The 129,183-nt window shown below is 34.9% G+C and overlaps 1 protein-coding gene and 1 pseudogene across 1 annotated transcript; both read left to right on the forward strand.

Moving 5' to 3' along the window:
* The first annotated feature begins 14,167 nt into the window (after positions 1–14,167).
* Positions 14,168–82,768, forward strand: RRAGD (Ras related GTP binding D). Its single transcript, XM_003769280.4, has 7 exons — positions 14,168–14,684; positions 37,699–37,994; positions 52,379–52,578; positions 53,839–53,953; positions 55,454–55,596; positions 75,717–75,865; positions 82,321–82,768. The coding sequence occupies exons 1-7, from the start codon at positions 14,537–14,539 to the stop codon at positions 82,470–82,472; spliced, it is 1,203 nt and encodes a 400-aa protein (XP_003769328.1). The 5' UTR covers positions 14,168–14,536; the 3' UTR covers positions 82,473–82,768.
* Positions 46,131–47,016, forward strand: LOC111720655 (annotated as a pseudogene).
* Positions 82,769–129,183: the final 46,415 nt, after the last annotated feature.

Consider the following 129,183-nt stretch of genomic DNA (forward strand, 5'->3'; position numbering starts at 1 on the left):
AAGGTTGCCCACTATCACCATTACTATTCGATATTATATTAGAAATGCTAGCTTTGGCAATAAGAGTCGAGAAAGAGATTAAAGGAATTAGAGTAGATAATGAGGAAACCAAATTATTACTCTTTGCTGATGATATGATGCTATACTTAGAGAACCCCAGAGATTCTACTAAAAAGCTATTAGAAATAATCCACATCTTTAGCAAAGTTGCAGGATACAAAATAAACCTACATAAGTCATCAGCATTCTTATATATCACTAACAAAATCCAACAAAGAGAAACTCCATTTAAAGTAATTACTGATAGTATAAAATATTTAGGAATCTATCTGCCAAAGGAAAATCAGGAACTATATGAGCAAAACTACAAAACATTTCCACACAAATAAAATCAGATCTAACCAATTGGGAAAATATTAAATGCTCTTGGATAGGGCGAGCAAATAAAAGAAAGAGGACAATACTACCTAAACTAATTTATTTATTTAGCGCTATACCAATCAGACTCCCAAAAAACTATTTTAATGATCTAGAAAAAATAACAACAAAGTTCATATGGGAAAACAAAAGGTCAAGAATTTCAAGGGAATTAATGAAAAAAAAATCAACGGAAGTTGGCCTAGCTGTACCAGATCTAAAATTACATTATAATGCAGCAGTTACCAAAACCATTTGGTACTGGCTAAGAAATAGAGTAGTTGATCAGTGGAATAGGTTAAGTTCAAAGGAGAAAACAGCCAATAACTTATATAATCTAATGTTTGACAAACCCAAAGACCCCAGTTTTTGGGATAAGAACTCTCTATTTGACAAAAATTGCTGGGAAAGTTGGAAATTATGATGGCAAAAACTAGTCATTGACCCACACTTAACACTGTACACCAAAATAAGGTCAAAATGGGTTCATGATCTAGGCATAAAAAATGAGATTACAAATAAATTAGAAGGACATAGGATAGTTTACCTCTCAGACCTGTGGAAGAGGAAGGTATTTATGACCAAAGAGAACTAGAGACCGTTATTGATCACAAAATAGAAAATTTTGATTATATCAAGTTGAAAAGTTTTTGTATAAACAAAACTAATGCAGACAAGATTAGAAGAGAAGCAATAAACTGAGAGAACATTTTTACAATCAAAGGTTCTGATAAAGGCCTCATTTCTAAAATATATAGAGAATTGACTCTATAAGAAATTCTCCATTTGATAAATGGTCAAAGGATAGAAAATTTTCAGATGAAGAAATTGAAACTATTTCTAACCATATGAAAAAATGCTCCAAGTCATTATTAATTAGAGAAATGCAAATTAAGACAACTCTGAGATACTACTACACACTTGTCAGATTGGCTAGAATGACAGGGAAAAATAATGTGGAATGTTGGAGGGGATGTGGAAAAACTGGGACACTGATACATTGGTGGTGGAATTGTGAATACATCCAGTCATTCTGGAGAGCAATTTGGAACTATACTCAAAAAGTTATCAAACTGTGCATACCCTTTGATCCAGCAATGTTACTACTGGGCTTATATCCCAAAGAGATTTTAAAGAAGGGAAAGGGATCTGTATGTTCAAGAATGTTTATGGCAGCCCTCTTTGTAGTGCCCAGAAAATGGAAACAGAGTGGATGCTCATCAATTGGAGAATGACAGAATAAATTGTGGTGTATGATTATTATGGAATATTATTGTTCTGTAAGAAATGGCCAACAGGATGATTTCAGAAAGACCTGGAGAGACTTACATGAACTGATGTTGAGTGAAATGAGCAGGACCAGGAGATCATTATATACCTCAACAACAATACTATATGATGATCAATTCTGATGGACCAGGCCATCCTCATCAACGAATCAACCAAATCATTTCCAAAGGAGCAGTAATGAACTGAACAGCTGCCCAGAGAAAGAACTCTGGGATGACTAAAACCATTACATTGAATTCCCAATCCTTATTTATGCCACACCTGCATTTTGATTTCCTTCAAAGCTAATTGTACAATATTTCAGAGTCTGATTCTTTTGTACAGCAAAATAATGTTTGTCATGTATACTTATTGTGTATCTAATTTATATTTTAATATATTTAACATCTACTGGTCATCCTGCCATCTAGGGAGGGATTGGGGGTAGAGGTGAAAATTGGAACAGAGGTTTGGCAATTGTTAATGCTGTAAAGTTACCCATTCATATATCCTGTAAATAAAAGGCTATTAAAAAAAAAAAAAAAATAATTACTGATAGCATAAAATATTTAGGAATCTATCTGACAAAGGAAAATCAGGAACTATATGAGCAAAACTACAAAACATTTCCACACAAATAAAATCAGATCTAACCAATTGGGAAAATATTAAATGCTCTTGGATAGGGCGAGCAAATAAAAGAAAGAGGACAATACTACCTAAACTAATTTATTTATTTAGCGCTATACCAATCAGACTCCCAAAAAACTATTTTAATGATCTAGAAAAAATAACAACAAAGTTCATATGGGAAAACAAAAGGTCAAGAATTTCAAGGGAACTAATGAAAAAAAAATCAAATGAAGGTGGCCTAGCTGTACCAGATCTAAAATTACATTATAATGCAGCAGTTACCAAAACCATTTGGTACTGGCTAAGAAATAGAGTAGTTGATCAGTGGAATAGGTTAAGTTCAAAGGAGAAAACAGCCAATAACTTATATAATCTAATGTTTGACAAATCCAAAGGCCCTAGCTTTTGGGATAAGAACTCACTGTTTGACAAAAACTGCTGGGAAAATTGGAAATTAGTATGGCAGAAACTAGGCATTGACCCACACTTAACACCATACACCAAGATAAGGTCAAAATGGGTTCATGATCTAGGCATAAAAAATGAGATTACAAATAAATTAGAAGGACATAGGATAGTTTACCTCTCAGACCTGTGGAAGAGGAAGGTATTTATGACCAAAGAGAACTAGAGACCGTTATTGATCACAAAATAGAAAATTTTGATTATATCAAGTTGAAAAGTTTTTGTATAAACAAAACTAATGCAGACAAGATTAGAAGAGAAGCAATAAACTGAGAGAACATTTTTACAATCAAAGGTTCTGATAAAGGCCTCATTTCTAAAATATATAGAGAATTGACTCTATAAGAAATTCTCCATTTGATAAATGGTCAAAGGATAGAAAATTTTCAGATGAAGAAATTGAAACTATTTCTAACCATATGAAAAAATGCTCCAAGTCATTATTAATTAGAGAAATGCAAATTAAGACAACTCTGAGATACTACTACACACTTGTCAGATTGGCTAGAATGACAGGGAAAAATAATGTGGAATGTTGGAGGGGATGTGGAAAAACTGGGACACTGATACATTGGTGGTGGAATTGTGAATACATCCAGTCATTCTGGAGAGCAATTTGGAACTATACTCAAAAAGTTATCAAACTGTGCATACCCTTTGATCCAGCAATGTTACTACTGGGCTTATATCCCAAAGAGATTTTAAAGAAGGGAAAGGGATCTGTATGTTCAAGAATGTTTATGGCAGCCCTCTTTGTAGTGCCCAGAAAATGGAAACAGAGTGGATGCTCATCAATTGGAGAATGACAGAATAAATTGTGGTGTATGATTATTATGGAATATTATTGTTCTGTAAGAAATGGCCAACAGGATGATTTCAGAAAGACCTGGAGAGACTTACATGAACTGATGTTGAGTGAAATGAGCAGGACCAGGAGATCATTATATACCTCAACAACAATACTATATGATGATCAATTCTGATGGGCGTGGCCCTCTTCCTTGATGAGATGAACCAAATTAGTTCCAATAGAGCAGGAATGAATTGAATCAGTTACATTCAGGGAAAGAACTCTGGGAGATGACTATAAACCACTACATAGAATTCCCAATCCCTCTATTTTTGTGCACCTGCATTTTTGATTTCCTTCACAGATTAATTGTACACTATTTCAAAGTCTAATTCTTTTTGTACAGCAAAATAACTCTATGGACCTGTATACATATATTATTTTTAACTTATGTTTTAACATGTTTAACATGTATTAGTCAACCTGCCATCTCAGGGAAGGTGGGGGGAAGGAAGGGAAAAATTGGAACAAAGGGTTTTGCAATTGTCAATGCTGAAAAATTACCCATACATATATATTGTAAATAAAAAGTTATAATAAAAAAAAGAAACATGTAAAAAAAAAAGTAAAGGCTTATTGATTAATTAATTAAAGGCAATAAGAAAGGCTTATTGATTAATTGATTAATTTAGTTTGCAGTCCTCCTTCAACCATAAAAATTGATCATCCCTGCCCCATAGTTAACTAACTGCCCCATAGTTAATTAATAGTCTTTGCCATGGTATTTATCATTAATATTACCCAGATCAATATGATAATTTGTTTTGCTTGATTAAGCATATTTATTACAAAGGTTTTAATTGCTTCCTACCCACCCACTTGGAGAGAAGTGGGAGGTAGGAAAGGGAATGGTTGGAAATTTTTTTAATTAAAAAAAAGTTGAACAGAAGCATCAATAGCAATAGTAGGACAGGTACTAATATTATAAAAAATGCAAAGTATGCAATATATTTTCCTGTTTCCTATATATCCTTCCCAAACTCAGTTCTCAAATCTCTTAAAATACTTACTTCTCTGGTCTCTATTGTACTTTCAAGACTTAACATTTAATAAGAATCCTTTACATATTTGTAAATATCAGGCATTTTTAGGGGGCATTTGCATCTATCTTTGTGCAAAGAAAAGTTATGGTTCTAGTCAGAAAAATATAAGAAAGTAGGAAGGACTAGATTTAAAAAAAATTTTTTTCTCCCTCTTATTTCACTATCTCCTAAATCTGGAGGGAGTCAGGAGAAAGACAAACCCATACAACAAATATGCATAGTCAAGTCAAATAAATTCCTATATTGGCCATGTCCAATGTATATCTAATTCTATATCTCAAATCTATCATCTCTCTATCAGATGGTGGACATTGTTTCTTTTTCTTTTTCTTTTTTTTTTTAAATTTAATAGCCTTTTATTTACAGGTTATATGCATGGGTAACTTTACAGCATTAACAATTGCCAAACCTCTTGTTCCAATTTTTCACCTCTTACCCCCCACCCACTCCCCCAGATGGCAGGATGACCAGTAGATGTTAAATATATTAAAATATAAATTAGATACACAATAAATATACATGACCAAACTGTTATTTTGCTGTACAAAAAGAATCAGACTCTGAAATATTGTACAATTAGCTTGTGAAGGAAATCAAAAATGCAGGTGGGCATAAATATAGGGATTGGGAATTCAATGTAATGGTTTTTGGTCATCACTCAGAGTTCTTTCTCTGGGCGTAGCTGGTTCAGTTCATTACTGCTCCATTGGAAATGATTTGGTTGATCTCGTTGCTGAGGATGGCCAGGTCCATCAGAACTTGTCATCATATAGTATTGTTGTTGAATATATAATGATCTCCTGGTCCTGCTCATTTCACTCAGCATCAGTTCGTGTAAGTCTCTCCAGGCCTTTCTGAAATCATCCTGTTGGTCATTTCTTACAGAACAATAATATTCCATAATATTCATATACCACAATTTATTCAGCCATTCTCCAACTGATGGGCATCCACTCAGTTTCCAGTTTCTAGCCACTACAAAAAGGGCTGGGTGGACATTGTTTCATCATCAATTCTTTGGAATGAAGTTTGGTCATTGCATTTATCAGATTTTAAGTCTTTCAAAATTGTCTGTCTTTACAATGTTATCATCATTAAATTGTTTTTATTCTGTTCATTTCACTCTACTTCAGTTTATACAAGTTTTTCCAGGTTTCTCTGGAGCCATCCAAATAGGGTAAATATTTAAGTAAACCCCTGAAATCACACCACTATTATTTTGTTTGCTTTTGTTGTTGTTATTCATCAGTCATATCCAACTCTTCTGAAAAGTTTGGAGTTTTCCTGGCGAAGATACTGGAATGGTTTGCCAATTCCTTGTCCAGCTCATTTTACAGGAAATGGAGGCAAACAGGGTTAAGTGACTAGCCTAAGGTCCTAAAGTTTATAAGTCTCTGAGACTGGCTTTAAACTCATGAAGATGAGTATTACTTATTCCATGCCTAGCACTCTATTCATTTCACCGCTCACCTGCCTTTGACTATTACCATCCATTCTACTTCATCTCCTGGTAAAATGATCTTCATAAGAAATTTCCCCAATATTCAACCAACAGCAGAGGGCTCTAGTTCTCCTATTAGCATTCAGGATCCTTCTGCCCCCGGTATACTGTGATACTGTGACAATGCTCCTTGCAAACAACCCACACCTTTTTTTCTCTTTGGGTTTTGAGAACAGAGCAGAGAAGAAAAAGTAATCAATTTTTTAAAAAGGAGAGGTGTTTTGTTTTTCAGGAAAGGATTTGGAACTCAGTTTCACTTAAAAAAAAGTTAAAAGGATCACAAATCAAGAAAGAACTCCAAAGATCCATCCACATTTTACAGATGAAGAAACTAATATCCAAAAAGGTTAAGAGATTTTTCGGAAGGTCATAGAAATAATAAACATCTCAAGTGAGAGATGTTTAACTCCACAACCAATACTTTTTCTACTGGATCAGGCTGAAAAAAACTTAAAAAAAAAAAAAAAATTCCTTTTCTCCCATATCAAAATTACTATAGTTATTGCTAGTATGTTGCTTAATTTTTTTTTTAATTTCAGATACATTATCTCATTTGAGCCTCAAAAACTATGAGGTTGGTGCTACAAGTTTTTCTTACCATATATTAAAAAAAAAACAAAAAACAAAAAAAAACGAGGGTAAGAGATTAAAAGTGACTTGTCCATAGTCATATAGCTTGTAAGTATTGGAGATGAGATTTAAACCCAGGCCTCCTTGGTTCCTTGTCCAGTATTAATCAGCTCAAAATTAATAAAGACTTAAAGCTTCCCCATCATTCTTATTTCCATAACCAGCTTCCAGATCATATAATACCAGGAGGCAAGTAGGTGGAGAAATAGAGTGCTGGATTTGGAAAGTTGGAAATCTTCCATAAATAATTACTAGCTGTCAGACCTCACACAACTTACTCTGTCTCAATTTCATCGTCTATAACGTGGGGATGATAATAGCTAGTCTGTCCCAGGGCTGTGGTGAGGATAAAAAGAGATAACACATCATAAGAACTTTGCAAATTTTAAAAGTGCTATATATGTTAACTATTATTATAAGTTATTATTACTGATATCTGGTAAGCAGCAGAAAAAAAAAAAACCTCCCAATACTGGAATTGCCTGTAATTACCCTGCAAAAAAAAAAAAAAAAAAAAAAAAAAAAAAAAAGCCTCTTTCCAACTGTCTTTTTTTTTTTCCTTTGATTTTTTGAAAGGCAATTCAGCTTAAGTGGTTTACCCAGAGTCATTCAGTTAGTAATTGTGAAGTATCTGGGTACAAATTTGAACTCAAGTCCTACTGATTTCAAGACCAGTGCTCTATCCATTGTACCATTTGGCTGCCCCATTTTATTGTTTTTGAAAAAAAGTTAGAGAGAAAGGGTGGTCTGAAATTAGGTCTGAGTTCAGATCCTGTCTCTGCTGCTTAATATATGTGATCCAAGGTAAGTCACCTAAGAGACTGAGTTAGATCAAAATTTCTTAAACTGTGCCTATATATCCAGGGTTGTATAAAAATCTCTTGGGCAAAAAGGGGTCATGAATGGAAAAAGTTTAAGAAGCCCTGGACTAGATAATATTTAATAGTTCTATGTAGCATTTGATGACATCATTACCAGCTGCCATTTGTAGTCCTAGTTACACTATGTCCTAGTTACAGTTATGTGATATTTGGACTGCCCCTTTCATGTGTGTACACTGTTCAGATATCTCCTTCATGCATGTTCCTTTTGTGTATTTACACTCTCCATCAATGTTATGCATTTGGTGAAAAAGTATTGGCTAATGATTGGTATGGGGAAGTATGTGGGAGAGCCCTCAGGTCTCAAATGCACTCTTAGTTTACATACTGCCTTTTAGAACATCTGAATTCCTTTAACATTTCCTTTCAAGTGCCATGGGAAGCATTTTTTGATCATCTCCAGCTATTTGTGCCTTCTACCAAAATTTATTTTTTATTATTTATCAGTCATGAAATAGTAATTATTGTAAATAGCTACTTTTCTGGGTCAGACATGAGTTATACACTGGACTAAATGACCTCCATGGTACCAGCCAACTCTAAATTTATGCTCATATGATACAAAAGCATAACTAGCAATCTTTAAACCTGAACAAGCAGTGCAAAAGGAAAGGGAACAAACAGGAGGAGCTTTAGGGAATCATGAGGTTGCCATACCGCTGAATCATGGGGTTGTGGTCAGATATAAGAAGTGTCAAGAGCATAGGCAATGGCTAAGAGAGTACCTTTTGAATACTATGATCCTTTTATACTACTAAAAAGGGGAGGAAGCATATAATAGTTATTCCTTCCACATCTCAACTTTCCCAATCTTGGTTTTGATACATATCAAAGGTCGCAGTAAGAAATTAAATTGTGAGAGTTTTGCGGAAGCTGGAGACAATAAGCAAAGGCCAGCAGAGGGCATAGTAAAAGTTTTGAAACTGAGAAAAGCATAAAATATATAAATAGTACTGTATAATATCAAACCAAATTTTATAATAAAGTATAGTAAATATCCCATAAAAGAAAAAAAAAATTAGACTTCTTCTTTGGTATGAAGAGAGGGCTGAAAAATTTTAGTTGGATTTACCAGATAGCGGAGATGACACCCTCCTAACCCTGTGATGTAAAAGGGTTAACTGCATAATTATAACATTTATATATTATGTGCCAGAAGCCTTAGAAATATTTCAGTTGTTCCTCATAACAACCTTTTTATCATTGAGGAAACTGAGACAAATAAGTGAAGGGACTTGCCCAAGCTCATACAACTAGTAAGCATCTGAGGCACCAATCTTCACTAACATAGCCTTATTTGATCAATTCCTGATTACCCCATTTGACACTGTGTACCTGTTAATACTTTTCATTCAGATAGCCCTAGTACTCTTCTCCCATTTCATATTCACTTATTCTAGGACTAGAGGTCAGTTGCCTGGAAGGTGTCTAGGGACTGATGAAAGTCATCACATAGTGTTATTGGATTAACTCAAATCATTTGTCACTCCTAAAAAAACCTAGTTAATTATATGCTATAGAGTCAGTAGCATCATTATTATATACAAAATATTATCAATTACACAAGGGATTTCATTGGTATATTATAGAAAAAGAAACTCCCTCTTACAATGCAGGTTAGTGGACTTTCTGTTTTGAGGGTTACTTGCTTATGTCACTGAGAGGTTTAAGTAAGTTGCCTGGGGTTACAAAACAGGTAATATTGTTGGAGGTAATATTTGATCCAATCTTTCTAGCTTCATGGCCAGCTCTCTGGTCCATTATGTATAGATAACCTCTTGCACAATGTGAGTGACAAATATTTGTATCCCTATTTTATAGTGAGGAAATTAGCACAGTCATGAAATCTCAGGCATCTCCAAGATCATCTAGTCCAAACTGGCACTGGAACTGGAATGCCCCCTACAACCTTCCAGTCAAGTGGTTACTTAACTTCTGTGTAAAAACCTCCACTGATGGGTAGCCTACTGACTTTCAAGGCAGTCCATTCTGCTTTTGTATTGCATTAATTTTTTTTCAAATTATTTTTAATTTTTTCACTTTGTAAAAATGTGTCTTTTCTCCCTCCCACCTCTCAAACCCAATCCCAAATGATAACAAAAGAAAAACGAAACCTCTGTTACAAACATATATGGTCAAGCCAATGAAATTTCTACCTTGGACATGTCCAAAAAAAAGTTTTATTCTGCACTATGAGTCCTTTACAAAGAGAGCTTTTAGAAGGTGTGTAACATGTTTCATCACAAATCTTCTGAAATCATGGTTGGCCATTACTTTAGTCAGAGTTCCCAATTTTTTCAAAGCTATTTGTCTTTATTGAATTGTTGCTATTGTATAATTTTTTCTTTGACTTGTGTTTATTTCACTCTAGCATTTAATCTTTAGAATGATGTTTCTTATTCTTCTAATTCTGTTCTCAGGGGCCAAGGCTAATTCTTCTATCTTTCATATAGCTGAAGATATTGATTATTTCTGTTCTAAATCTTCTCTTCATATAACATGGTTCTCAGTTCCCTTACTATTCAGATCATCCTCCTTTGGACTGGAGCCATTTTGTTTCTGTGTTTATTAAAATATGATGCTGAAAGAGACTAATGATTTGCACAAGATAAGTATCAAGATTTTAAAAGAACAATTTGAAACCCAACTGTCAGATTTCTAGGCGGAACTATTTGAGCATATTTTGAACTCTTTGGGTCTAAACGCTAATAAAATTTTATGTGTGATACTCCTTCTGACTTTCCCAAACAATAGTTTATACTGAGTGAAGGAAAGTTCCATGTGACCACACATACAAAATTTTCAAAGGGGTTAATATAGATTGAGAATTCTATTCAGCCCAGTAAGTTTTCTTGTTTCCAAATATCTTGTCTACCTGCTGCCTAATGTTTGAAATTCCTTTAACAGTAAGAAAGCCTTTCACACAATTCAGAGAATATTTAAAATAAAAAAATAATCCTAGATAAATTAAGGTATAGTGTAAACTAAAGTCACACTATGGAGTTAATGACTGATATCAGATCACTTTTTTGAAAGTTTGTTTTGATAAGGGAAAAGGCTCTAAAAGGTGTAGAGTTGGGTAAGAGAACAAAATATGAAGCTTGAAAACAAACTTCTTCAATTTGCCTACACTGACCATTCTTAACAGAGAAATAAATGATAGTCTTATTGATTTTATTTTATTTCTTATGGACTAAAAAGCATTTTTATAACATAATACAATAAAAAGACAATTGTACTTGAAACTACAAATCTACTGTGCACAACTTGCTATTCCTTTCAAATATACAATGAAGTTATCATGTTAATTTTTTCTTCTCTCTCCTGTCCCATTCCCACAGATGGCTACCATTAGGCACAAATATATATATGTAAAATTATTCTATACATACTTCTGTTTGTCAGTTCTTTCTCTGGATGCAGATAGTATCTTTATTCATATATCTTATTCCTAATTTGGATATTTATAATAGGCAAAATAACTTATTTAATTCATTAATTGAGGGATGGCAGAATAAGTTGTAGTATAGGATTGTGTATGAATTTTTTGTACTACAAGAAATGATGAGCTCAGTGATTCTAGAAAAAGATGGTCTTATTGTCTGAAAGATGCTACAGGAAGTAGTTATTTCTAGAACTAGAGATGATTATATATTTTTCAGCACATACTTCAACATATATAATTTTAAAATTGACAACACTGAAATGATTATGACAAAAAAGGAAATACATATTAAATTATTTTATTGCTATTATAGTATTATTCATTCTTGAAACAAAAATAAAGTGAAACATTGTACAGCTATACAGTTTGCTTCTATTAACCAGCCAGGTGTGTCCAGGGGTACATTAATTTACCTTTCTGGAATATTGTTTTAGTTACATCTCTCAAATTATTTAACACATTAGTGCCTTCTAGGAAGGCTCTATGATCAAATACCATTCTGCCCTCTCCCCTTCCCTGAATTATGAATTCCTGTGGAAGGAAAAAGATTATCTGATTCTTAGATAGTCAAGAAAGAATATCATTTGAGGCTTCTAGAATTATTTCTGTATAGGGCCACAAGGTTTTCAAAGTAACTTTTTTCTCATAAAATTTCTTGGATTGTAGAAGTATTATTAGTTCTAAGAGTCTGAGAGGTTCAGTGACCATGATCACACAGACTCTGGATTGTCTGATCCCAACATTCATGCTCTTCTCATTACATCATGAAGTTAAAGAGCACCTTAGCTGGAACTTCTGAATTTTGGACAAAGACCATGGTCCTAAATATCTGAGTCTGGGATCAAGGCTTGGGCTAGCTCAGAGATTTTTTTCCAAGCAGACAGATGAATTTCTGAGGGATTCTTGTTAACTAATGACAGGTTTCATTTTAATCCACTCTTTATCCCATGAAATTGACTTTCCTGCTTCTAGGAAGAACCTAGAATGACCTCTGCTCACTGAGGAACAGAAGTTCTGTAACAGCCTTCATCTCCAGGGATGACTGTGGCTAGACCCACACATCTATGGACAGAGAAGCTTAGTTTAGCCCTGGAAACTTCTTTGGAACCTGGTCTCAGAGGATCCAGGTTTAAATCCCTCTCTGCACCTACCTATCAATCAATCAATTGGTAAATATCTATAAGTACCTAGCATGTGTCAGGCACAGTCCTAAGCTAGGAAACTCTCTAAACCATTAACTGGATGGTCTTTTAATAGCTCTGTTAAGGTTTGCAAAGTAGTCTTAAATATAGTGTCTCATTTGATACTCAAAATGATGCTGTAGGATAAGTGCCATTATTATTCCCATTTTACAGATGAGGAAACTGACTTAGAGGAATGAAATGATTTACCTAGTCACAACAGAGTCTGGAATTCCAAAACAACCTTTCTGACTACAAGTCCAATTCTACCACTAAACTATATGTGTGTTTGTATGTGTAATTACATATACATACACGTGTGTATTTGTATATATGTACACAGACACAAAAACACTCGTGGATTCATTAGGTGAGCCAAAAGAGTAGTAAAAGTAGTTGCACCTACCCTTTAGTTACAACTTCCAAACCTACTCTGTACCTTCTCACCCTCACACCTGTACCTTCTGGTGTGTGTGTGTTCATACACAGACATACACAAGGCTAATCTACACTGGTACCTGACTAGTTTGGATCCTTTCATTGGTCATCCCGTTTATCTTACATTGCACTCCTCAGAAGGAACAACCAGAAAGCATAGATATGAAATGACACATTATGTAGTGAAACAAAGGTCTTTGAATAAAATATATTTTATTCTAATTTTCTATCCCTTTACACCCTCCCATTTTGCTGCCAAGTCTAAATTATAGGATTTAAAACTGGAAAGGGCCTCATAGATTCTAACTTTATAACTTTATTTTGTGTTCAAACTTTCCTTCCTCCCCCCCCCCCCCCCCCCCCTTAGGTGAGCCAAACGAGTCCCGCCCCCCAACCTTTGTGCCTGAATCTTTGTTTCTCCATTTGGGCTTTTCTTGGCAAAAGATACTGGAGTAGTTTGCCATTTTCTTCTCCAGCTTATTTTACAGATGAGGAAACTGAGGCAAACAGGGTTAAGTAACTTGCCCAGGGTCAAACAGCTAATGTGTCTGAGGCCACATTTGAACTCAGAAAGATGAGTCTTCCTGACTTCCCCACTCAGCACTCTATCCCTTTCATCATCTAGCTGCCCCCAACTTCATTTCACAGAAGAGGAAACTGAGGATCTGAGAGATTAAGCCATTTTACCAAGGTCATGAAAGAAGTCAGTTAAATCAACAAGCTTTTGGCTTACTCTGTGCCAAGTACAATCATTTAAGCACCTATTATGTGACAGGCAGGAACGTATTGAGGACTTTATGAATAGTATCTCATTTGATCCTCACAGCCACGCTAGGAGGTAGGTGGGATTTGAACTCTAGTCTAGAAATTCATCGAGACACTGCACCATCGGCTGTTCTGTATATTTCTCTCCGGAGAGCTAATCTTTTGGCTTCTAAAGCAATACTCTCGCCTGGAAGACTAAGTACGACCAGCTAGGGAGTGGTCGAACTTGTTACAGTGCCTGGGTACATCAGCATAAGTCTACAAACAGTGCCTTGGTGCCCGGATATTTGCCAGCCCCCTCCCCCTCCCCAAGCACGAGGGATAACAATGTGAGTGGGGATAGTGTGAGTGTGTGTGTGTGTGTTGTACTGCGGTGCTTTTTCGCCAGAGTAAGATCAGATCAGCACGAGTGTTTGTGGAGCAACCACGTGCAGGAGCGGTGGGGTATGGGGTCCCCAGCGCATCTACCGGATTGTAGCCCCGTGTGTGCGCGCAGTGCCCGTGTATGTCTGCGTTTGTGCGGGCAGCTTGCATGAGTAGTTTCCTATGTGTGCTTGGTTTCCCAGTCCCGGCGCTGAGCGAGTGAGAGAGAGAGAGAGAGAGAGAGAGAGAGAGAGAGAGAGTGTGTGTGTGTGTGTGTGTGTGTGTGACAATGTGTGTCAGGTGACTCGGGTCACGCAGTCTCTCTCTCTCCCCCTCTCTCTCTCCTCGGGGAGGAACTGGTCGGTTCGAACTGACTCTCCTTCGCCAGGCAGGGCGGGAGGAGGGGGTGCAAGCTTGGACACGGTGGAAAAGTCCTGGACCGGGACCCCGGAGCCCGTGAAGAGGGTGGGGGGGAACACTCACAGACAAGGCTCCATCACCTCCCTCCTCCCCTCCCCCTCCGGGAGGGGATAAGAAAAGAGGAGGCGAGCAAGCCAATTCAGAAACAGATTGCAGAGCGGCAAGCAAAGAAGAGTTGTCCACTCCCTCCCCTCTCTGCCTGGAACCCACGCTGGCCGGAGGGAGACCCGCCACGATGAGCCAGGTCCTTGGAAAGCAGCAGCAGCAGCAGGAGCAAGACGAGGAGGAAGAGGAGGAGGAGGATGAACTGGTGGGGCTAGCGGATTATGTGGACGGGCCCGACTCCTCCGACGCGGACCCGGAAAGCGGAGCGGAGGAGGGAGGTATGAGTCTCAAGCTACTTTTGCCTTCTTTTCTTCTCCATTCCGATGCTTTTTATTTGCGCCCCTTTCCTCCCTCGAGGGCTACCCCGGGGTGCTTCGAAGCGCCCCTTTCCAGTCCCGGCTCTCGGGCGCTGCGCTTTGCCTGGCGCTCTACATTTTCTGCTGCTCCTCCCCATTCCCCTCCTCTCTCTCTCCTCTCCGCCCGCCCCCCTCTAGGTTTCTCTTTACTTGGCTGGAATAAAAGAAAACGAAGAAAGGAACTGAAGTGTGGGGGTGGGGAGGGGAAAGGAAACTGGGGATAAAGCGAGAGGGGGGGTGTCCAGGTGTAGGAGGTAGAGCAGGGAAGGAGAAGGAAGCCCAGAGATTGTGGTTAAGGTAAAGGGAGAGAAAGATATTTTTCCCCCTTAGAGGAGAAACAATAGCTCTTTGGTACCTTCCAGGTTAGTCCATCTTGGAGCACTTTGCTTTGGGTGGATGGATGGGACGGGATTTGAGAGGAGGCGGGAAGGAGGGAGGGGAGAGAAAGAATTGACTTGGCCCTCCTGTAGGATCTTACTCCTAACCCCACTCCACCCCCACCTCGGTGATACTGATGGTAAAGCTGAGGTCAGGCGTCGGCTAAAAAAAGGGCAGCTAGAAACTGCGTGACTGTGGCAGGGTCGCTGGTCAGTTCTGCAGCTGCGAATGTCAATCCTACAGTCTGTCACTTGTGGGGAGGGGGAAAAGGGGGGAGAGAGTGTAAGTGTTGTTTCTGGCTACAGCATGGAGGGAAAATTCATCTATCTGTGTAAAAGGAACTAATGCTTGTGTGTGTGTGTGTGTGTGTGTGTGTGTGTGTGTGTGAGAGAGAGAGAGAGAGAGAGAGAGAGAGAGAGAAAGAGAAAATATCTGCTTCCTTGCTTCTCATGTCTCTTAGTAGATATAACAGTTATGATCTGTGATCAAAGTCCAAACCATGTTGGTGATGAGGATGATGGTAAAGGGAATGAATTTCTTTTTGGCTGCTGTAAAAGCTCCTTCTGTTAAAAAGGGATCGGGCTGCACTAAATTAGCTTGTAAAAGGAATTTTGTATTTTGCCCTGAGGCCTAAGAAACTACTCTACAGTTCCTAAGATTATAGTTTTTAACTCTGTGAAGATTTGGGGTAGGAGGAAGAGCCTTTCATTTTATGATCCTTTGGAAAATTCCCAATTGAAAAGGGCACTGAAATTCTGTTAAATATATAACTTCAGGGGAAAGTTTACACATTAGTACAGTAGTAGAAACATTCCTTATATTTTGCACTGAAAAAATTGTGCAAAAATGTTTTGTGTAAAGTATTTTAAGGGCAAATATATTTTTGTGAGTGTCTTCTTTTTTAGTGTCTCTTTTATTTATATTTTTTTATTGAGAGTCCGCCAACAAAGCTATAAACTTTATACAGATAGTCACAAGGAATTTTTTCCCAAGCACCATTTCCTGGGAATAATTTTACATGCTGGTAAGTGACGTTCAGTTGAGTCCAACTCTTCAGGAACTCAGTTGGAATTTTCTTGGCAAAGATAATGAACTGGTTTGCCATTTCCTTGTCCAGCTCATTTTACAGATAAGGAAACTGAAGCAGACAGGGTTAAGTGACTTGCCTACAGTCATACAGCTAGTAAATGTCTGAGGTCACATTATGAACTCAAGAAGATGAGTCTTTCAAACTCCAGCTCTGACACTCTATCCAGTGCATCACCTATCTGTCCACAGGTGTCCTTAATAGATATTGAAATCTTGTCATACTAAAATTTGGTATAAAGCTGCTCTCTTGTGGAAACCATGGGGGAAGAATTTAAGTTATTGATATATTAATGCAATAAAAATTAATAATAAGTTTATGTAACATTTTGCCTGAGGTTTTTATATATAAAATAGAAAATTACCTCCTATTCTTTTCTACTATCAATATTACTTTTAAGAAAAGAAAGTAGTCTTTAAAAAAGTTTGTGAAATTAGAAAACTTTTTTAAAGTTTCATGCTCATCAGAGAGTATTATTACGTCTTTTTCATTTCTTGAAACTGGTGCATTAGGCCCTTACAACCTCCTTAGTATGCTGGTGGTCTATTTCCTTAGTTCTACTTGTGATTGGTCCTCTAGTACTGATCTTGCAGGTCACATTTTGTGGATGAAACTTTTCTGTACTTTAGTCTCTTGGGCTGCTTCCTTTAGTAATTCAATTGTCCTGACTGTGACATTCTTTGACTAATTGCAATTATTAGTTCCTCCTAGATTCACTGGAAACACTCAGGAGACTCAGAATGAGGACTATAGAGAGTCAGGAAAGGAGCACCAGACTTGAAATAGTAAACTCTTAGTCTGATTCATTGCCCTAAACATCTGTATTTAAATGGAAAAATGCAATAAAAGAGGACTATATCAGAAGTAAAAAAAAAAAAAAAATTAAAGTCTAAATTATGTTATAGTGTTGGATGCACAGCTCTTAGAGCTTGTTCATCAATATTATCTTTTTTTATGTAATAGTATTTTATTTTTTCCAATTACCTGTAAAGATAGTTTTCATCAATCATCTTTGTAAGATTTTTTTGAGTTCCAAATTTTCCCTCCTTGCTCCTTTACTTTTCCCTTCCCCACAACAAGCAACCTGATATACATTATATATATGATCATATATTATATATATGATCATATTAAACATATTTCCATATTAGTCATAATGTTGCGAAAGGAAAATCAGAACAAAAGGGAAAAGTCACAAGAAAGAAAAAAACAAAAAATGAAATAGTATGCTTTGATCTGTATTCAGTCTCCATAGTTCTTTCTCTTAGTGTGGATGGCATTTTCTATCCCAAGTCTTGAAATTGTCTTTGATCACTGTAGCTGAGATGAGCCAATTCTATCATATTTGATTATCACACAATCTTGTTACTGTGTATAATGTTCTCCAGTTTTTGATTGTTTCATTCAATATCTGTTCATGTAAGTCTTCGCAGGTTTTTTCTAAAGTCAGCCTCCTCATCATTTCTTATAGTATCATTTCTTATAGTATTATCATTTCAATAGTATTCTGTTACATTTATATACCACAACCTGTTCAGTCATTCTCCAATTGATGAGCATCCACTCAATTTCCAATTCTTTGCTATCACAGAAAGAACTGCTACAGCATTTTTGCACATGTGAAATCAATATTGATATCTTTAATAAGTTGTGAATGGATAGCAAATTGGGCTTAGAACTGGAGAAGAGCAGGAAAGTGGATTGGATTGCTTTTGAGGAAATGACTATGCTTTTAATGACCCTTAGCTTCTTCATGAAACAAGAGACTTTATTTTTTTTTAACCATCAGCATTCAGAGGATGCTGTTTCCCTGAGAGGCACAGAAGACCACGGGATACAAATAATTAAAGGTGCTGGTCACCTAGAGGGCAATGAAGAGGCTTATGGTGGGGCAAGAATAGGCTGCAACATGTTATCAATGAAAAATTGCACAGGATAATTGGCATAAGAGATGTGAGTAGATTGATGTATGATTGGAGGTAAGCAAGTCAGATAGCAAGAATCAGGGTTAACTGTTCATGAATAATTCTCAAGCTTCCTTGGTATTTGGAAAGGTTGGGAGATTTGACCCCTTTCATGTTGGTAGGTTTCTGGGCAAAGATTTACCAGATGATAAGAACAAGAGTCCTAAGGGATAAGACTTTGGTGATTTGTCACTGGAGATCATAAAGAATACTTCTACCAATCAATCACCAGCTTAAAGTGTAGAGAAGGCAGACAGCTTAGAAAAATTCTCCCATCGCATTCATCTCTTTGGTAGAGATCTATTTATTTTGCAATTAACAAAGGATAGGGGTAAGAAGACACTTTCTGAATTTGACATGGTGGAGGGGTTTTGAAAATTTAAGGATATAACCTTGTTTCTTAATGGTAGAATTATATTAATTTAGAGACTATGTAACTGGTGACTGAATTTCACACTCAGTGAAACAGTGTGTTGTCCAAGGAAAACAGTGGAAATAAGCGTCTTCAGGTTCCATGAGTGAATGACCTCAACCAAATTCTGCCTTTAGCATAGTTCTGTTATACATAGAAAATTTTTGATATTTTAGTGGATTTCTTATTTCCTTGATGAGGATACAAGCTCCAGTTATGGAGATTGTAACTCATCTAAATCTGGATTTTCATGAAGGTTAAACTGTTAGGTAACAGTCCTTTTGGTAATTTAAAAACTTTTGTACCACAGCAACAAGATTATGTGATAATCAGTTGTGATGGACTTGGCTCTTTGCAACAATGAGGTGATTTAGGACGGTTCCAGTAGACTTGTGATGGAGAAAGACATCTGCATCCAGAAAGAGGACTATGGGAACTGAAAGTGGATCACAATGTAGTATTTTCACCTTTTTTGCTTGCTTTTTTTTTTCTTTCTCTTTTTTTTTTTTCGATCTGGTTTTTTTTAAGCAGCTTATTGAATGTGGAAATAAGTTTAGAAGAATTGCACCATGTTTAAACTATACTGGATTACTTCCTATCTAGGGGTGGACTGTGGAAGGCAGGGAGGAAGAAAAATTTGGAGCGCAAAGTTTTGCAAGGGTAAATGTTGAAAACTATCTGCATTTGCATGTATTGGAAAATTAAAAAAAAAAAAAAACTATTATGTGAAGAAAGAATCCTTGACTAGTCTGATTCAGAAAATTAAAGACTTTTTCCTAAACCTGCTCTGACATTTAAAGTGAAGTACACTTTTGTACTTAACTCAAAGGGTTGTGAGGAATAAATGAAGAAGTGTAAGTAAAGTGCTTTTGTTAACTATTAATCAAATGCCAGTTGAGAGGCAGCATGGTGGAAAAGACTAGCCTTAAGTCAGGACAACTTGGCTTTAATCTTTACTTTTCATACATATTTGTGTCATCTTGGACAAGTCAATTGTCCCAGCTCAGTGTCCTAAAACTACAAATGACAGACACATTGCCAATTTACATTGGTGGAAAGTATTCCATGTGGAGAGTTTCCTAAACCAGTGTAGTCGTTTTTGTTGGTCAGCCATTTCAGTAGTGCTTGACTCTTTGTGCCCCCATTTTGTGTTATTAATAAAGAAACTGGAGTGGTTTGCCATTTCCTTGTTCAGCCCTTTAAAAAAAATTTTTTTTTTGGCTGAGGCAATTAGGGTTAAGTGACTTGTCTAGGGTCACACAGATAGGATGGGTTAAGTGTCTGAGACCAGATTTGAACTTGGGTCTCCCTGACTTGAAGACTGGTGCTCTATCCACTGCACCACCTCACTGCCCCTGTTCAGCTCATTTTACAGATGAGGGAACTGATGCAAACAGGGGCAAGTGATTTGCCCAGGATTACACAGCTAGTAAGTTTCTGAGTTCAGATTTGAATTCTGGAAGATGAGTCCTCTTGACTCCAGGCCTGGCACTCTAACCATTGTGCCATCTATCTGCCCAATGTAGCCATTAGTCAGATATTATCATCGTTTCTATGTTTTTGAAACATTAGTAACTTTAAATCTTCCACATGTTCCCTGAAAAATCCTGTCTTAGCAAGGTTCTGTAATATATAGAAAAAATTTGTTACTTAGTAGATTTCTGATTTCTTTGGTGACCAACTCCAGTAATGCAGATTGCAATTCATCTATCTCTGCCTGCCTTGTGCAACTCTTGATGTGATATTTCTTTTTTTTTATTTTTATTTTTTTTATTTAATAGCCTTTTATTTACAGGATATATACATGGGTAACTTTACAGCATTAACAATTGCCAAACCTCTTGTTCCAATTTTTCACCTCTTACCCCCCCACACCCCCTCCCCTAGATGGCAGGATGACCAGTAGATGTTAAATATATTAAAATATAACTTAGATACACAATAAGTATACATGACCAAAACATTATTTTGCTGTACAAAAAGAATCAGACTCTGAATTATTGTACAATTAGCTTGTGAAGGAAATCAAAAATACATGTGTGCATAAATATAGGGATTGGGAATTTAATGTAATGGTTTTTAGTCTTGATGTGATATTTCTAAAGGATAGATTTGATTATGTGTCCCTGTCCTTCTCAAGAATCTTCAGTGACTCCTCTTGGCCTCTAGTTTAAAATAAAAACTTCACTATGGCATCTGAAGACCTGCTCTGACATTTAAAGCCCTTTGCAATCTTGTTCTAGCTTTTATTCCCAGACTGATTTGATATTACTCGTCCTCATAAATTCTACCATACAGCCAAATTGACTTATTTGTTGTTCCCCATATATGATTTTTCTGTTAATATCTCCCCATGCTTAGAATATTATCCCTCCATACTCTTTTGAAGCACTAGATCTCTTCAAAATACTTTTCCTGATTCCTGTAATTGTTGGTGCTTTCCCACCAATTACTTTACACTTATATATATAATATATATATATAAAGAGAGAGAGTTTTCTTTTTAAGATAGTATTTTATTTTTCCAAATACATGCAAAGATAGTTTTCAATATTCACCTTTTCAAAACCTTATGTTCCAAATTTTTCTCTCTTCTTCCCCTGTCCCTTCCCCAAGACAGCAAGCAATTCAATATAGATTAAACGAGTTGTGCATATATTTTTTTATTTATTAATTTATAGGCTACTAAAAGTGCATCTAGGTTGGCATAGTAGAGAGAGTACCAGGCCTGGAGTCAGGAAGCCTGAGTTTATATCCAACTTCAGGCTGTAGCTATGTCACCCTGGGCAAGTCACTTAACCTGATTTGCCTGTTTCCTTATTTATAAAAGTGGATTGGAGAAGGAAATGGTAAACCACTTTAAGTATCTTTACCAAGAAATAGGCAAATGAAATCATGAAAAGTCAGATATTAAATCGATTAACAATAACAAATACTACTAAAGTTTTAAGACTGTGAGCTCCTTAAAGTCTGATACTATTTGTCTTAGGATCTAGTACAGTATTTGACAGCTTTTAATAAATACTTGTTGGATTGGATTGAATGAATTGAATCTGTTCTGTAAATTCTTCACTAGGGGATCTGCCCAAAGTTCTATAACCCTGAAAAAGAAAAAGCAATATCCCTTCTCCAAGATAACAATATTTTTTAAGCTATTCCACTCATCCTTCTTTATTTTGTCTTCTTTCTGTCACAGTTCTTTCTTTGCCTTGTATTTGTGCCATTGACTGTCTTCCACGAGTTATTCCCTTAAATCATGTGTCTGACCTTCCCTTCTGCTTTTGCCTTTTCTCCCTGATTTTAATTTCTATCCCTTATGTTGTTTTCTAATTTTGTCACATTATTTTGACACTCTTCTGAAATCTGCTCTCTTCTCATTCTGATTTCAGTGGGAAAGTTCTTGGACATGGTACAGTATCTTCCTTTTCTATTGTTATTTTAAGATTGGCTTAACGTGACTTTGGAGTTGAGATCCTTAAACAGACTTGGGGAAGTGAAGTATTTGGTTGGACTCTCTAGTGGCATATATTTCCCTTAGTTTCCACACTAGGAAACCCAGCGTGGCCAGTGCTGCTCACTTGCCAGAATGGCATGGTCCACTGCTTCATGCCAGGTTTTTGTGTTGGTTGGGAAAAGGGATGTACATGTACTTTCAATCTAGGACCTTTGAGCAATCTCTCAAATTACTTAAAAACAGAATCCTGTTGACCTTGAAAGAATCCTGTTTTTCCACAGGTTCGATCAAATTTTTACTACAAGTAAACATGTATTAAGTGTCTGTTGTATGCAAGACCTTGTGCTACTCCTTCGATTCTAAGACAAAAAATGAAAACTTCTTGCTGCCCTCTGGGAATTTACATTCTTTGTGGGGGGTGGTGTGAAGGGAAATTGCTTAGTGTATCTGATTTCTATTGTCATCTCCTGTAGGAATATTTTAAAAAGATAGTCATTTAGAAGAAGAAATAGAATTTTATATCTGGATATGACCTTTAAAAAATATTGTCATATTTTGTTTTTTCTTTCTAAGAAATTTTTATAATAAAAAAGTCACAAACTTAAGAGTATCAACAAAAATGAATATTTCTAATATACAAAGAACAGAAAAATATGAAATTTTAAACTGTTGTGTACAGTTTTTAATATGTACATTAAATTTAACTTTGTAACAAAACTGCCCTGCTTGTTTATATCCCTTTTGAACTTCCTTCTGAACATGACCCTCTCATTTTTGCAGATGATGGAACAGGTCCAGAAAGATTATAGGATTAGAGATTTAGAGTTGAAAAGGACCTTTATAATCCAGCTCCCTCATTTTACAGATTAGGAAACTGAGGCCTGTGGCGCTAAAGAGAGATAACTAGAATCATAGAATTAATGAATATGAGAAGTGGGATTTGTTAGTATACATTCTGTAGAACTTCATTTCCTTTTTAAGTGAGGTGACTTAGTGAAAGCAAAGGGCAGTTATGGGGACCTTTTTTTTTTTTCCTTAAACTGAAAGCTAAGTCATAAATCTGTTTGGTACTTGGTAATTTAAGTAAAAGGATTCAGAGATTTTCTCCTTTTTTCTTCTCCCTCCTTCCCCCCCCCCCCCATACACATTCATTCACCCACCCCTGGAGAGGTACCTTATGATTTTTCTTGCTTAGTGGGGACTTAGCCAGTCAGGACTGCTTTTTCCCATGGCTAAATGACTGCACAGCAATCTATTATGGTGAGTGTGACTGATTATCCCCTGGCATTCCTACTGCAAGTTGCCCAGCAAGTTGTCAGACACTACCCAGAGGAATGCAGGTTGTAGGTAGACATTGTGATTTTCATTTCCTATTACCCCTCATTCACAGGGAAATCCCTGATCCTGTCTGAATCCTACTTCTCCCTCATGAAATTAGGTTTGAAGGTATATCTTATTTGAGAAGGGAGCTGAAATTCTCCTGATCAAGGACTGCCCCAGGGTTTTTAAGGCCATTTCTGGCCCTTCCATTACTAACTTAGTCACCTTTTCCATGTCCTTTCTGGGAAGACAGACTGAGATAAGGCAGACTTTTTTGGTTCCCTTCCTAGCTAGATAAGCCTGCTAGGAAAATTACAGCAATTAAGGAAGTTTAGTCAAGCTACTAAAAAATTCCATTAGATCTAATGACTTTTGGGCAGTCACAATAATTTTGGACTATATTCTAAAGGCCAAAAAATAAGAAGAAGAACTGGAGTTAAAGTGAAAGAGATAATAGAAAATAAATTTCCTTCACAAAATTCCTCCAGGAGAGTTTCATAACTTGATATGGGGACTATATTCATCCATATCTAAGTATTCATCTAGTTTCCTCATAATATAAAATGAGGGGGTTGGAGTATGATTACTTGTAAGGTGTTCCCCAGTTCTAAGTCTCTGATTCAGACTTCTTTTGTTTCTGCTACAATATGTAGTCTTTGTCAAAATTCATGACTGTGGTTGGGGAAGAATGTGAGCTCCTTGAGGGTATCATTTTTGTCTTTCAGTCCCTGGCACCTAGCATAGTTTCTGTTAGCATATAGGGCCCTTAATAAATGATTGTTTAGATTGAATTGAATTCTGAAAATTGAAATTTTCAGGAAGTTGTTTAAAAAAAAAAGCAGGGATTTTGAGGATCTGAATAAATTGTCTTTGGTGATTTTTAGAGACTAAATCTTTTCTTTGCAGTTTCAAACAGAAAGTGATTTTCTTCTTCAGAGAATTTCATTACTGTTAAGCAATTCATCTTCTCATTATCCTTTGAAAGTTGCTAAAGATAATTGTTCCTTGCCCTTCTGATAATGGGATTACAGTCCACACTGTAAATAAGGAAGATGGCAAAGATTAGGACAAATACCTGACTAATCTAAATGTCCCTTTGTTGAATATAAAAAGTTCTTTCCCTCCTATTCTGTGACTACCAGAAATCTATTTAGGGCCGTCTATTCAGAAACAGAAGAGGACTAGCTTGAGATTCTTTCTGTCCATAAGACCCTAGATATTTTAAACATTTTCATATTTTTTTTTATTCAAACATTTTTGACTGATACCTTTTGGATTTACATAGTCTTCATTTCCCAGTATATCCCTGTCTCTTTTTCCATATAGTCATTCCCTGTAACATCGAATAAAAAAAAATAGAAATAAGGCTCAGCAAAACTAATCTACATATCAATCCAATCTGACAGTACATGCAATGTTTCTTGCTTGTAGTTCCCCACTGAAATAGAGAAGGAGGTTTTGTAAACATTTGTAAACTTTTTTTAAAGAGGTAAATAGGTAGCAAAGCAGTCAGGTGATTTGACAAAGCTTGAAATATATATATGTAAGCACACATATATTCACGAGCTTTGGGTGTATTTTACCAACTTCCACTCACATTGGCAGGTATGGGCTTTAGAATTTAATTACCAAAATGACCAGCAGGATGATTTCAGGAAGGCCTGGAGAGACTTAGATGAACTGATGCTGAGTGAAATGAGCAGGAACAGAAGATCATTATATACTTAAACAACAATATTATATGATGATCAATTCTGATGGACGTGACCTTCTTCAACAATGAGATGAACCAAATCAGTTCCAATAGAGTAGTAATGAACTGAACCAGCTACACCCAGCGAAAGAACTCTGGGAAACGACTGTGAACCATTACATAGAATACCCAATCCCTCTATTTTTGTCTTCCTGCATTTTTGATTTCCTTCACAGGCTAATTGTACACTATTTCAAAGTCTGACTCTATTTTTGTACAGCAAAATAACTGTTTGCACATGTATACATATATTGTATTTAACTTATATTTTAACATATTTAACATGTATTGGTCAACCTGCCATCTGGGGGAAGGGGTGGGGAGGAGGGAAAAAGTTGGAACAAAAGGATTTGCAACTGAAAAATTACCTATGTATATATCTTGTAAATAAAAAGCTATAATAATAATAATAAAAAAAGAATTTAATTACCTCCTCTATCAGGATTTTTGGGGTAACCCTGAGTGGTTAGGAGATTATTTTTCTAATATTAACATTCTTATGAACTCCCCTCCTCAAAGGCATGCTTTTCCCATTGATTATTAATTTATATCAATTAGCCAGCCAGACTTTTAGAAACAGGCATTTAGTAAGGTGCTATAGTAAGAACTGTAGGTACAAACAGTCTCAAACAATCCCTTCTTCCCACAAAAAAAAATAATAATAATAATTGAATAAAATTGGGTATACATTCTAGTACAAGTACAGACAAATACAAGAGGGAAATGGGCTTAAGTTTACAGAGTTTATTTGGCAAAGGGATTAATTTGTAACTTCTGATTATTAGAACTAGAAAAGTTATTTTCTTTCCTCATGGAATCTTGATGAAGTTCTCCTTCATAGAAAATATAATGTAACATTCTGCTGGGCTCCTGAAGTTGTCTCCTCAAAATGCCTAATTTGTCTTCAGCTCCCAGTTAGTTTGCAGCTTTCTGCCACTGCTGTTCCAGAAATCCTGATGGGACACTTTTTGGAAATCCTAAAACTTCTTATCTTTTGAGGTTTTCTAGAACAGGATAGAGAGGAGACAAAGTCTCTCTCCCCTTGATGTGAGAAAGATTCCTTTCCAGATTCCCACCCCCTCCTATTGAATGTAATTACCCTTTAACTCACAAATCCTGGTCCCTTTGAATTCCAATAGAAGATCCGGACCTGTCCCAGTCCCCCCCTGATCTGAGCCAATTTTGGGGCTACACCCAAAAGCCCCTTGAGCTAAATCTCCCTTTATAAAAGGGACATGTTGGGACCCCCTCTTTGCAGAGATTCCAAACATGCTAGCCATGTGAGGACCCTCTGTCCGGTGCCCTCCTTATCTCTACTATCTCTACCTTAACCTATTTCCTTACTTCCAAACCCCATACATAATAAACCTCTTTTATCAATCTAGCTCTCTGGCCAGTAAATGCCTTTATTGGAGACTCGCCCACTACTAGACCTCATTTACCGCCGTATCTTTGCGCGGAATCCAAGGGGGTTGCAGGGGAGCTCTGACTTCCTGTACCCCAAACCTGCCACTAGATCTCAACTAAACCCTCATTTCATTTAGGTATCCCAGATCTAGAACTCAACACCCTCCTTACCTTCTTCTACAAATGATTCCTTTTTTTTTTTTTTTTTTTTTTTAAATTTAATAGCCTTTTATTTACAGGTTATATGCATGGGTAACTTTACAGCGTTAACAATTGCCAAACTTCTTTTTCCAATTTTCACCTCTTACCCCCACCCCTCCCTAGATGGCAGGATGACCAGTAGATGTTAAATACATTAAAATATAAATTAGATACACAATAAGTATACATGACCAAACCGTTATTTTGCTGTACAAAAGAATCAGACTCTGAAATATTGTACAATTAGCTTGTGAAGGAAATCAAAAATGCAGGTGGGCATAAATATAGGGATTGGGAATTCAATGTAATGGTTTTAGTCATCTCCCAGAGTTCTTTCTCTGGGCGTAGCTAGTTCAGTTCATTACTGCTCCATTGGAAATGATTTGGTTGATCTAGATTGCTGAGGATGGCCAGGTCCATCAGAACTGGTCATCATATAGTATTGTTGTTGAAGTATATAATGATCTCTTGCTCCTGCTCATTTCCTCAGCATCAGTTCGTATAAGTCTCTCAGGCCTTTCTGAAATCATCCTGTTGGTCATTTCTTACAGAACAGTAATATTCCATAATATTCATATACCACAATTTATTCAGCCATTCTCCAACTGATGGACATCCATTCAGTTTCCAGTTTCTAGACACTTCAAAAAGGGCTGCCACAAACATTCGTGCACATACAGGTCCCTTTCCCTTCTTTATAATCTCTTTGGGATATATACAAATGATTCCTTTTCAGAGGTTTGGTTGCAATTATTTCCACTATAGAGTCACTATTGAATGGTCAGATTCTGAAATGATTTGATATTTTTATACAAACCCCACAGAATAGGACTAAGTCCCTTCAGTAAATCCCAGTACATTTCTTGTGTAATGTCATTTCATTTCACCCAACAATTTCTATTCTTTCCAAATTAACTAACGATTTTTCTAACTTAATTTTGGATTGATTCACTTGCAATGTAGTAGATAGAAAAAGCAGTAAAAGAGTTTTAGGTTGTGTTCTTGCCTCTGATTTTTGACTTGATGACTGAACAAATCACAGAATTTAACTGTAGGTTCAGCCAGCTTTCAGGCAACTACATGAATATTAAACTAGAAGGTTAACTATCTCTGTCAAGGTGTTTCTTCATAGTAATTGAAAGAGGAGAGAGGACATTTTCCTTCCCTCCCACCTCCCATCCACATCACATATACCTTTGTCTTTTTTTTTTTTCTGTCTGTCCTCTTATCTTTCTCTCCTTCCTTTTTTATTCCCTCTTTTCTTTTCTTGTCTTACTAATTTTTCTTTTCCCTGTTCCTTTCTTTTTCTTCTCTGCCTAGGTCACATTCATTCATTCATTTATTCTACAAACACCTTCTATGTAAAAAATACTGCTAGATATTGGAGTAGACAAAAAGTTTATATAAACGATCAAAAGCTTATATAAAATTAATGTAATAGAGGTAAGTGTAGAATATGTAAATTCACTAGAGTATTAAAAAAGTCAATGTGATATTTCAAGGGAAAAAGGTCATTTGGATAGCATTTTTTTTCTTTTTAAAAATAAGTATTTTATTTAGCTATAAAATATAATTTTATTTTCTTTATATTACCAATATTTCCTGTCATTTCCCTTCTCCTACCTCTTTTCAGAGAGCCATCCCTCATAGTAAAGTGTGAATGAAGGAAAAGGGAAAAAAGTTCTAGAAAACTTAAGTGACATATCAAAGAATCTAATATTATATTCAGTGTCCCATAACCATCATCCCTTCATTCTTTTCATGTGTCTTCATTGAGGCTAAGCTGAATCATTATAATTTAGCATATTGTGGTTTTGTTATAGTTCCATTTATACTAGTCCTTATGTATGGGCAGCTAGGTTGGTGAAGGAGATAGAGTGCCAGTCAGGAAAAGCTGAGTTCAAATGTAGTCTTAGTTACTTACTAGCTGTGTGATCCAGGGCAAGTCACTTAACCTTCTTTTCCTGTTTCCTCACCTGTAAAATGAGGTAGAAAAGGCAGTGTCAAACCATTCCAGTATCTTTGCCAAGAAATCCCCAAATGGAGTCATGGAAAGTTGGATATCAGTTAAATGATTGAACAAAGGCATTATGTTTATTATTTTCCTGATTCTGCTTACTTTACTCCTTAGAAGTTTGCATGTTTCTCTGTGTTTATCATGTTCTAAGTGTTTTACTGCTTTCCAATATTCCCTTACTTTCATGTACTGTAATTTGTTTAGCCATTTCTTAGTTGATAAACATCTAGTTTGTTTCTGGTTCTCTGTTACTACAAAAGTGTTGCTTTGAATATCTTAGTATATTGGGATCTTTCTTTTCATCACTCACCTCCTTAGGATATATATCTAGCAGTGGAATCTCTGAGTTGAAGGATATGGACATACCAGTCACTTTTATCTACATAATCTCACTCTCCCCCCCCCAGCCAATGGTTGTACCACTTAACAGTTCTATCAGTAGCACATCACTGTGCTTGTTTTGCCTTAATCATTCCAAGGTTGATTAATCTCATCTTTGATCATTTTTGCCAATGAGTAGGAAGTGAAACTTCAGCATTATTTTGATTTACGTTTTCTTTTTATCAGTGACTTGAAGCATTCTTTCATGTGATATTTAATAATTTGCACTTCTTTTGAGGAACATTTGTTCATATCTTTTGGCTCCTTATCTATTGGAGAATGACTTTTATTTTGAAATATTTCTTGTCTCTTGTCTCTGTGTCTGTCTTAGATACCAGACATTTAATAACGATAATTAATACAAAAATTTTTCCTAGTCAATCATTTTCCTTATCCCAGTTGCATTAATTTTGTAGGCACAAAACCTGTTTAAATTTCATGTTATCAAAATGATCGATTTAATCTTTTTACCCCAAAATCCTTTACCCCAATTTAATTTAATCCTTTACTCCAAATAAGTCTTTCTAGGTTCCCCTGCAGCTGTTAATTGCCTTTCCTTCTAAGACTGTCTTATGTCCACTTTGGATCTATCTAGTTTGTAATTACTTATTTCTGGATTGCAGGGACTGTTTTATTTTTCTTTTTAATTCCAGTCCTTAATACAATGCCTGGTACGGTACATCGTAAGTGCTTAATAAACATTTGTAGATTGTTAAGGATTTACCCTTACCCTTAATTGAGAAAGATATTATGATCTGCTTCTCTTATAAAGTGTTTATAGTGTGATCTTTAATGTCCATGTCACATTCAATTTGAATTTTTGGAATATGGTGTAAGATAGTTGGGCTGAGACTAATTTAGACCATATTGCTTTCCAGGGGTTTTTCAGCAGTACTTATCATATAGGGAATTCTTTTCTAGGTAATTTTATGTTTGAGAGTTTATTGAGCTATGGGTTATTGGCTTCAGTTATTTCTGATTCATCTTTGTTCAATTTCTGTTTTTTAACTTATACCAAATGGTTTTTTGGATTGTTGCTAATATAATGTTTTTTGGATTGTTGCTAATATCCCCTCATTCCTACCTTTTTAAAAATTATAATTTGGTTCCTTTTATTTTGATTATTTCTTTTTTTAAAATTGTCAACAATTGTTAGTTGATTTAAGGAATTACTAATAATAAGAGATTTTAACTACTTCCAAAGCTTGAATGAATTGTAGTCAAAGATCAGAAGACTCTCTTGGAGTTGCACTTGGAGTTGATTGGTGGAGTTAAAAATAAGAAACATGTGAATAGAAACCTCCAACAGTGTTTTCTTCCCTTTTTCAGGCTACAGAATCAAGTACACAAAAATTTAAGCTGTAGGTAACTCAAGCAAAGAGAAAGAAATGAATGGGAAGTGAATGCCTTAGCGTTTTACCATAGTAGGTCAGACTTCTGTTTATTTTTATTGTCTGTCACATTTCTTCTGTGTGAAATGAACTTTTAGCATTAGAGACAAGGCCCCATCTGATTAGTTGGCAGGCAAGACAGCTAGCCAAAGCAGTAAGGTACCCCAAGGAAAAAAACAGAAAATGGCATGCGCAAAGTAGAAAAGACCTTCATCACAAAGCAATTGTACGTTCTCTCAGGCAGAAGCAGTTGCCCCGTTCCCCATGTCTAAGAGCTACATCTTTGAATAGTGGAACCCCTCTAGGACACCGCAGACTCTGCCTCTTGCCTGACCCTTTTACCATTTTCTATAAATTGCCTTTGTTCAGTCAGTAGCTCCATTCTTTATAGCCACAGGTGCTGATAATCCAGAAAAAAAATTGGTTTTTGGGACCATGAAATAGTTCAGTGTAAAAGGGTTGTGGTTGTATCACTCAAAATGAAGGATATATGTTTTCCTTCTGTACTCTTGGTATGTTTGGATACCTTATCATATAGATCATGTAGTCTTAAAATCTGTTCTGCTGTTGTATCCTGAGAACCATTGGGCCAGCTGCTATATGCCCTGCCTATGTGTCTTCTGGACCTCTAGGTCTCATTCTACACCCTCTGGTCCAGGTATCCTTACATACCCTGTCGTGTGAATTCCCAATATGTTTACATATATATAAAGTGATTTAATGTGAGAAAAAGTGAATTTGTATATGCCCAGCATAGACCAAATGAGATTGACTTGTGTTAATGATGTTCTAGTCAATTATTTCCCAGTATAGTGGTAAAATGCTAGATGTGGAGACAAGTTTGGGGTCCAAATCCTTTTCTACTTACTACTGACGTAACATTGTAGAATTTACTTAACCTTTCTGGTTTTCAGTTCTTCATCTATAAATTAAGAGATTCGAGTCAATAATCTCTAAAGTTACTTGTTGTTCAGTTATGTCTGGCAATTTATGACCCATGGACCAATGCATGGCAGGCCCTTCAGACCTCCGTTATCTCCCAAAATCTGTTCAAACTCAACGTTTGTTGCTTCTCTGACACTGTCATTCCCTTTTTTTTTTTTTTTTTTTGTCTTCTGTCATTTCCAACATCAGAGTCTTTACCAATGAGTCTTGTTTTCTAATATGTGGCCAAAGTATTAAAGCTTCAGCTTTCCTATTTGAATTTGAATTAATTAAGTTTTGATTGATTTGATCTCCTGACTGTCTAAGGAACTCTCAGAAGTCTTTACTACCACCACAATTTGTGGTACTCAACTTTCCTTATAATCCAACTCTCATAGCTATATGTTAATACTGGAAAAAACATACCTTTGACTTTGCAATCTTAATTACTGGAGTAGTTTGCCATTTCCTTCTCTAGCTCATTTTACAGACAAGGAAACTGAGGCAAACAGGGTGAAGTGACTTCCCCAAAGTCAAACAACTAGTGTCTGAGGCCAAATTTGAATTCAGGAAGATGAGTCTAACTCACTCCAGGTCTCATGGTCTGTGTACCTAGTCAGCTGCCTTTGTAACTTAGCCCCTTTCCATCCCTAGATCTTATTCCGGGCTATATATTCTTTGACCCAGTGACTGGCTTCTTGGCATTTCTACAAACAAGAAATTCTATCTCTCTTGTCTGGGTTCTCTGCTCTGTCTTTTGATCACTCTGGCTTCCATTAAACTACATCTAAAATCCCAACTTTTACAGGAATCCTTTCCCAACTCTTATTAATTCTAGTTCCTCCTCTCCCTGTTAATTATTTTCTATTTTTCCTGTATATAGCTTGTTTTGTATATATTTGTTTTTGTGTTGTCTCCCCATTAGATTATAAAAGCTCCTCGAAGTCAGGAACTGTATTTTGCTTCTTCTTTTTTTTGTATATCCATCACATAGTAAGTTCTTAATAAATGTTTATTGATTGATTGATTAATTATTCATTCAGCTAAGCTCAGGTATAAGGAAAAAGTGGCAGATTTTCAGTGATTTTTACTGATAAATGTCTTCTTCATAAATTAAAAATAATAAATACTAGTTTAATAGCTTCCTGCCAAACCTTCCTTTTCTGTTTCACATGATTATGGTTTGTCCTGCCTACTCCCTCCAGTGCACTCTGCTATTGATAAATGGCTTGTGATGATTATGCTATAATGAATACCATAAACTCAGTGCTGGAAGTGAGAGGAAGAAAAAGGAAGTGGGAGATCTCATGTATTGTTTCAATTGAAGAAATAAGGAAACAGGTTGCTTTAAGTAGTGGGCATGATCTTTTTAAACAAGAGAGCTAAAATTTAATATTATGAATTTAGGTCTTCCTGAAAAGGAATGTTGCACTGATACCACACTTTAGGTGCTCTGCCACATACCATATGTCAAATCAGCTTCTATATGTCTCAAGCACCTACTTCTTTCTTTAGTTTTTCTTTTCCCTCTATTTCTGGCTTCTTAAATGACACAAAAGGATAAAGGGTTGAGGAAAGGTTGTTCCTCACAAGAAAATCATTTGTAAAAATCATATTTTTATGATTTATTAATATTTCTTTTTTAAAATGGAAAATGAAAATCATTCAAGAAACATTAATCTTTGAAATAAGTTGTTTTATAGGAAATTTGTTTTTATTCTTTCTATTTTCATTTTGACTTACTAGCCCATTAGTTAGTAATCACCTATTAATTGCCTTCTGTTTACCAGTTATTATCCTGGGATCCGAAGTCATACATGTAGAGTTCAGAATTGACACCCTTCCTTTTTGAATCCAACACACTTATCAAGCATCTTGTTCTTTTTGAAAGAATTTCTAAATTCCAACTTTAACTAAACTTTTTTTAAGAGAGCATTTTCACATAGAAAATGCTAAAAGATAATTCAGTATGGAATTATGACTATTTTACATTACTAGAATTGTTAAAAATGTTTAATAAAAGCCTACATGTTACTTTCAAAATTATTGTGTTTGTCTTGTTCTCTTCAGCACATTATAAAAATGTTGCAATGGACTCCTTTTTTGATGTAACTGTTGCTAGCTCCTACCCCTGTCTTTTCTTACTGCCCTTCTTTCTCCAATTAATCTAGAATAAGAAAATGGGAGGGAAAGTTTGTAACTAGTAAGTATAATAAAGGAAAACTAATCCATACTATGGTTATGTTCAAAAATGCATGACTATAAATGTGTCTATCACTCCTTTGTTAGGGGATGGTTAATACATCACCTTAAGTTTTCTAGAGACAGTTTTCATCAGAACTTTTATGTCTTTCAAAGTTGCTTCTTGTTGTCTTCCTGGCTTTTTTTTCCCTCCTGATTGTGTTCACTTCATTCTTTAATGTACCATCTAGGATTCTTTTAAATTTTATCTTTTGTCACTAAATTCAGTTACATGAATAAAACAATTTACTCAGCCTTAATTATATTAATTTTTGTTCTTGATTTTATATTTGATTGTTCTCTAATTGTTTCATATGTATAAAAACTATCGTCCCAACAATGATCATGAAAAAACACATGAAGTCCATGGATATATATACAAGGAAGGAGTACCCATATGTTAAGATCCATTGAAATAAATGAGGGGTACTTCCACCTTCTTGTCAGAGTAGGCAACTATGGAAGTAGAATGCATCTATTGTAAGTTTTTTTCCTGATATTCTCATTTTTCTGCTATTCTTACTTTTCTGATTTCCTAATACTCTGAGAATATTAGTTTTAGTAAACTATTTAAAAATTATTAGTTAAAAAGGATAGTTCTCCAAAAAGAGGAGATACATAAAAACAAAAGATAACAATTAAAATTTATTTTAAAAAAGTATTTACTTTAAAAAAGTATTTTTAAAAAGTGTGAATATAACCCACTTTTGTAATTATTTTTCATATCCTTCTATTTGGTTCAAACAGAAATTTTTTCAGTTCACTTTCACGTATTCCAGGCTCAAATGCCAAAATTATAAAGTGATATATATATATATATATATATATATATATATATATATTATAAAACATAAAGTGCATGGAATTTTTTTGCTTTTCTAAACATGTATTCTTAAAAATCAATTTTGAAAAAATATGAAATTAAACTATAAAACTATAAATTAAATAAAAGAGAAAAGGTTGCGCTTATAGGATTTGATTACAACAGGTGAGGGAAGGAAATAAGAAATAAACTAAGAGCAAAAAATAAAATAGAAAATATTGGCATGATATCCATATTTTCTTTTATTTCTTTAAATGTTTCCTTCCTGTTCTGCTGTACCGAATATGGGTTCTTATATATGAGGAACAAAGATAGGCAGAAAGACTGCTTCAGAGCAGAGGAACAGTATAATAGTGCAATTTACAAGAATTGTAAAGCCTTTGAGAGTTGATTTTTTAAAAAATTCTAAATTCAAATTTTGTTTTATTTTCAAGTCTGTATTCCCTCCCTCCACTTCCAATCTTCTTGCGAAAGTAAGAAAATAAAACCTGATACAAACATGTAGTAAAGCAAAACAAACTTCTCTTATTGTCCCTGTTCAAAAAGAAAGTTAAAATAACTTAATTTGTGTTCTGAGTCTCTCTATCTGGAAGTGGGTCATACGTTTCAGCATGAATCCTTTGGAATTGTGGTTTATTATTGTATTGATCAGAATTCCTAAGTCTTTCATTGTTTGTCTTTACAATATTGTTATTATTGTACTGCTCACTTCGTTGCATCAATTCATGTGAGTCATTTTTGTGATCTAAGTCTTTAAAAATTGATTATCTTTATAATATGCTGTTACCCATGTAGACTGTTCTCATGATTCTACTCATTTCACTTTGCTTCATTTCATACAGGTCTTTCCAGATCTTTTTGAAACTATGCCCCTTCATCATTTCTTACAGCACAGTAGTATTCCATCACATTTATATACTATCATTTCTTCAACAATTCCCCCAATTGTTGGGCATTTCCTCACTTTTCCAATTTCAATAAAATATGTATTATATTTTCACACAGGAGACCTTTTCCTCTTTGATCTCTTTGTATGTTTGGGTCAAAGGATATGCGCAGCTTAATAGCTTTTTGGGCATACTTCCAAATTATTGTTCTGAGTGTTTGAACTAGTTTACAATTCTTTCAACAATGTTTTAATGTTCATTTTTCCACAACCCCTTCCACTGTATCATTTTTCTTATTGGTCAAACTTGGCCAACCTGATGGATTCGAGGAAGTACCTCAGAGTTGTTTTGATTTGAGGTTCTATAATTATTAGTGATTTAAAACTTTTTTGTATGACTTTTGATAGCTTGTATTTCTTCCTCTGAAAAATGTCTGTACTTTGTTTTTGAAGTCCAGATAAATCAATCTAGTAGAGCCACAGATGTAGACCCAACTTTTTATGTTTCTGTATCCTATACTTTATTTGACAATTGAGCCAAACCTAGAAGTCCTAATTGAAAAAAAGATTAATGTAGCATATTGGATTTGGGAGGAGTTTCTCAATTTAAGCAAGACTGGGTTAAGAATATTTATATTCTTTTCTGTGGACTATTCCATATTGTGCAATCAAGAAATCAAACTTCTCTTAGTGTAGTTCATTGTGTTTAAGAGTGGGAGAAACATGCTGTATAGAGAAAGGCTAGTTTTTAAAATTTATGCATTTTATGAAGTAGGGATCTTTGGTAATAAAGTTTCCAGTAAAAATTTTCTATTGAAGCCAAACTATAGTTGGTAAAATAGAATTATAGGCAACATGTTTCAAAATTTGCCTCTGTGTTCCAAATAGGGTTGCTATCCTTCAAGGCAATTGTTTTTAATCATCTCATCTATTGGTTACTTTCTCTTTTGCACCAGAATGTGAGCTTCTTGAACAGGGTTTTGTTTGTGTTTTCGGGTTTTTCTTTCCTTTCCTTGGTTCTTCAGCCCTTACTAGCACAAAACTTGGCACAGAGAAAGTACTTAATCAATCAGTGCTTGAAGATTGACTTGACTGATTGGTGAGTTTCCAATTATTCTGCATGTTTAAATACCTATTTGTGCACAGTTTATCTTCTCATTAGAATGTAAGCTCCTTATGAGCAGGGACTGTTTGCTTTTTCTTTGTATCTCCAGCCATTTAGCACAATGCAAGGCACATATTAAATGCTTGTTATTAGTGTTATTTGCTGCCTGCTAAAAGAAGACTTTATTGACTAATTTTAAGTCAACATCTTAACTGTTGATTTAAACGATTCCATTCCATCTTTGCATGTATCTTGTATGCATCTATGTATATGCATGTTTTCTTTCTCATTAGAATGTAATCTCTTTGAGAGCTGGGAATGATAACTTTTTCTTTGTGTTCTATGTATTTTATACAGTTTCTGGCACATAGTAAATGTTAATGAATGCTTGTTGATTGGTAATACAGCCTTGGACAATGGCTAATGAACAATTAATCAAGGCATCTCTTGCTCATGTATTTAAAACTATTTTGAGAGTCTAAAACACAAGTGTGAAATATAAACAGCTTATATTCTGTTCTAACCACAACCTCACATGTCTCTGAACCAGACACATCTCTTGGTTCTGGGCATTTTCTCTGGCTGTCCCTTCCTTGGAATTCTCTATCTTTTCATACCTTCTCACTTCCGTATCTTCTCTGAAGTTCTAGCTAAAAGATGGTCTTTCCCAGTCCTTCTTAATTCTAGTGCAATCCCTCAGCTAATTATTTTCTATTTACCCTTAAGATAGCTTATTTATAGATCATTTGTCTATTGTCTCATCCATTATATTATAAGCATCTCAAGGACAGATATTGTTTTTTTGCCTTTTTTGTAACCTCAATTCTTAACACAGGGTTCAGCACATAGTAGGTACTTAATAAATGTTTATTGACTGAGTGATTATTTGCAGGTCACTTTTATTAAAGCTAAATTCTCCATCTATGAAACAGGAATACTAACACAAACTTTCCTCTTTTTGAAACAGAGATTTGGTAAGAATGAATGAAGTAATGAATGGTTTCAAAGACATTTTGGATATTAATTCAAAGCAACAAGCATGGTCAATCTTAGCATAGTGTTCTTAATGTTTAGAGAAACCAAAGTAGGAATGAATGGGACTCATGAATTACATTTGAAATGGAAGTGAAAGTCTTCTAATTAACCACTGTGAAAGTATCTCACTCTCATTTTTATTTTGTGGTTTCTTCAGTTCTGGACTTCAGCGATCCCTTCAGTACTGAAGTGAAGCCAAGGATTCTGCTTATGGGACTGAGGAGAAGTGGCAAGTCATCTATTCAGAAAGTCGTCTTTCACAAAATGTCACCCAATGAAACCCTGTTCTTGGAGAGCACTAATAAGATATGCCGAGAAGATGTCTCCAACAGTTCCTTTGTTAACTTTCAGATTTGGGATTTTCCAGGTCAAATTGACTTTTTTGACCCTACATTTGACTATGAGATGATCTTCAGGGGCACAGGAGCACTGATATTTGTTATCGATTCCCAGGTAAAGTTAAAGATCTAAGGTTATCACTCAAAGCGATAACTAGGATAGGTTGGTTGGTCCAAGGTGTCAAATTTAGAGGGTGATGAAAACATTTTTCAGTTTATATGCATTTTATAAACAATGGGGCTTAGTGTCTATATCAGGAAGACTTTTATAAAATAGGATGTTATTCTTCAAGCTGATCCCATCTTGATTTCCATCTTATTTCATCAGGGTTCTCCTTAACATATCTTGCTTATATAGTTGATTTGAGGGTGTATTTCCTGCCATTTACCCTGTGATAACTCAGGTGCAAAAATTCTGAGTTATAAATCTGTCAGAGATTCATGTTAACCTATGAGCTGGCTAAACTGTCCCATTTACAGAGAGAGTGCATCTAAAAATTAAATTTTAATTTGGTGTCTTGAAACCCAAAAAGCATTTTCCAGTTGGATAGTGTAACAAATAATGGTTAGGTTCCTAGCCCACAAAGCCCACTCTATTAAAATAGAGTGAAATACAGTCCTATGTCTTGGCAGACAAAGTGATCTTTCATTTTGCCCTTCATGTTACACAGGGCTCTCCTCTGTAGAACTCCATAGTAGTACTTCCAGTTTTTCTCTTCTCTCTATATTTATCCTGTCTCATTTCTTCAGGACCCAAATGTTCATTTTAATTATTTTTATTGATGTATTTTGTTTTGATACAACACATATTATCTAACAAATACTCAAACATCACCCCCACAAAAGTATATTTCCCAAAATATGTAATCCTCCTAAAACCACCCACACCCTCACAGTACATTCTTGAAAAATGTCACTTTAAGTTTTCCCTTTTCAGAGAGGATATGTGTTTTGATTCAATTTTCTGAGTAAATTAAGCTAAGCTGTATTTGTTAATGGCTATCACTTGAGCCTAATATGTTAAGACTTTGAAGTTATTTAGTTATATTTAAACAAAGAACTCTTGAAAATATAATGCCATTCCTAAGAACCAACCATTTGTTGGTTGTTTAATTCCATCCCTGGGAAGTCCAGTATGGTGCTTATCATCATATGGTATCGAATCCTTTGGGATTTGGAAAACTGTGCCAGGAGAGTATATATTCCGGTAGCTTCTATCATGCATGATCCCTGCAATGCTGTGGCTAAAAACCTCACCCTCATGTGACTAGTCTTCTATTTATAAGTCCCTCCAAACTCTGAAATGGAGCTTCAGGGGGGAAAAAAAGAGTTATTTCTCATGGCAACCCAAAAAACAAAAAAGAATACAAAATGGTCCTTTGCCCTCCCTCTTTCATAGTGACAATGACAGAATGGGAGAAAAGACAGCAAGGGCTAAGATTCTAGTTTTTAGGCCACCTATAAATGTTAATTCTGCTGTTGCTAAATTAAATATGAGCCCATTGTCCAATACGTGGACTAGAGTTATTGAATGTTATTAATCTTGAAATTCTTCCTATAAATGAAACCAGAAGAAGTTGCAGCTAAAGAGACAGGTGGCTTGGAGAGATTGTGTTTAGAGTTGGTTTTAATGTGCACCCAAAGGCCAAAAAAAATTCATGGGATATTTGTATTGCAATGTTTATGACAAGTATTTGCTAAAAAGAACCACAGAAAAATAATTGTAGTTTCTGTATGAACATATGTCACAGAATAACAAGATGTAGAGAAATTCTTTGGAAAAACTATATATGATTCTCCAAATTAAATTAATATATACTTTAATGCTAGATGGCTTCCATGAAAACTTGGGCCTAGGGGTGAATGGTAAAACTATGCTGGAAAATGTCTCAGGTAAAAGTTTGGAGATAATACATCTTTTTGTGAAAATAGTTGAGAAATACTGAATATGACAGGAACTAATTAATAAACCCAAGTAATTACATTTTAATAAAGGAAACAATTTCTAACTGAGGTGGGAAATCATTCCCTCAAAAAACTATTTTGTGTTTGATCAGACCAACTGAAAAGCATTTGCTAAATACTATGTTCTAGGCATTGTAGCTACCAACTAACTTGTTAGAGCTGAGATCACAGTTGACAAAAATCTAGAAGATGAAAAAATGAAAAAAAAAATAGCATGCAATGAAAATATTTCCCACTTCACCTATTTAAAAAATTGTTGATGCCAAAAAATGAGAAGTAGAGGAAGAAACAGACATTAATACAATTAACCATTCCCTGAAGTTTATCTGGTACAAATTATTTGCCAAAATAAAGAGCTCAAAAGAGCCTAGATTGCACCTCAGCCAGCAAGCATTTGTTGTCTTTGACAAGAAGAAAGTAGGACAACCAGATGCAATATCAGTTCAGGATATAAACTAATTTGTTGAATTTAATAAAGAAGGTGTGAAAACTTATGAATAACATTACTTTGCAAAAATGAGAAGTAGTGGAGGCATAAACAAGTTTAAAGAAATTTGGGGAAACTTTAAAATAAGAAAAATAATCTCATCGGAATTTAAGGATGGAACTGGAAGACAGTACACAAAATACTAAAAAGATCTGTAAACGTGTAATTTTTTCCTCCATCAATGTCAGTAGAGCAAACCACATTTCAGTAATTCCAACATCACAATATTGGGTGAATTGCTTGAGGAAATGGAACTAATATTAAAGAAAACAAAGATGGGAAAAGTAGTGAGACTAAACTGACAAAGTCAAAGTTTTGAGGTTATTGGAGAATTGATTCTCAAAATGTATAAAGAATGGAGGATACCAAAAGTATGGGGGAAAGTCTGAGATTTTATTTTTACCCAAATATAATGAAGGGATATTTGTCACTTTAGTGTTAATAACTCCCTAAGACTACTTAATAGTGTTATCCTGAAAATAAACTACGTAAGCACTGAAAATATATTGGATGAAGATATAGTGAGTATTCCCAAGTGATATTCCCCAGTAGACTACATCTCTACAATAATAATTGACTGAAAGGATCTCACAATCATACAAAAATTCCTTCAAATATATAACAACATGTATAACCATTTGAAGATCATCTGATTATAAATATCAAGCTTCAAGAACATGCTTGATAAAGATATGGCAGGTTTTCATGAATGACATTGTAATATAGAACAAATCTCCACAATCATAATTGATTAAAAGGGTAAGGTCCCACTCTGCTTATTGTTTGAAGACTACAAAAAAAGGACATTTACCCAATATGATGTCATGTCATGATCACACAAGATCTCTTTGTAACTGTTCAATGACTATCTGATTATTGATATCAAGCAAAGTTACATATATTCACCAAAGAAATGTATTCTATATATTCAAAGAATATATATTCACTACTTAGATTGGCACTTTAGATTAATAATAGGCTGGGCCCAGAATTCTCTAGAAAGTAGGAGGAAGAATGCAAAGTGGATTACCTTTGGGAAATTGCATTTAAAAAAGAAATGCCTGAAGTTCTGAAGCTAAGGAGCATTTAAAAAGAACCATTGGACTTCTTGGAATGATTTTATCAAAAAAGATAAAAATTGAGGGGCAGCTAGGTGGTGTAGTGTATAGAGCACCAGCTCTGAAGTCAGGAGGATCTGAGTTCAAATTTGACCTCAGACACTTAACACTTCCTATAGTTGTGTGACCCTGGGCAAGTCACTTAACCTCAATTGCCTCAGCAAAAAAAAAAAAAAAAAAGATAATTGAGAATCATCCAAAGAGGTTCAAGAGATGTGTCTTGTGTATGAGGAGCTTGGGAGGCATTGCACAGAAGTGTTGTAAAGGCTATCATCAAAGAAATATATAACTTTAAAAGAAAGGCAGACTCAGTGAGAGGCATGGAAAGTCTACCGCTCCAATGGTATTCAGGCATTGTCAAGAAAAATTGAGAAATGGCCCCCCAGGGCCAATGTATTTTGAGAGGATGTGAACAAGAATTACATAGGATGAGCAGGCCTGAATGAACTGTGATCTGTATTACTGAAGGGAAAGACCACAATAAGATCATAGATCTATTGCCAAATAATTTCTCTGTTTGTGGCTATTTTATCACGTAAGGTCAGTGTAGCTTCTGGGTTTTGAAGGGGAGAAAATACTTCCTGACCAACATTAGCAGCCAGCAATTGAAGAGCTGCTAATTAAGGGCTATGGAATGAAGCAGTGTGTGGCAAATGGAAAAGAGAAATCATGGGGCTTTTGGTTCCATTCCTCACCGTCAGTGGTACCGTCTTTTGGCAGTGGGGTAATTCAGAACTCTTCTCAAACACTAAAGACTCTCCAGTCCTGTAACCCTTGTGTGAAGAAGTGGAATGAACTTCTTATTATCATAGGCAGACTTAATAAAAGTAAGAGGCTTCAATTTATATAACGTTTCAAAGTGTGTTCACAAAAACTTGGTCACCCTTCTAGATGACATGGACAAGTGAGGGATTTTGAGAGCTCAGAAATGAATAATAGACCTAGTGTAGATTTTGGGATGAAGATAAAAGGAATGAATGAGTTGCAGAGAGGAAAAACATTTATTAAGTACTTACTGTGAACCAGGCACTGTGTTAAGTTATGGAGATACAAGCTGATAGGAATGACATGAGATAGATAGCTCAGCTGCAGGGCAGATGGAAGGACCGCCTTAGCATGAAGCAACACAACCCAGATTGTGTAAAGGTAGTAGTAGATTGTGTATTTCATTGCATTTTAGATAGAAGAATAAAAATGTGTGTGTGTGTGTGTGTGTGTGTGTGTGTAAAGATATATATGTAGTGGAGAGAGAGCACACAAGCACCAAATTAGCTCTTAAGATGAACAATCCTGTGAGATAGGCACTATTACCATTAACAGATGAGAAAAGATGTTGAGAGAGGTAAAATGACTTTCTCAGTGTAAGTCACAAAGCTTATCATAAATGTCTGATGTGACTTTTCTAACCCAATGTCTCCTGACTCCAAGCCTCTTTTTTTCCTTTTTTTTTTTTTAATTTAAAACTTAAAAAGAAAATAAAAAGGGAAAAATTGTCATGTGCCCTGCAGAACATGAGAGGACTAAAAATATTTAACAATAAATTTCCATTTCAAGAAAGCATATATAATAATAGAAGAAATTCATGACTGTCCATCTTTTCTTTGCTTCCTTATATAGGTTTACTTTTGTTCTCTGCTGTATACTTTTTAGCTTTATTATTTTTTCCCCTTTCTCCCCTTCCTCCCTCCCCCAAACAGGCTTTAGTTAAACATAGATATATTTATGCTTATATACACACACACACACATGCATTATCTCATTTTCTGCCCCTGCTCTTTTACCTTCTACCTGTTAGCTTGTCTTAATATTACTTAACCTCCCCCCACTCTTTCCTTCCCTCTTTATCCTTTTCCCATAAATCTATACATCTTATTCCACTTCGATTAATCCACATACCCTTCTATATTCCTCCTTATCTAGTCCCTCTACCTGTTATTTCTTTATAGATTTTGAAGTGTATTGTGTGTGTGTGTGTGTGTGTGTGTGTGTGTGTGTGTATAAATATGGTTAGTTACTTCTTTAATCCATTTCTGATGTTAGGAGGATTTCCATCTTTCCTCCCCCTCCCTATCCCCCATCTAATTCCTCTGTGTTGGTTCTTACTCTCTCACCTTATTAGTTTGGCATGATAGTGGTTTTACTTTTTCCTAGATGGTTTTGTTTTTTAGAATCGCATATTCAGCTCTACCCCAGGCTTTCATTTGGATTACCCAATTACTAATGACAATCTTAGATATATGGTTTGTGTTTCCACATATAAAACATAAACAGTTTGTCCCTAATGAGTCCCTTGAAATTAGTCTTTGTTGTTGGTTCTTATATGTCAAATTTTTTATTGAATTCGAATTTGTTTGCAACAGAATCCTGAAAGTGTGATAGTTCATTGAATGTTCATTTTTTCCATTCAATATTATACTTAATTTTGTTAGATATAATATTTTCAGCTGCAGTCCCAATTTCAAACCTTTTATCTAAAATAAAGTCAGGCTGCTTCTCAAAAGAAAGATTTGCTTGAGTTCATTGATTTCCTTAGCTTCAAGAAAGTAACAACTACACAGAAGTCTGATTTAGTGTAATACTCAATAACTGGCATTTGTATAATGTTTAATGTTTACAAAGAATTTCTCTCAAAGCTCTGTGAGGGAAGTAAGGTGCATATGCCTATTTTACAGGTGAGGAAGCTGATTCCCAGAGTAATTGGATGATTTGTCACCTAGTCAATGGCAGAGTCAGAATTTGAATCCAGATCTCATTCCATATATGTGCTCTTTCTATTCTATTACATTGCCTCTGTAAATTTTAAGTTTCTTTGACTCATTAACTGGACATGCAAATACATGATTATCGAGGTAAACGTTTTTAGTGGTTTCCTGGAAGGCTATTTTTTTCTTTCTTTTTTTAAAGCTTTTTATTCACAAAGCATATGAATAAGTAATTTTTCCAACATTGACCCCTGCATAACCCCTGCTGCAAATTTTCTCCTTCTTCCCCCATCCCCTCCCCCATCCAGCAGGCAGTCCAATACATGCCAAATATGCTGAAATACATGCCAGATCCATTATGTGTATATATATTCACATAGCCATCTGGTTGCACAAGAAAAATCAAGAAGGAAAAAAAAGAGAAACTGAGAAAAAAGAAACAAAATGCAAGTAAATAATAACAGAGAGAGTGAGAATGTTAGGCTGTGTTCCACTCTCTATTCTCATGGTTCTCTCTCTGGATGTAGATGGTTCTCTTCATCACTGTACAACTAGTCTGAATCATCTCAATATTGAAGAGAAGGCTATTTTTTTCATTGAAAAATAATTTTTAACAGGCTAGCTAGATGGCACAGTGGATAGAGCACTGGCCTTGGAGTCAGGGGGACCTGAGTTTAAATCTAGCTTTAGATATTTAATGTTTTCTAGCTGTGTTACCCTGGGCAAGTCACTTAAACCTTCCCCCGCCCCCCCCAAAAAATCCCTATATTTAGATGAGATGAATACCTTATCCATGAATTGTCCTTCCTCAAACAAATAACAGGATTAGGAAGGGACTTTGGAGACATCATATTTCAAGCAGGACTACTCCAAACAAGTGAGAATTTGCTATTTTAAAGAATCCCCAAGGTGGAGATTCCATAATCTCTCACAGCAGACACAATCAAAAAACCGTTCTTGAGGATCCCAAAGGTTATTTAAAAAGAAGTCTTATGTGATGTCCTATTGAGCTGAATAAATGCTTTCTTTGGTCTGTGGTCCAAAGAAATGGATAGAATTTGGAGTGTGCTTTCTATTGCCTCCACCCTGAGATGCCAAAATATACGGTCCAGACTAGCTCTCTGGAGGATCTTGGGACCAACCTGAGTCCTTGGTCTTAGTGGAGGAGTTGGTCAAATATGAGGTCCGTTTATTTCAAGTTCTCTCAGCCCTAAACTAAATTAGGGCTTAGTAAAATTACATTACCACAGCACACTGAGCATGTGCTAACTATCACCATAGCACACTGGGCATGTGGTAACTAGTATTGATTACATTACTACAACACATTGGGCATGTGCTAACTCTACTACAGCACACTGCACATGTAACTGTAAGCACGCTGCTATTATTATGTAAATGCATCTTTTACCATAAATATCTCTTCTATAAATAGAGCAAAAGTTGTCAAGCCTATCACCCCCTACTTCTCAGGAAGGCTGAAACTCCCCAAGTGCAGATGAGAGCCAAATCAGACATTGTCAGCAGGTCTTATACCTCACCAGGAGTTCCCCTACTGTCTGTGGCTCTCTATAGAATTATACTTTCCCTGCACTTTCTCCCCTCACCTGTCATAGATCAGGGGCAGCCATACTTAACTCCTAATGAATTTTATTTGCTGCTTTAGAGAGTAACAGAGAGGCAGATTAGTCATCAAATAATTATATCTAAACTGGCTTTGAAGATCATGACATCATTACAAACTAATTGTAATAGTAATAGGCAACATTTACATATTTCTTTAAGGTTTGCAAAGCCCTTTTCCTCCGTCCCTCCTTCTCTTCCCTCCTTCACTTCCTTCTTTCCCTCTTTCCCTTCTTTCCTCGATTCCTTTTCCTTCCTTCCTCTCTTTGTCCCTTCCTCCTCCTCTTCCCTTCTTCCTTCCTTTTCTTCCTTCTTTTTTTTCTTTTTTTCATTCTTCCCTCCCTCCTCCAGTACACTGAATAATAACTCAGTGCTCTAAAAAAAGATATCTCCTGACATGGACTTGTCAAGGATTGGTTCAGACTTTTCTTTCCCTTCTTTCAAGATGGTGAGCAAAAACAACAGCAACATCTAAAAAAAGAACAAAAGGGAAGCTGCTGCTGAAAAGGCAATGAAAAAGCCTCAAAAACACTGCAGTTGGAACCAAATTCTGGCCTGAAGGCTCAGTAAATACTTAAGGTTTGCAGTGTATTCCCTGTGAGCCATGTACAAATGAAAATATGCTATATCAAAAACCTGGAATGAAAGGAAAAAGAAAGAAGGTGCCTGCTACTATCTGAAAGCCAGTTGATGGTAAGAGAATAGAGGAACCTAGGGTAAAGATTTGCAAAATTCCTAAGCTTTACCCTACTGAGGATGTGCTTAGAAAGCTGCTAAGTCATGGCAAAAAGCCCTTCAGCCAGCATGGTTTTCCTGAAGCAGCTGGCTAGTGGCTTGCTACTAGCGACTGGACCTCTAACAATCAACTATGTTCCTCTGTGAAGGACCCATCAGAAATTTGTCGTTGCTACCTCTACCAAAGTTAATCTGGGCATAAAAATTCCAGATCATCTTATTGATATTTATGCCGAGAAGCTTTGACACCAAGAAGGATTTTTGACACAGAAAAAGAGAACTACAAGATTATAGAGCAGTTCAAGGGTAATCAGAAAAAAACCAATGGATTCTCAGATCTTACCCAATATCAAGAAAATTCATCAGCTCCATGTCTACTTATGTTCTGTATTCTCTCTCTCCATTGGAGTTTATCCTTACAAATTGGTGTTATAAATGCAGGGAACTCTTATTAAAATAGTTGGAATAGCTTTAAAAAAAAAAAAAAAAAAAGGATTGGAACAGACTGAGAAAGAACCTAGTAGAGTAGGTCACTAAATTGGTTTCTTGAGATTAAAACAGATGATCTGTTTAGGGCTTAGAAAGGCATCCATGAAGTTTAGGAAAATAGATGGTGTCAGTAGTTGTCTTTCTTGCCATCCCAGTTTTCTTAGTGAGTTTTTGTATAACTGGTCTTTGGATGTGTTCTTTGCCTCTTAAATATGTAGTGTGTTCAAAATAGAATTTTAGGGCCTGATGGTGTAGTAGGTCCCATGTGTGCTGAAGGAAAGAAGGGGCTGGAGAGGTCATCTGTCTCATGTACTTCTATTTTCCATCATAATTTGTATTACTTTTGCTGCCATAGTTGTTAGAATGGGCAAAAGCAGCAGCCTTTTTCATGAGTAAGTAATTTATCTTTAGAAAATAGCTTACTCCTCTTCAAGGGCAGCTAGATGGCATAATGGAAAGAGTACTGAACCTGGAATCAGGAAGACTCAACTTCCTGAGTTCAAATCTATCTTCAGACATTAGCTGTGTGATGTAAATCACTTAATCTCATTTGTCTTAGTTTCCTCAACTGTAAAATGAGCTAGAGAAGGAAATGACAAACCACTTTAGTATCTTTGTCAAGAAAACCCCAAATGGGGCCATGAAGAATAGGACAGGATTGAAATGACTGAAACACAAAAACAAATAAATCAGTCCTCTTCATTTCCAAACAATGAGTCTCCCTTGGTTTCTGTTTCCTTATCTTTTATATGTGGACTAAATGAGTACCAAGTTTGTTTGTTTCTTCTTCCATCCTCCCTCCTTGTTCTTCCTTCCTACTTTCCCTCCATCTTTCCTTCCCTCTCTCCCTCCCTCTTTCCTTCGTTCTTCCCCCCCAAAAAAAAATTATTTTTAAGCTATGTTTCTGCTATCATATTTTACTAAGTCATAGATTGCAGTGAAGACAAGAGTTTCAGAGTAGTGGTTCACATTTTTGTGTTGCGATGTTTTCCTTCTAATGGATTAATTTAGTTGTTCCTTTTTCTCTTCCCTCCTATGAAGAAAGTTTCCACAACTGGAAGTTCTCTGTATATTGATCTGCCAACCTGTTTGGGGATGTTTGTAATAAAAGTTTTTCAACTTTACATTGCCCTAAATAGGGCTTTGGCAAACTGATCTAAGGGGCCAGATCTGGCCATTGCTAAGAATGGTTTTTATGTGTTAAAAATAAAGCTTTGTTGTATTAAAAAAATGTTAAAAATCATTCCTAGTTTGTGCATCATAGAAAAACAGGCAGATCATAGAAAAACAGGAGATAAATCCAATTGCAAGCCCTTGTTTGTCAGTCCCTGATTTAAGTAATAGAATTGTTGAATTTTAGAATTGAAGAGATTCCAACAGCTGTCTGGAACAACCCATAGCTGCAAAAGAATCCTCATTATAGCATACCTATCGAGTGGTCATTCAGCCTTTGATAGGGCAGCAAGGTATCTCACTGGATAGAGTATTGGGCCTGGAGTTAGGAAGATTTGACTTTAAATCCAAATTTAGACTAGCTGTACTAACTTCATGAACTTGGACAAGTCACTTAATCTGTTTGTCTCAGTTTCCTCATCTATAAAATAGAGATATTAATAGCATCTATCTTGCAGATTGTTGTGAGAATCAAATGAGATAATTGTAAGGTATCCTTAGCATAGTACCTAGCACATAATAAACAATATATAAATGGTTAGCATTAGTAATATTAACAGTAGTAATAATGAGGAACTGAATTGGTCAGATTTTATTTTAAAAGAAAATAATCAGGTTTAGTTTTTACATTACTTGAAGTATAAACATATAGCTTCTAAAGGCTTTTTTAAAAAATGAAATATAGGGTAGAATATGTTCCCCAAAATCTAAATCATCCCTTTTGTAAATTACATTTTAGTAGGAAAATTTGGGGAAAACATTTTGACGTCTGCCCTTTATTAATGATAAAGAATAATAAAGTTACCAATTTGAGATCCTATCCTCTTTCTAGGTAGTAGATGAAGCTTATTTCCTATAAATGATTGTTGCTTTCTTTGTTTTTATAATTACCAAAAATCAAGCTTTGGAACAAGAATCAAAGTAGAAAAAAAAGGAAGCATTTCTATTATTTTAAACCATTGCCCAGTTATATTTTAGTGGATTGGTGTGTGTGTGTGTGTGTGTGTGTGTGTGTGAATTATTCATGATCACAGGATTGCCAGATTTTTTTTAAAAAGCTACAGTGAAAAAACATTCTCACTGAATTATGTTTTTTTCATAGCCTTTGTGGGGTTGTAAAGAGATGATTTTGACTATCAATAGGGATTTTTACCTAATTGAAAGGTGTTCCACCTTAGAGCTGCTCCCTTTCTTCAATGGTTAACTTACTGACTGGATTTCTGATGCCATTCCATAATGTTGTTTTTGGCTTTGACTATTTTGTAGATAGTTACTTTGCTGTTTATTTAAGCTTTTCCGAGGGAGCAGGTAAAATATGTTTGAGATAAGTCTTTTAAAAGAAACATTAAGCATCTACTATGTGTAATGTATTATGTCAAGTTCTAAGAACGCAAAGAAAGGCAAAAGACAATCCCTAGTCTTGAGGAGCTTACAATGTAAGCAAAATGCAGTATGTTTCAGAATACTGATACACATTTTCATGTTATGATGACTTCCTTCTGATGGATTGATTTTGTACCATTCTCTCTATCTCTCTGTCTCTTCCTCCACCCTCTCCTCACCCCAAAGGTTCCACACAGGACAATATGTTTGTATTTAGAAGGTGTTAGAGATCATCTAATCTAATGCCTTTATTCTCAAATGAGGAAATTGACTCCAGGAACAGTAAAAATGGTTTGTACAAATTCTTTCAGGCAGGATTTGAAACCAAGTCTTGATTTCAAAGTCAGTGCTTTTTTTTTTTTTATATATATATATATAGTGCTATCTTCTTAGCTTAAAAAAATGAGTGAAAACTAACTTGAGGCATTTTTGTGAGTTTCATACTAATACAACAGACATGTTAGGTGCTGCAAAAACACCTAGAAATTATTAGTTTAGTCTATATATGATGTTCTTTTCCTCTCTTGGTTCAACAAAACTAAATCAGTGTGTCTAAAACATAATGCATGCTGGAGTTTTTTTTTAAGCTTCCTCAAGAGTGGGTAGTTGATGAAAGACACTTTTAAAAAAATCTTTTGTATCTCTTTTTGATGTTAAGGTGTAAGGGGCTACTGTGAATAGATTATGTTTATACATTGAAAAAGAAAAATGAACATTGCTTTGTGTTTCAGAGCCCACAATGAAGTTAAATATCCCATCTAAATTTTATGTTATAATTCTGGGTAGTTACAAGAGGGGTTAAATGACTTCGTCAAAGGTAACAAATACAGTTACAAAGTGTCAGAAGTCACATTTGAACTGAATTCTTAACTGTACTTTTTTGTGCCACCTAACTGCCTCCTTACTCTTGACAATACATTGTGATAAAAAAAAAAAATTATTCTTTCACTACCTAAGATCAGTGCTTAATTATAAATTCCCATAGAGCCCTGAGGCATCAGTTGCATATTACCCAAGAAAAAAATGCTGTATTAAAAGACTCCATAGTACAGTGGAAGCACACAGTATCTCAAGTCAGAGGTTGTTGTCATTGTCCAGTTGTGTCATATTCTTTGGGAGACTGTGGATCATAGCACAATAATATCCACAAAATTTTCTTGGCAAAGATATTGGAGAGTTTTGCTCTTTCCTTCTCCAGTTAAGGAGGTTAAAGGCAAACAAAGGTTAAGTGATTTTCCAAGTCACACAGCTAATAAGTGCCTGAGATAACATTTGAACTCAGGTCTTCTTGATTTCAGAACTGTTGCTCTATCCACTGAGCCTACCTACCTGCCTCCAAGGCAGAGGAATTCAGTCTCTATCACTTTTATTCTTGAGAAACTTATATAAGTCTTAGCTTTTTCTTTTTCTTTTTAATAAAGGCTATACATGTGTAGCCATATAAAACATTTCCATAATACTCTCAATTTAATCAGAAGGTTAGAAAGATTCTTTAACTGCTTTCTTTGAATATTATGTTTTTCTCTCTAAAATATTAAATCTGTAAAGAGAAATATATCTGTTAATTTCTACAGACAAATGCTTCTATAATGTTTTCATCACATTTCTCATCTCTAATATTCCCTATTCCTTTAATTTTCCTTTGAAACTTCAAAGAGCTCCTACCACAAAAACTAAGACTAAAATCATGGATGAGAAAGGTCCAGAAAAGAAGAAAGAATTTTCAAAACAGGTTTTTCAACATTGAAATCAATAATTCAAAATGGCAAAATCAACACTCATTTTTAAAAAACATATTTACTTATTTTTTGAAAAATCTTTTTATTATTACATATTTTTATACAACATATGCATGGGTAATTTTTTCAACATTGATCCTTGTAAAACATTCTGTTCCAAATTTTCCCCTCCTTCCTCCCACCCTTTCCCCTAGATAGTCTAATACATGTTAAAGATGTTAAATCCAATATATGTATACATATCTATACAGTTATCTTGCTGCACACAAAAAAAACTAGGATCTAGAAAGAAAAAAAAACCTGAAAAGGAAAACAAAAATGCAAGCAAACAATAACAGAAAGAGTGAAAATGCTGTGTTGTGATCCACACTCAATTGCTTTAGTCCTCTTTCTGGGTGTAGATGACTACCTTCATTACTGGACAGTTGGAACTGGTTTGAATCATCTCATTTCAACATTCATTTTTAATAAAAAATTTTGAGTTCCAAATTTTCACCCTCCTTCACTATCCCTCTCTCCTAAGCTGATAAACAATATGATATAGGTTATATAGCTGCAATCATTAACAATTTTTTTCTAATTACATGTAAAGATAGTTTCAGCATTTATTTTTTAAAAGATCATGAGTTGTGAATTTTTATCCTTTTCCTCCTTCCCCTCCCCAAGACAGCAAGCAATCTAATGTAGGTTATACATGCCCCAAAAAAGTAAAAATAGTATGCTTTAATCTGCATTCATAATCAATAGTTCTTTCTCTAGATGTGGATATCATTTCCATCAAGAGTCTTCATCATTGTGTTGCTGAGAAGAACTAAAACTATCAGAGATGATGATCACTCAGTGTTTTAACAAATTTTGAATTCCAAATTTCCTCTTTCATTTGCTCAACTTCCCCCATACTGAAATAGTAAGCAATTTGATATACAACATACATTCCTCTATTAGTCATGTTGTGAAAGAAGATATTAGTGACTTGTGTTAACAGAATTTCCCTAACTATTTAACAGCTTAGGGGTGTGAGCTGCCCTTCAGATTCTTTGATCTTGTTGAAGCCTTCATAGGAATTCCTTTTGTTTTCTTATTAGGATGATTATATGGAAGCCTTAGCCAGGCTGCACCTCACTGTAACTCGAGCCTACAAAGTACATCCTGACATCAACTTTGAAGTGTTTATTCATAAAGTGGATGGCTTGTCTGATGACCATAAGATTGAAACCCAAAGAGATATTCATCAGAGGGCAAATGATGACCTTGCTGATGCTGGATTAGAGAAAATTCATCTCAGGTGAGAGAAGAGACAAATTGAAAAGAAGCAAGCTTGGGTTCAAAGCTACTCTCATTCCACCTGGCTTAGCTCTCTTGCACTAGGACAGGATTTTGAAAGGGTGGGCACTGTGTTTTTCTATTAGGAAGTCTAGGTAGAACAGATTTTTTTTGCAGATGTTCAAAGTTGATGCCCTATAATTAAATCCTAATGGCTAATTAGTAATGAGATGTGCCATTCCTAATAAATACATTTGTAGATAAAACCACAATCATTGGATTTGAGTTCACAAAAGAGTTTAAATAGAAATAATTGCAATGAGAATCTGGCTTTCCCAAAGATTTTTGCTGTGGTGTGTTATCATTCAATTAAAATCTACAATTCTTCGTTACTTAACATCCTTAAGCCTTAGTTTCTCATCTTTAAGATAGACTAGGTGACCTTTATGTATGTAAACCTGAAAATACTATATAAAGTGTCATTATTATTGTTATTATCATCATCATTATCATTTTTATCATTTATTTGGCAACTTGGTAACAATAATGTTAGAAAGTAGCATAATATAATGATTATTATTGCTGGACCTGTGATGGAAGTAGCCCGGTCTGAGAGTAGATCTTCAGGATGCTGGCTGTGATGGTTTGTGTGGCAACACATGTTTTCATGGTGCCCATTTATAGCCACTTAATGAATGAATAAATAGGCATTTATTAAACACTCAACCTCTGCTAAACTCTTGTGCTGAATGTTTTACATATATTTCATTTTATCCTCTCTACTTAGTAAATAAAACTATTCAGTGCTTGTGCTTTTAATAATAATTTCTAAAATTTATTTTGCTTTTTAAAGTTGGTAAAATGCTTTACATTTATTATTTCATTTTATCATCACAATTACCCTTTGTGTTATCACAGAAAAAACTTGATTCTTTGAGAAGTTAAGTAACTTGTTTATGATCACCCACAGTAAACATTTGAAATGGGATTTGAACTTTAAGAGTCTTCCTGACTCTCAAGTTCATTGCTCTATCCTCAATACCACCAAACTTTTATAAGATACATTTTATGAAAAGAACCATTGAGGTTTTTTAAATGAAAGCCAGAATTTTCCAAGGTCCTCTTGATTCTAAGTAGCAAAGGGTGGGGGGAAGAGTTGTGCATCTCTTGAAGAGCATATCCCACAAGGAGCAGGGGTATTTGTTTTTAATGACACAAGCAGCATATTCCTTGTAAACAAGCGAAAAAGAAAACTATGATGCAACATTGTTTCCTCTTTCAGCTTCTATCTGACAAGCATATATGATCATTCTATATTTGAAGCTTTTAGCAAAGTGGTACAGAAACTGATTCCACAGCTCCCAACCCTGGAGAATTTACTAAACATCTTTATCTCAGTAAGTAAAACATATACTGGAGACATTTTCCGAGTTTGAGAATTGCTTCGTGAGATTTAAAGGAAAAAAAAAAGCCTGTTACATTCTGCCTCTGTGGATTGAAAATATTTCCACATCTCTCTATTATTCCATGATTTTATGCTTTGAATTATCAATAATGGAGGAATTGGGAAATTAAGTTCATTGGAAGATTAATTAGCCTATATATTGAATTGGATCAATTAACATGTAGGTCTTTGAAGTTGACCTTGGTCAACAATGAATTAGATTTTGTCCTATTTTGGACACTAATGGACAGATTTTATAGCCAAAGTTGAAACCTTGATTATTCTTGCAAGAATGAGGGCCTAGGTGAGTAGACATCAAAACTTAATTATTGTAGGTTAGTTGCAGTAGTAATCAGTCATTTATCAATTAACAAATATTGAGCATCTATTATGTGTAAGCCCTTGTTAGATATTACCACAGTGTTAGATATTACCCACCTTCAAAAGAGCAACCAGTTGGGGACATAAGATATTCATGTTGTCAATATCTCAGAAAACTATGATTTTGTAAAATACACATTTTTTAAAAATCAGCAATACTGAACAAGGCAGCATAGAATGATTACAAATTGGATATGAACTATAAAAGTGGTGGTATGTTAATCAAGGTTGCATTTGTTATAATTAAATAAAATTTCTTATCATGTACCATATTTTACTAGGGAAGGGGAAGGGAATAAGCATTTACATAGTATCAGGAATAAGCACCTTATTTCCTTTGATTATTATGATACTGTGAGGTAGGTTATTATTCCCATGTTACAGATAAGGAAACTGAGGAAGACAGCAGTTAAGGAAATTGCCTACAGCTGTATAACTAGTAAATTTCTAAGGTTCAGATTTGAACTAAAGTCTCCTTAACTTTCTGTTCAGAGCTCTGTTGTCCACTGTACCACCTAGCTGCCTATATAATATTGCTAATTGTCAGTTTCATCTCCATCATCATCATCATCACTATATTTATATAGCTCTTTAAGTTTTGCAAACTGCTTTACAAATATTATGTCATTTAATCCTCATAACAACCCTGAAAAGTAGATGCTAACATTATCCCCATTTTACAAATGATGAAACTAAGGCAAGCAAGTTAAATTACTTGTCTAGGATCACGCAGCTAGTAAATGTCTGAAGCAAGATTTTAATTCATCTTCCTGACTGCAGGTCCAGGGCTTTATCTACCATAACCTAAGTTAACCTCTTCAAAGATCGAGAAATTATTTTTGTACAGCTTTGTTACTTTATCACGCATATTTCTACTTATATATTCTGATGTAATTCACTTATAAAATGTATGAAATTTGACTTTCACTGTGTCACTAACCAGTATAGTAACCTGTCAACCAATTAGATACATCTTCACCCATTTTGTCAATCATATTTGATGTTCACATGTAACTGTATTGTTACCTGAAAACAAGGGTCACTTTAAGACAACATTTTTCCTTTATTGCAGAATTCTGGAATTGAAAAGGCCTTTCTGTTTGATGTGGTCAGTAAAATTTATATTGCAACAGATAGTACCCCTGTGGATATGCAAACATATGAACTCTGCTGTGATATGATAGATGTGGTTATCGACATTTCTTGTATATATGGGTAAGTCAAGTGAATTGTTATTTAAACAAGGCCTTTCCCTCACATAGCATTTTGTTTTAAGCTGTTATGTTATTTAAGGTATTTAGGGAAGAGGAAAGAGATGAGCACTTGTATAGGACCTATTATGTGCTAGGCATTGTGCCAAGTGTTTTTGTAAGTATTAATTTATTGGATCCTCACACAGCCCTGGGAGGTAGGTGCTATTATTATCCCCATTTTACAGTTGAAGAAACTGAGACTAACAGGTTAAGTAACTTACACAGAATTATTTAATTCAGCTAATAAATAACTGACACTAGATTGAACTCAAACCTTCTTGATTCCAGGGCCAGTTTTCTGTCTACTGCTCTGCTTTTGGAATACCTCAGGATTAAAAAAAAAAAGCTAGGTTCCATTTATACAGAAAATTATGAGACTATCATGAGTACTCATACACTTAGAAAGAAATAGGATATGCTAAAATAATAGAAATCTGTAAATGCTGAGTTAATGTCCATTGTTTACAATAGTTCTATTATCTCCTTCAGGAAAGAGCTGAGATTATTTTGGCCACACTCATAAATTATTTCTCCTATTATGGAAACCTTAGAAATTGCAAACCAAGTGGACATTATTTGCGTATTATATCCCAATAGAACTGTATATACCTTGTTTGAAAATAGCTCCACACAAATTGAATGTAGTATAAATTTAACATTAAAGGGAAAGAACAGGGCCTTATTTCTTGATCTGATAATGCTGAATTTAGCTACATTATTCCTAGATGTTTTCATTTGGAGTCTCTTTCAAGAAGTGATTGATGGATTCTTTCAATGACTGTTTTGCCCTCAGATTCTAGGATATCAGGACAATTTTCCTTGCTTGATTTCTTGAAAGATATTGTCCAGACTCTTTTTTAAAGTCATGGCTTTCAGGTAGTCCAATAATTCTTAGATTGTCTCTCCTGGACCTTTTTTCCAGGTTGGCTGTTTTCCAATGAAGTATTTTACATTTTCTTCTATTTTTTTTTAAATTTTATTTGACCAATTCTTCTTGATGTTTCATTGATTCATTCATTTATATTTGTCCAGTTCTAATTTTTAGTAAATTGTTTTCATTGGTTAGCATTCTCCCCCTTCCCATCCCCCCCCCCCCCCCCCCCCCCCCCCCCACACCTTTTGCATTTGGTCAATTGTACTTTTATAAAGAAGTTGTTTTGTTCAGTGGATTTTTTTTTTCCCATTTCACCAATTCTATTTTTTAAGGAATTGTTTTGTCAATTTCTGTGCTTGTTTCCCCAAGTGATTGGGTTTTTTCCCCAAAACTTTCATAATTCTCCTGCATAGCTCTTATTTCTTTTCTTCATTTTTCTGCTCTCTCTTTTTTTAAAAATGCTTTTTGAGCTCTTCCAAGAAAGTCTTTTGAGCTTGAGACCATGTAGACATTTTGCCATTGCTGTCCTTGGTTTGTGTTTTCATCTTTCCTGTTACCATAGTAGCTTTCTGTGATCAGGATTCTTTTTGCTTTTTTGCTCATTTTAGAAAGTTGAGCCCTGCTCCTAGAGCACAGGAAAGATTGTCCCTTATTTTTTTTTTTTAAGGGAGACAGGGCCTCTCACTGACTTTCTGCTATAGTGGGGCTGGCGGTGCTGCAGGTTTTGACTCCTCCGTTGGCCTGGTCTAGTCCTGCCCTGCTGGGGTTTGGTGGTTTACAATTTGCCTTCTGTGGTTATGTTGGAACTCTCACAGCTGACTTGCTGATCTACTGGCCCTTTGAACCAGGAGGTTCAGATTAACCAACACTGTTGTGCTTTGGCTAAGAGTCTCCCACTAGATTTCCTGCTTCTGCTCTAGGTTGCATTCCCCCTTGCCCAATTCAAATAGACCTTTCCTGAAATCCTTCCAAGATAACTTAAGCTAGAAAATGATTACACTCTGAATATTTGTGGGTTCTGTCACTCAAAAATCCATTCAGAGATTTGATCTAGTGTTGGGGAGGGAGAAAGAAAATCAAAACCCATATAACAAAAATAATTAAACAAAACAATTTTTTACATTGGCCATATTCAAAAATGTATGTCATGTTCTTTATCTTGAGTCCATAACCTCTTTGTCAGGTAGTGTGGAGAGTGTTTCTTTTTTTTTCCTCTGGAATTGTGGTTGGTTATTTTATTGATCAGAGTTGTTTAGTCTTCAAAGTTGTTTTTTTTTGACAGTATTTTTATGTAAATTGTTCTGGTTTTGTTTCCTTCACTTTCCATCAATTTATATTAGGCTTCCCTGATTTCCCTCAAACCATAGCTTTTATCATTCTTATTGGTAAATTAATACTTTGTCACATCAAAATATCATAATTGGTTCATTTATTCCCCAACTGATGAGCATCCCCAATAATATCAATTTATCACTGCTATGAAAGATAACCTGGAGAAAGGAGAAAGTCTAAACAAAGAGACCAATTTGGAGGTTAAAAAGGTGATGACTACCTGAACTGGGATAATGACATTTTGGACTGAGAAGCGGGAAAGATTTTAGAGGTTGTGGAGGTGGAATCTATAGAATTTGACAATATGAGAGATCAGAGAAAGAGAGAAGATAGTATTAGAAACAAGCTGATTCCGAAAGTCAGGTAACACAGAAATTTTATTGAGAGAGAAAATCCAGAAGAATTGGATGTTTCTAACCAGAAGTGGGCTTCAGTTCTCTGATGGGAAGAGAGAGTACTAGGCACAGAAGCACACAAGATTTATACTATTAGTTCATTGCATTTCCCTCCGCCAAAGAATGTATTGGTCAGTTCCCCTTAGGGTTACATCATTTTTTACATGCTACTCCTAAATATGTACCCCCTCCCCTGTCATACATTCCATATTCTGTTAATGAATTTCTGATTCTATTCTGGGTCTGTCAGATTATATGTATGAAGCTTATTAAGCAAGCACAATAAAGAAAAGCCTTTTCCTGGTCCTTCAACCTGGTCAGTTTAAACCAGTTTCTAGCCTAGAACTTTTTATCAAAAGTTTGAAGCTAAGTGAGTCTCTTCTTTTGAAAGATCATTGGTCAGAGATACTTATTATCTTACATGACCTTGAGGCTTACAACATTCTGTGGAAACTTAGCTTTCAGTATTTCTCATTGTCTGCTCATAGTTTCTGAGGAATTGAATTTTAACTGTTCTGTGGAAAGTTAATCATACTTTGTCTGTCCCAGTGGGTGCAAAAATGCTAATGTCCTCAGGGAAATAGAAATATTAGAAAGAAGGTTGGGAGAGAAAAGGTAGGGTTGTAAAAGAAAAGGTAATGAATTCTGCAAATCTTTATGATATTAAACAATATCATTCCCAACCCAAGACCTCTTACCTGACCAATTTCAACTCTTAGAAGTTGACAAGCAAGTTGTTCGCAGTATAGGAAAATTTTATTTTTTCAATTTTAGTCAGTTTTTATTTATTGTTTTTGTTTTAAAATTACCTACATTTCATCCTGCATAACTCCTTCTACCCCTTCCCAGTGAAACATCTTTTGTAATAAGTTTAAAAAAAAAAAAAAAAGGAAAAAAACTTGAGCAAAACTGATATACACTTCCAAAATTTTCTTTTGAATGTAATGTTCCATACTTGTGAACCTTCAGATCTGCAAAGGAGTGACATGGTATTTCTTTGAGGCTTTGCTTTTTGTCCTTGACTTCTTTGGAGTCTATGTCTAATAGTAAAATCTCTGAAAGTGTATGGCCAGGGGCAGCTAGATGACTCAGTGAATAGAACAGCAGTGCTGGAGTCAGGGGGACCCGAATTTAAATCCAGCCTCAGACACTTAAAGACATACTAGCTATACGACATTCCCATTTTTTGTCATGTTTGTCAGTCTCCTTGTGTAAAGTGAGACCTCAGGATTATTTTGATTCATATTTGAATCAAATTCAAATAGTTAGTTATTGATGTGGAACATTTTTTCATATGGTTGTTGACAGATTGTAATTCTTCTTTGGAGAAAATCAAGTCATCAAATTTATTAAGCAATTTCTTTGTTTCATATATTGTATATGCACTAGGGACAAAAAAAAGGTGAAAAGAAAAGACTGAGAGTGCTAACGATCTAATAAAATGCTTGTTCATATCCTTTGGCCACTTACCTATCAGGGAATAACTTTTGTTCTTAATATATTGTTAGTTGTCTATGTGTCTTGGATGAGATACTTTTCAGAGATATTTGGTTTTTTTTTCCTATTTCAACTACTTTTCTTAGGCTGGAAGCATTGATTTTATTCAAGCAAAATCTTTTCAGTTTCACGTAGTTAAAATTATCTATTCTACTTTTTGTAATTGACTCTAGCTTAGGGATAGTTAAGCAAACTTTTTTTTAATTAAAAAATTTATTTTAACAGTGTATTACTTTTCCAATTACGTGTAGATATGATTTTTAAGGTTCATTGTTGTAAGATTTAAAGGTTGAAAATTTTTACCTTTCTCCGTTCCAATGCTAGTAAGCAATCTGATATAGTATATTATACATGTACATTCATTTTTAACCTGTTTCCATATGAATCATGTTGAGAAAGAAAAATCATCACAAAAAGTAAAAATCATGAAAAAGAAGAAAGCAAAAAGAAAGAAAGGCTAAAATAGTATGCTTTGATCCATATCCAGTCTCCATAGATGTTTCTCTAGATGCAGCTAGCATTTTCCATCCATAGTTTATTAGATTTGCCTTGGATCACTGAATTGCTGAGAAAAGTTGTTTATCATTGTTGATCATCACATAATCTTGCTGTTCCTGTGGTCAGTATTTTCTTGTTTTGTTCACTTCATTCAGGATCAGTAAATCTTGACATGCTTTTCTGATGTCAGCCTGTTCATTATTTCTTTTTTTTTTTATTATTATTAATAACATTTTATTTTTCCAAATTTATGTAAAGATAGTTTTCGACATTCACCTTTGCAAAACTATGTGTTCCAAATTTTTCTCCCTCTCTTTTCACCTTTCCCTTCCTCAAGACAGCAAACAATCCAAAATAGGTTAAACATGTGCAATTCTTCTAAACATTTCCATATTTGTCATGCTGTGCAAGAAAAATTAAATCTAAAAGGAAAAGACACAAGCCAAACAAATAACAATAACAAAAAAGGTGAAAATATTATACTTTGAACCACATTTAGTCGTCAGTGTTCTTTCTCTGGATGCATCACAAGTCTATTAGAATTGTTCTGAATCATTTCATTGTTGAAAAGACCCATCACAATTGATTATTATATAATCTTGTTACTGTGTACAGTGTTCTCTTGGTTCTTCATTCATTATCAGTTCTTTTAAGTTTTTCCAGGTTTTCCTGAAATCAGCCTGTTCATCATTTCATATAGAACAATAATATTCCATTACATTCATATACCATAACGTATTCAGCTATTTCCCAATTTATGGGCATCCACTCAGTTTCCAATTCTTTGCCACCACAAAAAGAGCGGCTACAAACATTTTTGCAGAATTTATTTTAATTTGCATTTCTTTAATCAATAGTGTTTTAGAGAATTTTTTCAGTTAGTAAATGGCTTTAATTTCTTCATTTGACCTTTCTTCATATCCTTTGATCATTTATAAATTGGGGAATGACTTTTATTCTTATAAATTTGACTCAGTTCTCTCTATATTTTAGAAATGAGGCCTTTTATCAGAAACACCAACTATAAAAATTGTTTCCCAGATTTCTTTTCTTCTAATCTTGGTTACATTGGTTTTGTTTGTGCAAAAACTTTTAAATTTAATATAATTAAAATTGCCCATTTTACATTTATAATGTTCTCTAGTTCTTTTTTGGTCATAAATTTCTTCCTTTTAAGATCTGATTTCTTAGCCAGTACCAAATGATTTTGATGACTGCTGCTTTATTATTCAGTTTTTAGGTCTGGTTAGCCATACCATCTTCTTGTGCATTTTTTTCATTAATTCCCTTGTTAAGAATATACTTTCTATTCAGGAAAAGTTGTGAAAGATATATTATTTGTTTTTCTTCTAATTGTTAATGGTGTGATTTTTTTTCCTATCAAATCAAGGTCTATTTTGAATTTTTGCAGAATGTGGTCTAAAATATTGGTATAAGCTTAATTTCTGTCAAACTCCTTTCTAGTTTTTCCAACAATTATTATGAAATAGAAAATTCTTTTTCTTTTTTGGAGACAGTTGGGGTTAAATGACTCATACAGGGTGAAGAGCTAGTAAGTGTCTGATGTTGGATTTGAACTTGGTCCTTCCGACTCAAAGGCTAGTGCTTGATCCATGTACTAATTACCCTTAAAGAGTTTTTGCTAAAGTAATTTATAGTTTGGGAGTCATGAAACACTGACTTATTTAGTTGTTTTTTATTTTTTATTATTTTTATTATTTTATTATGTTTATTATTTTTTATTCTTCCTTGTCTAATTTTTGACGCTGCTTAGTAATATATTTTGGTGTACGATTCTCTCTTTTTTCGTTATTTCCCTTGAAATGCTGTATATATTTTTTCTCTGAATTAATATTTGGGAAATAATTTTGTGTTCTTCAAATGTCCTTTCCTTTATATTTGAAAATTTTTCTCCTGAATGCTCACACAATGTTTTTTTTTTTTTTTTTTTTTTTCTCATTGGAATTGTTAAATTTAAGGGCATAGAATTTGGTCTTTGAGTTTGAAGTTTATAATAATTTTTCTGCACCTGCGGATTTCTTTAATTAGTGCTTTCCCCCTCTATTCAGAAGTCCTAGACAGTTTTCTTGTGTTATTTTCTTCACTACTGGGTATAAGTTTTTTGATTTATCATATTCTTCTGTAACACCTGTGATCCTTAAGTTAACTCGGCATAGTGTCTTTGAATAATTTCTGACAGGAAGGCTATTGATTCTGACATTTGTTCTCTTATAACTTCTCCTATAGTTTTTATTTCTTTTTTAAACTATTCTGGAATATTTTTTTGTTATTCCATTCTCTTTTGAGAATCCACAGAGAATAGGCAGAATTTTCTTTGTAATACAATAGTAAGACAGTTTTGTAATCTCTTTGAGGATTTAGTACTTATCTTTTTGTCTAATTTTAGTATTATCTTTATTAATTTATCTGCTTGTTCTTTAAGTTTTAATTGATTTTTTTTGCTCTTAAAATCCTTTGCTTTTCAGCCTTATATCTCTAACTTTCTGATTTTTTTCCCTTGTGATGGGAATACCTTTAGAACTGGAATGCAGAAGGTGCTTCATCATTTTCTTAGTGGGTATTTACTTTTCCTTATCCTCATTTCCTGTCCTAATTATCTCCAGAGGTACAGGACATAGATAAATTTAAATCTGCTTTCCTTCAGGCCAAGAGCAGCCACTCACACAGGCTCCCCTCCCCCATAACTCTCTAACTCAGAGCCCCATCTCAGGCAGAAGGCAGCCCAATTGTTACCCCTTAATATCATCTCTCATGTGTCTAGGCAAAATTAAAGTCTGCTGCTATTACAGAGGGATCGAGAATAAGCAGAGTGCTTCAGAAAAATCTGAAGTAGAAGGGAAATCTGTTTGTGACGCTCAGGTACAAGCCTGTGGGTTGTTTGTGTGGCCCAGTGGAATATGATGGAAGAAGGATAAATCAAGGATTAGTGTATTCCAGTGTTAATTAATGAGGTTTTTACTGTATCAGGGCTTTTGCTTTCTTATTATGGGAATTCAGCTGTAATTGCTAGTGCATAATTTTTCTTGGGGGGGATGGGGACTTTTAAGAGTGAATGGGGACTTGAGGAAATGATTAGTCTGTCATCTTTTTGGTCCCTAATTAGAAGTCCTTGTTCTTTAGACATGGGCAAGTCTCCTTCTTACCATATTATTTTCTTTTTATTAATCTTTTTTTTAGTGCTAATAAACTTTTAAAATAATAGTTCTTTATTTTCAAAATACATGCAAAGATAAGTTTTCAGCATTCACTCCTACAAAAGCTAATGTTTCAAATTTTTCTCCCTCTCTTCTCCCCACTCCCCTCCTCTAGACAGCAAGTAATCCAAAACTACCATATTATTTTCAAGTAGAACTATTAGGAGCTGCTTTGTTTATGTTTTAGCAATTGCCATTTTTATTATATCAGTAGTTGCAGGTAGCGATTATTGTTATTATTATTATTTTTTTGCTGAGGCAATTGGGGTTAAGTGACTTGCCCAGGATCACACAGCTAGGAAGTGTTAAGTATCTGAGACCAAATTTGAACTCAAAAGTCGTCCTGACTTCAGGGCTGGTTCTCTATCCACTGTGCCACCTAGCTGTCCCAGAAGTTACATTTTTTATGGGATGAAGCTTTTTACACTTGGAAATTCTATAACCCAATCTGATGCAAACAGTGCTTTGGATGTTACTGACGGGGTTTTGGAAAAAGTTTGATTTTGCTTATTTTAATCATCTAGCATTTTTTGCAAAAAAAAAAAAAAAAAAAAAAAAAAGATAATGGCATAAGAACATGCTGAGTTTGAGATGCCAAGAGATATCCATTTATGCATATCCAGTATTCAATTGCTAATATAGGAATGATGATCTTCTCCTGGCTCTGCTCTTACTCTATGGACTTTGCTCGCATGCCTCTACTACATTCTAGCCTTGGAAATTCCTTCAGTCCCTTTGATATTCTCATCCTGGAGTATCCTTCCATCCTTGTTACTTCTTCTATTGATGAGTTCCTCCAGGAACATCCATTTTGAGGAAGGATTTGGCTCTTTGGCCTGGGCAAGCCATCCTTTGTTGTTACTATCCCATCTCTTCTTCTGAGTCTTTGGATTTACCACCATACTCCTGTAGGTATCCTTCTTTTCTCTTCTCTTTTTTCCTCATCTTTTAAGTTCTTTTTTATATGTTATCTTTTCCCATTAGAACATAAACTCCTTGCTTGCATTTTTAATCCTCAGTGTTTACCACAGTACTTGGTGCACAATAAACATTTAATGAATATTTATTGCCTTGATTAGAGCTCAGGAAAGTCTAGAGCTGGATATATAGATCTGGATTCATCTGTATAGAAATGAAAATTGAAAATTGAATTGAGGTGTATGTATTTGTATGTGTATTCCTTTTGTCTAGAATGAAAAGGACATGAAATAGGTAGTATTTTGACTATGCTTTGCCTGACTTAGGGTGACTCATGATAGGGAAGTAGTGATTCCTTGGTATCTTATTACTTTGTGAGGTTCCTCTTTAAATTTGGATCTTAATCTCCCTCAAATCACTGATGATGTCAAAGGTTTGTAAGTGTTTCCTTAAAAATTATACTGTGCCCCTTTGTTCCTCTTCAAGTCTTCCTTCCCTAACCTCAACTCCAGATAGTGGTCTTTTGCATCTGCATTAACTTTCCTTGAGGTAGCAATCCTTGTATGTGAATGTATTCTGCTGCACCCCACTCCCAACTATAACCAATCAAAATATCTGAGTTAGCTTTTTTTGAAGAAAGTATTTTATAAATCTTAAAATACTATTTAATTTTGAGCCAATAGTATCAATTTTCCTCCACCAAAATAAGTTCAGGTTGAGGAGGACATTAAATAAGTACTACAAAGAAAATTGATTTAGGTAGTAAAGACAAACCCTGTTAAATTAGTACAGCAAACCATCTACAAATTTTGTGAGATCCTATTGTATTTGATTAACCTTAGCACCTGTTCTGATATATTAGATTCAGTTTTAGATAACTGAAATATTAGAGGAAGTGAGACCACGGAAGCATTCTTCTATACTGAACTGAGGTTGGATGGCCACATCATCAAGCTTTAGAGCAAGTTTCATTTCAATAGAAACTTGCCATTTTGTAACTTTTTTAAAAAAGTTATAGTGAACAGCCATTTTTGATGGATGAGCAACAGAATGTAAAGATCTGAATATGAGAAGAGATTTATATTCAAATAAAGCTGAAAACAAAATTCATTTGTTACAGGTATAATCATATATAGTTAGGTATATTTGGTAAACAGGTCATATGAACTATAATTAGCATTTTTCTTACAGAGACAAAAATAAGCACTTTGGGGAGTAAGTTGGGGAAACAATAGGAGGAACTGGATTAAGTTTTTAGACCCTAAGATTAAGTCAGTGGAGTGAAGATATTTCTTCTTTTTCCATCAGGGGTTTCTCATCATCTCAGAAGTTAAGATAATTGAGGGCCTTAAACCCTTTATTCACTTTCACATTTTTGGGGTCAGCCTTATCAAAGTTAGAAATGACCATTCCCTTACAGTAGTTTAATTTCATTTGCTCAGGTTGCTCTTCCCTTTTTTTTTTTTTTTTATGCTGAACTTGATAGACATCTGCAAACATGAAATGTCCACATACAAGTAATAGAAAAAAAAAGAATTGTGTTTTAATCCAAGAATCCCTATGATTTAGTGATTGTTTCTTTTTGAAATATGTTACATTTAACTTGAATAATACCAATACTGCCCTTTGAAACTTCCCTCTCTGCTCTTCTACATATTAATTTAAAAAAATTTTTTTTGTTGTTTTGCATTTATATTACTATTCTATCCAGTATTCTCTCTCTCTCCCACCCTACTTCAACTTTACCTCTCAAACAACAGCTTTTCCTTGTAACAAATAAATATTGGAAGACTTTGGAATTATGAAGAAAGTTAGAAAATCTGGGAAAACTTGAGAAAAAATTAGGAAGGAAACGATTCCTAATCATAAATCTAGAACTGGAAGAGAACTTAGAGGAAATACAGTTTAACCTTTCTCTTTTTACATATTAGAAAACTGAGGCTCACACAAATTAAATGATTTGCCCAGGTTCGAATAGCTAGTAAATGCCTAAGGTGGAATTTTAACTCAGGTCTTGAACTTGAATTGAAGAACTGGAACCTAAGGAATTTAAAATTCAAACTGAAGAAGATGAATTCAAAAAGAAGAAAGAGAGGGGCTCAAGAATAAAGACCCAAGAAGGAAAAAGAAAAAGTGAAGGATCCATGGAGGAGAACAAGCTAAAGGAAAAGATCTATGTCAAGGGGTTGAGAAAAAAAAAAATATGATAGGAGAAGAGGAAGGAGAAGCACCACTGAATACATAAACATTGAAGAGAAGCTAGATACTCTAGAGGAATCTATTGATTACCCTCAAAGACATGGGGTTGTAGCTCCTGAAAGAAATACTGATGTAACTATTTGTTGATTGATAATAACAATGGAGTAGTCTCTTGACTTCCTGGAAACTCAAATGTATCTTAAGACATGATCAAAAACAAACAAGCCCAAACCTTCTAGGGATTTATGAGACTGGGGAACTACTTCCACTTGGGGTGACATTGTCAAAAGAATCCTAGAAAGCACTGCTAAAGATTATGAAGTTTTAGGGCAGAAATTGAAGACTTTAGGTATGCAGGTGGTGTTTTCATAATTGTTTTTTACTGAATTCAAGGAAATCAGGAGAGAAGTACTGAGTGAGAAGTAATTGTTAAGAAGATGGCCTCTGAGAATGAGATTTGGATTTCTAAACCATGGCTTAAAATATGGAAATGATAAACTCCTGACTGAAGTTGGAGTGCATTTAACAAAGTCTAATAAAAATACATTACTTGCCCTTTTTGTGGTGGCTAAAAACTGGAAATTGAATGGATGTTCATCGATTGGAGAATGGCTGAATAAGTTGTGGTATATGAATGTTATGGAATATTATTATTCTGTAAGAAATGACCAGCAGGATGATTTCAGAAAGGTCTAGAAGGACTTACAATCAACTGATGCTGAGTGAAGTGAGCAGAACCAGGAGATCATTGTACATTTCAACAACAATACTGTATGATGATCAATTCTGATGGATGTGGCTTTCTTCAACAATGAGATGAACCAAATCAATTCCAGTTGTTCAATAATGAAGAGAACCAGCTACACCCACTGAAAGAACTATGGGAAATGTATATGGACCACAACATAGCATTTCCACTTCTTCTGTTTTTGTCCACTTGCATTTTTGTTTTCCTTCTCAGGTTATTTTTACCTTATTTCTAAATCAGATTTTTCTTGTGCAGCCAGATAACTGTATAAATATGTATACATATTGCATTTAACATATACTTTAACATATTTAACATGTATTGGTTTACCTGCCATCTAGGGGAGGGGGTAGGAGGAAGGAGGGGAAAAGTTGGAATAGAAATTTTTGCAAGGGTCAATGCTGAAAAATTATCCATGCATATGTCTTGTAAATAAAAAGCTATAATAAAAAATGCATTGCTTAAAGACTTAAAAATATTTTAAAATGATTTTTAAAGTAAAAAGAAAGAAGAGGAACAAAACTACCTATGTAGATCTTTTAAACTAGATTCTATAGAATACCCATGATGTAGAGGAAAAAATAATAGTTTAGTCACTCAGAAATTCACAGAACTCAAAATTCAAGAAAGGAGCCAGCAATGTAATCCATTGTGACTACTTATATAAGAATAGATGTGTAACAATCAAGATGAGCCAAAGATCCTAATGCAATGAGACAAGTTTGATAAATACCTATTGATATGGTTTTGATAGAATATGCTTTATATCAAGATGGGCAAAAGGAGGATGATTTGCCATTTTATAATAATTAAATATACTCAAATGAAAAAACCCCAAGAACCTAATGGAGGGAAGATGATAAAAAGCATTTGGATGAAACTCAAAGAAAGTATGTTAGAAATACAATATTGACACTGAAAATCAGATATTGAGGAAAATTTATTAAAGAAGAATCTTAAGGTATCACCTTAACATTTCTCCCCACTGCTCTTGAGGAAGAAGGATCCCTGGGCACAGAAGTGAGAAGTTTTATACTTGCTAGTTTGGTACGGTCCCTCCCTTCAGAGAAAGAATTGGTCTGTTACTTCTGAGTTACAATCTTTCTGATACACCCAATACATGTTTCCTCCTAAGTATATATAAGCATGTTCCCCCCTCTTATCATACATCCCATGTTCAAAAATGGTGGAAAAGTCTTATGCCATGGGTTGTTTAATATTCAGTTAGCTTTAGGAGCAATAGTGATTTGGCCAAGTCAGGTCTTGACTCCAACTAATTTGAGCTGGATCAGCTATTATATTAAATTTGTGGTTTTTTCAAAACCACAAAACTTTTTTTTTTGTTTTCTGGGTTTTTTTTTTTTTTAATAATTATAACTTTTTATTGACAGAACCCATGCCTGGGTAATTTTTTACAACATTATCCCTTTGCACTCACTTCTGTTCCGACTTTTCCCCTCTCTCCTTCCGCCTCCTCCCCCAGATGGCAAGCAGTCCTATACATGTTAAATATGTCACAGTATATCCTAGATACAATATATGTGTGCAGAACTGAACAGTTCTCTTGTTGCACAGAAAGAATTGGATTCAGAAGGTAAAAATAACCCGGGAAGAAAAACCAAAATGCAAACCGTTTACATTCATTTCCCAGTGTTCTTTCTTTGGATGTAGCTGCTTCTGTCCCTTGACAAAACTCTTTCTGATTAGCAAATCTATCTGTGCCTTCCTACTTCTCCAATTTTGTTTGCTCAAAGCTTGTATTGATCACTTAATTGTTCTGTGGATCACCTCAATAGAAAGAAGAAATAGATGAGTTCAAGAAACAGATTCTGAAACATTTTGTTTGGCATAAGTAGGACTATTAATAATTTTATTGCAATCCTAGGTGACTGGGAAGTCAGAGAAATACATGGAAATTAGAAAGAATATTAGGCTTTGGGGGAGGAAATGAGTTCTCTTTTGTTTTTATTGAGTTTGAGATGCATGTGGATAAATAGGTGATTTCTAGGAGGCAATAGGATTTAAGGCCCAGAAGAAAGAAAAGAGCTAGACGGTTAGATTTGATAGTGTTCTATATAGAGATGATAGTTGAATTCATGGAAACTGATGAAGGGGAAGGAAGAAGAGAGAGACAGAGAGAGAGAGAGAGAGAGAGAGAGAGAGAGAGAGAGAGAGAGAGAGAGTGTGTTTATGTAAAGGAAGTCTCCTAATCTAGGAATTCCCACATTAATTTAAATCCCTGGTCCTGGTTCTATCCTTGGCTATGAAAAGACAGTTAACAATGATAACTTGAGCAGTTGATAGGGATGGGCTAAGGTTTGTTTGTTTGTTTTTAGAGTGGGGAAATCTAGATATGTTTGTTGCAGCCTGTTGGAATACTTTTGTCAGATAAGGGAAGTTTGAATAGCTAAAGAATTGAATAGATAGAGAAGAGATTATGGAAGGAAGAGGCAAATTTTACTAGTGGGGATAAGATGGTGGCACAGATTGAGGGGTTGAGCGCCCTCTTCCTTAAGAGATAAATTGAGATAATATTTGTAAAGCACAGAACTAGTAACATAGTGCTCAGTACATAATAGAGGCTATCTAAATCTTCATTCTCCCCTTCTTCCCTTTTCTCCTTAGAGATGGAAGCAAAGGAAGAGAAGGAGAAACATGATATTGAAGATCTTTTCAAAAAGGAAGCTCATAACAGATGCAGAAAGTTAGAAATATTACACTGTAACTTCTTTTGCAACCTTTTTCCCAGAGAAACATTTCAGACTGAATTTGGTAGTTTTTTCAAAGCAAAAGATTGATAATTTTAAGATTATTTCATTTTCTATAACATCAATTCTATTTACAAGAGAATTTTGTTTTGCTTATATCTTAGGTAATCTATGTTAGAAATTCACTCTTGATACTGAAAATCAGATGTCAAGGAAAATTTATTTATTATTTTTGTTCTTCTAATTTGCTTATAGTATCACTTTTTTTTATTATAGCTTTTTATAAGTTATATGCATGGGTAATTTTACAGCCTTGACAATTACCAAATCTTTTGTTCCAATTTTTCCCCTCCTTCCCCTCATCCCCTACCCCTGATGGCAGGTTGACCAATACATGTTAAATATGTTAAAGTATAAATTAAATACAAAATAAGTATACATGTCCAAACAGTTATTTTGCTGTACAAAAAGAATTTTGAAATAGTGTACTATTAGCCTGTGAAGGAAATCAAAAATTTAGGTGGACAAAAATATAGGAATCGGGAATTCTATGTAATGGTTCTTGGTCATCTCCCAGACTTCTTTCGCCGAGTGTAAGTGGTTCAATTCATTACTGCTCTATTGGAAATGATTTGGTTCCTCTCATTGCTGGAGATGGCCACGGCCATCAGAATTGATCATTATATAGTATTGTTATTGAAGTATATAATGGTCTCCTGGTCCTGCTCATTTCACTCAGCCATCACTTAATGTAACTCTCTCCAGGCCTTTCTGAAATCATCCTGCTGGTCATTTTCAAGGAAAATTTATTAAGGAAGTATCTTAAGGAATCACCTTAACATTTCTAGCCAGAAGCAGGCCCCACTCCTCTTCAGGAAGAGGGAGTGCTGAGTACAGAAGTGGGAGAACCTTTATGCTTGGTAGTGTGGTGCAACCCTTCCCTTCAGAGAATGGATTGGTCTGTTTCTTCCAGGTTTCTTTCTGAAACACTACATGGGCTATTATCTTAGGTCTGTGGTTTTCTTAAAGCCACAAGGTTCTTTCTTTTTGATTGGTTGAATCCACCTGTGCTTTTCTAGCTCTCTAGTTCCTTGTTTGCTCTAGGCTTCTATTGATCACTTAATTATTCTGTGAATCTTAACCTTCCTTAACCTCTCACATTCTGAAAACCTGTGGTATCCGCTATCCCACACTACCTCAAAGTTTGCAACACTGTGGAAGGCCAACTTTTCAGCATTTCTTACATCTGGGAATCTAGAATTATTGTGTATCACAATCCCCCCCCTCCCCTTTAAATATGCCAGATTTTACTCATTAGTATCCATTTCAAAAAGCAAATCATTTGAAACAATGTATAGTTGTATTTCTTTAAAATTTTTTAAAATTCAGACATTTTCCTAAAACACATTGGTCCACTTCCACTCCATTAACTGGATGGGTGAGATTCTATTGTATTTGAAGTAACTAAAGCTCAGTCAAAGAAAAAAGTCAGAATTCTCATTAATTTTAGCATTCTAATAGAGTAGGACAGTATTTTGTGAAGTAGTGAAAAAGGCTCTGAGCATGTGTCCATAGTCTCATAGTAGTAAAAAGTGGTAGTCACCTATGAAAAAGCACCATGGTTTAATGTTCTCTTTTGTCATTTCATATCTTTTGAGATTGCTCTGGTAATTTAGATTTCATTCATTTGAGGAAAATATGATGGTGGACAAATTTGTATTTAGGAATCCTTTGGAAAGTGATTTTATTCTTTTTTTTTTCCCTCTCTTTTTTTAAATAAGCCAGAATAATAAAAAATTTTAAAAGCAGTTAGTATGTATATGCATGATTAGGAATTCTGTCCCAATATAATTTTATAGATCTATTTTGAGCTGGGTTAGAGGTTCAGTATGAAAAAAGGTTAAAATAGTATTTGATCATATCACAGGCAAAATAAGACAGAGCATAGACAAGGTCCTCATCTGACAAAAAGAGAACACAATTCTTTCAAATAAATGAATGAAAAGTTAACTTTTAAACAGATAACAATAAGGAAGATTGAGTATTAAAGTTAGATATGTCTACTTTTTGACATAATATGCTGGATTGTTTCACTATTATTATACTTATATTTTTTTCACTGGATGAAAAATACTGTAACATAGTGAATAGAGGGCTAGCATAAAATTGGGGTGATTTGAATTCAATTCCTTCCTCTGACATATACTGGTTGTATGAGCCTGGGCAAATCTTTTAATCTCACAATGACCCAGGAAACTCTTAAGAATTAAGTTACATTGGCAGAGGAAGTTTCTTCTCAGGGAGCTCCTTAACAACAATAGGTCCTATTTGTCCAGGGTATGAACCTCAGGCTCTCTGTTCAGTCTGATGTAAAAATCATCTTTTTTTGTAAGGTATTGAATTTGATCTGGCATTTTATTAATATAATCAATCATGAACTTTATAACAAAATGTGAATTCTGATATGTACTTTTCCTAATACAGAAAATGCAGTACCACAAAATAAAATTGATAATATGCAAAATATTTTTGTTTGCTAATAATCTCCTAGAATTTATAATGCCTGAGAAATTGAGACAAGATAGAGATTTAAAGAGTATTTAATAATTTATTTAAAATGGAGAGATTTACTGGGACTAAATGTATCCATGGTTTGGTCCTAGGGCTGAATGATACTATCTTCTCTAAGATGTGTGTTCTCAATGACACATACATGTGGCTCAAACTCGGGGTAGAGTGAGGCAGAGGCGGAGTGAGGGTGCTGAGAGCAGGAACAGGACTGTGACAATCCGGTTCTGACAGGGTGAGGGGAGGCATGGGGGATATTTGATAATTGGGATTACAGAGGGGGGAGAGGCACTCAACATTCTGGTGATGCCTAAGATAGAAGATCTTTCTCCTTATTTGGATCATCATGATTAGGAGGGAAGGGTGGTTGAGCAGAACAATTAGGGAAACTGAGGCAGGACTGGGTCAAGATAATTAGGGAAATGGGTCAGGACAATAAAAGCGAACTGTGGCATAACATATTCTGTGACCTTTTGCCCAAATATTTCAATTAAAAAAGGATTGACTTTTATAATACATGAAGTGTACAGTACCATAAATATAGCAAATTAAATTCTTAAAACTAAAATAATTTTTGACCTGAATCTTACCTTCCACTGTGTCAAATGGTGGTATGAGGACATTGTACTGTATACTGTACTGTTGAGGTTGGGGAGGGGACCCCAAAAGTTTGGGGTCCTAGATTGGTGTCACAAGGTGTCTCAAAAGAATTTGCAGGCTTGAACCCATTCCCTAATCAAGGGGCAAAGTTTATTGTAATTGTTACAAATGGGCTGGATTCCAAAAGAAATTAGGAAGGAAATGGAAGCAAAGAGACTCATTTATCCAGCTTTCTATCATTGCCATGATAATTCTATGGCTCAAAGGTAGGAGAAGAGTGATCTCCAGAATTTGATTCTCACTAACCAGATTATCAGTCAGCAATAAATTGAAGATTTGTCTATTCAGAGTCAGAAAGATTATTATTCTTAAACTGGGAGTGTGGGAAGTCCTTCAGGCAAACTCCAAAACCAAAAGATTTAGGATGTATTGACTTATTGTTAGAACAGAAGCCATCCCCAAATCAGGGGACTACAAAATCATATTACATCAGTACTGTTGTAAATCTTCCTACTTTGGCAGCCCTCTGAAAACCAGAGGGGACTTTAGTCACTGTTGCTGGAAATTTGAAGTTTTGATATCACCTCCAACACTTACAGGTGATGAATGGTGTTGGAGATCATTAAATATACACTAGCTTGAAATAATCTTGTCATCAATGTCTATTTCATGTATTATTTGATATCCTTAAGGGTTTCCTAGAGAGCAACAGCTATAGACATTATAACATGAAATTTATCTAATAGCTTTCTTTCTTTCCTTTTTTTTTTTGTGAGATTTTCTTTTTTTTTTATTATTAAAGCTTTTTATTTTCAAAACATATACATGGATAATTTTTCAATATTGATCCTTGTAAAATCTTTTGTTCCAAATTTTCTCCTCCTTCCCCCCATCCCCATCCCCTACATGGCAAGGAGTCCAATATATGTCATACATGTTAAAATATATTTTATATCCAATATTTTTAAACATTTATACAATTATCTTGCTGCACAAGAAAAATTTGATCAAAAAGGAAAAAAATGAGAAAGAAAACAAAATGCAATCAAACAACCAAAAAAAGAGTGAAAATGCTTTGTTGTCATCCACACTCAGTTCCCACAGTCCTCTCTCTGGCCATAGATAGCTCTCTTTATCACAAGATCATTGGAATTGATCTCAATCATCTCATTGTTGGAAAGTGTCACATCCATCAGAATTGATCATTGTATAATATTGCTGTTGCCATACCTTTATTTTCTCACTAAGCCACTTGGATTTAGAGCCCAAAGGACTCATGCTATATTTTGAGAGCATAAATACACCACAATTTTTATTAAAAACTTTTAATTTTTCAAAATTTGCGTGGACAATTCTTCAACATTAACCCTTGCAAGACCTTGTGTTCCAATTTTCCTTTCCTTCCCCTATGCCCTCCCCTAGAGAGCAAGTAGTCCAATATATGTTAAACATGTACACCACAAAATCTGAGTTTTAAAGACAAAAATGAAAATGTGCAATGAATGTACCTAGAGCTCTTTACAGTTGTAGGGTGAATAAGACAGTGGAGCTTTGCATTGAGCCTCTCATTTTTTTCTCTATTGCACATAGGTGCAACTATGCATTTGCTAATAGGAAAGTTAAAATAAAATCACTTGAATGCTTAAAGTAGCAAAAGTTAAACATGTGAATTTTGAGGATTGACAGTATATTTATGTCATTTTATTTCCTTTTTTTACATTTTAACATTTATTTTAGAATTAAATAGTAAATGCACAAAGAACTCTTTTTTTTTTTTTTTTAATCAGTATTTGTGTTTTGGATGTGAGAGGTAGATCAAGGTGGAGAATGGAGAATAAGTAGCTTGCCAAGAGACCCGTTTTCTGCCTGTCAGCAGTATTTCTTAACCATGGTTCTCACCTTTCTTGACTGTTTCCAAGGATTGATGAACAGATGAACCAATGAGTTGTCCTTAATGGAAATTGTTTTAATTCACTTGAGCCAGTTTTCTGATTAGTAGTCAATAATAAGATGAGAAATTATCTGAAGAAATTGGCGACGTTGGCAATCTTTTGTTAGGTGGAGGCAAGGACAGTGTCAGGAAAATGCCCCTTTGACTGGCTTGGGACACAAAGAATTGCCTACCTTTCTGATCACCTTAATGTCATGTAAATGCCTAGTTATCATTTTATTATTATTATCAGTTGATAATAAAGAGTACAATCTTTCATTCAGAGTTGGGAAGTCACAATCATAGAGGGCCACAATAGCTAATTTCCCCCTCTCAACTATATTCTTTAGATATCCTAGAGAGTAAGTTGCTTAGCTCTCACAAAGTATTCAACTGGATCAGTAGAAAGGTGATTATCATAAGTGTTTATATTTATGTGATTGCATATTTCTCCAATCTTTTTCTGAAAAATACTTGTATAGATAAATAAGTTACCATTATTTTAAGTTCTTTAAATAATCAAATTCATCTGTCACTGGATTAAAAATTGTGGTTATTTCTTAACAGTGAAATGCTTTTTTGGTTCTTGTCCACTTTTAGCCTCCAAGAAGATGGAGCAGGAACCCCTTATGACAAGGAATCAACGGCAATTATAAAACTGAATAATACAACAGTTCTATATTTAAAGGAGGTGACAAAATTTCTGGCCCTCGTTTGTTTTGTCAGAGAAGAAAGCTTTGAAAGAAAAGGTATTTTTATTTGTGGGGATGAAGGGAGGGAGTTCAAAAATACCATTTAGGCCAGGAGTTCTTAATCTTGTTTTTGTCGTATTTTGATAACAGCATTTCAATATAATTGATTTTTTAAAATAATGTTGTGTATTTCATTTTTTGAATCTAAAATATGATTTTGAAAAGGAATCTTTAGGTCGAACCATGACTCAAAAAAAGGATAGGACTTTAAAAAGTAACATCTTTCCTTGCTCCATTGAGCATAGGTATAGCTTTAGTACCCTGCAGTTTGAATACATAGGTAAGTAGATCAAGAGCATGATCTGAGTGTTTCCCTTTCTCCTTTTCATCAGATTAAGTTTCCAGTCAGGATTTCACTTAGGTCTGGTAGAACAGGCTACAATATTGAAAGCTGAACCTTTTCCTCTTCAATGAGTACAGTGGGCAGGTTTGACTATAAGTGAAGGGATCTTCAGCAAAGCAGCTTTTGAAGTACTTCATTACAGCTGTCTTTTTGGTGACCATAAACTCCTTGTTCTTTTCTGTGACTTTTCTGTTGCTTTATGAAAGAACATGGAGTGAATTGCTGTGGGCAACTATGTGATACCAGCCTGTTCTCCCAATATAAGGGAAAATAGTAAATGAGGGTTCATGTATATTAAATGACTGATTCAATCATTCGATTAAAGTATATTACCTTCACACAGCTCACTGATGTCATTAGGATCCTTATCAAAATGAAAGAAATGAATTTTATGATAGAATAACATACTAGTCTATTCTTTTAAAAAAAAAAAAAAAATCAGTAAGCCAAATAAACATGCCTGCCATTTTTCTCTTTATAAACTGGGGAATATTTCAACACTGTTTTTCTAAAAATTTACTCTTTTTAAATTGTTATATGGTTTCCATATAGGCTTATAGATTCAGAGGTTGAATGAAACTTATAGATCATTTAGTTTAAAAGGTCCTAACTGGGGGCCCTGAGCTTGTTTTTAAAAATAGTTTGATTATTTGTATTTCAATATGATTGGTTTCCTTTGTATAATTTTATTTTATATGGTTAAAATATTCTAAGAAGGGTTCCATCAGCTTTATAAGTCTTCCAAAAGAAAGGGAAACAAACATTTAATAAGTACTTACTGTATACCAGGTAGGGAACAGCTAGGTGACAAAGATAGATAAAGTATTAGGCTTAGAGTCAAGAAGACTTGTTTTCATGAGTTCAAATCCAGCTTTGGACCTGTTTGCCTCATTGTAAAATGAGCTGAGAAGAAAATGGCAACTATTGCAGTATCTTTGCCCCCAAAAATTTCCAAATGGGGTCATAAAGACTCAGATATGAAAAAAAAATGACTGAAGAACAAATGTGCCAAGAATTATGATAAATGCATTATAAATATCTCATTTGATCTTCAAGGATATTTACCTGGAAGGTAAATGCTATTATTATCCTCATTTTAGAGTTGCAGAAACAGAAGCAGAGAGAGATTAAGTGACGTGGCTAGGGTTACACAGCTAATAAGTTATCTGAGGGTAGATTTGAATGCAAGTCTTCCTTACTCCAAGCCTAAAATTCTAGCCACAGTACTGCTTTGTTGCCAAAAAATATATAAAAATTAAGTACCCCTGACCCAGAACTCCCTTCTTTCACAGATGAGGAAAGTGAAATCCAGAGAAGCAAAGTAATATTTACCTAAGGTCTTACAATTAGGGAATGACAGAGCAGGATTTAACTCAGGTCCTTTTAAATCCAAATGCAGGGCTCCATTTATTATACTAGTAGTTAAATCTCAAAACAGAATGGATGAAATGTTGCCTTTTTTTAATATAGTACTGTTTTACTAATATCTTTCTTTCCCTGTTCATTTTTGTAAATGAGAATTTAGAGCTGAAAAGAGTCTTAAACATCATTGAGCCTAATATACTTAGATAGATAAGGAAACTGAGACCCAGAGGTGTTACATAGGATTACTCCAGTGTACTCCAGAATTACATAGTAGCAGAACTGGGATTAGGAACCAGTCATACAAAGCCTATGTTCTTGCAGGGCTAGTTCAATATCAAGAAAACTATTAGCACAACTATTCCAATAACCAAACTAACAAAAATCATATGATTATATCAATAGATGCAGAAAAAGCATTTGACAAAATCCAACACTCATTCCTATTAACACTAGAGAGCATAGGAATAAATGAAGTTTTCCACAGCCTGTGTTCTTTTCCATCATGCCACATGTTTTCTTGTTGAGAAAAATATATTTCTGGCATTTAGTGGTGATGATTGTTTTAATTTCTATTTTTAGAAATTATAAATACTTAATTATTCTGCAGAAATCAATGTAACACAAAATAGAATAACTGAAGAGAAAACAGAACAGAGACCATGCAAAGGAAACAGAGGAAGTAGTGGTTGCCTGGCACCTGGGATGATCTGATTATGCTCTCAACTGAATTTGGTTGTGTATCTGGGCAGATAATGCAATGCATTGGGTTACATCATTTCATGCAGGCTCACTTGTTGTGACAAATATATTCCTCAAGTAAAACTCAAGGGACTTTATAATATAGACTTTTGGTAAATCATTCTGGGACCAAATTCAGAGGCGCACTCTGTCTGATCATACAAAGTTTGTAGAGGCAATTTGGGGTCATTCCTAGAAAGCTTGCATCCAGGAAGATGTGTGTTCAAGTATTATCTTAACCTAATGAGTAATGACTATGTAGGCAATTCTTTAAGACTATTTGCAGAGAAGATACTGGCCTTCATTCACTGGTATCTATTGGTAGATAAGAATCATGAATTCTTATCCCTATCCTCCTCTTTAGAAATCATCCTGCTTACCTTAGGCTTAGGCATTATTTCCATGAATGGGAATAAGAAGGGTAAGTAATTGAGAAAATATAATTTTAAGTAATACCATTATTAATGTGTGAAATAATGTGATTATCTTAAATTAGAATTTGACTATAGAGTTGTTTTTCATCTACCATTGGGCTCCAAGGTAGCAGACTTGGATTAAATCTTAAATCCAATTTACTTGCAAGTAATGGCTTCATCTCCCTGATGACATGATCTTTGAGAATGAAGGACATATAAAAACCTCTGTGAAGGAGAGAAAAGCTGCCTTACAGGGAATCCAACTGGCATTGACCAGTTGGACAACATAGCTTCTTTTCTTTTTTTTTCTTTTTTCTTTCCTTTCCCTTCTCTCTGTCCACATAGGATATTAAATGCTTACCTATGTGTGCTCTTCTCAAAGGAGTATAGATTTTGTTCGCTGAAACTTCACAAGATATCTTAGAGTTTTCAGCCTAGGACCATGCCTTGAACCCAAACAATTCTGACTCTCAGTGATTGACCAACAAGTCAACATACTTGTTCATGGTTTGGACTCTCACTGACTCAGAGAAAATGTAAATAACTGTTGTTTCTATTTTGGCTAGAACCTCTTAGGATCTTCTCCCAGACTGAGATAATTACACACACACACACACACACACACATATACACACACACACACACACACTAAAAGAAGCCATTTCTAGCCATAATCACTGATAGGGTGTTACCTCAGTCAAATTAAAACCTATTAAAGACCTTAGCTTTAAAAGACTAGAGTCTTTCCCAGAATTCAGGGCCATGTCCAGTCATCCTAACTGATATCTTGACAATGGACAGCTCCTGAAGAGAAAGTAAGGCAGGTGACCTTGCATACCCCTCCCTCACTTAAATCCAATTTACTTGCATGTCATGGCAAAGGGATAGGAAGACCTCTGTCTGTGCTTTCATGGTATGTAAAGATAGGACTTTAATATGCAGAAGTGTTAATGTAGCAATTTTTATAACTATTACTTTGTTTATACACCTCTAAGTTCCTCATCTGAATAATGAGCTCAAGAAGTTTTAAAACTTAAAACATGAGATTCTAAACACTGTAACTGCAGAATTTATCAAAATGACTATATACACCAGAATAATAAGTTTTACTACTCCAGGGCCACATCTTTGGTCACATATAGGTTTTCCCTAGATTATTATTAACAATGTCAAAATAACTTTAAATTAAGTATAAACAGGTTTATTAATATAAATAGGTTTACTAATGCCAATTACAATAATATTGACTGGCACTTAATAGTGCTTTAAGATTTACAAAGTACAAACATATTTACTACATATGTTATCTTCTTTAGTCTTCACAACCAACAAGTAGGTGCTAATAGTATCTTCATTATATAGGTGAGGTAACTCAGGCTGAGACAGATTAAATAGGTTGGCTGAGTAACACAATTAATAAGTGTCTGAGGTAGTATTCACACACACTCAAGTCTATACCCCAAGTCAAACATTTTCCTTAAGGTTAATTTCCCCACATAAGTCCTTCTTAAGTGCCTTGTCACGACATGAAGGATTACCTAAGTTTTCCAAGGCTATATCAACAAAATGTAAATTCTGGAAGGTCCCAATCAGCGAGGGAGGCTTCTACAGTGGGCTTTTGAGTGAACACTGTATATTCTTCAAGGTCCAGCATAGATGAATATGAAGGACTTTTCTTCCAGCTACCAAGAATTGAGTTTTTTTTTCTTTTGACCAGCTCATGAAATTGTTTACTACAGCATAGTGAAATCGTGGTCTTTTCAGTAGAGAGACAATCCATACTGATGAAATCAAGGCTATTTGAAATATTGTTAAGCCAAGAGACAAACCTTGTTATGTGATATACTACTTTATTGCAAACATAATAAAAATTTCTGAAGCTATACCTGAAGTTTGTGTCTACAAAAACTTTGTCTGTTTCTTTGTTTGTTTCTTGATTTCATTGTCTGAGAATTCTGCTTTTGACAGTATGCAGAGTGCTGCCAAATTCTAGATGTGATTAGTTAATTGCAGCTATGCAACCAGCAGAGGGCACTCACCTATTACTTTTGGTGCAAAAGGAACTATGATTATTTAATAGTAAACTTTTTCCTTAGCAAAGAAATGAGTGATATCTGAACATTTCTAGCACATTTCCTGCCTCTCCTCCACTTCTCTACTTTGTTATGATGGGAATTTTTGTTGATGAATAATAGCTGACGATTAAAAGCAGAATAGTCTGATGAAACAAGAGCTGATATATAATAGTTTTATAGGTGTTAACCCATCCCCACTTTATTTATGAGACTAAGAGAGGTTAAGGTAGCTTGCCTTAGAGTTAGGGGACAATTAGGGACTGTCTGATAGAGGATTCAGATTCAAGCATTCTTGATTTAACATCCTGCATTCTATCTACTGGAGCATCTAAAACTCAAACTGGGAAATACGCAAAAAATCTAATTTAAACTGGGGTGTTAACAAGAAATCTAGTTTGCCATCCTGGCTCTGCCATTAACTAGTTGTATTCACTTTGAATGCATCAGTTCACTTACTTGTGTTCCAATTTTCTGGTCTGTTAAATATGGTAGAATAATAAAATGATCTCTAAGCTCCTTAAAGATTATGGACTTTGATCTGGAAGGGACCTCAGAGATCATTTAGTACAGAAGTGTCAGATTCACAGCTGGTGAACCTCATGCAGTTCCAATTCCTCCTGAATGCTGGCAGAATCAGATTAAACTGTAATTGGGAAATGTTTAATAAAATAAGTAAAAATCTAATTTCACATAAATAATACTAATTTATAGTTTTCTTAGTCAAAATGTGACCATAAGTCTCTGAATTTGACACAATTGATTTTGTCCAAACCCCTCATTTTTCACCAGTAAAATTTTTTGATTTTGTATCTTCAATTTAAAAGGAGTTTTGCCTTGCAACCCAAAGCACTAAAAGAGAAACAATTTTTTAGACTATAATATTGGTCCTCTCTGAAGATATTTTTATTAATTATAAAGTTGATAAAACTATCTTCTCATATAGATTATTTTCTTGGGTACCTAATACAGTATAATTTTTAAAAAGATATTGCTGTTTTTTATTTTAATAGAATGAAAATGCTCAGACACATAAGCTGGATTCTACTCATAGACAATCTCTAGATGACTCTGTGACTCTGGGCAAGTCACAATAATTCTGTTTGCCTCAGTTTCCTCATCTGTATAATGATTTGGAGAAGGAAATGGCACACCACTCTAGTATCTTTGCCAAGAAAACTTCACAGGGGTCATGAAGAGTCAAACACCATTGGAAAAACTAAACAGCAACAATCCTATCTTCCTTTAAATTTCCTAGTAGAGTTGAGAAAATAAAACATCACTTTGACTTCACGAGCTCAGTTCTGAAATCACTTACTGTGGCTTTGAAATTTCCACTGTACTAACTTATAAATCTAATTATTACTTAGGCAGAGATCATAATTGACAGAACTCCTCAGGGTCAAATTGTTGAGCCTGTGGGCCTCCCATTCTTGGTCTAGTGGTGATACAGAACATACTATGCCTTGACAGTTAACTTTTTTTATTATTTTTAAACTACTCTGCTCTCTTCTCCAGGGCTCATTGACTATAATTTCCACTGTTTCCGCAAAGCCATCCATGAAGTATTTGAGGTGAGAATGAGAATAGCAAAATCTCGAAAAGTGCAGAATCAGATGCGGAAGAAAAAAGGAAACACTCCTAATGGGACACCTAGAGTTCTACTCTGAGATTTTGGTGACAGCTTTTGAAATCAAGGCTATTTGATGAGACTACTATTTGGAGCTGTACTAGAGGAACAGGAAGAGAGAAAATTGGACACAGGACTTGGATTTGTTATATAACAATCAGTGCAACACACTTGATCCTAAAAAATAATAATAATAAAGTAAGCACTTTCAGCAACAAAACACCTTGTATATTAAACAGTAAAGTGAAATCTGTTGTAAGAATGTTCTTAACATAAAAATGTACGTTTTGTTTCCTTTTGGTCCATAGTAAGAAAAATCACTTGTAAGAACTGTCAGGTACTGTACATATTTTGTACTTTCTCGTGTTTTTTTCTCATGGAACAGAACTTTGATAAAAATTAATTTTCTAAGCTGTTTTCCCCACATGATGTCAGTAGTAAGCATAATAGAGTTCATTTGCACATGGCAATCTTAGAATCAGCCAATAATGTTGCCTCGACACAATGCTTCTTTTTTTTTCTTTTTACAAGAGTTAATGAACATTTGGTACCAGTTATTCAATTAAATACTTCCACCCCCACCTCTAATTTGTAGCAAGAGCAATTTGGAGCACTGTGCTCCTGTGGCAATAAGAAACCTTCTATAAATTATTAATTCATTAATAAAGATTGGGCAGCTAGGTGGTGTAGTGGATAGAATCCTAGACCTAGAGTCAGCAAAACCATCTTTCTGAGTTCAAATCTGATCTCAGACACTTAACACTCCCTAGTTGTAAGACCCTGGGCAAGTCATTTAATCCCAATTGCCTCAGCAAAAAAGAAAAAGAAATGATTCAACTACAAAAAGAGCCAAACTTTTTTAGAATCCTGGAAGATGCCCCATTTTTTTTCAATCTTTTTACTATTTTACCTCAACAGTGAGCTCCACAGTAATTTTATACCTGAAGGATATTAATTTTGTAAACCTGCTCATTGTTACATTACTGTTTTTACAACATTGGGGACCAGATATTCAAATTAGTGTCCACAATTTCTGCAAAAAAGGGTGCTGCTGGAACACTAGTATGTTGTTTGATTTTTTTTTTTTTTTTTTTTTTTTGCACCTACCATGTGGAGTTAAAATGACCTCAGGCATTGAGTATATATACCCGCTGGTATTTGTAGGCTTAGATGAAGAACAGTTTTGAAGCTTTGGATCCCTTCGAAAAAGGTGGACACAAGGAAATGTAGAGCCACAGCACATTTAACAAGTTTATTCAACAGTCAATTTCTCATTTTGCCATGTACTGTTGCTGAATGTATCCCTGTTCAAAGCACTCCCTAGAGCATGGCCTTTTTTAGTCTATTTATCATCTTTGCTTTTCCCTGTTATGTAACTGTGTGTAACTTTTTTCTGGGATTTAAATGCATTGAGCTTCCTTTCTGGCATTCTTTTAAGGCTGTAAAGATATCCTAGAAATGCCTGCAAGGCAGTGAGATATTTAGGAAGCCTTAAAAGTAACAGAAGATATTTGTTCCCATGAAAATCAGTCATTATTATTCATTTTATACCAGGAGAACTGGGAAGGATTGTCAACCTCGCCGGGATGAGAAAACCTTAAATTGATAACCATGGAGGTTGTTCATCTGGACAAGAATGGGACATTTAAGGGGATTATCAGTGCTGTTAGATTGTAAAGGAATTTGTGAAAGTACTAGATTAGGTACTAGGAAAAATGGTCAGATAGTCAAAGTTTGTGTATTTTGGCTCTCTCCTGCCCCTCAAAAAATCTGCCACCTGAAAACTAAGGTGAGCTGATAAAAATTTTGCGTGTGGCTCAAAAGGGTCATAAAACTAAGGAGTTTAATAAAAAAACACAATGACCCACAAGACTAGACCAGATGAGTATTTGCTCTTTAGCATAGCATAAAAGAGAAAGTGCTAGACTTGGAGTCAAGAGATATTGGATTCAAATCTGACACTAGCCATATTAACAGTGGACCAGTGGGCAAATCATTTAAACTCTCTGGGCCTTAATTTTCCTCATTTGTAAAATAGAAGAGCTGGACTTGATATCTTAAGGTCTCTTCCAACAGAATCTATAATCCTATAGTTCCTTGCAATTACTGGACTTTTGGGCTCAAGGGAGCTTCTGCTAATGTTTCTTAAGGAGGCTTTTAATGTGCTTTTGCCTACAATTTACATCTATGTTTGGGTAGCTCTCTGCACGGTGAATAAATAAAAAATTGGCATGCTACTTCAAAAAGGTCATGGACTTCAGTAAATCTATTATTAAATTTTTCTAAAATTTGTTTCCCACTGAACAAGTCAGTTGAACAAAGAATGAAATTTTAAATGTAAATTTACTCTGAAGCTAGAGCCATTCTTATCTCTTTAAATAATAGAGCAAATCATTAAAATATACATATTTTAATCATTTTGGCTCTTCCAATATTATAGATATGTAATACATTCATAAATCTTTAAATATACATTTAGGTATATAGATACCTGTGCCTTAAAAACATATCACCTTAACAGTTTGAAGGGAAAGACCAAAGCAATATGTGTTGTAGGTTGAATCCCAAGATGGTGTAATAAATGCTTGTTGACTGACAGATGGTTTATCTTCTTAGCATTGGAGAACTTATACTAAAAGTAAACATTGGCCATTTGCTTATGGAGTATGACGAAGTATATCTGTAACTTTTTAGAGGAGTAAGTTGACATTTCTAGTCTTAGCATTTATTTTTTATAAAATTTTGAGTTCCAAATTTTCTCCTTTCCCCTACCCCCAAAAGAATAAGCAATTAGGTATGGGTTATACTTATGTACAATCACATAAAAATGACATTTCCAGTCTTAAAGGTCTATGAAATATTCTCAATTTTATAGCAGTCAAAAATTGAGTTTGATACCTGTGGATATAAACTCAAAGACCAAATACAACTAAGTACACAGATTGTTTTATTTTGTTTTGTTTTTGATAATCTTCAGTAACAGATAAGCCCCAAAACACACTGCTTCTCGAGCACTTATAACTATAAAGAAAATTAAAACCAATATGGAGATGTGAGTAAAATAATTAAATTTGAAAATGACATTCTCCTCAATTATTTCAGTGATGTAGATTATTAGTGCTTTTGGCCAGAGTAGAGAACATTTTAGGGAGGCATAATACAAAAGCCAGGATAACACTGATGCAATTACCAAACCACATGTCCTGGATCCTGGAAGTCTAGAAAAGCCCAGATTAGAATCATAGCATTATTTTCAAGTATGGAGCCCATGGGGGTGCTGGGTATTAAAATAATTACAAAAAAGATGAACTGTTCTGATAACTATTACAAATATAATATATACATTCAACCTGTATGAATCCGATATGATTTTGTCTACTTTCATCAAAGAGAGAAACATGGTAATTCAAGTTCTCAGTTTATAAAAGCATGGTTAGTGATGGGATTCCTTGCAAAACTCTTTTTTAGTTAATTAAAACTTATTCACAAGTTTATTTCCATTTCTCTTTAAAAGTACAAGTTAGACACAGCATGCATTGTGATTATTTTCCTGGATGACACTGAAGATCTACAAGAATATTCATAGTTGTACTTTACATGATTATTAGTGGAACAATTTATTCTCATTTCTTCCAGAATTGCTCTAAGTAGCAAAGAAAGTCAACAGATTCTATTCCATTTATGGTTAGCTGGCCTTGGAGTAAGAAAGACTTAATATGATTTCAATTGATACTATGTCCTTGATACTATGCTGTATGACTGGGCAAATCATTTAAAATTTCAGTGACAAAGGGAACTTGACTAAGATCATTAAGCTATAGAACAGCTATATATTTATATTAGTGAAGAGAATTTCCAATCTGAGAATTATACAAACTGATGAATTCATATATTTAGGTCATTGTTCCCTCCCACCCACTCCACTCCCCTGCCTCCCCCAAAAGAAGTGGAGGGAAAAATTCTGAGTAGGCAAAGTTGTAAATATTAGCTTGAGTAGGCTTAAAACTAAGCTTTCTTTCTGGCATCAAGACAGTCTCTCCATTGGAAAAAAAAGGACAGGATAGCTGAGGTCATTGGGTCTTTGAATATGTCATTATAGATTTAGATGGATTCAATAAAATGTATTAAAACTAAATTAAATTGAAAAAAGTACATAAATTAATGTGCAAAGCAGAATATTCCAACTGGATTGAATCTTCATATTCTTGTTGCCAAAAAAATAATAACAAAATTCTCCAGTAATTCAGATTTGTGCTAGGAATGTACCTATTGGGACAAAAGCAGAATGGACTAATTTAGTAATTTAATTTATTCATTCCTCTAGACCCTATCTTTATTCCTTATAATACAAAACTCGCCTGGAAATTGTGTTGCTATAAATCAACCCTAACCTCAGTTTATTCAATAACATTCTATCTTTTGGAGACATTATACAAGATGTCCTGGATGTTTTAGGGCAGATTTAAGCTTTAATGGCATTATAAAATTATAGAACAGTTTCTCTATGGGAATAATTCCAAACAAATTTATTGTTCGGGGTCTCTTTGGGAATTTGGTGAAGCCTATGGGCTTTTTGTCTGTGAAGTTCACAGACTCCAGTTAAGAACTTCTGTCCCGTGTTTTTTTTTTTTTTTTTTTTTTTTTTTTTTTTTTTTTTTTTTTTTATAATAATACTGGCAAATTACAACACTTTAAATATTAGGTCTAAATATTCTTAATGGAAAATGTGACATGAAATACTGTATTTTCAATAAATAAATTTTCCATAAAAAGAAAAATCCAGTACTTAATAAACATACAGTAAAATATACATGGATTTCCCAAAAAGTCTTTCTTAAAAACCATTAAGGTAAGGACCAAAAAACTTAAAATTTATCACTGTTCTTATATAAAAGGATTCATGGGCCAACTTGTTACATAAATAATTTTAAATACAAAAATCCTTCTTTCCCGGGATGACTGTGAAGACGTACAAGTATTTTTATATTTATAGAGTAGTTGCTTCTTACTAGAAAAGTTTATTAGTATTTTCTCCAGAAAGGCTTGAGGAAGAGAAGTCAACAAAATTTAGATTTGATTTCCTTTAATCCACTAAATAACTGCGACAAAGCAGTATATACTGAATCTGTTCCCAAAAGATGCATTTTTACCTGTCTTTATAGCAGAGGATTTAAAATAGAAAAGATAGCCAATTAATTTTGAACACTCATTGGATTTTCTATGAAGTACCAAGTGCTGGTAAATTTTAAGGTCAAGTTTTTGTTCATGGATATAATTCAGTCTTTCATCCATATGTATTTTTAATATGTGTAATAAATAACTCACATAGTGTAAAACTCTGGTTTTGATGTGTTTTTAATTATATGTAGAAGAAAATCCAAGACTTTAAAGCTCACGATTCAATTTGAAGTTCCAAATTAGTATTAGGAAGTAAACAAATGGCGTTCATCCAGCCTGATCACAATACCCTAAACATAACAGGTATTTTAAAATGCTAATTGAAATGATTTGAATTTGTAGGGAATAATTTTGGGCAGCTAGATAGTTCAGTGGATAAAACTTCTTGCCTAGAGTCAGAAAGACCTGAATTCATATATGGCCTCAGATACTTATTAGCTGTGTGAATATGGGCAAGTAACTTAACTTCTGTTTTCCTTGATCAATTGGAGAAGGAAATGACAAATCTTTCCAGTATTCTTAATGAGAAAACCCCATAGATAATAGGTTATACAGGGTCACAAAGAGTCAGACTCAACTGAACAGCCAAAGCTTTAAAAGTTTAAAATTGACTGATGAGATGATGAGAAACTAATGATGATTGATGAGAAATATCTAATTTGCCTATAATCCAAACTGTATTACTAAAATTATGGCTTCCCCTCATGCCTGTTCTCTACTAGTGTCCTTGATGCTGTCATGGAAGCCATTATGAACAAAATATAGCTTTTGGAAAATCTTTAGATTCCAAAGCAGGGAAGACAAAGGGAAGGATCTGTGAAAATAGAAACAATTCAGGAAATTTGACCTTGAGGGTAAATTTAATGGGAGACTGCTTATATCAGTTTCCTACTAGTCATTAACAGGATATTGTTAGTCTTAATTAAGACTCCCATTAGTTTAACTAGAATTCCTACTAGAGAGGCTTGTTGTTGAGTCATTTCTATCAGGTCCAACTCCTCATGACACCATTTAGGATTTTCTATTCCACATACTGGAGCAACTTCCCATTTCCTTCTCCAGCTTATTTCACAACTGAGGGAGCTGAGACAAACAGGGTTAAATACTTGCTCAGTTAATAAATATCCAAAGTCAGATTTGAATAAAGGTCTTCCTGAGTTCAGATCCAATACTCTTTCCATGGTAGATGTGGAAAACTATTACCCCAAATACCTCTGACAGAATCCTCAATTTTTTTTTAAATTCTAAATTTAAATACCAAAAAGGGTACATTTCTATATATGTAGAAGAAGACAAAAGTAGAACTGAATATGAAACTGTGAGTGTCCATTTCATATTGCTTACTTTTTAAAAAACTATATAATAAACTATGTTTCTTCCAAAAATGTTCTGCTGATCTCTGCTTCCTTCCAAACTTCCTTCTATTCTTTTCTGTGCAGTTTAAAAAATGTTTCAACATCTTCTGAGATCTACTCTTCTTGAGGTAAATTAATAACAAAAAATAGCCAAATCTGAACATAATGGGATTTCCTAATTTTTGTGGTGTTTCTGTATGTATCTATGTTTTTCTAAGAAGCGATACAATAGAAATTAGAATGTTTTATGAGAAGAATGTGGGATGGGGTGTGTAAGTGAGAATGTGAGACTTGAGAGTGTGTGTGTATGTGTAAGGCTACTCAATTCTGTGTGTGATGAAAACATCTTTTCTGTTGACCTTTTAAATGTGAAGTTTTTTATATTTGAACTGAGCTCAGAATTGATAAAAATTTAAAACAATAAATAAATAATTTTTTTTCAATAGTCCTTTCTGAAAGTGCATTGTTATTACCTACTCACTCATTAAAAACAGGGAAAAACAATACATAAATATAGCCAAATGAAACAAAGTTACACAGTGACTACAAGTAGCCTCCTTTAACACCTGGCAAGTTGAAGTATATTAGGAAAGACCTGGGAGTTTTGTTAAAGGTATAGATGAGGAGAGAAAAGGAAGATTGCTTTACACAGTTATCTGGAGATCCAAGAGGAGAGCCTTCAGTATGATATTGCAGTGAGAGACCCACCATAGCATGATTACTATGGGGCCTATGTAGGAGATAGAAAAGGGTAATAAAGAAAGATGTGGAAGGATACCAAAGACAATTTGTCAATTTCAAAATTTTGTCTATGGTTTTTCCTGGGTTCAAGAAACAAAGAGACCTTCTTCCTCAAACTTGAATTCCCTGGCTCCTGCTCTTAGGACCCAGCATTCAGGCAAGTGATATTAGAACTACTGTTTTCAGTAGTCCTCAAAGTGTAGTCCAAAGAATTGTTGGGGTCTCTGAAACCCTTTCAGAGGGTCTACAAATTCAAAATTATTTTTTATTTCTAATATAGTAAATAGCTATAAATATAGCCCATGTGAACAAAAACTCTTTGAACAGATCCTCGATAGTTTTTTTTTTTAACAACATGAAGATACTAAGAACAAAAGTTTGAGAACCACTGGCAGATAATGGGTTATATAACTCAACAGCAAACATTTATGAAGCACATACTTATGTGCCAAATACTGTGCTAGGTATTGGTGAAACAAACAGAAGCAAAAAAAGAATCCCAACATTCAATGAGTTTATATTCTAATGGGGTTTGATGGGAGGGAGAAAAGATGGTTATAAGCTTTTGTGGTTTTGTTTGGGAACTTAAACACTAGTTACGAAAATAAATTTATTGGAAAAAAAATGTTTTCTGAGTTTCAAAAAACTGACCTGAAAGTCACCTTTGGAACCTGTTAGTAAGTTGGTGGTGAGGTAATGGAAATTCTTCAAGTCAAAAGACTAAGTACACTTGCAATGGAATCTTGGCTTTGCTCCTTATTAGTTGTGATATCCTGCCAAATCACTTGAATTACCTCAGTTATTTTACTTGTCAAATAAGAAGGTTAACTAGATGACTTTTAAAGGTTCTAATATTCTATGATCTTTCACAACCTATATTCTGAATTAAATTTTAAAATCCAACATTACAGGAACAAAAACTCTCATGAAGTCTTTTTAGAAAAAGAAAAATGTTCTTAACTGTCTTAAAGAGATTGCTAAACAGAACTAGGTGATTATTTTACATGGCAACATCAATATTAAACGATGATCAATGCTGATGAACGTGACTCTTTCCAACAATGAGATGACTGATATCAGTTACATTGATCTTGTGATGAAAGAGAGCCATCTATATCCAGAGAGAAGACTGTGGGAATTGAATGTAGGTCACAACATAACATTCTCACTCTTTTTGTTGTTGTTCACTTGCATTTTGTTTTCTTACTTTTTGATCTGATTTTTCTTGTGCACCAAGAGAACTGTAGAAATATGTTTACACATATTGGATTTAACATATATTTTAACATGCATAACATATATTGGATTGCTTGCCATCTAGGGGAAAGGGTAGGGGAAAAGAGGGGAAAATCTGAAACACAAGGCTATGCAAGGGTCAATGTTGAAAAATTATCCATGCATGTTTTAAAAATAAAAGGCTTTTAAAAAAGAGATTGCTATAATTATATATTGTATGTATAATATATAACATTATGATAATATATAATATTATATTATGTATGTGACAGGATTAAATTTATCCATCTGAAAGATTAGCCTACCATCTTCATGTAATTGTTTTAAAAGATTCCAAAACAGTTCTACCTTTTAGAATAGTTGTTGAGTTGCAGGAAAGAGATTGGCTAAGATGACAGGAAAATATAATGTTAAATGTTGGAAGAGATGTGGGAAAACTAAGACACTAATACATTGTTGGTGAAGTTGTGAAATGATACAAACATTCTGGAGAGCAATCTGGAACTATGCCCAATGGGCTATAAAACTGTGTATACTTTTTGACCTAGCAGTGCCATTAGTCTATATCCCAAGGAAATCATAAAGGAGGAAAAAGGACCTACTTGTGCAAAAATGTTTGTAGCAGCTCTTTTTGTGGTAGTAAAGAATTGGAAAAGGACTAGTTGCCCATCAATTGAGGAATGGCTGAACAAGCTGTGGTATATGAAGGTAATAGAATATTATTGTTCTATAGAAAATGATAACAAGCTGATTTTAGAAAGACCTGGGAAGATTTATATGAACTGATGCTAAGTGAAACAAGCAGAATCGGGAATAGTACCCAATAGTAGCAAGAATGTACAATGTACAACTATGAAAGACTTGGTTCTTCATAGTCATTCAGTGATCCAAAGCAATCCCAATAGCCTTTTGGACAGAAAATGCCATCTGTATCCAGAAAAAAAACTAAGGACACTGAATGTAAATCAATACATTCTATGTTCACTTCTGTTTTCTGTTTATCTCTCCTATGGTTTTTCCTTTTTCCTCTGCTTTTTCTCTTCCAACACGATTTATAAAGCAATGTGTACTAAAAATAAATTAATTCTTTTAAAAAAGAAAAGTAATTGAAGAAGATTAATCAGATTCTCCTGTTTACATGATTTTCTACATGTAGGGACAACAGTCCTCTAAATAAGTAATTTGTGATCAACCAATTGCCATACCCAGGGAAGAAATAAACAGATCATATGCATGTCAATTGAAAACCTAAGAGGTTAGACAGGATCATAGAAGTAAAATGGACAGTTTTGTTTACCTAAAATTGAAAAGTTATTGCACAAACAAAAATAAGCTTAGTTAAAATTAGAAGATAAATAGATAAATGAGGAAAATAATCTTTGCAGCAAATTTGTCTTTTCTAAGATATAAAGAGAACTGAGTGAAATTTATATTCCCCAATTGATAAATGACCAAAGGAATAGAAAGTTTTCAGAGGAAGAATTTCAAATGATCAAAAGCTACATTTAAAAAAACCTTCAAATACCTAATAATGAGAATAATTCAAATTAAAGCAATTCTGAGGTACAACCATCAAAATAGCAAAATTGACAAAAAAAGAAAACGACAAATTCTGGAAGGGTTGTGGAAAAACAGGTACACCAATATATTGTTGTTGGAATTATTAATTTGTCTAGCCATTCTGGAAAGCAATTTAGTTATTAAACAATACATGCCCTTTAACCCAGCAAAACCACAATTAAACTGTGTCCTAAGAGAGATCAAGGAAAGAGAGAAGAACCCATTTGTTCTAAAATATTTATAGCAGTTCTTTCTATGCTGCCAATGAGTTGGAAACTGAGGGGGTACCATTAACAAGGGAATTGTTGAACAAGTCATGGCAAATGTATATTATGTAATGTTACTGTCCTGTAAGGAATTATAAAGGGGAAAGTTTCAGAGAAAACTGGGAAGACTTGTATAACTGATGCAGAGTGAAGAAGAATCAGGAGAAGAATGTATGTAATAACAACTCTGTTGTGAAAACAAACAGTCAAAAGATTTAAAAACTTATCAATACAATAAGCAACCACTATTACAGAGCAGTGATGATAAATTATGCTACTCACAAGCTTTGATATATTAAATATATGTATTTATATATACACATATACATATGTGTATGTATATGTATATAGACATGTCCAATGTGGGAATGTTTTGTTTGAATTTTTATATTCATTACTACATTTTGTTTTTCTGTCTTTTTTTTTCAATCCCCAATTTCAATGGGGGATAAATGAAGGAGAGGAGAATGTTAATAATTGAAAAAAATTTATTAAAAAAGAAAACCTAAAAGGTAGGTAATATAATGGAGAAATTGTTTGATTTAAGATCAGGAAGACCTAATTTCAAATATTTTCGCAGGCACTTTAACTGGATGACCCTGGGAAAGAAACAACTCAGCCTCATTTTCCCCACTTGGGAAAGAAATTAGGAAAATAATAAAATCTGACAAAGTGTTGTAAGAATCACATGGGACAACATGTAAAACTCTTTGTAAGACTCAAAGTGCTATATAAATACTAGTAGTAATAGCAACAGCAGGAACAGTAGTTATCATTAAAAATCTCAAAATGAGTAGAAATAAAATGAGATGATTCACAAGTCTGGTTATTTGAATTTTGTCTCCACCATCCATGATTCCTTAAGGGCTCAGATTTTCCTTGAGAAAGCAGTAATGATGGCAGACAGTTCCTTTTTCTAAACTCATGCCTTTGGTAGTGACAAAAAGAGTTGAAAGCTAAAGACATCATGGTAAAGAATAAAACTTTTTTTTTGAATTTTGAGTGTTTCAACATGACTAGTGTAGAAGAAATGTGTTTTATATTTATTGCACTGTTTACCCTATATCAAATTGCTTGCCATCTTAGGGAAGGAGGGAGGGAGAAAAATTTGGAACTCAATCTTTCAAAAAATGAATGTAGAAAATTGTCTTTACATGCATTTGAGAGGAAAACCACTACTAGTAAACTAAAAAATATTGTGGGTAATTGCTCAAATAGCTGAAGATTGGTGGGGGGTGGGGGAAATGTAACTGGCACCTATTTCTAAGCCTGTTCTTTTATTCCAGTATATATTATAACTGACCTAATCTTATTTCTCATAAATATCTCTGGTTGACTTTGTCCTTTGAATTTCTTTGTGTGACTTTGTTCACAGCATAAGAGTCCAGGAGAGGGACTAAACAGGACTGGTATTCCAATATTCCAATCCATTGTTAGATAGTTTTTCTAAATAAGGCATCATCTGCATTGTTGGTGGAGTTGTGAACGAATCCAACCATTTTGGAGAGTAGTTTGGAATTATGCTCAAAAAGTTATCAAACTGTGCATACCCTTTGGTCCAGCAGTGTTACTACTGGGCTTATATCCCAAAGAGATTATAAAGGGAAAGGGACCTGTATGTGCACGAATGTTTGTGGCAGCCCTTTTTGTAGTGGCTAGAAACTGGAAACTGAATGGATATCCATCAGTTGGAGAATGGCTGAATAAATTCTGGTATATGAATATTATGGAATATTACTGTTCTGTAAGAAATGACCAACAGGATGATTTCACAAAGGCCTGGAGAGACTTACACGAATTGATGCTGAGTGAAACGAGCAGGACCAGGAGATCATTATATACTTCAACGACAATACTATATGATGACCAGTTCTGATGGACCTGGCCATCCTCAGCAACGAGATCAACCAAATCATTTCCAATGGAGCAGTAATGAACTGAACCAGCTACGCCCAGAGAAAGAACTCTGGGAGATGACTAAAAACCATTACATTGAATTCCCAATCCCTATATTTATGCCCACCTGCATTTTTGATTTCCTTCACAAGCTAATTGTACAATATTTCAGAGTCTGATTCTTTTTATACAGCAAAATAATGTTTTGGTCATGTATACTTATTGTGTATCTAATTTATATTAATGTATTTAACATCTACTGGTCATCCTGCCATCTAGGGAAGGGGGTGGGGGGTAAGAGGTGAAAAATTGGAACAAGAGGTTTGGCAATTGTTAATGCTGTAAAGTTACCCATGCATATAACCTGTAAATAAAAGGCTATTAAATAAAATAAATAAATAAATAAATAAGGCATCATCATATGCTTAATAACTATATTTATAAGGGCAGAATTACTAAGTTGGATTATTAAATCTGCCTTATCAGGCCATGACTTTAATGTAGGATTGGTATTGTTATTATAATTTCTTTTGCATAAATGGGTTCTTTCCTTTTATCTTCAATCTCTTTGAAGTATGTACCTAGTAGTAATATCTCTGGAACAAAGGATGGGAGTAGTTTAATGAATTGTGGACAAAGTTCCAAATTACTTTCTAAATGGTTAGAATAATTCACAATCATTCAGATAGTGCATAAGTATGCTTATCCTCCCATCATTTATCTCTATGGATTATGTTTAGAGTGTGCTCCTTGTAAGTAGCATATTCTTATATTCTGTTTTCTAATCCATTCTGTATGCTCTTCTCTTTTATAAGTGAGTTGATCCCATTCATATTTGTGGTTATAATTGTTAATGATGTTTTCCCATTTATCATCTGCTCCTATATTTTTTCTTCCTTTTATTTTCTCCTCCTTTTTTATAAAAAAGGTGATGAAAGAAAAGAGATATGATCAGTGCTAGTAATCCATAATTGAAATGGTCTGATCTCATTTCTCTCTCTGTCTATTCCAAATCCTAATCATTGGTTTTTATATTTCTTTTCTCCGTTTTTTTATCCCTGACTTTCTTTTCCATCTACTAAATTTGTAATTTATTTGACCTATAACTATTCTCTCCCAGAATTTGTCCTTTCCTCTATCATCCCTGACCCTTCCTGTTTCCGTGCTGAATTTAATATATTTCTACACCAAATTTTGGGTTTTGTGTGTGTGCTCGGCCATCTGTATTGAAACTGTCAAAATATTTTGGGTATACCTTGTTTCTCAAAACTAAGGCCCGGTGACTGTGTCTTAAGTTTGGCATACCAATCATTTTTTGTGCTCTGGATGATATTACCCTCTGGCAAAGTGTGTTGCTTGGACCAGCACCAAGTGTTCACTGAGGGATTTAGCTTCTCTTATTTCTCAGAATTGTCCATTACATGTTCACAATTCCTTTTCTTATCATTGGCAGGTATTGCACCCTGTTCTTGTCACAGGACTGTGTTTCTATGCCCCACAGGATGGCCATGACACCCCAGAACTTGAGACAATGACTGGTCCCCTGGGCCCAAAAAACACCTGTCTTGTCCCAAGTAATGCTAATAACAAAAACTATCTCAAGATCTAAGAATGATTGTTGTAAGCCAAACCTGTTCCTCTATATAAGTGTCTCCCAGTCTTTAAAGCCTTAAGCCCTCCTTCTTAGGAGTGGGGGCTTCTGTTTGCAAAATATCATCTTTCTCACTCTGAAATTAATTAACCTTGTGTTTGTGTCTTGACTCTCTTGTCTCTACCTTGCATTATAGCCACTCCAGTCACCCACAAATTAGAGGTTGGTTCCAGTCCAGTTGATAAAACAAATGGATATAATCTCATCTAATGTGGATTCTACCAAATGCCTATATGTGTATGAGACACCCCACTTCTCTTTGGGTTTGGCTTACTCCAAGTTGTTCTCACACTTGAATTCTAGATAGATGATCATCACATGTTACATTCAAACTCATAGAGTAGGGGTAATCCTGATAAGGGGAAATATACAAAACCACTTTTTTTTCCTCTAATCAGCTGCTCCTGAAAATGGTCTTTAAAAAAAGTGGGGTTTTTCTTGTGGAGCATGATAAATGTAGAAATATGTTTAAAAGAATTATATGTGTTTAACCTATATTGGATTACTTGCTATCTAAAGGGCAAGGGTATGGGAAAGGGGGGGAGTAAAGTTTGGAACACAGGATTTTGCAGGGGTAAATATTGAAAATTATCTTTGCGTGTATTTTGAAAATTAAAAAAAAATTATAATTAAAAAAAGGAGAAAGAGAGAGACAGTGGATCTTTCATATCCATGGTAACTATCGTCTTCTATATTTACAAAGGGACAGGTAGTATAATCAGAAAGACCTGAGTTCATATATATTATCTTTGTGACTCTGGGCAAACCATTTAACCTCTGTTTGCCTTAGGTTCTTCTACTGCAAAATGAGGATCATAGGGTTGTTGTGAAATAAAATGAAATGCTATTTGTAAAAGTAGACCCTCTATAAATGCTTATTCCCTTCCTTTCTCCTTTGCATGCTCTTCTTCATCATGTGCTCCAATTATGAGAAATAGCAAGTTCCTTCATTTTTTTTTATTCACTTCTATCCTAGCATATTCCTTTTCTTTCCTTTCTTTAAACCAGTATAACAGAACAAAACCATTTCAGGCTCTTTATTTATCTTTCTTTACTTCAAGCTCTGTCACCCTTAAAACTATTGGTATTGGTCTAAACTAATCTCTACTTAACTTTGCAAAGACATTGTTGCTTCTAAAAGGAATGTGAAAATTTGCTTTGTCAATAACAGAAGTTGAGATAAGAATCCATAAGTGTCAAGTTAGTTTGGTTAATCAAAGGAGTAGAGTTTAGCAGACTCCCAGAGGATTATCAAGTCAATAAGTAACTCTGAATCATGACTCCTCCATCCATCTTCTCCATTTTGGCTTTTTGGCTACTTTTTGCTTTATATGATCATGATGCCCCTAAAAGTTCATATTATTGATTATCCTGGACCCTCAATTGCTGTTAAACAATTCTTTGTTTATCTTTTATTTACTTGTTTCTGGGATATGTTTCAAACTACAGACTCTTTAAACATCCAAATCTTCCTCTGTCTCCCTGACTTTTAGCAAATTATAGCATGATATAATGGTAAAAATGCAAGATTTTTAAATTTAGATTTCTAAAATGGGAGGTTTCAATTAGGTGAACTTGGAGGTCTCTTTCAGGTCCAAATCTGTAATCTTATGACCTCTTATTTTAGTATCCAGCATGAATTTCTTCCATTTACATCATTTTTGTCTCAAAACTTTATAACTACCATATCCTCCTCTCCACCTTCACCCTTCTTCTCTAGTTTCCCTTTTTAAAGCTGTCTCATGAATTTGATATTTTCCTCACCTCTCTTGCATAGTTTATGTCTCTATTTTTTGTCCTTTAGTTATGTCTAATCCCTCATGGTCCCATTTGGGTTTTTTTTGGTGGGGGGGTTGGCAAAGATACTGGAGTGGTTTGCCATTTTCTTCTCTAGTAGACCCATTTTATCAAGTAATCTGAGGAAGGAAGTATCTCAGACTAGATTTGAACTCAGCTCTCCCTGAGTCCAGGCCCAGTGTTCCAAATACTGAACCACCAATTTTCTATTGGCTCCTTTCCTTTTGTTTTAAAAATTCCTTGATCCTACCACTCTTTAAAGCTACTGTTGTATCTCTTCTTTCAGAGTAAATCTTTTAGAAAGAATTATCTATGTATTCTGCTCTTCTTGCTTACACTCTTCTTTTTTTTTTTTTTTTTTTTTTTGGTTTTTATTTAATAGCCTTTTATTTACAGGATATATGCATGGGTAACTTTACAGCATTAACAATTGTCAAACCTCTTGTTCCAATTTTTTACCTCTTACCCCCCCACCCCCTCCCCTAGATGGCAGGATGACCAGTAGATGTTAAATATATTAAAATATAAATTAGATACACAATAAGTATACATGACCAAAACGTTATTTTGCTGTACAAAAAGAATCAGACTCTGAAATATTGTACAATTAGCTTGTGAAGGAAATCAAAAATGTAGGTGTGCATAAATATAGGGATTGGGAATTCAATGTAATAGTTTTTAGTCATCTCCCCAGAGTTCTTTTTCTGGGCATAGCTAGTTCAGTTCATTACTGCTCCATTAGAAATGATTTGGTTGATCTCGTTGCTGAGGATGGCCTGATCCATCAGAACTGGTCATCATCTAGTATTGTTGTTGAAGTATATAATGATCTCCTGGTCCTGCTCATTTCACTCAGCATCAGTTCGTGTAAGTCTCTCCAGGCCTTTCTGAAATCATCCTGTTGGTCATTTCTTACAGAACAGTAATATTCCATAATATTCATATACCACAATTTATTCAGCCATTCTCCAACTGATGGACATCCATTCAGTTTCCAGTTTTTAGCCACTACAAAAAGGGCTGCCACAAACATTCGTGCACATACAGGTCCCTTTCCCTTCTTTATAATCTCTTTGGGATATAATCCCAGTAGTAACACTGCTGGATCAAAGGGTATGCACAGTTTGATAACTTTTTGAGCATAGTTCCAAACTACTCTCCAAAATGGTTGGATTCGTTCACAACTCCACCAACAATGCATCAATGTCCCAGTTTTCCCACATCCCCTCCAACAATCATCATTAATTTTTCCTGTCATCTTAGCCAATCTGACAGGTGGCTTACACTCTTCTTAATCTATAACTATAGCACTCTGACTTCCTATTCTACCATGTAACTAAAACTTTTTCTTCTGTAAATCAACAGTTAAATACAATAGTCATTCCTAATACCTTATATATTGTTAGGCAGCTAGATAAGTAGTAAATATTATGCTAGTGTTGAGTTAAGATATGAGTTCAAATTCTACCTCACATGCTTTCTAGTTGTGTGACTCAAAGGAAGTCATTAATCTCTCCCCACCTCAAGTTTTTTTTTTTTTTTTCATCTATAAAATGTGGATAATAATAGCATCTACTTCAGGAGTTGTTGTAAGGACCAAAAGAGATAACATAAAGCGTTATACAAACTTAAACTGCTATATAAATGCTACCTGCTATTATTAGATCTCTCTTGGCTTCCATGACACTGTGCTACCCTGTTTCTCCTATCTCTCTGAGATTTTCTTCTGTGTCTAATTGTTTCTTCTTTCCCCAACTACACTCTAAATATAGTTATTTTTATCATGACTGGTCTTTTCTGTCTCTGCATCTGTTTATTTGATGATCTCATCTGTTCCCATAAGTCACTACTTAGGCCAATGATTTTCATATTTTTATCTCCTGTTGTGACCATTCCTCTCTGCAGTACCAGCACTGCATATTAAATAACTTACCAGACATTCCACGTAAATCTCCTGATACTTAAACCGTTCAACATCTAAACCCAAACTTAACATTTTGCTCTACTTCTTCCCCTGCAAACATTCTTGCTCCCATTTTTCTTTTTCTTTATGATACCACAATTTCCTCAGTCATCCAGACTGGAAATCTCAAAATCATTTTTCACTCAGACCACTGTCTTGTTTCCCACATGCAATTAGTGAGTAAAGTTTATTAATTTTCTTTTGTAATGTCTTTTGCATCTGTCCAATATTCCCAATATTGCTATCCTAACTCAGGCCCTTGTTACCCCACACCTGTATCATTTTAATTGCTTCCTAACTCTTCTATCTTTCCTCCTCCAATTATAATATTTCTATTAGACAAATCTTCCTAAAGCTCTTCTTGTTTGGCATTCCTACCTTGCATAAAAAAAACACCACCAAAGCCCCATTCAATAGGTCTATATTGTCTATTGAATAAAGTCCAAACAACTGCTTTAGCATTCAAGGCCCTCTAGCAGCTGTCCTCAATTTGTCCTTTCCAGTTTTATCTATTACTGTTTAATAGAATCAAAGGTAATAATACAGAATTTCCCTCTCTCAATTTTTCTAATTATTCCATGCAAAAAGGAGACCAGACTTCATGTTATTAATCTGGCATCTGGCACTGGTGGGTTACTGAGTCAATAGCAGATTGTATTAGTGATTTTATTGTAGGAGTATACCCCATAGCAAAAGATAGGTTGTGAAAATTTAATGAATAATTTTTCATTATAAGAAAAGATGCTTACTGAAGCATTTCTACTGTTATCATTAGCAAACAGTCAAAATGAGAAAGAACAAAAAGCGAGTTGTTTAGTATCAGAGACATTGTTTTGTTAGAGACAGAACTCCAACCCACATCTTTTTGACTTTTACCACAGTCCTGTAATGCTACGTAATGTTGTTAGAAATACAGCCTTGACACTGAAAATTATATATCAGAGGAGATTTATTAAAGAAGAATCTTAAGGAATTGTCTTAATGTTTCTGGCCAGATGCAGACTCCCTTCTTTTTTGGAAGAAGGAACCCAGAGCACAGAAGTGGGAAAACCTTTATACTTGCTAATTTGGTGCAGCCCCTCCCTTCAGAGAATGCATTAATTAGTCTGATTCTTCCAGATTACAATACTTCTTATATGCCCATTACATGTTTCCCCTTAAATATATATAAACATGTTCTTCCTCTCTCATCATCCATCCTATGTTAAAAAATGGTGAAAAATTCTTCCTACTGGTGTGTTGTTTAATATTCAATTAGCCTACTAAGCAGGCACAACAGCAATCTGGTCAAGTCAGGTCATTGACCCCAACCATTTTGGGCTGGATCAGCTATTATTTTTAAGTTTGTGGTTTTCTCAAGCACAAAACTCTTTTTGATTAGCTGAATACACCTGTGCCTTCCTAGCTCCCCAATTCCTTGTTTGCTCAAAGCTTCTATGGACCACTTAATTGTTCTGTGGAATCTTAATCTTCCTTAAGATTCCTTTCACATTCTGAAAACCTCTTGGTACCACTATCCTGCACTACCTTGAAGCTTGCAACACTGTGGAAATCCAATTTTTAAGCATTTCTTACAATGTTGACTTTTTATGGCTTACAAATATAGAAAAAGAAAACAAAACATTGAAAAGCATTGAAAAAGAAAAAAAAAAAAAAGAACGAATGGGTGAGTAGTATCTTTGGAAAATTTACTAGATCTATTACAATATTGTCAGACCAAATTATTTTTGGAAACGACTTACTAGACTAGTTTAGCTGTTCTCCATGGAGATCTGCCAATGAATATAAAATTCAGATGGGGCAGCGAAGTGAAAGAGTATATAGAGCCCCAGGATTAGAGTCAGGAAGACCTGAGTTCAAATATGGCTCCAGATACTTAGCTGTATAATCCTGGGCAGTCATTTAAATCCATTTGTCTCATTTTCTTCATCTATAAAATGATCTAGAGAAAGAAATGGCAAACCATTACATTATCTTTGCCAGAAAACCCCAAATGGAGTCATGAAAAGTTGGACTCAATAACAATAACAAAGTTCAGATGACTCCTTTAATTATGCCCTAAAACCATCCTATTCTGTCTTCTCATATAGTTTTGCCCTTCTTTTTTTCTTACTTATTCCTTTTGTTTCTAATCTGCTTAAAATTTTTGATACATTTTATCTTATTTTTTTATTATAGCTTTTTATTTACAAGACATATGCATGGGTAATTTTTTCTGCATTGACCCTTGCAAAATCTTCTATCCCAACTTTTACCCTCCTTCCCCCCACCCCCTCTCCTAGATGGCAGGTAGACCAATATATGTTAAATATGTTAAAATATATGTTAAATGCAATATCTGTATACATATTTATACAGTTATCTTGCTGCACAAGAAAAATCTGATTTAGAAATAAGGTAAAAATAACTTGAGAAACAAAAATGCAAGTGGACAAAAACAGAAGAAATGGAAATGCTATATTGTAGTACACACTCATTTCCCATAGTTCTTTCAATAAGTGTAACTGGTTCTCTTCATTATTGAACAAGTGGAATTGATTTGGTTCATTTCATTGTTGAAGAGAGCTACATCCATCAGAATTGATCATCAAATAGTATTGTTGTTGAAGTGTATAATGATTTCCTGGTTCTGCTTATTTCACTCAGCATAAGTTCATGTAAGTCTCTCCAGGCCTTTCTGAAATCATCTTGCTGGTCATTTCTTACGGAACAATAATATTCCATAACATTCATATACTACAATTTATTCAACCATTCTCCAATTGATGGGCATCCATTCAATTTCCAGTTTCTAGCCACTATTCAAAAAGGGCTGCCACAAACACATTTGCACATACAGATCCCTTTCCCTTCTTTAAGATCTCTTTGGGATATAAGCCCAATAGAAACACTGCTGGATCAAAAGGTATGCACAGTTTGATAACTTTTTGAGCATAGTTCCAAACTGCTTTCCAGAATGGTTGGATGCATTTACAATTCCATCAGCAAAATATCAGTGTCCCAGTTTTCCTACATCCCCTCCAACATTCATCATTATCTTTTCTTGTCATCCTAGTCAATGTGAAAGGTATGTAGTAGTATCTCAGAGTTGCCTTAATTTGCATTTCTCTGATCAATAATGATTTGGAACATCTTTTCATATGGCTAGAAATAGTTTCCATTTCTTCATCCAAAAATTGTCTGTTCATATCCTTTGACCATTTATCAATTGGAGAAAGGCTTAATTTCTTATAGAGTCAATTCCCTATTTTGGAAATGAAGCCTTTATCAGAACCTTTGACTGTAAAAATATTTTCCTAGTTTATTGCTTCCCTTCTAATCTTGTCTGCATTAGTTTTGTTTGTACAAAAATCTTTTAACTTGACATAATCAAAATTTTCTATTTTGTGATCAATAATGATCTTTAGTTCTTCTTTAGTCACAAATTCATTCCTCCTCCACAGGTCTGAGAGGTAAACTATCCTAATACATTTTTATTTTAAATATTATTTTCATTTCTGAATATATTTCTCCCTATCCCTTATCTAGTGAGTCCATTCCTTTTAATAGTTGAAGATAAAGAGGAAAAAAGAGCAATTCAGCACAACTAACAAATCAATGGAGTCTGACAGTGTATGCAATGTTTTACATCCACCTCTTCAAAAATAAAGTGTCTTACTTATTTTCATTTTCTTTCCTAATCTAGTTTCCTTAAAGACCAGAGTCTCACCATTTTAAATAAACAAACAAAAAACCTCTTCACCCTATTATCTTTTCAGGCTTATATCTCCTTTCTCTTACAGCCAAACTCTGGGTGGGGGAGAGGGGGAAGAGGGAACAACAAATCAAATTTTTAAAAAACCCAAAAAACTCTAACTTCCTGGACTTTATCTACTCAACCTGTTGTCATTTGGCTTCTGACTTCATCATTCAACTGAAACTGCTCTCCCTAAGATATATTAGAAGCCAAATCCAATTCACTTTTCTCAATCTTTATCTTTTTTGATTTTCCTGCAACCATCAACATAATAGATTAATTCTTCCTTCCTAGATATTCTCCTCTTCCTGAATTTTTCTGACACTGCTCACTTCTGATTCTCCTCCTTCCCATCTAGCCCCTCTTCCTAGGAATCCTTTGATGAGTCATGATCCATGTCTTACCTTCATGTATAAGTGTGCTACAGGAGACCTCATCTTGGACCTCTTCTTTCTCTACACTATCTCTTTTGATTATCTCATTAGGTTTAATGTACTTCACAATCCCTCACTAATAAGATAACTCACAGATCTATACATATAGTGATGGTTTCTTTGCTGAATTCTATTCCCACATCACCAACTGCATAGTGGGCATTTCCAATTGTATGTTACATAATCATCTCCAATTCAACTTGTCAAAAACCAAATTATTTATCTTTCTTTTAAAATCCTACTTTTTTCCTTATTTGTTCATTTCTTTAAATGGTACTACTATACTTCCATTCACCTAAGTTCATAAATCTTATACATTCTCTAATTTTTTCTCCCTCATGTCTATCAGTTGCCTTTGTACAACTTGTTTCTACATTTCTTACATCTATCCTTTATTCTCCACTCACATGAATACCATCTCACTTAGACCCCTGTCACTTCTTACTTGGGCTATTGTCCAAGCTGTTGGGCTGTTGGGTTGTTGACTTCTATCCAATCTCCCTAAATCTTTTTCTAATGCATCCCCTTTCTAATCTAGGATCCATATAGATCCCTAAGATACAATTCTGATTCTATCATTCCTTCCCTCAAGAAGCTTCCTATACTTTTAAGATACAACACAATCTGTTTAGCATTTAAAGTCCTTCCCACTGGTTTCAGATTAGCTTTCCAAGTTTATTACACAAAACTGACGTTTTGTACTTTATTTTCTATCCAAATTTTCCTACTTGCTATTCCTCAAATACAATATTCTACCTCTCATCTTCTTGCCTTGGTATACACAACTCCATAACTTTGTAGTAAGCATGTTAGCAAAGACTTCTACCTCCTCTCTCTTCTATCACCATTGCCTAGAGGGGGGAAATTTGGAGTTTCTTCTACTTTTAGACCATACTGGCACCCAAGGATCTGTTGCAGTTAGACTGTAAACTCGATTATTAAGTTTCAATGTGGGCATTTACACATCATTTCAAATCAAGTGCTTGATGTCTTGTCAATTGTAAGAAAGTGATGGAGAAAATGCTAATGGTGGAGACTAAGTTTAAAAGTGAGTCACATGTCTATTTTAGAAAGTGTTAAGGGACAACTAGGTGGTGCAGTGGATAGAGCACCAGCCTTGAAGTCAGGAGGACCTGAGTTTAAATCTGACATGAGACACTTAATACTTCTTAGCTATGTGACCCTGAGCAATCACTTAACTTGCTTCAGCAAAATAATAATAATAATATTAAACATTTGCTAGGACTTCCCTAGTAGCATTCCAATTCCATTTAACCACTTAATATCAATTAGTTTTTACAAAGGGATATTTACCTCAAAGACATAGCAAGAACAAACAAAAGCATTTTTTCACCCAACACCTTTGGGGGCATAATCTTCTCTTCTACTACCTTAGTCTCCAGGAGAGTACTCAAATTTTGGCTCAGTTCCAACATGGTATCAAATTCAGATTCTGAAATGCTGGGATGTCAGGCTATCTTATAACAACCATTCAAATTCACTAGGTATTGACTCCTTTTCTCTCACCAAAGATCAAATGAAAAGGCCAAGGAATTAGACTGATTCTTACGGCCATGTTGTCTTTAAGGAAAAAAGATCTTGTGATCTATTTCCTTATTTTATAGTGTCTAACCGGATTTTTTGAGCTGAAGAATGAACCAGTGAAGGGTGGGTGGTTAATGTTAATAAGCATTAATAATGTTAATGTTAATATGCCTCTAAACTAAAGAGTCCCCATTTCATATCATGATTGCATATTCCAGGTAGGGAAGAATGTCTATGTGATGGGAGTGGGAAATTGTGTTCCCTTTAATTTGTAAAATTAACACCCTAAAATTGTGTACCCTTTGATCTGTAAAGAAGGGAGATTCCAGTCTCAGGCCTTCCTGGGAAGCATATCTCCCCAGACTCCAGAGAGTCTATGAGACAGAGCATATCCTCCTGGCTGGCCTTTTCTAAGGCAAATCACCTCATTGATACCCTTTTCAGGAAATTCCAAATTCCAGAAACCTTCAAAAGTGATTTCCCATTCAATTGGAGATCTATGCCCAGGGACTTTGGCTTTCTTTTCAACCTGAAACCAGAGCCTCATGATTCCCTATTAAAGGGCAATTTTAAACTTACTTCTTTGCAGAATGTACAAAGCAGGACTATGGCTTGTCACTTGGTATAGCTTTAAGGACCCTGCTGACTGAGAAGGCATTCTCTTCTCAGTGACAACCTCCATTTCCCTAATAGAACTTTGCCACTAAGAAGTCAGTCTTTTAGCAAAACTGACTTCTTATCCAATAATAAACTTCCATTTTTGCCACCTAAAATGAAGAACCTGTGCCTCCAACCAAAAGGGGATTTCACAACTCTCTGAGTGCCACTAGAACCCCATCATATGTATGTCCCACAGTCTCTTTGAGGCAGATTCCTTCTCCTGGAAGCCAACTCCTTGACCTAACAAGGTTGAGATGACATCCCAGGCATTCTACACATGTACCAGATCCCCATTATGCTTTGACTTCTGCCTTGTAGAATATCTAGCTTTAAGGCTCAGCTTAAGTGCCTTTCTTAACCTTTATTCATCCAGTTTCTACAGTTCTCCCTACAAGGAAATTCAATTATCTCGGTTTTATGTTGCTTCTTCTGATAGACCATAAGCTTCTTAAGGACAGAAACTATTTTATTTTTGTCTTTGTTTTCCTAGTAGATGGTTAAGTGATACTTATTGAGTGAATGAAAGAATCTTGGGCCTCCATTTAATTTTTGTTTCTGATTTGCCTATCTCCTTTTACAATATTTCTGTGAGAAATTTTGGCAAAATGTTCATCATCTTATAATGATACAACTCCACACTAATGCCAATAGAGTATTCATTTATAATCTTGGTAAAATATTCAATCCTTAAAGAAGTAAGCTTTATATGATGCTATTTTCAAGTCACACATATAATCTTTTTGTTTTATTATGCTTTTTTGCAGGGAGGAGTTATTTGGTATCTAAGTTCAAAATAAAAATGATTTAAAAACTCAACTCTGAATTTTTTAAAATTAAATTTTATTTTTTCAAACAATGAAAATCTACTTTCTCTCTCTTTTATTTCCCTCTATATCCAACCTTTACCTCCACTAAGAAAACAAGAAAAACAAAATCCTTTTTACAAATATAGATAATTGAGTAAAACAAATTCCTTCTTTGTCTATATTTTTAACAAATATCTCAATTCACACTCTGAGACCACAACCTCTCAATTGGGAGATAGGTAGCATGTTTCATCATGAGTCCTCAGGAATCATGGTTGGTCACTACATTGATCAAAGTTACTAAATTTTTCAAAGTTGTCTTTAGAATATTTTTATTATTACATAAATTGTTCTTTGAGTTCTACTTACTTTGTTCTGCATCATTTCAAAGAAGTCTTCCTAAGTTTCTCTGAAACTGTTCATATTTTTGTCATTTCTTATAGCACATAGTAATCAATCACATTCATATGAGATACTTTGACAATTCCTTTCTTGATGGGTACTACCTCATTTACCAATTCTTTGTCACCCCAAAAAGAACTGCTATAAATATTTTTTTACATATGAATCCATTTCCTTTTTTCTTTGATCTCTTTGGAGGTATAGACCTAGATTCCTGGGTCATATAGGCATATACAATTTAGTAATTTGGGGGATATAGTTCAAAATTGCTTTCTAGAATGGCTAGACCAAATCATACCTCCACCAATAGTGTACTAAAACTTCTGTTTCCCATAAACCTCCAGCATTTGTCATTTTCCCTGTCAACTTGTCCAAATTTGGGGTACCTGTGAAATTAACTGAGTGAAGAAACTCTTTATAATAACAAAAATAGTGATAGCTAAAAGTTTCAGGTGTCTGTCCACTCATGTTTCCTATCACCTCTTAATTAGCATTTAAGTACCTCTTTTAAAAGTGATGATGGCTTTAAATTCTCTTAACCAGGATATCTGCTTATATTTCAGTTCTCTAGGGAAATTTAAATTAAGAGCTTATTATTGACTTGTATTCTTTTATTTCTGGGTTAGATTTCTGATTAGAATATAAGCCCAGACTCCTCCAAACAATGGGAGAAAAGGCCAGGTGGGGGTGGGGGCTTCAGTGTTCAGAGTATTTAACCTTGTGTTTTGCAGTTTTCACTTGGAATTCCTTTTTACTGACAAATAATTTGTCAGATGGAAGATGCCCTTTCTCATGAGATTGTAATAAACCCCTTTTTGCTTTTTCTTATTCAGTCTCTGATTTTTTTTTGTGGTAGTACCACACAGGGTAGTACCTCAAAGTTGTTTTAATTTGCATTTTTCTAATTGTTAGTTATTTAGAGCATTTTTTTCCGCAATGAAGAGGGGACCCTGAAACTCTAAAAATCCTTAAAGGAGAAAATCTCCTTCTACTCTGCCTCAGTGAAGGACCCTGCCCCGAGGGACAAACAGTTTCATCCTTGTTATCTAGGTAGGGTAGGTTCAGTTCTGAAACTCACTGAATTCAATTCAAATTCCAGCTCAAGATGAAACCCAGCGAGGAGCCAACTTGGCACTCCACCCATGAGTTCTCTTCAGCTAAAGCTCCCATTATAAAAGAGCCAAACTAAAACCCTCTCTTTACAGAGGTTCCAAACATGCCAGCTAGGCTATGCCATGCTATGCCAAGGAGCCTCTGTTCACTGGTATACTCTTTCCAATGCCATATTTTCTTTATCCTCATCTATTTCCTAATCAGACTTAATGCCTCTCTGTCTGGATTTCTAACCTTACTTCCAATCCCCATAATAAACCTCTTTTATCAATCTAGGTTTTCAGGTCTGTAAATTCTTTTACAGAGAACCTCTGCACCATCAGAAGGGAATCCCCAAAACTCCCTATCCCTGCGTCTAATCCCAAGGGGTTGCAGAGGAGCCAAACTTTTCCATTTGGTTCCCTGAATCCCAAATCTGTTACTAGACCTTATCATTTAACTCCCTGACCACCAGAAACCATAATCTCATTTTGGTTCCCTAAATCTAAACCTTATCAACATGGCTATTGATAGTTTGGATTTCATCCTTTGAAAACTGCCCATTCATATTCTTTGACCATATTAATTGGGGAATGAATTTTATTCTTTTTAAAATCTTTTTAAAAATTATTGTTATAGCTTTTTATTGACAAAACATATGCATGGGTAATTTTCCATCATTGACCCTTGCAAAAACTTCTGTTCCAACTTTTCCCCTCCTTCCCTCTACCCCTCTCCTAGATGGCAGGAAGTCCCATACATGTTAAGCATGTTAAAGTATATGTTAAATACAATATATGTATACATATTTGTACAGTTATCTTATTGCAAGAAAAAGTATAAATGCTATGTTGTGGTCCATACTCATTTCTCAGTGTTCTTTCGCTGGGAGTAGCTGGTTCTGTTTATCACTAATCAATTGGAACTGATTTGGATCCTCTCATTGCCAAAGATAGTCACTTCCATCAGAATTGATCCTCATATAGTATTGTTGTTGAAGTGTATAATGATTTCCTGGTTCTACTCATTTCACTTAGCATCAGTTCATATAAGTATGAGTTTTATTCTTAGAAATTTGAATACATTCCCTACACAGCTTAGAAATGAGTCTCTCATCAGAGAAATTTGTTTCAAAGAGCTTTTTCCCTCATTTACCTGCTCTTTGGTCTGAGATTCCTAGCCTGTTTACATCTATGCAGGCATAAGTTTCTGTCTCAGTCTGTCTTGGATCTGTGATAGAATTGGGCAGCAAATGACAAAGCTATCAGTTGGCACCTGCTTCTTCACTTTGTACAAGATTGGGTCCTTTTGTATAGGCCTGAGGCCTCTTCTTGTCCTAACGTCTTCAGATCTCTTTTAGGTGCTGTGTACAAAGCACTCCAGGCTGTACTCTAAGTCCAGTGCATAAAAACATCTGTATCTATTTGTTAATCTTGTGCTGGAAAAAAATGATTCACTGTGATTTTTTTTTCTTGGATTCTTTCCTGATCAGGGCTTGACTTGCTGTATTTTTCAGATCTTTGTTCAAGAATTATGATGGGGGAAGTAGATTTCTTTCTTCTACTTTGCCATCTTGATCCCACTTTTTCAATTCTTAAATTGTATCAAAACCAGAAATTACTATAAAGCTATAAAGGACTTCAACATAATTAATCCTTTAGTTTAAAACTATGAAAAGAATCTAGTATGACCCATAGGGCTTTCTGTCAGGTAGTCAAAAATAACCAGACCAATTTTAATTTTCTGGGGAGCTCTTAAAAGTTTGGCCCTGTTGCATCAGAAAGGGGACCTGGGCCTAACAAATAATCCTGCTTAGGTTTCATTAATTATCAAGTGACTAAAAAGAAGCCCAAGGAATGACTGGTTGCGGTGAAAGGGTAGGGGACAAAGGAGAAGAATTTGAGTTTTAGAGGAAAGATAAAAGAAGAGACTGTTCGTATGTATGCCTTAGCTCCCTATTAACACACTCAGTCACAAGACACAATCTCCAGAAGTATATTAAAATAATAAAGCTACTCACTGCTATTCCATCTTAGTTGTAGGTCTCTCTTTTGAAAGTAAATTTAGATCTTAGAGTGATGGTCATATTTATATCCATAAAGGGAAGTTGGAAGATCAGCCAGTGGTTCAATAGAACAAAAATAAAAGCCTAATTGTTTACTCATTAAAACAACTCATGAACTCATGTTATATAGAAACAAATGTTTGTATATATGTCTGTACAACTATGCATGTGTATATATGCACCTATATAAATACATGCACACAAATACATAACCATATATATCTATGTATTTTTTTGGGGGGGGGGAATCTAAACCTATGATATAATCAGTATGGAAACTACTAATACAGACAACTTTTTTGTAACCTTTTTAAACCTTTAAAGAGCATCTTCTAGGTAACTGAGATAATAAGTGAGTTATTCATAGTCATACAGTTATTGTGTGTCAAAAGCAGGACCAGAACCAGATTCTTCCTGACTCCAGGACTTTTAACCTTTTAACCACTATGCTACAAATATTGGTTTTTCTGTCTGCCATTTTCTTGATATATAACAATTATTACTAGTATGTGCCAAAACAGAATTTAGAATATATTGTTTACTTTAAAAATTCAAAAGAACTACTATCTGGTACCAGGTATATCAAAAGAATATCTGTACAAATTATCTGGGACATATATATATACACATCTATCAAGTTGAATTTAGGGAGGAAACAAACTCATAGATTTACAGCTGGAAAGAAGAAACTTGAGATCCATCAAGGTGGAAATGACTTGAGGTACAGATAGTATGTGACAAAATCAAAATTTAAAAATAAATCCTCTAATTACTACTATATTATATTGCCTTCCATTAAGATGTTTTACATTTACATGGATTCAAAAATAATTTTATTAAAACAGTGCCTAGCATGAAACTTTGTCCTTGGGTACTTAAAAAAAAATGTTTGCTGCATCAAAATAGCTACCTACTAAGTACCATATTTAGAAATTTGTTTATTGTTTCTTTGTTGCTTTGAATATGTCTGGCAAGGGTTAGTAGAGATCTTAGATAGGAAACACCTGCCTGGAAAGGAAATGGTACTGTGCTAATTTAAGTTTGAAAGAACACATTCTGTACTTGTGGAGACTATTTACACTGAGGACTCTGTAGACTTTTGCTTTTCAGTATGCTTTATATCCTAGCTAGATTCATTCTTTTAACATTTTCTTATGAGTAAAAATTAATTAGAATTAAGATTTTAGTCATGAAAAACAATCAGCAGATAAAAAGAAGTAATCTGAATCATGAAAAGGAAAATGAAAAGAGAAGCTGAGAAACAGGGGACTGATTGATTAGAAGGGGAGAAATGAGTTGTTTTCTTCAGGTTAGCTTGTCTCTGAAATTCAGCAGATGGAAAATTTAAATAAGCACTGGCATCAACATGAGCTAAGTAGTGTGTGCATTGCCAAAGGGTGGAATATGATATGGTCTGTTTATTCTTTAGATAAAAATGTTTCAAAGCTTGATGCACTCTGAAAAGTTTGGGCATCCAGAACATAGAAGAGAGGCAATGTGGTATAGTGAAAAAAAAGTTGGCCTCAGAGCTAAGAAGACCTGAGTTCTCTGATTTCAAGTTTTGTCCTTGATATACACTGAGTGTATGATCTCAGACAAGTCTCCTCAGTACTTTAGACAACTAATACTATAAGTTGCAGTCAGGGTGCTGGCATAAATTAGTTTCTGTTCCAAGGAATTCCTTGTAACAGTAAAATCACATTCCCAGTCACTAGTACCCCTACCCTTATGGATGTTAACTTGTAGTTATTTGTCCTCATCTTTGAAGAACACCAATAACATCATGGGTGATGTCTTAACTTCCATATGAATTAGATTTGCTACTAGGAACATATGTGAGAGCTGCAGAAAGGGCTTATGGGGAGGTTAGTTTATACTTTTTACTTTTACCATTCATCAACTCCAACAGCTTTTTCTCAACCTTCATCCTTTCCTGGTCTGTAGCATTTCAAAATGTGACTGACCCTTCCTTCTTCATTATTTTCTTTTAATTTTTACAATTATGAATTTGACAGATATCAACCAACATGATTATTAAAATGTTTTTATTTTGTGTGATTGTTTAAATCTATAGATGCAGTTCTTGGATGGCATGATAGATATAATCTGAGGTTTGGCCCAACTTTGCAAAAAGGAGGAAAGCCAGGAGCTGCTTGTGCCACCAGCACACTAGCAGACACCCAAGCCAAAGCTGGGTACTCTTTCTGTTTCCAAGAATGATGCTAACCTAAAATTATATCTACCTGTCCTTCCTTCCAAAAATGAGTAATTTAAGGAATGACAGATCCAGAACAAAAACTGTTTCTTATTACTGATAAGTGGAATATAGCCCTTAGCTTATACTCACAAATTTAGTCCCTTTCCACCCAATGTCTGTTACATGAATAAAGACACATACACACACACACACACATATATCAAATAAGAGAATGTAGCAAAATAGTAAACAGAATTTAAAGAAGTTATATTTATTAGAATATTCAAAGGATACCAAAGGAGAGTGAATATGTTGACAGGTGAGAGATGAGGGGTGAGAGATACCCTAACAGTGATGGGAATCCCCAGGCCAGTGTTAACAGGTTTTCACGAAAGAATTCACAGTCCAGATCTGCAGGCAAGGTTTTTGGCCAAAAAAAAAAAAAAAAAAAAAAAGGCAGGGGAGAGTTTATTACACTGAGAAACAACTTTCCAGTGGGGCCAGTTCCAGATAGGAATTAGCAGAAGTTTGGGTTTCACAACCTTGATTATATTTAGGTTTCTATGTTCGGGGCTAGGAAGTGATAGCCAGATGGATTTGAGGGACTAATGGGTAATGGATGGTAATTATGCCCCAGACCAAGATCTCCAATTAAATTGTAGGTGGAGATTATCATGGGAGTTTCCCCTAGGAATAGGAGGGTGGGGTTGCTCCCAAAGGTTGAGAGGAGTTAGGGTTTTTCCAACTCAGATTCACTCCCAGCAAAGATCAGAGGGACACAGTTCCTATTATATCAACTAGACTCTTTACCTGGGACCAATATAAGATCTCAGCTCAATACGAGGAAAGAAAACATCACCCAGAGGGAATCCATTTTAGTAGTTTCTAGAATTTTAAGCAAATCCATTGATATACCGAGGTTAAATCTCCATCCATATTTGCCATTCCAAAAATCTTTCTCTTTCTCCTTCCTGATGTACTCTGTCCACATGTCCTTCAGAAAAAAGTCTGAACTATCCAAGTGCCTTACACATTGCTAATTGGGAGTCACATTTTTCTCTACACATGAAGCAGGACACAAAATGACTCAGGTTTGGCTAGAAACAGAGTTGCAAAAATAATGAATTCAACTAGTTACTTTCAAAACTAGCCTCTTTACCTCTTCTTCTATCTAAACTTACTTCTTTACCCTCTGTGTATCATTTTGTATCTTCTAATCTGTTAGAAATATGTTGCAGAGATAAAAAGGACTCGGGGGTATATGAGGTAAATTGGTTTATTTATGGTTCTTGCAAGAAACAGGGCAGTATACCAAGAGGCTCATAGACAGGGAATAAGCCTTTTATTTCCTATCCTGAAGCACAAAGTGCCCCCCCCATCATCCCCCTGGAGATGATGAAATCAACCAACTTCTTGGTCCTCTGATTGCATATTCCTCCCTGACATGTTCGTCCTCCCTTATCATACAATCCATATTCAAAAAGGGTGGAAAATTCCTTTGAAAGGAAGTTAACATTTTTAATAATAGCTTTTTATTTTCAAAATACATGCAAAGATAGTTTTTTAATATTCACCTTTGCAAAACCTTGCGTTCCAAAGCTTATCTTTCCCCCCTCAAGCCCCCTTGTCCATAGACAGCAGGTAATCCAATATATGTTAAATATAAACATAAGCAATTCTCCAACACATATTTCCACATTTATCAAGCAGTAGAAGAAAAATCAGGTCAAAAAGCGGGGAAAAGAAGAAAGAAAAAAAGTAAGCAACAACAAAAAAGTGCAAATACTATGTTGTGATTTATATTTAGTCCCCACAGTCCTCTCTCTGGGTGTAGATGGCTCTCTCTGATGCAATAAGAACTGTGTCCCCCTGATCTTTGTGGGGGGAGGGGAAGGGAGGTGGACCTGGTTGAAAAAAGCCTAAATCTCAACCCCTCCCATCTTTGGGAGAAACCCCATCCTTTATACTGTGACATATTTAACATGTATAGGACTGCTTGCCATCTGGGGGAGGGGTAGAGGGAGGTAGGGGAAAAATCGGGATAGAAGTGAGTGCAAGGGATAATTTTGTAAAAAATTACCCTGGCATGGGTTCTGTCAATAAAAAGTTATAATTATTTAAAAAAAAAAAAAAAAAAAAAGAAACCCAATCCTTCTATTCGTAGGGGAAATTCCCATAATAATCTCCATCTCCAATTCAATTGGAGATGTTGGCCTGGGCATAATTATCACTCATTATTGATTAGTCCCTCAAACTCATCTGAAGATTACTCTCTAGCCCTGAGCCATGCAACCCTAAATATAATCAAGGTTGTGAAACCCAGACCTTTGTTATATGGAACTGGCCCACTGGAAAGTTGTTTCTCAATGTGAAAATAAACCCATATTATTATTATTATTATTATTATTTTTTTTTGGTGGCAAAAACCTCACCTGGAGATCAGGATTGCGAATTCTTTCACAAAATCCTGCAACACCAGCCTGGGGACCCCATCACTGTTAGGATATCTCTGCCCCTCATTTTTCATCCCTCAACATCTCCATCACAAGTGTATTGGAATCGGCCTGAATCACCTCATTATTGAAAAGAGCCAGGTCCATTATAGTTGATCATCACATAATTTTCTTGTTGCTGTGAACAATGTTCTTTTGAATCTTCTACTCACTTCACTTAGCATCAGTTCATGTAAGTCTCTCCAGGCCTCTTTGAAATCATCCTGCTGATGATTTCTTACAGAATAATAATATTCCGTAATATTCATATACCACAATTTATTCAGCCATTCTCTAGTTGATAGACATCCACTCAGTTTCCAGTTTCTTGCTACTACAAAAAAGGCTGCCACAAACATTCTTGCACATACAGGTCCCCTTCCCTTCTTAAAAATCTCTTTGGGATATAAGCCCAGTAGTAACACTGCTGGGTCAAAGGATATGCACAGTTTGATAGCTTTTTGAGCATAGTTCCAAATTGCTCTCCAGAATGGCTGGATGTAGTCACAATTCCACCAACAATATATCAGTGTCCCAGTTTTCCCACGTCCCCTTCAGCATTCTGCATTATGGAAGCATATTATTTTCACTTTTTGTTCTGATTTTTTTTCACAACATGATTAATGTGGAAATATGTTTAATGTAAATGCATATATATATAATCCAAATCAGTTTGCTTGCCATCTAGGAGAGGGACAGAGGGTGAATGTTGAAATCTATCTTTATATGTAATTAGAAAAATTAAATACTGTTAAGTGAGAGCAAACTGCATGTTTGTATCCTTTGAACCAATTAAACCAGTGCTTCTCAAACTTTTGTTCTCAGTATCTTCATGTTGTTAAAAAACTATCGAGGATCTGTTCAAAGAGTTTTTGTTCACATGGGTTATATTTATAGCTATTTACCATATTAGAAATAAAAAATCATTTTGAATTTGTAGACCCTCTGAAAGGGTTTCAGAGACCCCAACAATTCTTTGGACTACACTTTCAGGACTACTGAATTAAACTATGATTGCTAGAATTCATTTCACAGTGTCTAGTTTGTGGTTTCTTTGACCTATTTTATAAAGTGTATTATATACCTCCCAGATTGGCTAAGATGACAGCAAAAGATAACAAATGTTGGGATGTGGGAAAACTGGCTCACTAATAATTGTTGGTGGAATTGTGTTTGGAAACAACCATTCTGGAAATCAATTTGGAACTATGCCCAAAGGGTTATCAAACTGTGCATACCCTTTGATCCAGCAGTGTTTCTACTGGGCTTATATCCCAAAGAGATCTTAAAGAGGGAAAGAGATCCACATGGGCAAAAATGTTTGTGGCAGCCTGTAAGGGTCCTTTAAATGGGCCAGCACAGGGCAACAGGAGGTTTGAGTGGCCCGGAAATAATTTCTGTGGGTAGAGACAAACCCATGGATGGGATCCTGGCCACATTGATAGCTTCTTAACGGGAGAAAGCTCCTTCACTTATTGGCTGTGTGTGACCTCACAGACCCTTTTGAAGCCCACTGCAAGCAGCAGGTTGTTCTCTTCATCCTGAGGTAGCTGAGCCAAGTGGATGAGGTGAGGAGCTTGATAGTGAATACGTGGGTCTTCAGACCAGGTGTTCACTAGGGAATTAACAAGTCAGAGCATATGTGAGCATATATAATAAAGGCTTTAAGTTTGCACATGGCTGTTCTTGAGCACACTATTGGTTATTAAACTACAATTCAAGAAATCACAGCCAGAGATCTCTGAAGGCCTCAGAGGAGGCGAGTCAGGTAGAATTAGTTGACACTGCAAAGATCAGTGGCTAGAGATACCCTGACACCCTGGGAGAGACTGGCAATATGAAATATTGTATAACCCTAGAGCTTTTGCTGATGAAGTGATTGCTCAGGATTAAGTAATAAAACGATATTTTACAGCAACCCTTTTTGTAATAGCAAAAAACTGAAAACTGAGTGGATGCCTATTAATTGGAGAAAGGCTGAATAAGTTATAGTATATGAATGTTATGGATATTATTGTTCTATACAAAATGATCAGCAGGATGATTTCAGAGAGGCGTGGAGAGACTTACATGAACTGATGCTAAGTGAAGTGAGCAGAATTAGGAGATCAATGTACATGGCCACAACAAAATTATATGATAATCAATTCTGATGGACGTGGCTCTTCTCACCAATGAGATGATTCAGACCAATTCCAATAGACTTGTGATGGAGAGAGCCATCTACACCAAGAGAGAGGACTGTGGGAACTGAGTGGATCACAATACAGCATTTTCACTCTATTTGCTGTGGTTTGTATTGAATTTTATTTTCTTCTCTTTTTTTTTTAACTTCTTGATTTGATTTGTGTGTGTGTGTGCAGCAAGATAGTTGTATAAATATGTATGCCTATATTGGATTTAACGTATATTTTTACCATGCTAAAAAAAAGAATACAGCTTTAAGTGCCCCCCCAAAAAATTAAATAAAGTATATTAGCATATGTTTGGTTCTTAGAATTTTACAACTGTAAGTATTATCCTTAAGCTGAAAGTGGAAATAATTGACATTGCTTGATAGAGAATACAAACATTTGCATGTAGCTATATGCATGTAGCTTTTTTTCCCTTGTTGGGATCTTTGAGGCACCTAAATGATACAGTGGCCAGAGAGATAGATTTAGAATCAGGAAATCCTGAAATAAAATTATGAGTTACACAATTATTAGTTATATGATCCTGGGCAAATGACTTAAACTCTCTCAGCCTTAGATTTCTCATCTGCAAAATAGAAACAATAATAGTACCCACTCCCCAAGAATGTAATTGGATCAAATAAGACAACATTGGAAAGTGTTTTACAAACCTTAAAAGCATTATATAAATGTTAAATATTATTATCATTATTGGAAGTTTATTTCCCCCCTCCTCTCTGTTGGCTTTCAAAGAGAAAAGTTATATGTACCTGTGAGAAAGGATCTTTGTTATCTTACCTGAGAACCATCCAGAGTAATGACCCTTGGAGCAGGCCAGACAATTTAGAAACAACACAATAGGAATACTCAAACCCATACTAATTGATTACTATTAAGGTACATGTATAATTTATTGTTTGTCCCTTCCTTTGGCTTTTGCCTTTGAGATTAGCTAAAGTCTCTTCATATCTGCAAAATTATTATGTCATAGATAAATGTTTGCCTGGGTCAAAACAGCCTCACAGGACCTGAGGTCATACATAATTTTCTTCATATCACTCTTGTTAGTGGATCTCATTGAATAAATGGGCAATAGGGGAAGGAAAGGAGAGAAGGTGGATGGGAAATCAAAAATATCTCATTTCTTTTTACCAATGGCAATATTTAAAGATACCAAAATATAGGTATGAAAGCAAAGATAATAGATAATGTAACTCTACCAAAAGCCTGAATACCCTGAAAATTGAGGGAACATAACCAGAGATACAGAGCATTTTTAAAGCATTTACTTTATATCAGACTTTCTGCTAAGTTGTGGGGATACAATTACAAGCAAGTGCAACAATTTCTGCCTTCAAGAATTATACATTCTAATGAGGAATGTGCTTCCTCATAACATAAAAGGAGCTTGAAGTGGGTGAATGGTTAATAATTATCCAGAAAGTGGCAAGGAAACTTGGTTCTGAAAGTTCAGTATCCTAATAATAGAGACTAAAGGCTCTGGGAGAGAAGGGAAAAGGAGGGCTTTCTGGGTATGTGGAGTTAGTAGAGAAAAGAAAATGAGGATGATGTTCAAAATTTGGGCAACATGGTGAGATGTCCTGGAAATGTTGTGGAGGGAACCCTGGAGTGAGGCAATTTAAGAGGAAAGATCATCTTTCAGAGCAGGGGAACTCATGGCTAGAATTCAGTATTACAATGGGTGAAGGTGAGGATGATGATTGGAATTATTGAAAGCCACCTTTGCAATCCTAAAATCATCTATTTTGGAAGCAGATTGGCAACAGCTTGGATCCCTCCTGACTCCAGCCAATCTTAAATCCATCATAAACTTTTCTGAATAGCCTTAAAAATTTTTTTTAATTATATTTTTTCAATCAGCAAAAATCCATCTTTTCTCCCTTCCATTTCTCTCTCCCTTTACACTGAGAACAAAAGAAAAATAAAACTTTTGTTATAAACATGTATAGTCAAGCAAAACAATTTTTTACTTTGTACATGTCTAAAAATATACATACATATTTGTGTGTTATGTCCCATTTCCCATTTCAAGTTTTTTACTTTTCTGTTAGGAGGTAAGTAGTATGTTTCATCATTAGTCCCCTAGAACTGTGGCTGGACATCAACACCGATCAAAATTCAGAGTTGTTTGTTTTTGTTATATTGTTGCCATTGTATATAAATTACTCTTTTGGTTCTGTTCACTTAACTACATCAGTTGATACAAATCTTCACAGATTTCTTTGAAACCATCTTTATTTTTTTTTAAAATAATTTCTTATAGCATAACACTTTTTAACCTAGAACTTGTTCCACTATTGCCCAATTTAGGGAAAGTCTTTTAGATTCCTATTCTGTTCCATATCAAACTCCCTTCCCCCAGACTAAAAATATTTTGTATATCCTTAGTTTGTTTTGTTTAGGACTAATTTCTCTCTTACTCTACCTGACATATACTTTTAGCTTTATTTCTAAATTAAGTGAGTCTGTTTACTGTGCAGAATTATCCATTAATAAATATCATTTGGACACATAATTCTTGTATGGAGGTTTTCTTTTTCCTTAAGCAGATACTGATTTAACATATCCAGACTTATTTGGAAATGCCTTTCTGGCAAAAGTGGGAATTAAAATGAATAAGAGAAACAGATTAAGTCTCCTAATTTTAAACTTCACACAAGGAGTAGTCTTGTGTATGGAATGGGCAAATTGAGTGGGAGTCCTGAGAAGTTACATAAGCTTGGAGTATAGAAATTTCCAGAAAAAGAGCACAGAGTATAAATCAAGTGAAAGGGGGCATTTCCAGTATTCTGAGCAGAGACAAGGAACTAGAACATCATGGACCTCTCTATAACAACTTTCATTTCCTCCAGAGTTTCTGAGTTTTGTATGAAAATATCCATCCTAAGTTTCTTCTCTGTTCCTTCTATGTTTCCTGAAATTTCTTTTTTTTAAAAAAAATTTTATTAATGATTTTTATTTACAAAATATATGCATGGGTAATTTTTCAACACTGATCCTTGCAAAACCTTCTGTTACAAATTTTTCCCTCCTTCCCCCCACCTCCTCCCCTAGATGGCAGGTAGTCTAATACACATTAAATATGTTAAAATATATGTTAAATTCAATGTATGTATACATATTTATATAGTTATCTTGCTGAACAAGAAAAATCAGAACAAGAAGGGAAAAAAAATACCTGAGAAAGAAAACAAAATGCAAGCAAACAATAGAAAGGGTGAAAATGCTATGTTGTGGTTCATACTCAGTTCCCATAGTCCTTTCTCTATGTGTAGATGGCTCTCTTCATCACTGAACAATTGGAACTGGTTTGAATCATCTCATTGTTGAAGAGAGCCATGTCCATCAGAATTGTTCATTGTATAGTCTTACATATAATGATTTCTTGGTTCTGTTCATTCCACCAACAATGTATCAGTGTCTCAGTTCTTCCCCATCCCCTCCAAAAGTCTTCATTATCATTTCCTGTCATCTTAGCCAATCTGAGAGGTGTATAGTGGTATCTCAGAGTAGTCATAATTTGTATTTTTCTGATCAATAGTGATTTGGAGTACATTTTCATATGACTAGAAATAGTTTCAATTTCTTCATCTGAAAATTGTCTGTTCATATCCTTTGACCATTTATCAATTGGAGAATGGCTTGATTTCTTATAAATTTGAGTCAATTCTTTATATATTTTAGAAATGAGGCCTTTATCAGAACATTTGAATGTAAAAATGTTTTCCCAGTTCATTGTTTCCCTTTTAATCTTGTCTGCATTAGTTTGTTTGTACAAAACCTTTTTAACTTAATATAATCAAAATTATTTATTTTGTGATCAATAATGATCTCTAGTTCTTCTTTGGTCACAAATTCCTTCCTCCTCCACAGACCTGAGAGGTAAACTATCCTATGTTCTTCTAATTTGTTTATAATATCATTCTTTATGTCTAGATCATGAACCCATTTCGACCTTATCTTGGTATATGGTGTTATGTGTGGGTCAATACCTAGTTTTTTGCCATACTAGTTTTAAATTTTCCTAGTTTTTGTTAAATAGTGAATTCTTATCCCAAAGCTGGGGTCTTTGAGTTTGTCAAACACTAGATTGCTATGGTCATTGACTATTTTGTCTTCTGAACCTAATGTATTCCACTGATCAACTAGTCTATTTCTAATAGTTTTGATAACCGCTGCTTTATAATATAGTTTTAGATCTGGTACAGCTATACCACCTTCATTTGCTTTTTTTTTTTTTTTCCATAAATTCCCTTGAAATTCTTGAGCTTTTGTTCTTCCAGATCAATTTTGTTATTATTTTTTCTAGGTCAGTAAAATAGTTTCTTGGGAGTTTGATTGGTATAGCACTAATCATTTCCTGAAATTTTATACTTCTCTAAAAACAAATAGTTAAAAAGACTATTTAGCAAAACAAGTTTATGCTTTTTGGAAATAACTCACTTGTGAAAATACAATTTTTGATTCAATAATACCTTGATTTCCAAATTAATATAAATGATCTACAAATCCTCTAAAAATTGAATCTATAAATTGTAGAAGTCTTCTTTGGTAGAAGGTCCTTCCTCTATCAGTGAAAACACAGATCTGGACATGTAAATGAAGACCCAAACCCCCCACAAAAAAAAACAAGTAAAAAAAGTATGTATTAACTTTACTTCCCCACATGTAAAATTGAGGGTATTAGATTAGATGACCCCCTAAAGTCTCTTCTTGTTCTTTATCTGTGATGAAGATATAAACTTTATAATGTTTCTAAAAAATTGCTAAAAATACAATTGAAGACAGTGATTGAAATTGTATCTGAAAATGAGTAAGGACTGTCCTTGGACAAGGTTGCTCCTCTATGCTTATTCTTTTAAATTGATAAATGATTGAATTTATAAGAAATACCAGATTTAGATCTGGCCATTTGTTTACTCTGGCTTTCTGATCAATTGGACAGAGGAATTGTTGGTTTACTCTTGGGATAATGTGGAAAACATTTAAATCAGTATCAATGTTAGCTTTAGCATTTACATAGAACTTTAGGGTTTGAAAAGCTTTTACACATGATATCTCATCAAATTTGCTTTTGAATCTATTTGCACATCTCTTCTTACTATCCTGCAATTTAAATCTCTTAGTTTGAACTTTAGATTTAGGCTGATTTTTAAATACTCTAATGTGGTAAAGTCATATGCTTCTAGTTCTGTATTAGTAATACTTTAACAGTTAAAGAAAGTTAAACTGTTTGATGGATTTGATGGGATTTTAATACTGAAGAAATTGAGGCAAGATAGAAATTAGGGAGTTTTTAATAATTTATTTGAAAGGGAGAGATTGTGCTGGGGGCATGCTGCTCCAGGGCTGATGTCCAAAGCATCCAACAGGTAATGTGAGTTCTCAAAGACATGTATATACACACATGGCTCAACTACAGGGGTAGACTGAGGCAGGGGCGGAGTTAGAGAGCTGAGAGCAGGAACGGGACTATCAATCCAGTTCTGACAGGGTGAGGGGAGGCACCTGACATTCTGATAAATTGGGAAGGGGAGAGGCACCCAACATTCATTCTGATGATGTCTAAGATAGAAGGTCTTTCTCCTTATCTGGATCATCATGATTAGGAGGGAGGGCTGGTATTGCAGGATTGAGCAGAACAATTAGGAACTGAGGCAGAACAATTTAGGGAGACTGAATCAGGACAATCAGGGAAACTGAGTCAGAACAATCAGGGAAACTGACAATAAAAGGGAACTGTGGCACAACAGAATTGGGGTAGCAGTTCCTAGTTCAAAATAAACACGTAACAAATTCACAATAGCGAATCTCTTTCGCAAAAGGTAGAAGTAGGGAAATAGATTACAGACAAAATGAAAGAATATAATAGACACTAGGAATGGTAAATATGAAAGAAGAGTTAGGAGAACATATAGCAGAGTAAGGAGAAAGATATTATTAGAGGGAGAAACTAAGAGGAGAGGGAGAGAGTAATCTCATAGTAGGCTTAGTTCTGAAAAGAATTTAGCAAAGATTTTCACCATAATCATATCTTTTATAGGGGGAATATAGCCTTAGGGGTTTCCTGGGTATAAAGGTACAAATTCAAGAGTCAAAGAGCCAGATAGAATGCACTTGGCAGATGAAGTCCCAGACCTTTCTTAAGATAAGCCAGTCAAGATAGTCTGGGAAAGCTAATTTCTTTTTTGTATGCAATTATGGTTGGTAAGATTTTACATTATGCTTGTCCTAATTTAGGGTAATAAGACAGTCTGGGAAAGCTAAGTTTCCATCTAGATTGTCTCAAAGACTATCTTTAAAAATGCTAACTAGATTGGAGACTGGATGAATTAACAATAGACTTTAATTTCACATTATTCTATGGGTACAGGATAATTTGGGAATTTGTTATATCTGATAATAGCCATTTGGGCTTCTTCCTGACAGGAGAAGATAGTTTACATCAGTTTAAGCTATTAAAAAAAATCAAAAGAAAAAACAAATTTGCCAGACCTCATTAGTAATCTTCCTTATTAGAATCTTTCTGGCATTGAATATTATTATTATTCTAACCAGAAATGTTCATTCTACCTTAATATAATGTAATTTAATGCAACAAGTAATAGACATCTATCATGAGCCAAGCACTGTGTAATTCCCATATGTCCTTCACAGCTGAGTTTAAGTCCCTCATCCATGAAGCTTTTCTACACCGCTCAGTCCCCAGTGATTTATCATTTGATTTATCAACTTGTAGCCTTTATGATTTTTTTCTCAGATACAGAAATAAACGTTCTGATGGTATTATCTTTTGATTTCATTTTAGAAAGATATGAACCTGGCATGGTTAAATTTCTAGTGAACAGTTTATTACCTTTGGATATTTCTTTGTTATATGACTCTTTTTTAACTATGCTACCTCTCTATACATTACATGGTCAAAAAGAGAAACTAATCTTACATTAAAAAAAAGAAATTCTTCCATAACCAGTACAATTCTTGCACCCAGTAGGTGTACAACAGATATTAATTTGATATCTAGTGCATAGAGGGGAAAATGTTATTGAATGTTATACCTTATAGTTATACCTTATTGAATGTTATACCTCCCCCATGCCTAGGCCTTGTTGTTTCTACACAGACTGTCTATTGAATCTCTAAGAAGAAAAAATAGTCAGGTTAACTCCCATGAGATCCTTGTTTGATTTAAACCTTTAAAATATCTGAGAAAGTGTGGTATTTCTGGAAAATATTTGAAATTGGAGGTCTGATGTCATAATATTTTTTGTATTTTTGTTAAGAACCAGAAGGGGTCTTATAGATCATTTGGTCCAACTTTACATTGTACAGATGAAGAAACTAAGGTATAGAGAAATGAAGGGAGATCTTATCCCAAATTACACAGTTTATTTAGTGTTAGACTTGGAAATAAGGACCCATGTCTTAGTGATATGGCAGATATAGACACCAGATGATGGTAGGCACCAAAAGTTGGGGATCGGTCATATAAAGAATTCACAATGGCCATTCTTTGGCAAAGGGGAAAAGGTTACAGAAAAAATGAAGGGATACTGTTAAGGGACAGGTCAGTTTTCCAAGAGTCTCCACAGCTGTGAATCATAACATCTAAAGGAGTTTCAAGTTAGGCCTTTGCTGACACAGGTATTGCAGACCGGGAATGAGATAAATTGGAGGCAGAGGGAAGAGGAAAGCGGTCAGACAACACAATGGCCTTTCAATCAGAGAATAGCAACTGCCTCTCAGTCTCTTTGTATCATCCTCTTACAAGAGGAGATCCATTCTGTATTGGATCTCCAGCAGCCACTGTCAGGTGGCTCCCATGTATTCCAACAGCTCCAACAACAGGATACAACAGACATCAGGAATGGCAAATATGAAAGAGTTGGGAGAGCATAGAAAGGGGTTTTAATGATGGAAAGGGCAAGTTCCTTAGTGGAACTTTCTTTTACCAGGAGAAAAGGAAACATTCCATGATGTTGGAACATACCCTTAGCTGGCAGCCTAAATCTTGAAAGGGATTTAGTACCCCAAAGAGCTAGCTTATAAGGAGAAGTTGGGTCTGGAGAGACACCACAAGGCATTAGGTGGGATTAGGAGATACCACATGGCATGGGGGGAAAGTAAAGAGAAAGACACCACCAGGCAGACTGACCCAAAGGAAGGCAGTATTGTTGAGGTTAGGAAAGGGATCCCAAAAGTTTGGGGTCACAGATTGGTGTTGCAAGGTGCCTCAAAAAGAATTTGCAGACTTGAACCCATTTCCTAGTCAAGGGGCAAACTTTATTGTAATTGTAATGCCATTACAAGCAGGCTTTCTATCTACTAGTTGAGTAGATCCAGCTTTTTATCATTGACATGCTAATTCTATGGCCCAGAGGAGTGGTCTCTGGAATTTGACTATCACTGACCAACATAATCTATTTGACAGTCAGCAATGAACTGAGGAATTGTTTACTCACTGTTGTCTCAGGAGTTTGATCTGTGGGACTATCCTGAGACCAGAAGCTATCTAGAAGTGGTCTATTTAGAATCAGGCAGCTTGGGTGTGGGAGTTTCCTGAGTCAGACTCCAAAGCCAGAAGATTTAGGATTACTGACATAATAGAACCCCTCCCTCTTCTCTCCCTCTTTCCCTCCCCCTCACCCCCTCCTGGCCAAACATCAGGGGACTACAAAATTATATCACTATGGCATGGTCATAAGTAGATATCATAGGAAAAATTTAACCTCAGGGATATGACTGAGATTTCTGATAGGATGACCTCCCCAGAGGGTGGGACCACGGAGCTAAACTAATTTCTATCAGTGCCTTCCCTTAGTTTGTCTCAGGGATCAATGTTCCAATTTTTTCTGCCTAATACACCCACCATTCAGGATCTTATCATTGGGATCATGGATATAAAGTTAGAGACAATTTTTGAAGTCACTGAGTTCAGCCCCTTCATTTGCAGATGCTGATGACCATACTAGTGTCAAAACAGAATCTGAACCCAGTGAACATAGTGAAATGTTACTTGTATAATGGGTTTAGGGCCAAACATTCATTTAGTTCACATTTATAGGATTTCTATAGTGGAAGGCAGTACAACAACTCCATCTCAGCATCTATCTCCCTCTCTAAATGCAGAGAACATCATAAACATTGGTTAGAAGGGGAAAGGGAGAAGAGTAATAGCTATGCCTTATGTTCCTCTTGGACATTTGGGAACTTTGGGGACAGTGGGGTCCCCAAAGGTAGTATAATGGGAAGATGGGGATCTCTTCAGTATGACCCCATTCTCTAGACTAATGAATTACAGAAATGGGAAGGCACTTCAAAGGCAACTAAGTCTAGCTTCTGCCTGAAAAAGAATCCTCTCTATAACAATCCCAGACAAGTGAATATTGAGCCTCTAATTGAAGGCTGTTAGTGGAAGAAAGCCAGTCTTTGGATGCAGTGCACTCCGCTTTTGGTTAGCTATAATTGTTAGTCTTTCCTCTAACATCCTCTATATTTGCCTTAGTTCTGAATTCTTTCAAGATTCAGCTCCTATGAGAACTATTGAGGAAGGATAGTGAATAGAGCCAAAAGAGTGAATAGAGATCTGGAATCAGGAAGACCAAAGTTCAAATTTGGTTCTAAATAATTCCTAGCTGTGTGACTCTGGAGAAATCATTTAACCTTTGCCTCAATATATCTAGTTATTTATTTATTTATTTATTTATTTATTTTTATTTAATAGCCTTTAATTTACAGGATATATACATGGGTAACTTTACAGCATTAACAATTGCCAAACCTCTTGTTCCAATTTTTCACCTCTTACCCCCCCCACCCCCTCCCCTAAATGGCAGGATGACCAGTAGATGTTAAATATATTAAAATATATATCTAGTTATTTATATCATTTTACCTCTCCCCTCTTAAAATATATGCTTCTTTTTAAAAAATGATTTTAAAATAATTTTCCCAGTTCCATGTTTAAACAAATTTTTAAACATGTTCTTAAAATTTTGAGTTCCACATTCTCTCTTCCTCCCTCCTCCATTGAGAAGGCACGTATGAAGTTTTGCAAAACGTTTCCACAAGTCATGTTGTAAAAGAAAACATATCTTCCTTTTCTCCTCAGGGGGGAAAAAAAACTTCAAGAAAAATAAATTTTTTAAAAAGTATGCTTTAATCTGTATGCAGACAATCAGTTTTTCTCTGGTCATGAATAGCATTTTTCATCATAAATCCTTCAGTGAGTTGTCCTGGATCACTATATTGTTGAGAATATCAAAGTCATTCACAGCTGATCATCCCACATTAATATTACTTTGTATATAGTATATTTGAATTTGCGTGAGCTCATGGATAATTTCCCAGTTTTTCTGAAAGCATTCTTGCTCATCAGAATGTATACTTCTTGAGGGTAGGAACTTTTTTTTTTTAATCATTAGCTCTTAGTACAATGTTTATGTCACATATCTTTTTCTTTTCTTTTCTTTTTCTTTAGACTAGGTATCTCCATATTTCGTAAGCTGGAAGTAGAGAAGTCACTTAAAAGCTCAATTGCATTGCTTATTGGCAGAGAAGTTTTGATTAACTCCATTTTTGACATGGACTGGCTCTCTCATTCTTAGCAAGTTTCTCCTTGCCCTGCAATCCTCATTGGTGTCAGATTTGAACAACCTAACCCTACTAAAGCTCAGAATTCTGGAGCTCAAGTGACCTGCCAGCTTTAGCCCACTTAGTAGGTGCAATTTGAAGGCAATGATACTAGTCCCTAAGTGCTTAACAAATACTGCTAATTGATTGGCCAGTGGTCACAATGGCTATAATCCTCAAAGATGGGATATGATATATTGGATTACTTGCCGTTCTGGGGAGAGGGGAAAATTTGGAACATAAGGTTTTGCAAGGGTGAATGCTGAAAACTATCTTTGCATATATTTTGAAAATAAAAAGCTTTTATTAAAAAAAAATGGGATGTATACCCAGCCTCATTGACTTTACTACTAGTGCACTAGTGCTATGGTATTGTACCATAGCAGCTATGGAGCAGCTAAGAGACAGATTTCTCTTACCAGCACTCTATGGTGGCCTGGAGTCAGGAGGACCTGAATTCAAATTCAATCTCCAACACATAACTGTGTGACCCTGTGCAAATCATTGAACCCTGTTTGCCTCAATTTCCTCATCTGTAAAATGAAGTGGAGAAGGAAATGGCAAACCACTACACAATCTTTGCCAAGAAAATCCCAAATGGAGTCAGGAAAGCATTAGACATGATAGCTATAATAGAATATTATAGTTTCCTGTGATAAATGAAAGTAAGAATTCAGAGAAATATTTCCAGAAGATTTATATGAACTTGGATGCAGTGATGTAAGAAGCATAAAAGCAAAAACAAAACAACTTATATATATATATATATAAATATATATATGTAAAATATATATATACTTAATTTTTAATTTAAGCATAAAAGCAAAAACAAAACAACAACTTATATATATG

Source organism: Sarcophilus harrisii, chromosome 4 (genome assembly GCF_902635505.1).
Source record: "Sarcophilus harrisii chromosome 4, mSarHar1.11, whole genome shotgun sequence".
Lineage (NCBI taxonomy): Eukaryota > Metazoa > Chordata > Mammalia > Dasyuromorphia > Dasyuridae > Sarcophilus > Sarcophilus harrisii.

Excerpts from the sequence above, each read along its gene's own strand:
- RRAGD (XM_003769280.4), top strand. The coding sequence starts at position 14,537 with ATGAGCCAGGTCCTTGGAAAGCAGCAGCAGCAGCAGGAGCAAGACGAG. Across the intron at positions 37,995-52,378 it reads TATTTGTTATCGATTCCCAG|GATGATTATATGGAAGCCTT; the intron begins GTAAAGTTAAAG and ends TTTTCTTATTAG. Across the intron at positions 53,954-55,453 it reads TACTAAACATCTTTATCTCA|AATTCTGGAATTGAAAAGGC; the intron begins GTAAGTAAAACA and ends CCTTTATTGCAG.